The sequence below is a fragment of the Dasypus novemcinctus genome, chromosome 20 (genome assembly GCF_030445035.2).
Source record: "Dasypus novemcinctus isolate mDasNov1 chromosome 20, mDasNov1.1.hap2, whole genome shotgun sequence".
NCBI classification, from domain to species: domain Eukaryota; kingdom Metazoa; phylum Chordata; class Mammalia; order Cingulata; family Dasypodidae; genus Dasypus; species Dasypus novemcinctus.
In genome coordinates, this window is record NC_080692.1 from 16,696,980 (window position 1) to 16,800,802 (window position 103,823).

The 103,823-nt window shown below is 49.1% G+C and overlaps 2 protein-coding genes, 1 non-coding gene and 1 pseudogene across 6 annotated transcripts; 1 reads left to right on the plus strand and 3 right to left on the minus strand.

Annotated features, from left to right (window-relative positions):
* Positions 1 to 2,157: 2,157 nt before the first annotated feature.
* Positions 2,158 to 19,696, minus strand: TUBA8 (tubulin alpha 8). Of its 2 annotated transcripts, none has more exons than XM_004452335.5 (5): positions 19,528 to 19,696; positions 8,594 to 8,816; positions 7,003 to 7,151; positions 4,900 to 5,580; positions 2,158 to 2,469 (listed from the first exon to the last, which is right to left on the minus strand). In XM_004452335.5, exons 1-5 carry the CDS (start codon positions 19,528 to 19,530, stop codon positions 2,176 to 2,178), a joined length of 1,350 nt encoding a protein of 449 aa, XP_004452392.1. In that variant the 5' UTR covers positions 19,531 to 19,696; the 3' UTR covers positions 2,158 to 2,175. The 2 variants fall into 2 exon arrangements, with proteins under 2 accessions (XP_004452392.1, XP_012378340.1); XM_012522886.4 differs by having other exon boundaries at positions 8,594 to 8,658; positions 19,528 to 19,695.
* LOC111762709 (U6 spliceosomal RNA) lies at positions 13,305 to 13,407 on the minus strand. Its single transcript, XR_002795754.1, has one exon. It is a non-coding gene; the product is annotated as a U6 spliceosomal RNA (small nuclear RNA).
* Positions 19,697 to 31,874: 12,178 nt separating the features above from the next.
* Positions 31,875 to 44,751, minus strand: PEX26 (peroxisomal biogenesis factor 26). 3 transcript variants are annotated; one of them, XR_009182047.2, is made up of 6 exons: positions 44,145 to 44,711; positions 42,745 to 42,885; positions 41,991 to 42,286; positions 37,704 to 37,850; positions 34,653 to 35,744; positions 32,603 to 34,143 (listed from the first exon to the last, which is right to left on the minus strand). XR_009182047.2 is itself a non-coding variant. In XM_004452336.4 (5 exons), the coding sequence occupies exons 1-5, from the start codon at positions 44,372 to 44,374 to the stop codon at positions 35,641 to 35,643; spliced, it is 918 nt and encodes a 305-aa protein (XP_004452393.1). In that variant the 5' UTR covers positions 44,375 to 44,751; the 3' UTR covers positions 31,875 to 35,640. The 3 variants fall into 3 exon arrangements, 2 of the variants coding, with proteins under 2 accessions (XP_004452393.1, XP_023442833.1); XM_004452336.4 differs by having other exon boundaries at positions 31,875 to 35,744; positions 44,145 to 44,751; XM_023587065.2 differs by having other exon boundaries at positions 31,875 to 35,744; positions 44,563 to 44,748.
* On the plus strand, positions 39,229 to 40,397 carry LOC139437053 (GTP-binding nuclear protein Ran-like; annotated as a pseudogene).
* Positions 44,752 to 103,823: the final 59,072 nt, after the last annotated feature.

Consider the following 103,823-nt stretch of genomic DNA (forward strand, 5'->3'; position numbering starts at 1 on the left):
AGAGGCTTACCTCAGGTTTGTGAATTCAAGTTACCACAGAGGCTTACCTCAGGTCTGTGAGCAGCCCTCTCGGCTCTGTCAGGAGATTCAGGAGCTGACCTCCTGATCTTACTTCTCTACCAAAGCCCAGCTCGTCCTTGCAGAGACCTTTGGAACTTGGTGCAGGAATGCTCTCAGGCAAGGGAGGCCACGTTTTGTTTTTCCTCCCTGGACTTCTCTTTAACACCTTCATAGACAAGCGAGGGCATGGTCTCTCTGAAAACAACCCTGCAGAAGCGTTTAGTATTACTGCTTGCCTAGTTTTCCTTTGCTTGAATCATTTTACTCCATTTTCCTCAGGGCTTCCAAGAAATATAGAATAGAAACATTCAGGAAAAGTCAGCAAGTAAAGAGATGTGTGTTTACTACATGGGGACTGCGGTGGTTAGGCTAACGTGTCAACTCGGCCAGGTAATTGTGCCCAGTTGTTTGGTCAAGCAAGCACTGGGCTAACTGTAATACAAGGATATTTATGGGCTTTAGGCATCAGGGAGTTTACTGCACAGATGGATGATCACATCGATGATCAACCAGGGAGATTGCCATCACCTATGAGTGAAGTTTTATCCAAAACGAATGCCTTAAAAGGGAAGCGATTTCGGCATTCAGAGAGAATTTCCCAGCTCGTCTTCGCACAGCCATCGTATCCCGGAAACTCATTAAGGACCTTCATTGGACTTTCATCGGAGCCCCTGGTTTGCAGCCTGCCTGTGGAACCCGGGCTTGTGCATCCCCGTGGTCACGTGAGGGACTCTTATAAAATCTCATGCTGTTTACAGATATCTCCTACTCCTTCTGTTTCCCTAGAGAACCCTGACTAAGACAGGGACCTACCCTGGGCTCACCCTGTGTATCTTGCCAGCAGCTTAATTAACAGCACTCTTTTGATGATGCCTAAAATCCTTCCAGAGCATCCAACTTCATGGAAGAGATGAATGAACTCATCCCCTCCTTTGTAAATGCTGAAAAACTTTTGCTTCTCCCCATCCTTCATTTTACGAGGTGGTCGCTGGGACCTGGCACAAAGTGGGTAAAAGTGATAGACTGTGTGCTGCAGAAAGCCCTCTATGCCTCAGTTTCTTCATGCAGAAAATAAGCAGAATATCCATTTTCAGATTAGAGGATGTGTGTAAGGTGACTAGCATAGTAACTGGCTTATAGTAAATATCCATAACCCCCTGCAAAGACTTCCGTTTCACTGAAACACACCTAACCCTTGCGGTGGTCTATAAGGCTGGATACGCTCTGGCCCCTGCCCCTTGGGTCTCAGCTCTCCATCCCTAACCATCCTCCAGCCGTGCCCAACACACCAACCTCCCTTCTGTTCTGCTGACCCTCCAAGCTTGTTCCCAACGGGTGCTTTCGCATTCGCTCTTCCCTGGGCAGCCTCCCACCCAAGAGCTTCCCAAGGTGGCTCCTTCCGGCCATTCAGATCTCCAAGAGGCCTCCTCTGGCTGCCCAGTCTAAATTAGCACGCCCCCAATCACTTTCTGTCATCGATGGTTCTTTCCTTTCATATCACTTAACACTTTCAAAATGATCTTGTTAGTTTATTTACGTATTTATAGAAGCAGGAAATTTGTCTGTCTTGCTGCTAAATCTCTAGGTCTCAGAACAGTGCCTAGTGCATAGGATGCAGTCAAGTATCTGATGAATGAGTAAATGAATGTGTGATATATCTGGGTAGTGCCCGGGCCCTGCTAGAGACCCATTCACGTGAACTTCTAACTCCCACCCCATCATCTTCCCAATGCCCACCTCTGCTTTCCCCACAGGCTCCACCATTCCCCAGCCAGCAGGCTGTGTTTGGGGTGGACTCAGTCCATTCTAGAACTTGAACTCCTGATTAGGCCTCCTCACACGTGTAGCTTGGCTCCACCCTAACCAGACACAGTGACCCTCATCTTTGGTGACACCAGCTACTCTTAAACAAAGGAGGGTCAGCAGAGCCCAGCATCCATTTTTGACCCAATCATCCATGGCCACTGAGGTCAGTCCCCCTCCTCTATCTAAGACAGAAGTCAGGCTGGGGTTGGGAGTATGGTCTGTTATTCTTAGAATGGTTGAATGTGCTTTTTGAGTGGAGCAGCACAAATAAAAGAGACACAACCAAGCAACCAAGGGGAATGTGTATATTTAAAATTCCTCCCCTTCATTTTCTTCTTCAAATGAATCAGTCCCCACTTCTTCATAATCCTTTTCCAGGGCAGCCAGGTCCTCCCTGGCCTCAGAAAATTCTCCTTCTTCCATTCCCTCGCCAACATACCAATGCACAAAGGCCCGCTTGGCATACATGAGGTCAAACTTGTGGTCCAGGCGGGCCCAGGCCTCCGCGATGGCCGTGGTGTTGCTCAGCATGCAGACGGCCCGCTGGACCTTGGCCAGGTCCCCTCCTGGCACCACGGTGGGGGGCTGGTAGTTGATGCCCACCTGAGCAACAGAGAAAGAGGGAGGGCAAAAGAAGACACAGTCAGTTCAAGGAAAACTGGGTGGCAGCTTCTCCAGATGGGGGGCCTCTTGGTATCTTCAGTGTGGTCGCCGAGCACCGTGGTGAGAGTGGGAATGGGGCTGCAGGATGGCAGGGGAGGGGGGGAAGCAGGAGGCTGGGGAATCGGGCAGGTAGACGGAGGTGAGTGTTGGAGGGAAAGTACAAGCAAGTGGGATCTGGTCCAGGTAAATCCAAGGGGAAAGGCTGGGGAATCTAAAGACTAGAGAAGAAAAGGAAAATAGGGAAGATAAAAGGTAGAAATTTTAGTGGAGAGATTCAAGTAGGAGAATGAATGAGATTATCATTAAAGGGTAGGTGTACTGGGAAGCAGATGTGGCCACAGAGCATCCACCTACCATATGGAGGGTCCAGGGTTTGATACCCAGGGCCTCCTGACCCATGTGGGGAGCTGGCCCACGCGTAGTGCTGCCGCAGACAAGGACTGCCATGTCACGCAGGGGCGCCCCTGTGTAGGGGTGCCCCATGTGCAAGAAGTGCACCCCGCCAAGGAGAGCCGCCCCACATGAAAAAAGTTCAGCCCGCCCAGGAGTGGCACCGCACACACAGAAAAGCTGACGCAGCAAGATGATGCAACAACAACAAAAAGAGACACACAGTTTCTTAGTGCCACCTGATAATGCAAGTGGACGCAGAAGAACACACAGTGAATGGACACAGAGAGCAGATTGGGGGAGGGGGATGGGGGAAGGGGAGAGAAATAAATAAAATAAACCTTAAAAAAAAAAAGTGTTGGATAATTTTTTTTTAAAGAAAGGGAGGTGTATTGTACATATTTATCTCTGAAAGGGAAACAGTTGTATTATAAGCCAATTAATTTCTAGACTTGAAATTATTATGAAACTTATTCTTTCCCAGATCGTCATCTGAAGTTCCTCTTTGTTAGGCTATGAATAAACTTAGGGAGGTTTCTCTGCCAAGGGTGAAGGGCTTCTTAAAAGATCATGGGGATATTCCAGAGCAATAAATAAAAAGACCCAGGAGGTGCTGGAAATGGGAGGTTCTGGAAATGGTACCAGTGGTAACTGGGCCCTAAGGAATAGACCTTCTTGGAAGAAAATCAAGGAGTCCAATCAAAGTTGGTTAAAGGTTTTGCCTGGACTAGCCAACTTCCCAAGCAGCATGGTCAGGTCCCCCAAGTCAACCACAGCCGAACTTTATGGTGGATCTACTCTACTAGAATTCTCTCACACACAAGCCAACCGCAGAAACTATAGGAAATTGAAAAAAGTCTAGGGTGAAGAACCATAATGTTATCTGTGGGGACTGAGAACCACAGTGTTGTCCAAAAATCCCCCTCAGACTCAAGCTGCCATGCCTTAACTGACTATCTCTGCCATTCCTCACTTCACCGTGCAGCAGTGGGGAGGCAGCGGCAGCAGATTAGGGAGCAAAGGCAGCCAACCTGCTAAATGGCTCCTCGTGCCTCTCAGACATGAGAGGCGACTTGGTGATGGAGGGTGATACTGAGAAAGGGCCAAAGGGGAAGACGATGAAGAGAAACCTTGCCACAGCACATATTTTGCTAGATCACAGGGTCCAGCCAGCAGAGAGGCTGTGCCTGGAGCCATCCCTCCTCTCTTCTGAGCAGTAGTACCATGACCTGAGTCAAGTGGGGACAACATCCTTGGAGAAGATTCAAGAGGACGAAGTTCAGCAACACCCACCCCATGGCATGCGCTCTTTCTGAAGAGCAACTAAAGAGGCTGGCTCTGCCTTGGGTATCTTTCTGGAAGCCCTCGGAGCTTCAGCTTAAACGAAAAGGAGACTTTTTGTTGTTTCATCCCACACCACTCATTTTGCCTTTTTATCCCATACATTCTCCTACTAGGTTGTTCTGGTTTGTTTCTATTTGAAAAACAAAAGTAAAAACTGCATTTTTAAAAATTACCTTGATTAGTTTTACAAGAGTGACAACTGCCATATACAAATAGGCATTGCCTAGGGGGAAAAGATCATACCTGCAGCTAGGAGCTGGGCAGGGAGGAGGAATACCACACTCCCTGACTCAGCAGGGGGTCAGCTAGACCAAAATCTCACATCCAAACAGGTCAGCCAAGAGACTGGTCATGCACCTTGCTTTGGTATGCCCACTGAAGGGAATAACTGAGCATACTCATCTCTGGCCCCAGCAACTGGTAAAACCTCTGGCCCATAGGAGGTGTCCAGTAAATTTTTGAACAATTAATAGCATGACCAGAGGCAGTAGGGGGTCTAAACCACATGAATGATGGTAATCAGAATGATGGAATAAAATAAAAGACCATGGAAAGCCTCCCCCATCCTTGGTAATCCCCCTCTGCTAAGGTTGTCTAAGCAGTTGTCTACCTCCTCGCTGAGTCATCAGCTCTCACCTTGAAGCCCGTGGGGCACCAGTCTACAAACTGAATGGTCCTCTTGGTCTTGATGGCGGCAATAGCGACATTCACGTCCTTGGGCACCACATCCCCTCGGTAAAGCATGCAGCAGGCCATGTACTTGCCATGCCTCGGGTCACACTTCACCATCTGGCTGTTGGGCTCGAAGCAGGAGCTGGTGATCTCAGCCACGGAGAGCTGTTCGTGGTAGGCTTTCTCGGCAGAGACGATAGGCGCGTAAGTGACCAGGGGGAAGTGGATGCGGGGATAGGGCACCAGGTTGGTCTGGAACTCAGTGAGATCCACGTTGAGGGCCCCGTCAAAGCGGAGCGAGGCGGTGATGGAGGAGACAATCTGGCTGATGAGGCGGTTGAGGTTGGTGTAGGTGGGGCGTTCTATGTCCAGGTTCCTGCGGCAGATGTCATAGATGGCCTCGTTATCCACCATGAAAGCGCAATCTGAATGTTCCAGGGTGGTGTGGGTGGTCAGGATGGAGTTGTAGGGCTCGACTACTGCAGTGGAGACCTGCGGGGCCGGGTAGATAGCAAACTCTAGCTTGGACTTCTTGCCGTAATCCAGGGAGAGGCGTTCCATCAGCAGAGAAGTGAAGCCAGACCCGGTGCCCCCACCAAAACTGTGGAAAATCAGGAAGCCCTGCAAGCCCGAGCAGGCATCCGTCTGGAAAGAGAAGGGCATGAATAGAAGAAACCATGAAGACTGCATGTTTCTGAGAATTCCCTCATGAAGACAACACAGGGCAACACACCCCATCCCTCCACATACTTATGTAGGTAAAATCAAAACATGAAGGAGTTGCACTGATCTTGGGGTGGCTGGTTAGAATACAGGGTGGCAAGTTGCACATGCACATGCACAGACAATATATACACAAAGATCCCAAGCCCAGTAGCTAAATTCAACCAGGAGTAAGTGTCAGAATCTCGGTGGCTAATGCCTTTGTCTCTTGAGAGCCCCCAACCCCACCCAATTCACCATCCTTGTCATTTGCTTTCATGGAAACTGCTGACCTCCACATCTCAGACCGGCCTTGGAAGGCAGCCAAGGGTATCAAACTCAGGAAATGTAAGTGGAGTCAGAGGACCTGAGTTTCGGTCCCAGCTTTGCCATTTCCCAGTTGTGAAAAGTTGAGCAAGTTTTTGAACCTCTCCAAACCTCATTTCATTTTTGTTAAAGTAGGGACAATAAAAGTACTCATGAGGTTTTTGGATGTGTGCAAGATACTTCAAGGGTATGCGGTTGTGATCATTATACAAAATAATGGGCTGAGCAAGGAACTGACAGTGTAGTCAGCACTCAATGTTAGCTGCTATCAGAACTAACAGAATTCAGAGAATCATAGAATTTGCAGACCAGGTGAGATCTATGATCATGCAATGTAATGGTTCTAAACTTTGGGGGATCACAGGCCATGTTGAAACTGATGACCCTACAAATCCTCCCCTACACAGAAAAGTGAATATATACAAAAATGTGGCACCCTTGGCTTCCAGGTAAAGAATCCCTGGTGGAGTCAAACCCCTTCCATTTTACAGATAAGGGAATGGGGGCTCAAATAGAGTGACCCACCTACAACTCAGAACTTTGGAATTGGACCAACCTGGTTCAAATCCCAACTCTGCCATTTTCTAGTTGTGAAAATGGCTAACCTATTGAAACATCTTGGCCCTCAGTTTCTTCATCTGTAAAATACAGGGCCTTCCTTCATATCATTATTCAGGGGATTCAATGAAGGGAAAAGTTAATGTCTGACATTTGTAAGTGTTCAAATATATCCGTTCTTTTCCAAGTTAAATGCTTCATTAACCTATACTTTGCCAACAGGCAAAGACCAGAGCCTTCCTTATACCTGGAATCTTCCACAGATACTACCCTGGAGTATTAATAGAGCATCAACCTGTAAGGAATCCATGATGCCCAGATGCAGGAAGAGGTACCACTTCCGTAAATGCTTCCTTATAGAATATAAGCAGATAATCCCCAGTCCCTGGGTGCTCCATCCTGAAACCAGGGGCCATGTGCCTCTCCCCAGGCTGGGCACTCGAGCCCGACCCACCACCAGCCTGCCCTTTGGACACTTACCAGCTTCCGTATGCGGTCCAACACCAGGTCGATGCTCTCCTTGCCCACTGTGTAGTGCCCCCGCGCATAATTATTTGCTGCATCCTCCTTTCCTGTGATCAGCTGCTCTGGATGGAAGAGCTGGCGGTAAGTTCCTGCCCGAACCTCATCTGCGAAGAGAAGGGAACATCAGGTATTTCTTGGTTCCCAGGGGAGAAGCCTCCCTTCCCACTGGAGTAGCACACCACACCCTCTGGGTATGTTTCCCCACCTGTAAAACTCCACTGAGTTGAAGCCAGGAGAACACTATGATAAATCTACTAATAGCCAAGAGAACTGCAGGGTGACAGAGGCACTGACAGAGCCAGAAGTCTGAGTTCTGCTGGCTGGAACCAAAAAGGCTCCGGCTTACAAAGCTAACCACACACCAAGGCTGCCTGCCTCTACTTCCTTCTACCTCGACCCATCAAGGCCTCGGGCCTTCATGCTTCAAGGTTAGCCTTGACACCAATAAGTTAACCCAACTTCACTCTTCTAAAAATGTTCTAGGCATGTGGAGAGAGATACAGGGTGATCTACCCAGATCCTGCATGCTCTCAGGGGCTGTCCCACTCCTTGTCTGTGCCCCCAGGTGGCAATGGCATATGTCAGGCATGACAGAAGTTTTAGAATGACTCGGAAATCAAGCTATGTGCCAGAGTCTAGAGGAGCAAGAGCCCCAGAGAGGCTGTTAAGGGGTTGTGCTCACCTCCAAGGGGCCTCACAAAGTGGGTGAACACGAGGCCAACCAAGATGCTTAGGGCCCCAACTCCATCATCTCTTCTGATCAGGGTCCCTCTACCCACCTGCCCACTCCCAGCAAATCAGCCATTTGTGCAATGGCCTGGGAGAGTTCTTTTTGCCTCTGTTGCCCCTAGAAATTAGTATTCAGGTATTACCAGCGTGTGCCAGACATCTCTGAGGAACTGGTCCATCCCTGCCTTGGTGGGCCAGCCTTGAAGCTGAGGAAATGCCAGTGTTGCGTTGAGGACTGGCTCTGGGAGCAAACCCAAGAGAAAGCGGTGGTGTGGGGAGGGAGAAAGGAAAGGGGAAGGAGCGGAACAGCAGAAATTTCCCCCACACAGGTCAGAAATCCTCTGTTTTCCAAGATCTAAATGAGGTTCATTCTAGAACTACAGCAGCCCCTGGCTGTGATTCCATGTTGTGTGTAAGACACTGCATGGTTACACCAGACCCGTGAGGAGAGACTTCAACAAGGATAGAAACCTATGCTTGGGACAATTGACTATTTGGGAAGCATGTTATCATTTCTAAAAGGGTTTTGTTTACCTTGAGCGTGTGGTAACAATTGACAGTTTCAGTCTCTCTCAGGGAGAGGAAGGGGCTTACCCAGGGGCATTTTGTTTCACACAGGTTACAGCTGTTAAGGGGGAGCAGAGGTCCTTGTGAGATTTCCTCAAAACTATGGAGACTCTGAGGAGCTGATAAAAGTCCTGTTTGGGGAGTTCTAGTTCAGCTTCCACAGGGACATTCGGCTTTCTTAGCCATCACGGGCGAAAGCTTGCAGTTTTCGGTTTCGCTGTCTGGGGAGAAGATTCTCTCCCACACTCACCCACGACGGTAGGCTCCAGGTCCACCATGACCGCCCGGGGCACATGCTTCCCATTGCCAGTCTCACTGAAAAAGGTGGTGAAAGAGTCATCATCGTTGACCTTGCTGGCCTGGGCGCCGAAGGTGCCGTCCGCCTGGATGCCGTGCTCCAGGCAGAAGAGCTCCCAGCAGGCATTGCCGATCTGAACTCCCGCCTGACCCACGTGGACTGATATGCATTCCCGCTGTGGAGGGAGAGGTCAGTGTCAAGGTCAGAGAGTCCTTGGTCCCCGGCCACGCTTGGCCCCAGATCCCCTACCCCTGAGGCCTTGTCTCTCCCTGGAGTTCAGAATTCCAGGAAACCCTCCTGCCCTGCTCCCCCAAAGCCAGGCAGGGTCTGCACCAAGACTTGGCTCCAAAGAAGACACAGTTGACTTGTGGGTTCCTCTAAAGGTTGCTTTCCAGAGTTAATCCTTGGCACCAGGGAAAGGAAAAAGAGAACTGGTGCGCAGGTGAAACAAAGGGCAAATTCTAAATCATAGATTCCTGGCCCAGTGAGGAAGGCAAAGGAAGAACGATGACAGTAGAAACTATCCTGAACGTCACCCTGACACACAGTGGTGGCATTCATCTTCAGTCCTAGACTCTGACCTTCCTGCACAGCAGCGACACCACACACAAACACACACACACATACACCACAGTCTCAGAATTTTATCGAGCCATCAAACGCGCTTGGAAGTGGTATGCTTTGGAAGTGGGTCGCATGGGTGTAGTTCACGGTATACACATGAACGTCCACAGGGAGGCTGGCAGGTATAAACTAGGCTCTACCCAAATCCTGAGAGATCGGAACATCTTGGTGGCTGCCACCACCTATGTCAAGCCAAGTGTTAAATAAAGCTGACCTTTAGAGTGTCCTTATCTCCATGTTCCTCTGGTGTGAGGTCGCAGTCCTAGGGCTAACAGCTGAGGGTGGGGAGTCATGCGTGAGTGAGGGGTGCTGTGTGGGTATGTAGAAATGCAGCATGAAGTCCGGCCAGGAGGAGGGAATCAGCGCCCTGCCGATGGGGAGGCAATGGTCCCCAATGGTGGGCTCTGTGCCCCTGATGCCCACCAGAGCCCAGCAGGGCAGAATGTGCCTGCTCTCTGGGTTTCTATTCTTATCCATGACCTGGCCTGGCATTTTCCAGCCCCAGGTAACCCAGGCCAGAAGCAGAGCCTCCAGAGGGCATGGCTGAGCCTGGAAGCAAGGGGAGTCCACATCAGAGTAGAGGGCTCCTGGAACTTGGGGTTTTCTCTGGGCACAGATGGCAGGGCAGCTGTCCTGATAACATCCCCAAGGATCAGCTAGAGCTGAGGGGTCCACGACCCCTGCCTTAAGAAGGGCAGAGTGCAGGGATTCCCAGCATCCGGTGTTCGACCCAGCCCTGCCCCGACCACAGCCCAGCTATATTTAAATGAGCCCAGGGCCAGCATGGGGCTTCAAGATCAAAGTTGCCCACAGCCCAGCATTCAAATCCTGCCTTCTCCGTTTTTTGTGTGTCCTTGGTTGAGCTACTTAGCGCCCCCCTCCTAGGGTGGTGGTGAGAATTAAATGAGGCAAAGAGGAGCCAATAACTGCTAGCCACGGTCAAGGCTATCGTCACCTTCACCACGATCATTTTCATTACCTCGTAGCTGTACTCTCCACCTGGGAGAGGTGCAGGTAGTCCCCAGTCCTCTCTCCTTCATGGTGGGGTTTGTTTTCTGGGCCATCTTGGGACTCAGTTCAGGCTAAGGGAAGCGGTGGTCTACACCCAGGAACCACCCACAAGCAGCACGCAGCTGCGGCTTGCCAGGGAGGTGTCTAGAGCTGAGGGGACACTGGAGAAGCCTGAAAGGAGCCTGATGCCCCACAGCCTCCTTCTGGGTGGCAGCGCCCCTGTGGCCCTGACCCTCAGCCTTCTGAGCCTTTCCCCACCACACCCCCACCCCTCAAAGCACCACAACCTCCTTCCGGCCCCATCCGTGCTGCTGCTCCAGTCTGCCCTCCCTTCTGGAATGTTCTGTGCCTTTTCAGGAAAGATGCTGGGAAACTTCAGGAAGATCAGAGGTCACGGGAGGGAAAGGATCTTGAGGACCGAGACCCACCAGCACCATGTTATCGGTGGTTTTAGCCTCTTTTGATGCACCCCCATAATCTCACACCAATAATCAACAAGCCAGTCTTCACAGACGTCTCTCTCTCTCTCTTTCACACACACACACACCTCTTAGGAAAAGCAATTGTCCCTGTTAAACTAATTCGCAAGGTTAATTGGAGGCATAAAATTGACCCAGAAATAACTGGCAAGTCCGTGGATGCTCCCAAAAGTCAAAAATGGTTCTACCAATCAAAAGAAAAGGAAGGTCTCAAAATGCCACTCCCCAAACAGGAACCAGGGCTCCTTAGAAAAGTGGAGATGTCCAGGTGTGGGGCAGAGAACATACACAATGAGCCTGGAAAAAGGAAGCTAACAAAGACAAGCGTGATGTCTAAACATCTCAGAAGCCAACCTGAAGAGGTGCCCACTGCCAATGATAAGACAATCTGAGCATGCAAAAGAATAAGGACAGGGCTTGATTGAAATAATCTGTAGATATGGAAATCTACAAGTCCCTCCAGCTATTAAAAAAGAGAACCTCCAGGAAAAATAAAAACCTCATATGTCCCCATCTCTCAACAGCCCAGTCAATGAGAAAAATCTCTCTTTTTGAAACAGAAGAATGACAGCTAATAAATGTAGAAAGAATGATAGATTAAGAAATATTGGGGAGCAGACGTAGCTCAGTGGTTGAGCCCTTGCTTCCCATGTATGAGGTCCTAGGTTCAATCCCTGGCACCTCCTGAAAATTTTTTAAAAAAAGAAATATTGAAAATACTAATACTGATTAAAGTGATGAATGCACAACTCTGTGATTACACCTTCAGAGTATTGTATAGTTTGTGAATATGTTTCAATAAAATTGCATTATAAAAAAGAAATATTGACATATTACAATTTCTAATTAATTGATTTGGACAAGGATGCCAAAACCATTAGGTGATAAATTGATGGACCTTCCCACAGTGACAAATAATCAGCTACTTGCTGGTCACAATGGGACAAAGTAATTACAAAGAAGGCTCCAGCTGTCACCAGCCTAAAGCCATGTTCAACCTTAACATGACCAGTACTGAGACAATCAGCCAAGAAGGGCCTCCTGATGTGATGCAATTCAACATACACATACCCTTCCCCCATAGGGAATTCTTGTCAAAAACGTCCAGCCTTGGGAAACGGACTTTGGCCCAGTGGTTAGGGCGTCCGTCTACCATATGGGAGGTCCGCGGTTCAAACCCCGGGCCTCCTTGACCCGTGTGGAGCTGGCCATGCGCAGCGCTGATGCGCGCAAGGAGTGCCGTGCCACGCAAGGGTGTCCCCCGCGTGGGGGAGCCCCACGCGCAAGGAGTGCGCCCGTGAGGAAAGCCGCCCAGCGTGAAAAGAAAGAGCAGCCTGCCCAGGAGTGGCGCCGCCCACACTTCCCGTGCCGCTGACGACAACAGAAGCGGACAAAGAAACAAGACGCAGCAAATAGACACCGAGAACAGACAACCAGGGGAGGGGGGGAAATTAAATAAATAAATAAAATCTAAAAAAAAAAAAAAAAAAAAAACGTCCAGCCTTAATCTATTAAACACTTTAGATTTAACTCCCACTTTACAGAAAGCACAGGGATCAGAGGGATAAGTTAAATGACATCATGAGGAAACAATAAAACAAATCCAGAAGGTGGGTGTGGTAGATTGAATCACGGACCCCAACAAAAGACATGTTCAAGTTCTAGTTCCCAGCCCTGCAGTATGAGCCCCTTTGTAAAGGGGACACTTTGAAGATGTTACTAAAGTTGTGGACTCATGTGTGAATAGGAGCTTCTAAAATCCTCTTTAGGTGTGGCCAAACGGAATCAGGGTGGGCCTTAATCCCTTTTACCTGAAGCCTTACAAAGAGAAGTAGGAAGTCAGCAGAAACCAAAGGAGCAGACACTGGAGGAGATGAAGAACATCAACATGTGACCCGAGGTAGAGTTACAAGGAACCCCAAGAACTGCAGCCAGCCAGCGCCAGACTGTTACAGACTTCAGGGAGAAAGCACTGCCTTGCTGACACCTTGCTTTTGGACTTCTAATCTTCAAAACCAGGAGGCAACAAGTACTTGTCTAAGCCATCCCACCATGTAGTATTTGTCATAGCAGCTCTGGCAAACTAAGGCAGTGGGACATTCTAGGTAGGGCAGCTGGTCTAGTCTTTTTTGTTTCGTTTTGCTTCGCTTTTTGTTTTATTTTTTAAATATTTTTTAGAAGATACTCAGATTATGTAAATGTTATGTAAAAAATGTAGGGATTAAAAAAACAATAAATTTTTTTAAAAGTAAAAAAAAAAAATAGGGGATTCCCCTATGCCCCCCTCCCTCCCCCTCCCACACTTTCCCACATTAACAACATCCTTCATTAGTGTGATACATTTGCTACAATTGACGAACACAGATTAGAGTGTTGCCACTAAGTGTAGATTATAGTTTACACTATAGTTTAAACTCTCTCCTGCACAATTTTGTAAGTTATGACAAGATATATAATTACCTGTATGTCATTGCAACATCATTCAAGACAATTCCAAGGTCCTGAAAATGCCCACATATCACACCTATTTTTCCCTCTCCCTCCCCTCAAAAAATATAGAACGCTTCACAGATTTGTGTGTCGTCCTTGCGCAGGGGCCGTACTAATTCTCTCTGTGTGGTTCCAATTTTAGTATACTTGCTGCCAAAGCGAGCACTGGTCTAGTGTTTTTAATTCATGAAAACTAAAGGTAGTAGGAGGGACTGTTCCACAGTAAAAGGAATGTAAACATAACAAGGATTTTAAAGTTACCTGGAGACATCACAAGGAAAACGAAAAGCTGCCTGAGCCCTGATGGAGCTCCAAGGAGCTGTGCGTGCCCATGTGGGAGGCGGCTTTTATATCTGCTCCCAGATGGGAAGCAAGAAGCAGTCCAAACCTCAGCTCCTCCAGCACCGGCACTGGCTAGCCTTCTGCAGCCACACTCTGCCTGATCCCCACCCCCAGACACTTGCCATGGGTCCCCAAACTCCCCAAGAAATTTTACATAGATGAGCACAGAGCAGACTCGGGGTCATTGCCCTTGGGAGGCCAGGTCTCATGCCCAAGAAAGGTCATCCATCTGTCATAACCAGGGACACTTAGACTGGGTTGTATGTTATAGCACCTGAGAGGAGGCGCTCTCCCATTATTTTATGGATGGAAAAGCTGAGGCTCAGAGAGGTAAAGGGACAGATGCTAGATCACATCAGTCTGTAGCCAAAGAGCCTGGACCAGGCCAGCTGCACTGCTCCCACCTGAGTTCTTTACACCCCACAACCTCCAGCCTCACTTGCACTCCCAATTTCCAGTGTCCCAAGATGGGCCGGTGTCTTCTCCCACACAAGCCTGATCATCACACAGCAAGGCCACGCTTCTAGGTAAGCTCCGAACAGGAAAAAGCTCCAGAGCAGAAACTGAGAATGGCTCGTGGCGGGTAGCCTCTTTGAAAATGGGTCATCTCTCTCTGACAGAGCCAGAAATCTGTTTCTCAGAGCTGGTGTGCCTGGCAGCGGGGTGGGGGCAGAGGGTAAGGTGACCCAGCAGGAGATATTCAAGTCCTAGGTCTGTTCCAAACTCGTATTTCAGATTCCCCACTCTGGCCCATCAGAGCTCATGTTCTCTCCCACAGTTTCTCTCTCTCTCTCTCTCTCAGTTCTATTTTGGATCTGGGCTTGTAGAGCTCAGACCAGTGCTGTGCCCCTGTGAGGGCAGGGGCTCCCCGGGTGCTGCCAGAGCCTCTGCCCAGCAATCACGGGGATGAAGAGAAGGGAATTCCTTTCCTCAAGAAGAGTGTGATGTCTGCTCACAGACCTGCGAGAATACTGTTTCTTCCTATCACAAATATTTATTGTATTATTACGTGCACGGAGGCACGGGAAGGTCCGACTCCTCCTTCACGTCTTGAGTTAAATGTCCCTTCCTCCACAGACCAGGACAGCGCCGGGGCTGTGTGCTCCCACCGTGCCCCTGTCCCCGTCGTCGCCTTTATCACACCGTATCACAGCTGCCTGTTTGCTTGTCTGACTCTCCTAGTGGAGTAAGAATTCTTCTTTGGCTCACTGGATCCCCAGCACTGCAGGCAGTGCTTAAAGGTACCAGGTGCTCAATAAACTGAGGGGGCTGACACTCTATTTCCCAAGCCGGAGGGTGGCCAGTGTCTCAGGGACACACAGACCAAGTGCACCGGGAGTTCAAAGGACAGAAAGACAGCGTCTGGCTTGGTTCCCCAGGCAGGAGGAATATTCGTGGGGACCCTGAAGATTTCAGACATGCAAAGATGACCCAGGGCATTTTAGGTGGCAGCAGTGTGAACCAAGGCCGAGAGGCAGGAACATGTAGGGCAGGCCTCACAAACTGCTCAGTTTGACAGGAGCGTGGGCTCATGAAGGGCAGCACAGATGAGTCATCGGTGCCACCTACCACCATCTTCCACAGGGAGCAGAGACTGCTTTGCAGAATATCAAAAAAAGGGAATTCTAGAACGTTCCACCCTTTCTAAATTCCACTGCCCACCTTATATCTTTCTATTTTAATATTAGTCGTGTCCCTTTGTTTTGTTCTCAAAGGAGTAAGATAAACGAATCACTATCCCCTGTAGAAGAAAGCTTTGCAGCTGTAAAAATCATTGCAACGTATCACAAAACAGTAAAACTGGCATATTTTCTAGGAAAGGAACTAAAAGGGGCCAGCGGTGTACACCCTGTGAAAACCCGAGACCGGTCCACATTCACCCAACCACCGGTGCCGTCAAAGACCACCAAATGATTTCTAGTTGTCAGGCTGGAATAATAAAGCACACACATTTTAGGCCCTAGATGGGGGATGACGAGTAAAAAGCAGATCCTCAGTGTTACAGAAAGATAATTAAAGTAAGAGCAAAGGTGATTCATAAGAGCGTGCTTGAATTATCTCCTCTCAGAACCCTCCAATTAGGGCACCTTTGGACTCAATCAGAACAAAGGCTAACCGGGAAGCTAGAAACAGCCAGAACAAAGAGCCGACCTGAATTAACAACGGAGTGAATATGGCCCGGAGAGGGGCCCGGGTCACAGGCACAGCAGTTAGGGCGGCGGTAGGGCTGGCGAGAGACCGACTCGGGAAGGACAGGGATGCGTGGTGGGAAAGTCCCAGCAGGAGCAGCCCCGTGAAGTGACAAAGGCCTTGGACTTTAGCTGACCTCGGGCATCTCCATCAGAATCACACAGCGCCTGCCCCGTGCCCCGTTCTCTGGGAGAAGTTCCAACAGGGGGACACGGGCAGCGGAAAGGCCAACCACAAGGCCACTCTGAGAGGTCCCGAGATCGTTTGTGGGTCCCTTGGTGGCCCACGATAAAGGGGGCGGTTGATCCACGTCCCCCCCTCGAGGCAGCCACAGCCTCCCACACAACCCCTATCGCAGGCTCTGCATTCACAGGCTAGAGCCTCCTCCAAAGTTCATTTTCGTTTTTCTCTTCCCTCCCAGGTCACTCAGGACCGCCCTCGGGAAGGACACACGGCCGTGAACCCTGAAGCAGGAACCGCACCCCCAGCTCCCTCCCGAGCCTGATCTGAGCCTGCAGCTTCCTACTGAAACTCGCTGGCTCCTCTCGAGTGCCCAGCGCCTTTGCCCGCAGCCCACAGCGGGGAGCTCAGTGACGGAGGCTCCCTGGGTGTTTGGAGGCATGCCCTCCACATCCCCGGGGGGGGGGCTGCACTTGGTGGTGGCCAGGCAGGACCCAGCAGGGACCTGCAGCCCCAGGAAGCGCCCCGTAGTGCCCTGAGGTCAGGATTTCTGATCGGCCCGCAGGGCTCAGCCGTGCCTGCCTGCTCAGTCCAGGCTGCAGAGGACCAGCAGACGTAGAAGTGGTGTCCACCTTGCTCCCAGAACTCTCTCCTCTCCCCTCTACCTGCTCGTTTTTGCAGGGAGACGGGCTCTTGGGTGCCCCTTGAGGCCTGCTTCCATCTGAATTAGCGCTCCCCGGTCCAAAAGGAATGGAATTAAGAAGGATGGATTGCAGATGGTCTCACCTCCCCTTAAACCACAAACACTTTTTCTGTGGCCTGTGACCATTGACTCGGGTTTGGCTCGGGGTGCCTGGCCAGGATTCTCTGTACCACTTCCCAACAGATGTTTCACAGTCTCGGTTCCCAGGAGGGTTGCTTATGAGAGGGACAGTGAGAGCAGATATGAATGCTCAGTTATAGGGAAATTTCTTACCTAGAACCTACAGCAATGCCAAATCAAATTCTTCTTAAACAGAGACAGCCATCCCTACCCTCTGTGGGGAGCAGGGGAGACAGCTGTCTGCAACTTAACCCACTGGAGGAATTTAAATCATTTCTTCAAGGATGGGATTCTTTGTATGATCCCAGACAAGTCATCCTAGCCTTCCAGGAATGGATCAAGAAATTTTTAGAAAGAAGTTCTGTGAGTGGGAAATGTTCAGCAAAAGAATACACCAAGACAATGCCATACAGACAAGTAAATATCCTAAATAGAACCTATTACACAAAATTTAATGCTTCAAAATAAAAGATAGTATTACCTTCTCAAAATATTCAACCATGGGTGTTCTTTCAAACACCCAAATTCTTTCACTTGCTTAATATAAGGTTTTACTGCTTAAAATTTTGATCTACCAGATATTTTCAGAAACTTGCCTATCAAATACACACTGACGTTTGCTCAAAGGGACAGGCTTATGGTCCTTGGGTCTCCTGTGAGCCTCCTTTCCACTCCACTTTGAGAGTCACTACAGCATTCAGGCCAAAATTAAAAGATGCAAAGAAAAGCACTTTGAAAATTATAAGCCACTAGCTGTGTGCCAGATATTATATTATAAATATCAATTACATAGTTTATTGCCAAGGAATGTAATGGGGGTGGAATGGGTAAAGGAAATAAATAAAGCAAGACCAGGGAAGAGGCCGTGGCTCAACTGATAGAGCATCCATCTACCATATGGAGGGTCCAGGGTTCAATCCCCAGGGCCTCCTGATGCGTACAGGAAGCTGGCTCACGTGCAGTGCTGCTGCATGCAAGGAATGCCGCCCTGTGTAGGGGTGCCCCACGCGCAAGGTTGCACCCCGCAAGGAGAGCCACCCTGCTTGCAAAAAGTGCAGCCTGCCCAGAAATGGCGCCGCACACACGGAGAGCTGACACAGCAAGATGACACAACAAAAAAAGAGATGCAATTCCCCAGTGCCACCTGATAATGCAAGCAGACACAGAAGAACACACAGCGAAAGGACACAGAGAGCAGACAACGGGGGAAAGGGGAGTGAAATAAATAAATCTTTAAAAAAATAAAATAAAGCAAAACCAGTCACAAGTTAATAATTGTTGACGCTGGATATTGGATTTACAGGGGTTCATTTGATCATTTTCTCTACTTTTGTATAATGTTTGAAATTCTCTATGATAAAGTTTTACATAAACATATAAATACATAAATATTTAATTTTAAGTGGAAACTTAGAAATTTGTTCCATGACACCTCTTCACCAGAGAGGTTAAGAGGCTTCCTTGAGGACACACAGCTAGCTACAGAGCTAGGAGTAAAAATTCTGAACTCCCACCCATGAGCTCCTTCTATGGCCCCACACCAGGAGTCTCTAGCAAATGTGGGTTCCTCTGGCCACTCTCCCCAGTAGCCTCAAGTTCTTGCAGCTCCCAGGTGTCTCTGGAAGCATACTGGGGACAGGGCGGGGGCTGGACAGACTTGGAGCTAGAAGCAGCAGAGCTGGGACCAGAGCCAGAAAGTCCTGGGCACTGTCCAAAATGAGCAGGGGCCAGGGAGGTGGGGGGTTCCTGGAGAGGAGCGCGAGTGAACCTGACCTTGGCCTGTGGGAAACGCCCGTTCTGCACCCCGCTTGCCACATTTCCAACCTATCTCCCCGCTGCCGTGAGATTTCTGGGTTCCAGGCCTTCGGGAAGCGGACTGGGGGTGAATTTTCCCAGTGGGGTGCGGGGATTGGGGTTCTGGAAGGTGTGACTCCCGAGTCTGGGGGAGCCGTCGGCAGCAGGCAGAATCCACAACTGCAAACCGGTTTGCAGACGGAGACAGGCGCGGAGAGGAAGGAAAGGAGCGGCGGCCGAGCCCCCCAGCCAGGGTAGGGAGCAAAACCGCGAGTCCGAAGTGCCCTGACCCTCGGGAGGGAGACGTCTGGGCGCCAAACCCTTCCAGCTTTGACCGCTAAAAAAGAACGGGGGAAGCGGCGCGGGCGCCAGCGCCTGGGACACTGAGCGGCCGCGGAGGGTGCGGGCGCGCTCGGGCTGGGTGCCCCGAACCCAAGGCGACGGCCGGAGGATGTGAACGAGAACCGCCTCGAGCGGGGTGGGGTCGCGACTTCCCAAGCCCTCCGTGGCGTTCCGGGGCCCTGACACATCTGGCTGGGTTTGAAGATCTGGCTGCACCTGCCTCCCCCGCTGCCCCAGCCCACCCATCGGATCCCTTAGAGGCTCCCTCTCTCCCGACCCTGGACCCCCATCTGGGGAGCCCTCGAGCCGCACACGCCTCTCCATCGGGCTCGCTACGTCCTCCGCGCCCTCACCCGCGAGCGCGCAGGTCTCCGCTTTGCCCCGTCGGGAAAAGGGTGCTGGCCGCAGGCGCCTCCCGCCCGAGGGTTCGACCCCCTGCGACCCTGAACTGACACTCCCACCCCCACCCCCAGAAGACTGGGAGCTCTGCGGGTGGCTCCACCGCGGGGGGAGGGGGCTCGCCCCGCGTGGACGCGGCTCCCCGCTGCGCGCCCGCCCCGCGCCCGGCCCAGCGGCCCCGCGCCCGGGGGGCCAGCCCCGGGAAGGCTCACCATCGCGGCCTCTCTCCTCGCCGGCTCGCCTCCCAGCTGGGCCTACCCACCCCAACTGCTCCAGATACAGCCGCCTCCGCTGTTGTGACACACTGGGCGGGAGGGGGCCGGGGACAGACATGCCCGGCGGGCAGCTGCCTGGCAGCATCACAGTGCCCGCGGAGGGGAGGGCCCGGGCAGGTCACAATCGCTCCTCCCCGCACCCCGCCCCCGCCCCACCCCCACCCCCACCCCAGCCTTCTCCCCGCCGCCCCCTCTCCGGGTCCCACCCCCGCATCTGGGCTCAGCGTGTAGTGCCAGCCGCGCCGTGGGTTTCCCAGCCTCTCCTCCCGGCCAAGGTCCTGCTGGCAAAGCGCACGTGTGCGCCTCCTCAGCATCCACCAGGGGAGATGGGCCATTGTAACTCCAGCTGCCTAGGGACCAAGTGACCATCTCTCCCCAAACTTTCATACTCACTCTGCTGCAGTCAGGACTGGCCCCAGGCAAGGGCACCACCTGTTTGCCCTGTAGCTGGCTGCAGTCGCCCTCAACCCAGGAGAGGGTCCACGCGCCCTCACTGGTGGAAGAGGGTCGGGTCTCAGCTCCACTGCTTACTCTAGCTGGGCGCCAGGACAAGGTGTGGAAACTCGGCTCTGGAAGCCTGAGTTTCTGCCTCCATCAAGGTCTCCTTGGTTATTGGAGAATTAAACAACCAAGAGATATAAAATTCCCAGCGGCCACTAGGTGCTCAGTACAGGTGGGGTCCTGTTTCTATATTCCATCAGTGTATCCCCCAACATCATTCTCAGACCTCTCCCCTTGATCCATTCATCATCACTCCCCTTCCCACTTTTAAGCCTGAATGTACCAAAGTCACTCGCCTTATGTGTCCCGGGACGGATATCTGGGATCCCGCTGCCACTTTGTCAAGTAATAGGACCCCCTCTTGGTGGCCACAAGTGACGCTGAAGGACGAGGGAACTCCCCTACGCTCCCTCTAGTTGGGGAGAGCCCCTCAGCACCCTCTGCTTCCCTCCCCCCCCCCCCCCCCCCCCCGCTCCCCGCAGTTTGGGGGGGGATAGTTATTGCTCTTTGTTCTCACTGCCCAAACTCCTCACAGGGCCATTCCTGCTGAAGGGTGTAAGCCAGCTTCTTTCTCTCCCACCGTCCTCAGACAGCTGGTGAGCAAGCACCAAGCCACGCCAGGCAAATTCACAGCTTTTTCTTGGGACGCTGCTACATAGGGCTGCTTGGACCAGGCATGCTCACTCTCCAGGATTCCAGCACAGATAGAGATGTGCCTTTGCTTCCACTCCTAAGACGTGCTGGACACTGGCGGGTAGAGAATGTGAACGGTTTTTTCTTTATCTGTGTAGCCATTTGTTATGCTGATCATCCATTCACACATTTTCCTTTTTGTGTTGTGAGCTTCTAGAAAATGCGACATGCTCTACCCATTGGTACTTAAGAGATTATGAGCTGTATTGACGTCTCTCTTATAATGTAAGGTCATGAAAATTGAATATCGTGATTAAGCTAACTGTATAAACACATGGTAAATGCTTCGTAATGGATTGTTAGGATTAACTGTATATTTATTTCTCTTCCAATCCCCTTCCCCCCCAAGCATATTCTATTACTTCTCCCATAGCGTTTACCACTTTCTACTTTGGATTATAGTTGTGTGTGCACATGTGCATATATTTAAAGGTTTCTTTAAAACTGCAGACCTCTTGATTGCAGGGGATGTATTATTCATCTTAGTGCCCTCCCCATCAAAAATTGCTAGTCCAGTTCATCAAAGGGGCTCAATTAATATTGCTGAATAAATTGATTTTTTTATCTTTGTGAAGCAGCAAATATGCTATGAGCAGGCTCTTAAGATCTCATGATGAAGATGATAACAATGATCATTATTGTGACAATGGTGGCATTTAAATGCCTTTCATTATGACGATGTCCTTGGACTTCCTCATCTTTCCTCTATGGGTTTGGGGGCTGAAGGGAGCCATGACTACACCATAAATGCTGAAAATAGCATCTTTTGGTTCCAGGGAGATTAAAAAAAAAAAAGAAGAAGAAGAGGAAGAGTGGTTTCAGAGTATTTGGAGATATATATATAAATTTGGCTTTTTAGCTTTCTCAATATTATTTAGCTTGGGGCATCTCGATCTCTCATTAATACTTCCTCCCTATCTCATCCCTATCCCTAATGCCTTTCTCCCTGAGTAGAAGTTTGGACAGAAAGACACATTTTTAGTCCCCTTTTTGCAGGTGGAGAAACTGAGGTCAAATCCAGACCGTTTATGAGTAAGCAACAACCTATACTGCATGATTTTAAGGCCCACAAGTCTTGTAAAGACATCACCCTACACCCACCACATTCCAATGACTATATGCAAGCGTATTTCTTTTTAATGAATTTTTGTGCTGTGGAGTCCTATTCTCAGTGATGGCATAAAACGCTGAACCATACCCCAGGTACGAGTCTGCCCTGAAAGGTGAGATCGTTTCTATCAATCATCTAGGAAAGCAGTTTTCATGATTGTTTCAGTTTGCCACAGGGCTGCCGATGAAATGTATCAGAAATGGGTTGGCTTTTATAAAGGGGATTTATTTGGGGTAAAAGCTTACAGTTTCAAGGCCATGAAAAGTCCAAACCAAGGCACCAGAGGAGGTGCTCTCTCACCCAAGTCAGCTACTGGTGATTCTGTTGTCCTACGCTGGGAGACTAGGAGAAAACTCACCTTCTTCAGATTGGCCGGGAGCTAGATTAAAGTCCAAGCTCCTCGGCCTCTAACCTGGCTGCCCTAAGGCTCTATTACAGATCAGGTATCCACTGTCTTCAGCTGCCAGCCCCTAAAAAGCACCGAAGGTCTGTGTGGGATAAAGTGGCACCATAGGCAAGATAAGGCAGTCGGGTCATCATCTCCTCCCTGAGGCCTTGGTATGCTGACCTTAGTTAATTCTTCACTGTACTGGATAGTTCTCTCCTACTGCTTATTGAAACAATTGGCCGAATTGTCTCATTTTTTCAGATATTTCACACATGGCTCCTGGTGTGGTAAAATGATCCGTTCTTTCTGGACCACATCCCTACTGCACATTGTAAGAGCCAGAAAGCTGTTCTGTCCCTGGATGCTGAAAATCCACTTTGGAAAACCATCTTAATAAATAACCCCAAAGGAAAATTATAGCATGGTTATCGTAATTGGTTTACTCAGTACCTCGTGGTTTCAGAGCACTTTCATATGAAATGTTTCAAGCTGTGCTATTTATATTAGCAAACACTTGAAGAAAAAACAGAAATGGCCAAAACCTTCTAGGAAGGAATGCTACGTGGCTACAATTTGGTAAAAGTGGGTAATAGTGGAAGCTGAATAGAAGATAATGTTAAATGAAAAATTGTAGAGCTCAGATGTGTGGATAATAAACAAACATGAATGGGTATTCATGTTCAGATGTGTAATTATTTTATTTTCGTGAGGTTTTTTTTCAGTATGCTTTTTTTGAGTGAGTAATCAGCACTGCATGTTTTACAAGTATAATAAGTAATGAGGAATGTGCAATGAACCCGAAAATAAGGTCCAGTCACTTCATGGAGCAGCAGAGCGCACTAGGACCCAGGCACTTTTTCACTCTGGTCAGTTTGATTTTGTTTTGGTTTTGACCCTAGCTGTATTGCCTTACAAATCCATTTTTAAAATCCAAGTGCTCATCAAAAACTCACCCACCTGCACCTGTCCCCCTGTCCTGGGCTCTGGCCTGTCTTTCAAAGTAGATTCACCTTCCGCAGTCCATGGAACTCCAGCTTTGCCTTTAGCTACCAGCTCCCCACTCACAGCTCTCCCCACCCCATCACGCTCCTCTGCCCATGGGCCCTAACTAAGCGGTAAAGCAGAGGGCATATTGGTTTTTGGCCTGGTACCTGGTCATTTTGAACAGTCACCTATAGCAGGTCTCTAGTGGCCTGTTTAAATCTAACTTAGTAATCTAGCTAAATGTGCCTATATGCACACGTAAAAAATCGATTTAACCTTTCTATGCCATGCATCTATTTCAAATATTAGCATCTACTTTAGGAAAAAGATTGTCATGTTTAAATATTTAATATTAAAATAAATTAATTAATATTAAACAAATTAATTAATATTAAATTAAATTAAATTAAAAATATTTAATATTAGTGTTTTCATTATTTCATATATATACGTGTATATATATGTATATTTATATACATATATACAACACATGTATGTATGTGGTATGACTTTGCATTTTTGCCCCCAACCCTTCCTGCTCTTTCCCCCTCCCCAAATTGCAGCAGTATTCTTAAGTAGTTAAAAAGGCAAACCTCTGGGAACGGGTGGTGAACTGGTGACTGATCAGTAACTCTTGTAACCTGCATTCTTTAGAAGTCCTGCTGCGCCTTCCACATCTATAATTATAATTATAATCTACATTATAATTAAAAGACCCCTCCTTTTTCTTTTAAGATTTATTTATTTATTTCTCTCCCCTCCCCCCCCACCCTGGTTGTCTGTTCTCTGTGTCTATTTCCTGCATCTTCTTTGGCCGCTTCTATTGTTGACAGCGGCACGGGAATCTGTTTCTTTTTGCTGCGTCATCTTGCTGTGTCAGCTCTCCATGTGGGTGGTACCATTCCTGGGCAGGCTGCACTTTCCTTCACGCTGGGCGGCTCTCCTTACGGGGCGCACTCCTTGCGCATGGGGCTCCCCCACGCGGGGGACACCCCTGTGTGGCAGGGCACTCCTTGTGCGCATCAGCACTGCGTGTGGGCCAGCTCCACACGGGTCAAGGAGGCCCGGGGTTTGAAGCGCGGACCTCCCATGTGGTAGATGGACGCCCTAACCACTGGGCCAAGTCCGCCGCCGACCCCTCCTGTTTTCTAACAAGTATAGACAATGGAGCTCAGGAAATGCTGCCCCTCCTCCCATCGCCGAGGCTGAGGACCCCTGGTAAGGAAAGCTTGCCAAACTGGACTTGCTGTCTTTGTTCTGATGCATCCACCTCAGTTTGGCGGGAAGCTGTCGCTTTTACACAGCTCCTTGTCATACTCGGGACAATGTAACATAATACTTTTCCAGGTTTTTTTATAGACCTTTGCTCATGTGACACAACAATATTATGAAGTGAGGTAAGTAACCCTTCTTCCTATCTTAGAGGTGAAAAAAAACTGAAGCCCAAGAAGATGAAATGATTTTCAAAAATTACAGGACAAGTTAGTAGCAGAGCCAGAACCAAAACCAGCCCAGCGCCGTTTCCATAAGTCCGTATTACAATCACATATTTTCTATCTTCATCAAAACCATGCCGCTCCTTTGAAAAAAAAAGGTACAAAACAGTGTGCGTACGCTACAAAAGTGTTGTTTTTTTAAAAAAGAAAGAAAATATAATTGATATCCATATTTGTTTTGTATCTATACAAACTCTGAAAAAGAAATACAAACCTGATAGCAGTGACTTGCTCTGGGGTTTGAGGGAACTTGCTGGATGGAGGACAGGGATGCGAGGCTTTTCACACTGGATGGACCTTTATATATAGTTTTATATATATATATTTAAACTATATGAATGCACTGTCTGTTTGAAAAATTAAGTATGTCCTTAAATGAATATATGTAAAATGCTCGGCCCTTTATTAAGTAATTAAATTGCATCAGCAAAGCCTGGTTCCTATGCTGAGGACCAGAAATCGGTAGAGGCCACCTTTTTGGTAGGGTGTATGTGTGCCACTGGGTCCTACCTGTCCCCATTTCCCCTCCCCCATCCCACACTTAATTAATAGCTACAGTAATAACTAGCACTTACTGAGTATCTGCTCATTATCTGAGCATCCACATGATTCTTGACCCTGTTTGGGAAATACTATTATTACTCTCATTTAGATAACCTGAGGCTCAGGTGAGACCATTTGCCCAAGGTTAAAAGAAGGGGAGCCAAGCTAGAACCCAGGCAGCAAGTTTCCAGGGTCCACACTCCAGACACCATCCCACACTGCCTCTCACGCACACTGTAGCCAAAATTTGTTGGGTTTAGGTCCTGTTGCTCCAAAAGAGTTTTGTGAAACTTCATGTGTGTTTCCTGGGAGGATTAAGAGGGCATGTCATTAAGCACCTCGGAGAACAGCTAATTGTCACCAGCAGAGGACGAAGCCCACAAGAACGGGACCAAACACCAGTGAATACCAAGTATTCTTAGTCATGGGCAGTATTCTTAGTACTGGGCAGAGCCTCCAGTAGGTTCCAGAGCAGCGCACGCCTGCTCAGTGGAGGCTGCCATCCGTTGCCAGAGCCCCAAGGCTCAGGGAGACTGGAAAGGGCAGGGTGGCTCTTGTAGGATAACGAGGCAATCTGCCCAGCTACCCAGCTTGGGAGGGTGGGCAAAACTCTCAGACAACACTTTGGAGGGGATCAAAGACACACCGAGGTTTCCTTTTGGAGAAAGCAGCCCATTCCTTGGGATTCAGCTGAGGCTGCTGGAAACCAAGAACTTGGCTTCTGCCTGTGAGTCATCTGATGGAACCACCAGCTTGTATTTATATCTACACCGAAGGGTGCCTGCCAAGCTGTCTTTGTCATCACTGGTACATTTGAGAAGGAACACCTCCTGTTCTTTCCTTCTGCAGTGAGCTGAGCAACAATACTGCTAAAACAAATGTCAGAGCCGCTGTCCTTCCGCCTCCCGACCTCCACCTTACCTGTATTACTCACCAACTCTAGCTGCCTCTGTTTCCTCCTTCCTCTAATTCCCAAGGTCAAAATCCAAGTTCACTCAACAAATCTTTATTGCGTGGCCTCATTCTAGGTGTTACAGGGATCATAAGAACATGAATGCTGGAGCCAGTCTGCATGGGTTCAAATCCCAGCTCAACTACTTAATAGCTGTGGGATGCTGGGCAAATCACTTAACCTCTCTGTATCTGCTTCATCATCTCTAAAATAGAGATAATACCACCTACCTCACTGGCTTGTTATGAGAGCCAATATTTAATACATGTATGTGCTTAGAGTGGTGCCTGGCACACAGAAAGTACCTTACGACGAGTGTTAGCTGTTATTACTATTACTAGAAGACATGGTCCCTGCCCCACAACAAGTTTCCATCTAGAGAGACAAGATATGACACACACACACAGACAATTAAAGGACAATACAAGTTTCTACTGACTTAGTGAAAGGAATGGCATGGCTATTAAGTGCCAGAAAAATGGCTGAAAGGAGAAATATCATTATGATATTGAGAGTGGTCAGCAAAGGCTTCATAGAAGGAGAAATTCGACTGAGTGGTAAGCTGAGATCTGAAGAAGACAGACCACAAGAAGGTGAAGTACAAGGGAAGAGGATGGGCCCAAGGGGGCTTGGGAGTGAGGCTGACCAGCAAGAAGAACAAAGGCCAGAAGTCTGGATGGGGGGGCATGGGGAGTTGGGGGGTGGAAGGAAGAAATGTGGGTCCAAAGTTAATATGCAGTTGGAAATATAATTAGACCCTGAGAGGCCAGAGATGGAGCTGGAAACTGGCGTCATTCAGATAGCGGGACGTCTAAAAAAGAGCAATATGGGAGGAATTTCACTGCCTGGTCTTGAAACATATTGCAAAGCTACAGTGGTCAAAACAGCATGGTACTGGCATAAAGATAGACACATCAATCACTGGAATAGCATTAAGAACCCAGAAATAAACCCTTGCCTATACAGCCAACTGGTTTTTTGGCAAACCTACCAAGTTAATGTTAACGAGACAAAACAGTCTCTTCAACAAATGGTGCTGGGAGAATTGGATATCCATAACCAAAAGAATGAAAGAGGACCCCTATCTCACTCCCCATACAAGAATCAATTCACAATGGATCAAAGACCTAAATATAAAAGCCAGGACCATAAAACTACTAGAAAAAAATGTAGGGAAACATCTTCAAGACCTTGTAGTAGGGAATCGGATTTGGCTCAACTGATAGAGCGTCCACCTACCACATGGGAGGTCCAGGGTTCAAACCCAGGGCCTCCTGACCTGTGTGATGAGCTGGCCCACATGCAGTGCTGATGCGTACAAGGAGTGCCCTGCCACGCAGGGGTGTCCCCCACGTAGGGGAGCCCCATGCGCAAGGAATGCGCCCTGTAAGGAGAGCAGCCCTGCGCGAAGAAAGCACAGCCTGCCCAGATGTGGCGCCACCACACACGGAGAGCTGACACAGCAAGATGACACAAGAAAAAAAAGAGACACAGATTCCCGGTGCCACTGACAAGAATCCAAGTGGACACAGAAGAACACACAGCAAATGGACACAGAGAGCAGACAATGGGTGGGGAGAGAGAAATAAATAAAAATAAATCCTTAAAAAAAATAAAGACCTCGTAGTAGGTGGTGGTTTCTTGGACCTTACACTCAAAGTACGTGCAACGAAAGAAAACAGAGGGGACGGCTGAATCCATGGAAGAGGAAAAACTCACCAGGGGCAAGCATGAAGGAGGAGATCTGTGGGCAGAGCCTTGAGGGCTCACTCACTACAAGTTCAAAAGCCAAGAGAAAGAGAGAAAGAAACCAGCAAAGGAAACTGACCGGGAAAGATGGGCAAGGTAAGGGATGGAGCAAGCACACAAGCAAGGAATGCATTTGGCTAATTCCATTGCATTTGGAAAACAAGCCTTTTACATGAAAGTAAATATTTTTTCTAGGACTTAATATAGAGGTAAATTCAAGAACATCTCCAAGGATGAGAACCTGCTGGTTACAGTATAAGGAATTTGATTTTCTGCCCACAAAACCTCTGCTTCAGGAATCACGTGGATGTTGTTAAAATGTTGTGTCTTTTTTGTACTGACATACTTCTGCAAAAATCCTTTTTTGCTTCAACTGTGTCTCTGAATAGTATCTTATGCCTGCCAGTCCCCACCTAATCTAACGTATCATACCCTGACCTCAGATGGTACAAAAGTGACAAGGCGGATGCTAAATGTCTCCAAGGGACTGCTGGGGGAAGCGGACTTGGTGTCCATCTACCACATGGGAGGTCCAAGGTTCAAACCCCGGGACTCCTTGACCCATGTGGAGCTGGCCCATGCACAGTGCTGATACACGCAAGGAGTGCCCTGCCATGCACGGGTGCCCTCGTGTAGGGGAGCCCCACGCGCAAGGAGTGTGCCCCGTAAGGAGAGCCGCCCAGCGTGAAAGACAGTGCAGCCTGCCCAGGAATGGCGCTGCACACACGGAGAGCTGACACAGCAAGATGACGCAACAAAGAGAGACACAGATTCCCGTGCCACTGACAACAGAAGCAGACAAAAACAAGAACACACAGCAAATGGACACAGAGAACAGACAACCAGGGGGGTGGGGGGGAAGGGGAGAGAAATAAATAAAAATAAATCTTTTTTTTTAAAAAAAAAGAGTCTGTTGGAAACTATGAGGTGGGAGATGGTATGATACGAGCTTAGGTTAGTATTAAAATTAGAAGTGGGTCATAAAATCCCAACCCCACCCCTGCTGTGTTCAGAGCTGACCCTCTGGTGAGCATAGGCACCCCACAATTCCACTGACACCCTCGAGCTGTTCAGCCACCACAGAGCAGTCTGCCGCCGCCCCCGCCTCCCCCAGCCGCCCCCGCCTCCCCCAGCCGCCCCCGCCTCCCCCAGCCGCCCCCGCAGCCTCCTTCCTAGCTCGCTTCAACTCACTTCAGCTGGGTTTGTTAGTCCCTCTCACGCACAAACCATTCTGGCTACAAACTGCCATTTTTACAGGTTTTTGAGCCTCTTGGTTTGCCAAGAGGATTGGATGTAACTAAGAAAATCAACCAACATCAAAAGTTGTTATCTCTGAGGGGTAGGACCAGAAGTCCCATATTTTCTATGTAATTTTCAAGCCTTTTCTAAATCTCCTAGAATACACATATGCATTAAGACAAGGAAAATATTTGTTTTTCATCCAGAGGCCACAGAAGCTGGCCAACAAAACTTGGATCCCTACTCCACAGCTGGAGAAATAGCACAGGGAGGGGTTTCACAGGCTGACCAATCCCTTTAATTTAGCTTCCTCAGAGTCCCAACATAAGGTCTCCACGAGGAGAGGAGCAACAGGACTCTCGTCTGCTTAGGAGCACTCCATTTATTAAGGTCCAAGGCGGTGAGAGGGAGGCCTTGGCAGCCTGGGCCAGTCAGTGGAATCAGCAGCATCACGCAGGCCCCCCGTGCGTGCCAGGGCTGGGGGACAGCAGCCCCGAGGCCTCGCACTCAAGAGGGGAAAGGAGAGGGTGAGGTAGAAGGTGGGCGTCCTGCGTGCAGCTAGCGTCAGGCCTCCCTCTTTCTGCCATTTTCTCTGTTTCACCTGGATGGCAGAGGCTGCCTGAGGCCATGCCAGATTCAGAAAAGGCCCAACGTCCAGACGGTTACAGAGCCTGTCCTGCTCTCCCCACTGCGGTTGTGGCAGTGACTGAGCAGGCGGAGCCGCCTGCTGTTGCTGGGAAGTGACAGAAAAGAGGTTTGGTGGGCACCTCCATCTTAAACTCAGGGCTGCTGTGCTTGTAAGCTTTGGAGAGGGTGGAGAGATTTCAATATATTAAAAAGAAAAAGAAAATAAAAAGGAGTAAGTAAATAAATAAAAAGGGCAAGTGGTCTATACACTGTAATCCCATCATAGAATGGCAGGTCATGTAGCTGTTAAGACTGGAGCTCACTAGGAGCAGCTATAGCTCAAGTGGTTGCGTGCCTGCTTCGAATTCCCATGTACAAGGTCCCAGGTTCAATCCCCCATACCTCCTTTAAAAAAAAAAAAAAAAAAAGCTAGTGAGGCACAGATCCACAGCTTCTCTTATAATAAAAATTTATTGTTTTTAAAATTTTTAAATGACACATCGCTACATCATCAACCTCTAAGATTGATGAAATTAAGAAAGAAAAATATAAGCCAACTGTGGTACAGTGTGTGTGGCGTGTAGCATACAATCATTTGTGTAATGGAAGGAAGAGTTACACATCAGGCAGTATCTCTGAAAGGATAAACCAGCAACAGTGGCTACACCTGGAGCAGGAAACCAGAAGCCTGAGGAACGGAAAACAGGTGAGAAAAGACTTCCTTTTCCATGAACAGCCTCTGTAACTTTTGAATTCTGTACAATATGAGAAAAAAATATTAAAATGGTCTAGACATATACGTGTCTGGGGGGTTCCCTAAAGGCTCTCCCTAGAAGCAGACCTTGCGCCCTCCTCCCAGCACTATCTGTTCCGCTGCCTCCCGTCCACCCCTGCACTTGCCACAGGAGCCTAACTTCTCCTCTCCACCTCACCCCATCCCTCCCAGCCTCCCATCCGAACACAGAACAGAAAAGTCACAGCCGTTCCTGCTCTTCTCAGCACCCCTTAATTTAAAAAAAAATTTCCATTTTGTGTTGCGGTCTCTCAGAACTTATAGAACTAATCAACAAATCCAAAGTCACTTGTGATGGTTTGAAGCTGTAAATACCCCAGAAAGACCTGTGGGTGTAGGCCCATGTTAAGTAGCACTTTTTGGTGAGGCTACTTGAGTTCAGGTTTGGGCCACCTCGATCTGAATGGGTCTTAATCCTACTACTAGAAGCCTTTATAAGAGAATGAAATCTAGACAAAAAGAGAGAAAGGCATGGAATCAACAAAACCCAGAAGGGACAAGAGAGTCCAAGAGCCGCCGCCACCCGTCTCGCCATGTGACAGAGGAGCCAAGGATCACTGGCAGCCGGTCTTCAGGAAGAAAGCATTGCCTTGATCCTTCAGTTGGACACCTTCCTGGACGCTAACGTGAGCAAATAAATTCCCACTGCTTAAACTGAGCCATCTGTGGCATCTGCTTGGAGCAGCCCAGGAAACAAGAACATCAGCCCTCCCCAACAGGTCTGCACGTTGACAGTGAACTTCAGTGCGGCCACCCAGCTGAGTGACCCAGAGTGAGGACTTCTGCACAAGGCAGAAATCATGGTGTGGTGAAAGGAGACCTCAGTCTTATTCAGGCTGTGTGACTCGGGGCAAATCACTTCACCTCTCTGAGTCTCATTTCCTTACCTGGAAAATAAAGGGGCTTATTATTCAGCCATAAAAAGGAATGACCCTGGACAAACCTTGAAGACATTACATTATGTAAAATAAACGAGGCACAAAAGTACAAATCTTGTATGCCTCCACTTACATGAACTATCTAGAACAAGCAACTTCACACTGACAGAAAGTAGATTAGAGGTTTCCAGGGGCCAGGGGGTGAGAGGATGGTGGCTACTGCTTAATGGGTACAGAGTTTCTGTTTGAGTGATGGAAACGTTCTGTTAATGGATAGCGGCGGCACAGCACTGTGCATGTGATTAACACCACGGAAACTGTATGCTCAAAAACGGTTAAAGTGACACATTTTATTTTATACAAATATATATGTTACCACAATAAAATAAAAATAAGGAGGGAAGCGGACTTGGCCCAGCAGTTAGGGCATCCGTCTACCACATGGGAGGTCCGCAGTTCAAACCCCGGGCCTCCTTGACCCGTGTGGAGCTGGCCCACGCACAGTGCTGATGTGTGCAAGGAGTGCTGTGCCACGCAGGGGTGTCCCCCATGTAGGGGAGCACCACGCGCAAGGAGTGCACCCTGTAAGGAGAGCCACCCAGCGCGAAAGAAAGTGCCACACACACGGAGAGCTGACACTGCAAGATGACGCAACAAAAAGAAACACAGATTCCCAGTGCCGCTGACAACAACAGAAGCAGACAAAGAAAAAAAAAGAACACTTAGCAAATGGACACAGAGAACAGACAACTGGGGGTGGGGGAGGGGAAGGGGAGAGAAATAAATACAAATAAATCTTTAAAAATAAAAAAATTTTTTTAAATCATTAATTAAAAAAAATAATAATGAGGCTGTAAAGCGCACTCTTTCCAGATCCGACGGCCTACAGCATGCCACCGTGCAAGTGCTTCTTCTCCACCTTCCACCCTCTCCTGCCTTTGCTGGTGCACGCAGGGCGTGTTGAACAGCCCCGTCCAGCAGAAATGAAATGAGGACCACATATGCTATTTTAAATAGTTGAGCAGCCTCATCAGAAAAGTAAAAAGAAACTGGTGACATTAATCTTAATAACGTATTTTATTTAACCCAATATATCCAAAATATTATCATTTCAACATGGAATCAATATAAAAAATTACTGAGTTTGCTTTTTTCTCTTTAAGTACTAAATTTTCACAACCTGGTGTGTACTTTACATTTATAGAATATCTCGTTTTGGACTAGCCTCAATTCAAGTGCAAAAAAACCACCTGTGGCTAGAGGCTTCCGTATCAGACCACGAAGGCCTAACAAGGAAGCCCTCCCTCTACTCTGACCTCAGCCTGCACCTTCAGAAAAGGTCAAGGTCATCAGGGCAGTTTGGGTTCCAGGTTCCTCCCCTGACTAGACAGGTGGCTGGGCCTGGTTACCAGGCAGAGTGTAAAACAGAACCTGGAGGGCTGAAGGCAGAACAAAACTGGAGAACTTCAGGGGAGATACAGAAAAAGGAGTTGGCCAGAATCAGGTCTTCTTTATGTTCGGGGTTTCACAACACAAAACCTCTCAGACTCCCTGAAAGCACAAGGACCTCTTATCATGCCATCTCAACCGATTCATTCATCCACACATCCTGCACACCTGCTGGCTCCCAGGCAGCTGCTGGGCCTAGGGACACAGCTGGGGCGCTGACATTGCCATTCACAGGAGCTCTTGCTGGGGCAGGCAAGCGTGCTGAGCACTCCGTAAGCATTTCATTTACTCATCAACACATCCCTATGAGATGAGAACCGACTGACAGGTGAGAACACTGAGGCTGAGCTGGGTTAAGTCACTTCAGAACAATCACACACCTACTAAGTGGGAGAGCAGGGACCTGTCAGGGACCTGAATCTGACTCTTAAGCACCTGCAATAAGCCACATTCCTCGACCTCAAAGGGCTCCCGATTACTGGCGGCAACAAAGAACTCCACAATAATGAGCCCACGGGGTCACTACTACAGAAGGGATAGGACACGGGGGGCTGGAAGCAGTGGGCATTGGGAAAGGATTCCTCGAGGTAACCCTTGAGTGCATCTTGAAGGCTGAGGAAGCCACCAGGCAAAAGGGGACTGGGCATTCCAGAAGGAATGGCCCGTGCTAAAAGCACAGAGCTGTGAAGAATGCAGTGGTCAGACGACAGTGACCAGCAACAGTGACGAGCTGGGTGTTTGGAGGCTGTGGGGATAAGGACAGAGTGGAAGGCGTTAGCCTAAAATCCATGAAGGAAATAATGGACTTTATTGATGGGCAATGGGAGCCATGAAAGAGTTTTGTCCAGAGACGTGAACAGGACCAGAACTTCAGAGAAATCATTTTAAAGGAGGAATTTCAACGCTTAACTGCTTCCCATTCTTTCCCCAGGGCTCTAAATTCTACTAAAAGCTTATATACGGAGTAGATGTGGCTCAAGTAGTTGGGTGCCTGCCTCCCACATGGGCATTCCCAGATTCAGTTCCTGGTGCCTCCTGAAGAAATGGAAACGAGCAACAAGGAAAACAAGCAGTGACGCCAACTCAGGAAAGCTGATGTGGCTTGTGGTTGGGTGCCAGCTTCCCACACACGAGGTCCCGGTTTCAATCCCTGGTCCCGGGTACCGTAAAAAAAACAAAAAACAAAAAAACCCATATATACAAGCAGAGATTTGTTTCATCCAGAGTGCCTCCCCCCCTTTCCAGGATTTAATTATTCCCCAGGGCCTGTGAGGTTTACTTACTCTCTACCCAGCTTTCTAAAGAGAAGTTGCTGACCTGCAATGCCTGAAATCCCACCAACGCAATGCTAATGAGCACCCCTGATATCCTTGGCATCAACACCAGCTAGGTCCCCGAACAGTGGGGGCTGCTGGAAGCCTTCTGCCATCGTGAGGTTGTCAAAACCTGACAGCACAGTGGTTTTACCACATATACTTGCATGGAAGCATAGAAGATTTTTGTTGCAAGATGACATAAAACACAAACATTTCAGCTACAAAAACGCAAGGCCCCAGTGCCTCCTCCCCCAATGATCTTACTGTTCTTCGCTTTTATTAATAAAACATGTCTTCCCTCTGCCCAGAGTGAGCCACCCCCGAGGCACCCCTTCCAACTCACCTGATTACCCAGTTCCATTTTCAGCTCATCGGCCTCTGAGGCTGGCCTACTTCCCAAGGCCACACAAGCGGAAAAACTTGTGCATTATACAAACAATGGAACATAACTAGGACACAAGGATACAGAAGGGGGAACCTGTGCCGGTGTATGCCAAGGAGGCAAGGATACAGGCAGAAGCTGGTGAAGCAGCCAGTGGCCAAAATGCAAAAACCCTCCTGGGGGTGGTGGGGAGGAGGAGGGAAAGGGGAGGCAGAGGAGGTGCTGAGTGTAATAGAGCAGGGCTTGGCCACCGACAACCTGGAAAATTGAGCTGAAGACCAAGAGGCACCAAGCAAGATCACATTACCCAGCGATAAGAGCGGAGCAGTCTCACTTTGGTTCCGATAGTCACCCGGGGTCTGAAAGCCACACCCTGGTCTCAACAGTGAGAGGGCCCTAGCAGCTGCCAGCCCACTGCAGGCCGTGGGAACAGCCTAACAACGTACAACCAGACCAGGTCCATGGAGAGGTGCCCAGGGGAGAAGAAAGAGGCCCTCTCACCTGCTACTCTGGCTAACTGAAGGCTGCCCTGTTGGGTGATTTTCAGAGGAAAATTCTTCAAGAAAGTGAAAGGTCAGGGGTCACTCCATCACGGTTTTTCTGAATCTCCCTGATCATGAACATCCTGACCTGAAAACCAACCTCTTGACCTTGCCCAGTAGATGGACTGTTTCATGGGCTTTCTCCCCATTTCCAAGCTCCTCTGGGCCTCTGGGCATAAGGGGAGGGTTCTGGAAGAGTTGTGCCCTCCGGCTGGCCCCACTGTGTTTCCACATTACCTACCCATGTCAGCCAAAGTGGGCTGCAAAGGGGAGGGCATTGAGTTCACACAGTTCTCCTGCCTGGAACAGCTCTTTCTTGAATTAGGCTGGCCCCACTCCCACAAGGAGAACTGGGCCATGTCCGCAGACCCGGGGAGGGCAGAGGTCACGGTAAACCAGAAGACCACTCAGTCATGGACGGGGAGCCGGTAGAGGGAAGGATACACAGCCTCCCGGATCCGATGGAAGATCTGAGCCAGCTTGTGGATGAAAGGCAGGGAAGGAGGAGAAGCTGCAGGGAAAAAGAACACTTGTGACTGCTCCTTCTCGCACTCCTCAACTCCTCACTCAGCCCCATCTCCCACCCCTTAGAAACTCTACCGACTTGAAGACTTGTAAAAAATATTTTGGTGCTTAACATTATATGTTCCACACACACACACACACACAACAATAAAGAATTTCACTTTTCACTTTCTCTAGCATATATTCTCTGGGATGTATTTTCTTCGCTTGAATTATGGGGACCTACCTTAAGTTTGCTGAGAAAAGATGCAAATTTATTACGTTTTCGTTTAAGTTTTTGGGATACAAAAAAACTAGAAACAGTGGCTCAATCTGGGGAAAGACTTTTCACTACATTCCTTTTTGTACCTTTTAAACTTTGAGCCATGTGACAGTATTTCCTATTTTTAACATACATAATTATATTGAAAGTAAGGGAAACTCTACCTCTCTGGAATTAGCGCTTTTTTTTCCCTTATCTGAGTGACTGATATACATTTATTTCTTTTAAAGAAAAAAAATAACGTAATTTTTAAAGACAAAGAATTGACAATCTATTCTCTGTTTTTTCTACTGAATTCTACCGCTGAGTCAGGGCTGCCCAGTGAAGGATTTCCTCTCCCACTGCTGCCACCTGAGACTCAGAACCCATCAGGTGCTTCTGAAGAAGCTTGGAGCAGCCTTGGATATTGCAAGGTCAAACAGCCCCATACATTCCCCACTTAGGGGACCAGTATTTAAAAGACTAAAAAGCTTAAGAACCACAAGAGGTTTCAAAAAATTTTAGTACGTCTCTGGAGCTAAGCAGAAAGTCAATGGGTAGACAAGAATGAACATAAACTATGCTTAGAGTTCCCAAGAGCCAGCTGGTGACTCTTGTAAAACAGCAGTTCAGAAGAAATTCCTGCTCAGTATTCAGCAGCAGGGCTAAAAGGACAAAGGGAAGACATGCAAAAAAGCTAGCTGAAAAAGAGAAAGGGAAATGGAGGAAACAGGAAAGATCTAAAGATTAAATGCAGAAGTAGCAGTTTAAAAATAGACAAACTGTGTGACCTTGAGCCAGCCACTCTCTCTTTCTGGGTCTTAGGTTTCACAACCAAAAAGAGAAAAAGAAACTGAAGGGACTAGAATAAAGCGTTCAGTTCTCCCTTCAGTTTTGAAAGTTAAATAATTCTATTCTATATCTAAGTCCATAAGTTTAGATCATAGCTCAAATGGAGAAACCATAATCTAAAATTATGAGCTCCCATACGTATACTTCTAGGGAATAATCCTCAGGAAATAGCATTGTTTGCGATCATCACTTTGAGAGCTCACTTCAGTTTACACAGTGAGACAGAGAACAGAATCAGAATGTTCGCAAGGGGTTATTAAATCAATGACGGAAGCTTCTGCAAATTGCACTATATTTAATCATTTAAAGCCATGTTTTAAAGAATACTGATACCCGAGAGGCTGCCTACAACACGTGTGTCCGCAGAAAAAGCCTGCAGGGTAATCGTTATAGTAGCAGTCTTACAGGTGATTTCTGGTTTCTTCTTTATATGTTTCTCTATTCTCCACATGTTCCAAAAGGTATGAGTATTTCATTTAAAATTTAATATATTGTAAATGAGGGCAAGATTTCAAAACGTTATGATGAGGAAAATTTTATTTTGAGGTTCTAGTCTGAGTTCATCCCAGACGAAGCAGACAACCAACTGGCTTGGAGTCAGGCGGGGGTCAACAGGGTGGAGGGAATGTTCTCCAGACTCATGGGTGCTCTCATGGATGCTGGGGCCCACTCCTGCTTGGGCCCAGCAATTCTTCCTTGTAACAGACAGGGAGAAGTGACACAGGAGGCGGCTCCATCCCCAGCAGAGCTCTCCCACAGGAGCTCTGAAAAGCACCGGCTCCCACAGACCCAGCCCCGTGTATCATTCTTTTCTCAGCAAGGGTGGGGAGGGAGGAAGGCGCCATCACTCACCTGGATCGAACCTCACCACCAAGAGGCAGAGGATCAAGGCAGCCAGGAGACTCTTTTTGAAGGGCATGGAGAAGACATGGCTCACTGAAGAGTCCCAGAGCCGACGAAGCAGCATCAGCAGCGAAAGGAACTTCTGGGAGAAGGAGTCTGGTCAGAGAGACAGAGTGTAACTTCAGAGCAAGTCACAATGACCGGCTTCCTTGCCTCTGAGCTTTGAGCAGTGTTGGACATTCAGTCGCATCCCCCACAAAAATGTGTTCAAGCCCTAAGCCCAGTCCCACGGGTGTTCACCCACTTGTAAATAAGACCTTTGAAGATGCTTATTAGCTAAGGTGTGGCCAAACTGAATTCAGGGAGGTCTTAGTTCAATATGGCTGAAGTCCTTGCAAGCAGAGATAACTGGACACAGAAGAAGAAGCCAGAAGTAGAAGCCAGACAGACAGGATGCCATGTGACAGATCCCTGCCATCACTAGAACACTTACGGACTTTGGAGAAAGCATGGACTTACTGACACCTTGATGGCAGACTTTTGTCTCCAAAACAAAACATTGAGCCATTAAGTTCCTGTTGTTTAGGCCAACCACTGCGTGTTATTTGTCATAACAACTCCGGTAAACCAAGAGAAGCTTGATAATAAGATATGAGCAAAAGATAATGAGACTGGGCCCCAGTCAAGATGCTAGAGGACTCTGTCCAACCACAGAAGCTTTGAAACAGCAAGAATGGGCAGAAACATCTCTCTCAAAGGTTCAAAAAACAGTTAAAGGACTTCAATAATGAGCAAGTGCCAAATCAAGAAAAAGGCTACTTAAAAACAGTAGGCGGGGGAGCAGATTTGGCTCAACTGATAGAGCGTCCACCTACCACATCGGAGGTCCAGGGTTCAAACCCCGGGCCTCCTGGCCCATGTGGTGAGCTGGCCCACACACAGTGCTGATGCACACAAGGAGTGCCATGCCACGCAGGGGTGTCCCCTGCGTAGGGGAGCCCCACATGCGAGGAATGCATCCCTCAAGGAGAGCCGCCCCACACAAAAAAAGTGCAGCCAGCCCAGGAGTGGCGCCACACACACGGAAAGCTGATGCAGTGAGGTGACACAACAGAGACACAGATTCCCGGTGCTGCTGCTAAGAATGCAGACGGACACAGAAGAACACACAGCAAATGGACACAGAGAGCAGACAAGGGGGGAGGAAAGGGGAGAGAAGTAAAAAATAAATTTTAAAAATAAAAACAGTAGAGGGAAGTGGATGTGGCTCATGCAATTGAGCTCCCGCCTACCACATGGGAGGTCTCGGGTTTGGTTCCCAGTGCCTCCTAAAGGTGACAAGACAACGAGCTGACACAATGGGCTAGCATGGCAAGCTGGCACAACAAGAGAAACAAAGAGGAAACACAATAAGACACACAACAAGCAGGGAGTGGAGGTGGCTTGAGCTATTAGGCACCTCCCTCCCATGTGGGAGGGCCAGGGTTCAGTTCCCAGTGCCTCCTTAAAAGAAGAAAAAAGAAGACTGTGCACAATGGACACAGCAAGTGCAAACAATGAGGGGGTGGGGAGAAACAAACAAAATCTTTTAAAAAAGACAGTAGGACTGCCCATCAGCCAGAAGAGGCATGGAAATGCCTCTGGAAACACCATCACGGTGGTTGCCCAAGGAGAAGCCCAAGCTCAGTTTAAACTTGTATTGGTTGGCAACGGTGATACTGGAAAAACTACTTTCGTAAGACATCATTTGACTGGTGAATTTGAGAAGTATGTGGCCACCATGGGTGCTGAGGTTCATCCCCTCGTGTTCTGTGCTAACAGAGGACCTATCAGATTCAACGTATGGGAGACAGCTGGTCAGGAGAAGTTCAGTGGATTGAGAGATGGCCATTATATCCCAGCCCAATGTGCCATTATAACGTTTGATGTAATATCAAGAGTTAGTTACAAGAATGGGAAACGGACTTTGGCCCAGTGGTTAGGGCGTTCGTCTACCACATGGGAGGTCCGCGGTTCAAGCCCCGGGCCTCCTTGACCCGTGTGGAGCTGGCCCATGCGCAGTGCTGATGTGCGCAAAGGAGTGCCCTGCCACGCAGGGGTGTCCCCCGCGTAGGGGAGCCCCACGCGCAAGGAGTGCACCCATAAGGAGAGCCGCCCAGCGCGAAGGAGGGAGCAGCCTGCCGAGGAATGGCGCCGCCCACACTTCCTGTGCCGCTGACGAGAAGCGGACAAAGAAATAAGACGCAGCAAAAAGACACAGAAAACAGACAACCGGGGGAGGGGAGGGGAATTAAATAAATAAAAATAAATCTTTAAAAAAAAAAAAAAAGAGTTAGTTACAAGAATGTGCCTAATTGGCATAGAAATCTGGGACAAGTGTGTGAAAGCTGTGAAAGCATCTCCATCGTGCTGTGTGGCAACAAAGTGGATATTAACAGGCAAGTTAAGGCAAAATCCATTGTCTCTGAATGAAAGCCGAATCTTCAGTACTATCGCATTTCTGCCCAAAGTAACTGCAACTTTGAAAAGCCCTTCCTCTGGCTCGAGAGAAAGCTGACTGGAGACCCTAACCTGGAGCTTATTGCCATGCCTGTGCTCGCCCCCCAGAGGCTGTCATGGACCCAGGCTTTGGCAGCACGGTATGAACATGACTTAGAGGTTGCTCAGACAACGGCTCAGCCGGATGAGGATGATGACCTGTGAGGAAACGAAGCCCGAGCCCAGCATCAGAAGTCTAGTTTTATAGGCGACTGTCCTGTGAGGTCAGCGGTGCAGCATGTTGGCCACTTTATTATATTCCTAAGCAGATCATGTGCTTAATCTCTGGGATGCTGAAGGAGATGAACGAGCTTCAGAGTGAATGTGGCAGTTAAAAAAAAATGCCTTCATTTTTTTGGACCTGTATATTTAACTGTTTTGGAAGGCAGCTGTTTCCTTTTTGAGTTTCAAATATGAGACTGCTACAGCCACACCACATTAGCCAGTGGTGAGGTCTTGTTTGTTACTGTCAGTCCCATTCCTTTATGTTTAGAATCAGTATAAAGTTGTACTTCAAATACCTAAGGAAAAAAAAACAAACAGTGGGACTTCGTGGGGCCCTGGCTGGCCCCTCCCCCACCCCTCACTGGCTCGGGGCTCCCAGCAGGTCCCTGACCCTAGTTCCAGAGGGAACAAGGAAACCTCATGCACATCCTGGGGGCAGACGTCTGGCCCAAGCTCTCGGGCAGCCCGAGGGACTGTCCCAGAACCCGGCCTGCCTGAGACAGTGCCAGAGTCCTCCTACAGAACTGTGGGGAGCAGTCAAGTGTGCTGCCTGGGGCAAGGCAGGGCTGTCGGGGTGCCGGGACCCCGAGGAAACTATCCCCTGGGGAAGAAGGGGCATTCCTGTCTGTGTAAACGGGGGGATTCCTAGGGTCACATGGGCAAATGTGCAAGACAAGACGCCTGAGCAGAGCAGGCCAGGGAGGCCCCCACGTTTTGGTCTGCAGCTATTCTCTGAGGAGTTTCATGGAAGCATTCAAGCACAGAGGAGGCGATCACTTAAGGAAAAGGAGCTGAAAAGGACTCAAGGACCAGAGGAAGGATGTGGCATAAAGGACCTTGAAGATTCCTTTTTAACTAAGCACCTGCACCCCTGTGCACGGGCCCTTGCAGGCCGCTAGCTGAGCGTGTGGTGTTGGGTCTTGAAGCGGTCTTCCTGAAGAAACCACCTGCTAATGGACAGAGGCCGGCTGCCTGTGAAGGCAGAGGACATCAGCCTCTGAAGACACTTAGGAGCTCTAGTAAGGGAAGGCAGAGGGGACGCTGGGCAGGGCAGGGCCTCTCCCTTTCTCCCCCCACCCCTAGGCTGAGGAAGTCATCTTTATCTCCTAAGTCAAGTTATCAGGCAATCGTGTCAGTTTCTTATTTTCCATTGGTTATCTTCCAGCATATCTCAGCTGTGTCTATATTTGGGCCAGCATCTGAAGAAGGGGTAACGTCCCAGCCAGGCCGAAATGGAGGAGACAGAAGATCCAGAGAGAGGACCCCAAGCGGACAGTGGCTTTCGGGAGACAGAGTGAAGCTTCTGGGACCCAGTACCACCTCCCCACGTGGAGGGTCTCCTTCCACTGCCAACTTCAGAGAGCCTGGGCCTGGCTTCATTAAGCAACTCGACAGGCTCCCTGGTCTGATTTAAAAGTAACTGATATACAGCATTGCTCCCAAGCTCTTGGGATTGTCACGATGGACCCCGAGGTCCAGGGGAAGCCCAGCTTCACTTTCCAGAAGCCACAGGGGTGGGGGGCTATATCCTACCTGCCTGGTTGGGCTTCGGGGCCTCCTCAGAGCCTGGGAGCTCGTGGGCCTGCTGTTGCCTCGCTGTGTGAATGGCCTGGAGGGCATCCAGCCGCTGTTCCTCACCAAAGGCCACGGAGCCCATCACCAGCTCCTCAGCCTCCGACAAGCGGCCCAAAGGCAGCAGCACCCGCTGCAGGTGAAGGTCTGCCAACGCTCTGTATTCTGGAAGGCCCTGATTGTCTGGGTCTGTGAGCCAGGCACTGACCACATCCAGCATGGTTCCAGGCTCTTGCATCTTGCTGTATAAAAGAATGCTGCAGCCCAAACAACCCAATCCCAGGACAAAAAGTCAGTCCTCCACAGCTGGCTCAGCTCCAAAACCTCTCCGCTTCTCCTCTCCACCTCTGCCCTCTGTCCTCCAGCCATTCCCTAGGGAATGCCAACACCAGGAGGCATTAGGGATTCCTGGGACCAGGAAGAATTGGGAATTCCTAAGAAGGAGCAGGACACTCTCTCAGCTCTGACACACTCCATTTCTGCCATCCCACTTCACTCCTCCTAGACCCCTACCCCCTCTTCCTCTAGTACACTACTAAATTCTTCCTTCTTCATCCTTTAGTGCTGTGTTTTGAGATCTGAAGACTCTCAAAATCAGATTCAAAAGGGAACAGTGGGGAAGGGAGAAAGAGGAGCTATGAGGAACCAATTCAGGGGAGGACCTGAAAACCCTCTTGTGCCTGAACAGGTCCAATGAACCAGCAGCTGGACCTACCACAGCTCCAGGACTTTGGGGGGCAGCTTTTCAGGAACCTCATAATGCCGAAGGACCCAGGAGAGGACTTCCCGCCACCGGTCCATTTCTGCCAGGGCCTGGATCCCCACAACACAGAGGGAGCATTTCACCTCCAAGGAGCTGTCAGTAGAAAAACCGGTTAGGGTTTTGTAGTGGTTTCCCTCCATTCCCATGTCCATTCCCACCTCCACCCTGGAACATTTCTTCCCCGGCTCCCAACTCAGCAGCCATCACCTCTCCTCATCAGTGTGCAGGCAGGCCTCAGAAATGGTCTTGGGCTCACCCCTTCCTCCAGGAGTTAAAAGTTCCTGTAAACCTCCTGGAAGTAAATTCACCACTGCCCAACCCATCTTTAGATTCAGGTGCAATCAGGTTTTTGGGTTTAAAAGACTTATTTCTCCCCCTCCCCATCCCCCCCCCCCAATTTTTGGACTCGTTGTCTGCTCTGTGTCTGCTCATCTTTTTAGGAGGCACCAGGAACCAAACCCAGGACCTCCCATGTGGGAGGGAGGCACCCAATCATTTGAATCACATCCACTCCTGGGGGGGATATCAGGTTTAAATGAACTGAAGGGATCATCTTAAGGGGGGGGTATACAGCTGGAAAGAGTTGGAACTAAGGCTTTCTTTAGTGAAGAAATGGGCGGCAAGCGATGTGAGTGTACGCAAAGGAACTCCCTGGCCGACACGTGGGCACCACCTAGTGAGGAACCTCCAGACACCCAGAAGCACAACTTTCATTACACACTGCAGCAAGCCAAGCCCCCACCTAATCCCCCAAAAACGCCAGGCCCGGGGCTCCCCAGTTCATTCTTCCCTGGGGTCAGCTTTGACTATTCTATCTACCATCTCCCTGGGGCTGACTACCGCAGCTTAACAAGGCACTGAGAAATAATACTCTCAACTGCCAGAAGAGGCCTGCGGTGTTTGAAAGAGCATCCAGTCCTTCAACAGGACCAGAAAGCGGCTCCTGCCCTGGTCCCCGGTCCCCGGGTTCCAGCAGCAGCAAAGACCAGGCACCCAGGACAGGACTTTGCCACCTGCTTATTGAACTCCCACTTCCTGATATAATGTAACACTTAACACACGTTCTACTTTCCCGTCAGGCTTTTCTGCAGAGGCCCTGGGAGCTTCTCAGGGAGCAAAGAATTGGCTGTGGGCTCCCAGGAAGCCCTCTCACACGACCTGACCACTTCTTGCCTGCTCCTTGTGCAGTGCCTGTTTCCTGCTCTGTAGAATGGGCACGTGATGAGCAGCCCAGCGCCCCGAGGGGCATCGCTAATGAAACCAAGGTGCAACCTGGGCGAGACAGGCAGAGGGTCTGAGGTCTTGAGCCCCTCCCCAATTGTACTGGGAAGGGAAGCGAGCCCAGCACGTACGTGCCCGCCAGCGCCTCGGCCGCGGTTTCGGCGGCCAAGGTCCGCCAGGCCCGCTCGCACGTCTCCAGCGCGGCCGGGAAGTCCAGGTGCACCACCAGGAGGTCGGCCGCCTCCTCCAGCAGAGCCACGGACGGCGGCGGCGCCAGGGCGGCGCGCACAGGCTCGCTGCTCCGGAGGGGCCCCCCGAGGCCCCGGAATGGGGCTGCGGAGGCCGAGGGGTCGCTCTTCATGGCCCGCCTGGGCGCAGGGCCGGAATCCTGGGACGTCAGGGCGGCCGCCGCCTCAGCTGGCCGGTCGGGGGCTCCGGGGTATCCCGAGTCGTCCCGGGCGGAGAGGGAGAGGCCCCACAGCCCTTCCCGAGGCGGCTCCCCGGAAAAGGCAGAGGCCAGGCCCGCCGCGGCCTGCTCCAGTCTCACACCTCAGGGCTGCACACTCGCCGCGCCCCCGGAATTCCTGGCCCTCGCTTCTCACGCTCCGCGGCACTGGCCGGAAGCACATGGACCCGGAGGGCGCAGCTCTTAAGGCCCTGCTTCTGGACAGCACAGACCGCCCCTCACAGCCAGCGACTCACTCCGCCTCCACAGCCCTGCAGGCGCGGCTTCCCGGCGGCGCGGGGGCCTCTGGGAGTTGTAGTTCTCCGGCTCGGAGCTCCGTCGCCCTCTAGAGGAGAAAAGGGAGCGTTCGGACTACAACCCCCAGCAGACCGCGCCCCCGGAACTGTCCCAGTCCCGGGAGAAAAGAAACTGGCAGAACTGCTTGGAGTTCGGGAAATAGCGGCAGGTGAACCGTTAAAAAAAAACAAAACAACCCGAGGCTCTCCCGTGTAATGACGAGGTCCTTTCGCTAGCTGGTTTCAGCCGAGGCCGAACTGAAGAAATTCTCCTAATGGAGCTGGAACTCCATCCACGCCTCTTAATTCTGAGTTTCTAAGACAGACCAGGAAAGGCACTGAAAGGAAACACCGGAGCCGGCCCCTTTCCCTGAGGAAGCTCGGCCTCCCGGGTCTAGCCAACGTTTCTTCAGCGCTTACAGTGCCTGGCACTGTGCAGATTTAGTGTGCGCGCAGTCTCATTTTATTCATCCCTCACCCCATTTTACAGGTGAGCAAGTTGGAGTTTATGGAAGTAATTGGAGTTGATTGAAATAATTTGCTGAAGGACACACAAATACATAACAAAAACGAAGTCAAACCAAGTCCTTTTTGCCTCAGAAGCTCGTGTATTTAACCACTGTTCTATTCTGCAGGGACAAAACTAAGTCTATGTTTTCTATTGGAGGGCGGGGTGTGCACATCCATCACATAAATAGGTTACCTGCTCATTGAGTCTTCCTTGTCTCATATAAAATAGGGATATTGTAAAAAAAAAAAAGTGTAATGCAATTAGTAAAGTGCTGGAACAGATTAGATACTCAAAAATTGTAGCTATAATAATGATTATACAATTTTACACACATGCATACATTGATTCTGTGCTTCACTGAGGCTTGGGTGAGCCTCCCAAGTTTATCCTCGGTCATCTCAACTTCAGCTTCTCCCCCAGTTCCCTACCTTTTGAACTCTCTCCAAAGTTCCCTAGAATCCTTGGCTCCCCTGAGGATTAGATTAGACAGGCCGGGTATGAGGTAAGTACATGCTCACCTATACATCCCCTTCCCATGTCAACTGGCAGAGACCCGCCCATCTGCTGGCTTCTAGGTCTCTGCAAAAAGTTCTCATGCAAAGCTGAGGCAGAAACATCAAATCCATCAGACTCTGAGGAAAGAGAAGTGTGGGCCCCGTGACCATACAAGATGATGAAGCCAGGACTTCACTTAGTCCACAAACACTTTTTGAACACCTGCTAGGTGGCAGGCCCAATTCTAGGCACTGGGGATGTCATGTTATGGTAAATCCTGGTCCTGATTCTCAGGGTTAGTCCCTGTTGGAGGGTCACTTTGGGACACTACCCTGAGGACCAACATATTCTCAGTGAGCTCCAGCCTCAGCCCCTCTTCCTCACCAGGCAATATTCATTCCCCTCACTGCAAAGTCTGGATGCAAAGCAGAGATCCCTGGAAAGTATGAATCAGTCTAAGACAGATTACAAAAACATTCATCAGCTCTGTCTCAGATTTGACATTAGACAACAAAGATCCTTAGTAACAACATAATTATTGAGTTACAAAAACAACAACTTTTTTTCTCAGAAATGGGTTTATAAGGCTGCCCTGAAAAATCAGGAGAGCAGGAGAAGCAACACAAACTGGATGAGTTGAGACTGGCACAACCACATCACTTTATTTCCAGGAGAACCTCTTCTAAGTGATTGCTGCCTGGAAAAATCCCCTTCCTTAATCCCTTGCCAGAAGTTTCTTGCTATTCCAAATAGGTCCAGGAGATGGCAGCACAGCCTTAAAGGAAGCAGACTCACCAGCAATAAATTTGCCTCTTTAGAGGTATATCTCAAATGGAGTCAAACTATTTTGGAGGGAGGAAAATAAAAATTACATTAAAATATGATTATATTCCATTTCTGTGTATCACCCAATTTTCACCCTCATCATGGTCTATCTGTGTGAGGTTGCTAAGATGCTTAGCCTGCCTCAGGGTGGATGTGTCTTGTTTTACGGTAGAGCAAACACTGGGCTGGCAGATCAGAGACCAGTTAGCATGCTGATTCCTTCGCTAACTTAGCCACGTGGCCTCTGGAAAGTCACCTAACTTCTCTGACCCTCGGTTTTCTCATCCCAGGACCACAAGGCCAGCCCTTCCACTAAGGCAGGGGTTCTTAACCTTTTTTGTTCCATGGACCCCTTTGCCAGTCAAGTGAAAACCACAGACCCCTTACTAAGTCCACACTCTGCTGTGTATTATTGAATAAATATATCATACCCGCACCGACACCTCCCCACAAGAATAATGTTTCTTTGAATTTCAATTCGAGCTCACAGACCCCTTGTTAAGAACCCCTGCACTCAGGTGTTCCCTCGATTGGCTGAGATCAGGTGACAGCCCACGGAACCCTGTAAACCCCTGGAATCAGTCCAGCAGATAGAAGGCAAGATGACATAATGTACTGGGGGATGTGTAAGGAGAAGAGAGACTCTCTCTCCATTTAACAGTTCCGTGATCTTACTTTCTGAACCTGGAATCCAACTCTTGACTCTTCCATCTGAAGGTTGAGGTGTCTATAGTCAGCCCAGCCTCTCCCCCACCCCACATTCCCCCCACCTCCACCACCGAGGGCAAGTGGGTCCCACCCCACCTGCCAAAAAGAAAACCTCCAGAGCTGCTCCTGGGGGTACATCCTGTCCAGTCGGAGCCCCTCAGTGCAGGCCCATTTCTGGATGCAGTAGGATCATGCCCAGTGAGGACCTTTGGCCAGAAGCAAGCCAAAGTGATAAGTATTGGCAGGGTAGAGATGGTGTTTTTCCAGCATGGTCGAGGGGTGTGCCTGCTTTGTCCAGAACTTTGTCAGCTAGATGGCATTTTTATGGCTCTTTTAAAAAGCTTACACTCGGAGCTCAGGGCACAGCTCAGTGCTTCCTGTTTGCTGCTCTCCATATAGACACAGCAGAACTCTTGCATGACCTCTGTGCGTAGGAAGTAATAGCCATAATCATAATAATCCTGCCTAGCACTTTGCAATAATAAATGATGGCTCAATTTCTATAGTTCAGAATTAACGATGTGCTAAGTTCTGTTCTAAGTGCTTTATATTTAACTCATTTGAATACACAATAGCCCTATCACGAAGGTCTCCAGTGTCATCCCTATTTATTTTTAAGTTACCGAGGGCCAGGAATTGAACCCAGGACATTGTATGTGAGGAGCTGGTGCTCAACCACTGAGCCACATTGGCTCCCCTGAGTTGTTTTTCTGTCTGTTAGCTTTTTTGTTTTTAGGAGGCACCAGGAACTTCCCATGCTGGAAGCAGGCACTCAGCCGCTTAAGCCACATCTACTCCCCTATCCCTATTTTGTAGATGAGGAAACTGAGGCACAGAGAAGACAAGTAACTTGCCCAGGGTCACAGAAGTGCGTAGCAGAGCTGGGATTGAAATGTAGGCAATGTGGCTCCACAGTCTTTCTTCTTCACTAGTACATACTCCTGGCTCTTCAAGATACTTTCACTTAGCTTATGTGATCTTGACAGCAAACCTGTGGGCAAGGTAACACAGGCATATTATCATTCCTACCAGTGGATGGGAAACTGGCGCTCAGAAACTTTGCCCACGCGCCAACCAGATGGCTCCAGTGGCAAAGCTGGGACAGCCCTGGAGGCTCCTAACCAGATTCCAAACCCAGGAGCGATTCTTTAAAGGACCCTCAAGAGCTCCTCCTCATCCGTTTTGAAGGTGATGGGGAGGATCCTCTCTGGAGGACTGTTGCCCAGTTGCCACCTTTCCTCACCCACCCCCGGGAGTCGAGGGATCCACCCAGAGAAGGCTGAGCAAACCTCCGAGAGGCCAGACCAGCAGACTGTGGTTCCCTCTGCAAGCCTGAAAAGTGCAACGAGGAAAGTAGGCTCACTGGGACAAGCTGGCTTTGGCTCGGTCACGGAAGGCTGGAGGGATGGGAAAGATGCTAGGTTCTCTTCCAGGTCCTTCCCACTCCCACCTCATTCTAGCTGAACACCCCTCATCCAAAGCCCCGCTGCACTTTGCTTTGTTAGCCTCTCATGGGCCTTTCCCAATTCCCACATCTCCTTAGAGTTCTTTGCACCGTTCGCTGATGGTACTGGACCTTCCTGCAAACAGGGGCAGTGCCTCACTGGGGGGGAAAGCAAGAGGCACGTCCTGCTTTGGGGTCTGCCTCTCCTGCATTGTCTGATCTTGACATTCAGGCAGGTGAGGACTGTGGAAGCTGAGAAAACACCTAACCCAGGCCCCACCCCCAATAAAAGAGAGACACACAAAGGTTTCCAGACACTGGTGCCCCCCCACTACCTTCTTGCCTAGTGGTAATTTTCAAGGTTCCTTCTCGTGTTCTCTTCCCCAGGAGAGAGATGGCACATTAGGGAAATAATCGAATAAACTCATGCACCCTTTATCATGGTATTTTAGACTCAGAAGGAACTTAACAGTCAAGGAAACTGATGTAGCGGAGGTTGAGCAATAGCCCAACATCAGAAGAACCCAGCATTCCTCGCTCTGTCCCACCCTGCCCCAGAGAGGCTTCCCTTTTGCCTCACTCTCTCTAGCCCTGACATCCCAGCCATTGATCACACTTTGGGGGAATTTATGGCATCAAAGATTAGTGTTAAGGCACAGATACTGGATGGAAAGAATAGCACTTGGGGCTATTATCAGCCATTAACATTCACGCACCTCGGCTTGCTCTTCCCTGCGCCCCCCCACGCATAACCCCCCTGGAGAACAGCAGGGGTTCTCCACCTGCAGTTTGCAGACCCTCAGCAGTTTCTCAGGGGAAAACGGGATAGTGGGGTTCTCTCTCTATATATATATCTTTTTTTAATGATTTTATTTATTTCTCACCCCCTGTTGTTTTCCGCTGTCTGCTCTCTGTGTCTGTTCGTTGTGTATTCATCTTCCTTCTAGAAGGCTCTGGGAACTGACCCTGGGACCTCCCATGCGGGAGGGAGGTGCCCAATGGCTTGAGCCACCTCCGCTCCCTTAATATATTTTTAATATTTCCAAGCAGAAATTTTCTATTTACCTGAGTTAACGGTACAAATTTTATTGATTAATAGATGCACTTTACTTAGCAGGAAAAAAACACCTCAAAACACAGGATTGGTGGGAGGGGCAATTAAAAGTGGACATAATTACTTAAAAGCCTGGGAATCATTGACAGAATATTTACCTCCCAAGTAACTTCCTACAGCTATAGGAATAGTGGAATTTGGGGTCAGGGAGCCCTACTGAAGGCATTTGGGAGGACTACCAGAAATCTTCCCACAAATTTCACACCTTCTCCAGGTGAAGGCAGTAAGAAAGGGAAGCGTCCTGGTAGTTTTAGTCAGCCCTTACAACTGGAATAAACTGGGCTCAACACTGACCCATGAGTCCAGGGCCTGGAAGAAATAAAGTAGTAAGTATAAAGTAAATCTTGTACTTGTTTTCATTATTATTATTGGACTGTGACCTCCAGGGCGTCTGGGTACCCCAAACCCAACCTAGTGTCGTGCTCTGGAGATACTCTGAACCCCGCTGGGAAGGGTTTCTGGGGCAGAGAAGGAACGACACCAGACGGACCACGAAAAAGCTGGTGGAGTGAGGAAAACAGGCAGCTGCGCAGGGTTTTTTAACCCAGGTAAACTCAGTTCATGTCAGAAGGGCCTCTCAGCCCCGCTCCAGTGGCTCTGGCTTTGCAAAGGCCTCTGCTCTCCCGGTGAGGACGGCTCTGAAGAGGCCGCCCAGCCCGGGTGGGTGGCGCCGTTCCCCCCGCGCCCGCGGCGCCCCCTGGCGTTGTGTGGTTTTACAGCAGCCTCGCCCCGGCCCCCGGGTCCCGGCGTTCAGGGCCTGGGCTCCTCGCTGGAGCCGCCCCCGGCAGGGGCTTGCCCTCGACGGGACGGGCTGCCCGGCAGGCTGGGTGCCCCCAGCGTGCGGGGCCTCCCGGAGGGAACGCGGGGAGGAAGGGCGGGAGGAAGGCACCTGCGCCTCCGCGTCCGTGGGAAGCGCCTTCCTCCTCGGTGCGCCGGGTTCTGAAGCGCAGCACCCCGGGCGGGGGGTGCGGGAGGCACAGCTCACCCTTCCCTGACCCCGCCCGCCCCTGGGCGCCGGCCTGGCCGCGGGAAGGAGCCAGGCGCTGACGGACCGGAGCGAAGACAGGCGGATGAACAGGAACCCCGTGTCGCCAGCGCAGACGGGGGCGCTCGTGGGTGCACCGGCTGTGAGGGGGCCACCGCCATCCCACAGCCCGGAGGTCAACAGCGAGGAGAGGGCGCCCGTTCCTCCCTCTCTAGGGACGTCACAGGGGACTCGGGCCGCCCTGGACTTCTCTTCCCAGACGCTTCTCGCGGTGACTTTGACAAGCTGCTCCTTGTCCCCAGAATCTTCATTTTCCACACCTAAGAAAACACGCTCTGGGGTGAAAGGAGGATTTTACGGATCGGATCCTCCCGGAGTTTTACAAGCCGAGATCCGATCCTTCAGTGTCCGCTCGTTTTTTGTCATTTAATTGCTTTTGTTCAAATGATGCGTCCTCAGAATAAAGACAATAGGAACAAGATAGAAAGGTACAAAGAGGATGCTGGAGTCCCACTGTCCATAAGTGGCAACTTTTAAAATTCTGATAACATCCTTCCATAAGCACAGTGTATGTGGAGGCCTAGACATAATTACACTGCCCTTTAGCCTGATTTGTTCACACACAACATGTGATGGGAGTCCTTTCTAGTCTTCAATTGGATATAGTCATTACCCACTACCTACAAGAACTCAAATAATCTTGTTATGACTAATGACAAATTATGTGCTTATAGTTCTTTGTGGCTAAAAAGCAGTTACTCGCACACCCTTTATGTAAAGCTGAAGCTAGGAGAGCTCTGGAGAGTTCTTTGTGTGTTTGTCTAATAAACCCTCACATTTGTTTAGTCCTTTACAATATAAAAAGCCCTTTCACATTATTTTGATTGCCACAAAGCAAGATGATCATAAGTGAGGTAAACAATAAGACTGTAACAATAGTCACAACTACATTTATGAGGAAATCAGTGTGTGCCAATCTCTGTACAAGGCCACCTGTCACCTTGTCAGCATTGTCTCCTTCAAGCTTCATTATCCCCATTTTAGAGGTAATATAACAAAGGTTTAGAGAGGTTAAGTAATTTGACCAAATTTCCACAGCTAATCCAGGTGGGATTCTAACTCAGGTGTGTCGAAATTTAAAAATCGATGTTTTTAACCACTGCCTTATACTGCCTCTTAACAACTAACCTTTGTGCAGCACCTTTAGAAAGCACTCTCACATATATTGTTATCTCCATTGGATAGATAAAGAGACGGAGGCCAGAGAAGTCCAATGATTTGCCTGAAGTTGCAGAGTGAGGATTTTGATTCTAAGCCTGCCACGGTTTCCTTTACACTGTATCCATCTCTTTCTACTAACTAAAAGTGTCAGATATCAAAACTCTTCTCCTCTTCCGGGAGAAGGAAGGTAGAACTCTTCCACAGAGGCCAAGCTCCTTGCCACATCTGGGGGAGGGCTGGGAGGGAGCACGTCAAGTTTGTGGAGCTCAAATCAGGTCTCAACATCCCTTCCTGACAGCTCTCTTGGGCTTCTGGCATAGGGCAGACTTGGTCTGTCACCTCCTTTTCTTGTGGCGAGGAGGGAGAGCTAGCGTTTATTCTTCAGGATCCGAAACTGGAGATGATGAAACAAAATGGAATGAGATGCAGGGAAGCCACTTAAACTTAGGGTGGGTGGAAGGCACATACAAGGAATTGAGAGGCAGTTTTCCGACGTACGTGCGAAGAGTCGTTTTGTGGAGGCAATGAAGCAATCGCAATTAATCTTTTCCTCTTTCAAGATAACAATTTTTATTTATGAAGGGCTCCTTTCTGGAGCGAGCTCACAGCACTTCCTGGGTGCTGGCTAATGACCCCACCCAACCAACAACCTGGTAGGTGGGGAAAGAGAGAGGTGATTATCCCCATTTTACAGGCAGGGAGACGGAAGAACCCAGCTTTGCTGAAAATCAGTTCACAGAGAGCTGAAAGTAGAAGACGAACACCAAATAGCCCCCTTCCACCCTCACCTACCCCCAGTGCAGGATGCTTCCAGAAGAGCCTCCTGAGAAAGCACGGCCCACTTGACGGCCAGAGAAAAGCAGCCGCCACTCACTAGGGAACTACAGCTCCCGGCAGCCACCGAGAGGAGACAGGGCCGTGCCCCGCGTGCCCATTCCAGATTCCCAAATATGGAGACAGACCGGGTTTTGGAAGAGGAACAGAATGCTCACCCATGGAGGGTGGGGGGGGAGAGGGAGGATGAGGTAAGTTTGGAATATTTAACTCTCTCACCCCAACGCCCACACCGTCCTTGAAAAGTCATGGTCTTTTGTTAATAAGCCTTGCTGGAGGGTCTCACTTTCCAAATCAGAGTTCAGCAGAGCCCTGCCCTTCTCCCAGCATTAGGGGTGGGCTGACAGGGGCCGCGGGAGTCCTGGGAGGGCCGATACCCTTCCTCGGAGTCCGACCGGGTCAGAAAGTGTTGGGGGGGGGTGATGATGATGATGGTGCCAGCCCCAGTGGGAACGGAGGTCGGCCCAGAGAAGAGCCGTCCTGCTGTGCACCAGGCAGGCCAGAGGCTCAGGCCGGCAGCCAAGCAGGTGCGACTGAAGGAGGACAGGCATTACTCTCTTTCTGCCTGGGAAGCTGCCGAGACTGCCTGGTGGGAAAAGCATCAGAGTCAGAGAACTAGTTCCCCCATTGTGTCTTCATTCTGTCCACAAACATGTTTTAAGGCACCTATGTCCAAGACACTGGGCCGGATGCTGAGGGGAACACAAAACAAAAGACAGGCTCCTGCCCTCAGGATGCTTGCAGGTGGGGAGGGGGCACCAATGGGGAGAGGTGGAGCAGAAGGGGAGAAGGGACAGTCAGGGCAAGGCAGTGGGTTATTTATATAGATATATATATGTTTTTCCTCTCCCCTTCCCTGCCCACCCCCTCCTCCCCCTTTGTCTGCTCTCTCTGTCCACTTGCTGTGTGTTCTTCTGTGTCCATTTGCATTTTTGTCAGCGGAACTGGGAATCTGTGTCTTTTTTTGTTGTGTCATCTTACGGCATCAGCTCTCCGTGTGTGCGGCGCCACTCCTGGGCAGGCTGCACTTTTTTCGCGCAGGGCGGCTCTCCTTACGGGGCACTCCTTGAACGTGGGGCTCCCCTATGCAGCGGACACCCCTGCGTGGCACGGCATTCCTTGTGCACATCAGCACTGTGAGTGGGCCAGCTCACCACATGGGTCAGGAGGCCCGGGGTTTGAACCCTGGCCCTCCCAGGTGGCAGGCAGACACTCTATCAGTTAAGCTAAATCCGCTTCCCTATTTATATTCTTCATCCAATATTGATTGTTGGATCATCCACCGTGTGCCAGGCGCTGTACCAAGTCACTTTTGGGACCCAGTGGTGAATAAGCCAAATGGAAAGATTTCTGTTCTTATGGATTTTGCTTTCTGGTACTTCTGGATGTCTGGGGGAAGAGTTTCCAGGCAAAGGGAGGGGCAAGTGCAGAGACCTTGAGATGGAAATGAGCTTGGCTGAGTTTGAGAGTACAAAGGCACTTCCATTGAAGGGGTGTGGATGGGGGAAGAGACAAAATCAGAGAACTAGGCTTGGGTCAAATCACACAGGGCCTTATAAGGATAAGAAGTTCGAATTTCATTTGAATGATCATGGGAAGCCATTGTTTCTAAGCAGTGGGTTCCTGTGACCTGCTTGAATCTCCAGATGAGGGGAACTGACTTCTAAAGGAGCCCCCAGGGAAGCGGATGTGGCTCAACTGATAGAGTGTCCGCCTACCATATGGAGGGTCCAGGGTTCAAACCCAGGACCTCCTGACCCATGTGGTAAGCTGGCCCACGTGCGGCGCTGCCACGCACAAGGAGTGCCGTGCCACACAGGGGCACCTCTGCGTAGGGGAGCCCCACACGCAAGGAGTGTGTCCCGCAAAGAGAGCCGCCCCACGTGAAAAAAGTGCAACCCACCCAGGAGTGGTGCCACACACACGGAGAGCTGATGCAGCAAGATGACGCAACAAAAAAGAGACGCAGTTTCTTGGTACCGCCTGATAACACGAGCGGACATGGAAGGACACACAGCAAATGGACACAGAGAGCAGACAATGGGAGGGAAGGGGAGAGAAATTAAATCAAATTTTTTAAAAGTCTTTAAAAATATTAAAAAATAAAGGAGCCCCCTGTACTGAGGAGAGCCGTCACCCAGCCAGATGGGCAAGGAAGCCTTCCCAGCAGGACAGGACTCGAGCCGAGCTCAAGGCCCAAATAGGATTCAGATCTAAAAAGGCATTCCAGTTGGGAGGAACTTCAGGAGCAAGGCAGGGTGGCACCATGGCATGCTCAGAAAATCTATTCGCCCACAGATGTGGGCAGGTGCTGGAGGCATAGATGGCGCAGTTGGGGAGAGAGGATCGGGAGGATTTTGGAGGTCTCTCTCCATCAGAAGTTTCCGAACCTCAGGTTAGAGAGAATAGGGAGCCTTGAATGCACATAGGCAAGAGTCACAGGCCTAAATGTCCCCCGACAGCCTGGTCTCCCCCTGATTACAGCTACTTTCCCCAATTGCCACAGAGGGCCAACACATCCCCCCAAGAGATTCGTACTGAAATCAAAGAGATGGAGTTGCACAACTCCAGGGGGCGCCATTTACACCACACTGCATGTGAAGGGTGCCCCCGAGTACCTAACACAAACCTCAAGGTGAAGGGCACCCTCTGGAACTGGGCAGTCACCGGGGGCTGATGATCGCCTTGGAGGATAAAGTACTTCGCCTGCCAACAGGCAGTGCAGGGCTTTAGAAGATTTCTTCACCCCAAGACCAAGGCCCAGCTGAACCGGCTGCAGAGTGGGGAGGAGGAGGAGAATGGGGTGGGGGAGAGGGGGAAGGGTGGGTGGGAAAGAGGGGTGTTAAAAGAGGAGGTAGGGGTGCAGATGTACCTCAAATGGTTGGGTGCCTGTTTGCCATGTATGAGGTCCCAGGTTTGATCCCCTGTCCCTCCTAAAAGCAAACAAACAAGAAAACCATCTTTCACTGGGAAGTGGAGGGAGCTCAGTGGTTGAGTGCCAGCTTCCCATGTACGGGGTCCTGGGCTTAATCCCAGGTACCCACATTGAGAAAAAAAAGAGGAGGTGGGAAGTGGACTTGGCCCAATGGATAGGGCGTCCGCCTACCACATGGCAGGTCAGCGTTCAAACCCCGGGCCTCCTTGACCCGTGTGGAGCTGGCCCATGCGCAGTGCTGATGCGCGCAAGGAGTGCCCTGCCACGCAGGGGTGTCCCCCGCATAGGGGAGCCCCACGCACAAGGAGCGCGCCTTATAAGGAGAGCCGCCCAGTGCGAAAGAAAGTGCAGCCTGCCCAAGAATGGGGCTGCCCACACGGAGAGTTGACACAACAACAAGATGACGCAACAAAAAGAAACACAGATTCCTGGTGCCACTGATAAGGATAAAAGCGGTCACAGAAGAATACACAGCGAATGGACACAAGAGAACAGACAATGGTGGGGGTGGGGGGGAAGAGGAGAGAAATAAATGAATAAACATAGCTTTAAAAAAAAAAGAGGTAAGAGAAGAAGCACTTTGCTTTGGTCATCCAACTGCCTAGCAGAATGTGAGAGGGAAGTAAAAGGCAGGGAAAAATAAGGGTGACAAGGGAGGAGAAAAGACTCTGTGAGCTGGCTGAGCTACAAGGGATTTGTGGGAACTTGCCCCGTGGCTGTGCTTGCTGCGGTGCAGGATGGTGGATATCAGAGTGTGCCAGGCTATGGAACTCGATGGTGGGGGGTGGGGATCCAGTGAAGACCCTCCCCGTTAGACACAGCAGGAACTGGATAGGTGGGATAAGTTGTAAGACTAGCTCCTCACCAAGAGGTTCCACCCTAACTCTTCCCATTCTACTTGAAAATTTTTTAAAGATTTATTTTATTTACTTCTCTCCCCTTCCCCTCATTGTCTGCTCTCTGTGTCCATTCACTGTGTGTTCCTCTGTGTCCGCTTGCATTGTCAGGTGGCACCAGGAATCTGTGTCTCTTTTTTGTTGCATCATCTTGCTGCATCAGCTCTCCGTGTGTGCAGCGCCACTCCTGGGCGGGCTGCACTTTTTTAATGCAGAGTGGCTCTTCTTGCGGGGCGCAATCCTTGCCTGTGGGGCTCCCCTACGCGGGGGACACCCCTGCATGGCAGGGCACTCCTCATGCGTGGCAGCACTGCGTGTGGGCCAGCTCACCACACGGGCCAGGAGACCCTGGGTGTTGCACCCTGGACCCTCCATGTGGTAGGCGGACGCTCTGTCAGTTGAGCCACATCCGCTTCCCTCTACCTGAATGTGAGGCAACCACGGTGCCTTCCCAAGAGGTCAAAGCAGAATAAATTCAAAGCAAATGGCGCTCCCTGCCATGCTGCCTTCTCCCCTCTACGGAATCAGCAGCGTCTTGTGTGTGGCAGGCTTCCTAGGACAGGCGCAGGGGCTGGCATATGTGGGACTGGCATGTTTTCTATCAGTCAGATGCAATTTAAATCCTCAAGACTAGGAAGTAGCAACGAACCCCTCCCCTGGGTTGTCACACCCCGCAGAGCAGACGCAGCAGATTCTCAAGTGAGCCCTGAGGTTCAACAACCAGTACCCAGGTTCCCAGAACGCCACTCCTCTCACCTTTCCTCCCTTCCCACGCAGGCATGGCTCCTGGAGCGGTACTGCCCTTTACTTCCTGCGCTAAATGCAACTGGCATACGGCTGCCAACACAGCTGTCGAGCCCTGCCCCACCCCGCAGATGCCCATTCTCAAGAACTAGGGACAAAATTGCTTGACTTCAGCGTGGCCTCAGGGCTACCGCTTTGGAAGTGGTGGAGAGAATCCTTGATCCTTTGAACTATCCCAAATACCATAGCTGTGCCCCATCCCCACAGCTGAGCACCCACCTGCCTTCTCACCTTTGCCTCCAGGGCAGAACTGTGCAGCTCACTCCTGCACCTGGGCTCCCCAGATTATGTAGCTTTGACTGAGAGGTGCAGCTACTTACTCTCTGGGAGGGGAGGGTGGCTAGCCCAGGAGCACGGACTCCCCTCGCTCCTGGAAGCGGCTTGCCCGTCACCCTCGGGTTCCAGCCCCTGCCCACCTCCCCAGCCTTATTTCTCCCCATTTCCCTCTTCACACCCACAGCTCCCACCGGAAAGCCCTCCCTGCCGTGTCCCCAGCCCATTCTGCTTTCTCTGCCCGAGCACTTGGAGCAGATTGTCTGCTCTTCTGGGAAGCCCTTCTGCCCTCCCATCGTGACCTGGCTAACCCGTGTGTGGCCCCCAGAGTTCCTGAGACCTATCTCCACTGCCCTCAGGTAGACTAAGGCACCTGCCTGTACTCAGGTAGTGCCAGGGCCCACCTGTTCACTTACAGGAACCCTCACCATCTCCACCACTGAACTCTGAACTCGCCCAGGGGAGAGAACTGCATGTTTTATTTCTCTGTTCCAATTCTGAGCCCAGCTCGGTGCTCGGTGAACATGTGTGACCGCAGGGGTGCCCTGAGCTCCGCCAGGTGAGCTGAAGAAGGAAGCAGTGGTCTAAGTGGCCCAGGCCCACCACCTGTGTAGTTAGTGAGCACATCCACCTCCTGGAGAACTGACTCTCCATCACACGCTCTGCCTCCCCATCTCCTCGTTGCCCCCCACATCTCACCAGCCTCTGTCTGCCCCCACCCCCGCCCCCGCTCTCCCCTCTGGTGCTTGGTTGAGAATATTCTAGATTATCAAAAAGAAAGTACATTATGCCTTGGATGGCAAGCCTTCTTTTGCCTCCGACTCTTCCTAAACCAGGGGAATTTGGCTGCCAGTGCCCCTTCCACCTCCTCAGAATCGCCCTCTCCAGCCTGCCTGGGCTCCACCTCCTCCTGCCCATCCCACCACCCCACCCCGTGGAGGAGGGAATGCAAAACCTGAGAGGAGCAGTGACTTCCATTTGAAAACAGAGGATTCATGAAGGGAAATACAGAGGTTGAGGCCACCAGTGTTTAGCTGGGGAGGCTGAGGGGGTTGAGGCAAAAAGGCTGGAAGGAAAATGAGGGGAGAGAGCAGCTAGAACCCCTCGATTTGCCCAGCGTTGTCCCAGAATTCCACGGTGGGGGTAGCCCCCGGCCCCTGGATAAAACCACATCTGTCCGCTTGGAGTCGGGGTGGGAGTGAGGGCGAGGCCCCTGGCCGCCCTTCCTGCCCTGGAATTCCACGCTGGCAGCCGGGCTGCGGCCTGCCGGGACCCGAGCGCCGCTGGGGCTATTTTTGATCCGCAGTCATTTAGAGTAATTGAGCTGGTCCAGGGAGGACAGCAAGCACGTTCCCAAAGGAGGCGATTCACGGGGCCAGGAAGGCCTGGGGCCACACTGGGAGCCCAGGACAACAGTCCCCAGTGTTCCGGGCGCAGTGGGCTAAGTGGGTGACCTCCCGAGAGCCGCCCCCGTCGGCAGGGAAGGGGCAGGGCAGGGCCATGCGCCTCCGTGCCTCCGGGCGCCCCGGAAACAACAGCGCCCCCCTCCCTTAGGAAGCCCCTGCTCCGGCTCACCCAGGGCAGCCTGCCGCCCAGGCTCAAGTTCATCCCACCAGGGGCTCATTCGCATCCTCCTTGGACTGAGGTTCAGAAAGGTTAAGAGCCTTGCCTGCGGCTCCCAGCTAGCAAATGGCAGCGCCAAAATTCTCACCCAGAAATGTGCCTCCCCTGCTGCTCCACCTCCCAGTGCTCCCAGCAGCAGAGGTGGGGGGGGGGGGCGGGAGAACAGTCTAGTCTCAGCTCCCCCTCCCCTTCTCGCCTCCCCCTCCCCGTTAGCTGTCCACTCTTGAATGGGCAGCCTCTGTTGCACTTTCCTGCACAGTCAAGCCCTTTCTCATCCCTGGACCACTGCAAACTCCTCATCCTTACCTTAGAATCCCTGGCCTGCTCACCCCACCCCACACCCTCCGTCAGCACTACCTCGGCTTGCGGGCTCCCTGTCTCCCAGAGACCATGCAGGACGTGGCGCAGAGCAGGTGCTCCGCAGCGCGTGATGCATGAGTGAACTTCCCTCGACTTCTCCCCCCCCCACCCCCTGCTCTGTGCTCGTGGCCAGGGAGATGGCGATCATTCTGACCTCATGCGAGGGGATGCCACAGAGATGAGCTCACCGGCGGGGGTGCAGCGCTCCCTGCACTTTGTTAATTGGTAACAGAAACTACCAGGGGTGCAGTGACCCAGGGAGGCACGGGAGGAGCCCGTGGCCTCCTTAGACCCCCTTCGAACAGTCGCCCAGCTCTCCTCCCTCCGCTGCAGAAGGGTCTGCTCCCTGGACCCCTCTCTCTTCTCTCGCCCAGGTGCGCCCCCAGCACCCAGCTGGAGGCTGAGCCCCACCCCCCATCTCCCTGGACATTGCCTCTCCCTGTGGGAGACTCTTCCTGCAGCTGTGAGAGGGAGGGAGCCTTTGGAGCAGGCCACGGTGGCCTGCTGCCAGGGTCCCCTGCTTCCTCTTTCCCAGATTGAGGAGGTCCTGGAATATAGAGAAGGGCCTGGGGAAGGTTCTTCCCTACAACAGAGAGATGGAGTGGAATGGCCCCTGAGTGAATGTCAAAGCGAAAGGTCCCTGCCAGCTGGAGACCGTTAGGAAAACCCAGCAAAGCCGTGAATCACCCTCTATTTCCTCCAGAAACAAACTGATCATTTGAACCTTTACTTAAGACCAGTGTGTGAAGCTGGGCTTCAGCCCCTCCTTGTCCATTGAAGACTTTGGCACCAGACCCTTCGGTTAATGCTCCATGCCAAGTCTTGCTATTTTCCTGGGTAACTTCAATGTCCAAATAGGCCAGTTGTTTGCAAACTATGGATTACAACTCATTAGTGTGTCATGAAGTTGATTTAGGGGATTTATGGCCACCATGGGTTTTTTTAGAAACAGAATAGAAATAAAATATCAAAGTGCCTCGCATGTAGGACAGGCGATGGAGGGGAACATTAATTTCAGATATGTTTAATTATATAATAACATAATAAATTCAATAACATATATACTTACCTCAGTTCTAGATCATGGTATATAATTAATTTCTTATTGTGGGTCATAATCAAAACTTTAAAAGTCATAGGAGAAGGGAGCAAATGTGGCTCAAGCAGGTGGGCACTCTTCTTCCACATGGGAGGTCACGGGTTCACTTCCTGGTGCCTCCTAAAGAAGACAAGCAGATGCAACAAGAGTACACAATAGCAGACACAATGAACAGAGACAACGAGCAGACATAGCAAGCAGACACAGTGAGCAGACAGATGAGGAGGGAGCCGTCTCATAGTGGGGGTGGGGGTGAGTCATAGAAGAAGGCTCTCAGGTCCCTGACCTCACTTCCAGAGACCTGCACCTGCCCTCACCTCCAGCTTCCCTTTCCCAGGCCACACCTGGCCAGAAACTGTTCCACCTCCCACTCTCTAATCTTAACCTCCTATCTCTCAAGCTGTCTGGCTCTCCTTATTCCCACAGCACCAATGCCTCCACCTCACGCAATCAATCAGGTTCTTGGCTACCCACTCTTCTCCCTCCCAGACCTTCCCTAGCTAGTCTAGACCTGATAGCCCATCACTCCATCACTTCAACTGTCTTTTATCTTGGCCCTTCCTTTTTTACACCCAGCAGTATCCCAGCCAGGGTCTAATTCAGTGATGCCCTGTCACCATTTCTACATTCAGGCTACTGAGAGTTGCCAACTTATGCCTTCTTCTTCTCACTCTCTCTGGAATGCATTCTCCTTGCCATGAACATAGACCAGGCCACCTCGATTCCTTCCTGAATTACGTTAATAGCCTCCTTCCTGGTCTTCATGATTAGGGTCCCACCCTGTCTGGTCCACCCTCTCAAGTGTACTTGGAAGGACATTTAAAATTTTTCAATCTGATTTAACCTCTCAGTGGCTCTCTATTGCCCTCAAGATAAAGTCTGAACTTCTTGGCAGACAAGCCTATTGTGGGGAGGCCCCTGGTTAGCAGGCATCCCCCTTCCTTGTCCTCCTGCATGGCACTGAACTTCATTGCAGTTCCTCAAGTTCACCAGACTTCCCTTGCTTCTGAGTCATTGCACATGGTACTCCCCTGTCCTGGAGTCCTCCCCCCATCTCCCTCCTCCTTCACCTGGTTAACTCCTATTACTTAAGAGTTAGCTTGGTGATCACTTCCTCTAGGAAGTTTCCCTCCACCCCTACAAGGCTAAATTTGGGGCCCTCGAGTGTGGTCCTATAGCACCTGATACCTGATCAGATCAAGGCACTGCAGTGTAATTGCCTATTTACTTCTCCAGCTGCCCTTCTAGAGCCAGACACTGTTTCTGATGCATCATTGCATCCCCCGTGCCTATTATCATGCCTACCACATGGTGGATACTCTCTAAGTGATCAGTGGGTGGGCAGGCAAGGGGATGGGTTACACAGGTTTTGAAATTCAAACCTGGGAATCAGGCTCAGTCAACACTTTCACCTGGAAACACCTTTGATAGAGGCCTAAAGAAGGATTTGTACAGCACTCCACAGTTAAAGAATGCTGCCAAGTTTATGATCTTATTAGACACACTTAATAACCTGTGAAGGAAGAAGGAAAGCCATTATCATTGCCACATTACAAATGAGGGAATAATGGTCTATCCAAGGTCAGAAAGTTAGTAAGTGGCAGAGCCAGGACAGGTGCTTGCATCTTCCTTCCACTTGTTCTACCACACTGTATGTAACCTTTTTTTTTTTTAAAGATTTATTTATTTATTTATTTATTTCCCTTCCCTCCCCAACCCCGCCCCCAGTTGTCTGCTTTCTGTGTCCACTCGCTGTGTGTTCTTCTGTGACTGATTTTGTCCTTATCAGCGGCACCAGGAATCTGTGTTTCTTTCCGTTGCATCATCTTGCTGTGTCAGCGCTCCGTGTTGTGCAGTGCCATTCCTAGGCTGCACTTTGTTTCGCGCTGGACAGCTCTCCTTACGGGGCGCACTCCTTGCACGTGGGGCTCCCCTATCTGGGGGACACCCCTGTGTAGCACGGCACTCCTTACGCACATCAGCACTGAGCATGGGCCAGCTCCACACGGGTCAAGGATGCCCGGGGTTTGAACCGTGGACCTCCCATGTGGTAGACAGATGCCCTAACCACTGGGCCAAGTCTGCTTCCCTGTATGAAAGCAGAAGAATTAATCCTACCCTGGCTAACTTCCACTGTAACCAATATACAGAATGCAGCATTTATTTGTCCTTCCTATCTTTTTGTATCAGGACCTTCCAGAAAACAGAGAATATGTATTTTCTGGCTTCCACAGGGTCCCACTCAGCATCTAGCTCGTGGGTACTGAGTAAATATTAACTAGCGCCACTGCAGCAAAATCATCCTTGATGTATCTTGCTTTTTTTACATTTTCTAGAAAAAAAAGGAACAAAACCAAGAACCGTGGAGCACGACTATCCAACGACACACTGGCATTCTGCTTTATTTTCATCCTGCATCGCTGAGTGGCAAATCAGGTCCAATTTCTTTTGCTTGGTTCTCAGCAGAGAGAAATAAATAAAGCATGAATCTTATTTATATCCCACCTACATCCAAAAAAGCAGAAAAAGAGGCGAGTTCCTCACTAGTCTCCATATAAATAACTTCTCCCTTCTGCTCTCTCCAGTCCAAGTTAAGCTGGCCTAGTTTCATTCTGCATAGGGCCCGTTTTCCAAGCATTCAGTCATTTTATTTGTTCTTATATGGATCCTGTCCAATTGTTCCCAGTCTCTTTTTAAGCTGTAAAGCCAAAACGGGACAAGGGTCACCCGTAAGCGCCCGACCAAAGCCAAGAATAGTGAGAGGATGACTTCCCAGAGCTCAGGCCCTGCACACGGCATTCATTTTTAGTACATCCCAGGCTTATACAAATTCAGAGTGTGTGTTCTCACACGGGGCAAGGCAAATGCCGTGGGGCTGTGTCCACTCACCTCTGCACAAGGGAAAGTGCAGAAAGAACATCGAGAGTGCAAAAAGCCCTTCCTTCACACGTGCACACACACACACAGCCCCGTTATTTCATCTCTGTGTGGACCACTTGAGGACTGATAAGAGGCATTTGCAAAAGTGAAGCCTTCGGCTCTGATTCCGGGGCACCAACAAGGCCCTATTGACGTAATCACAAATCCTGGCCTTTCTAGAATCATCCTGACTTCAAAAACACTACTCTGATTTGTCACAAATCACCAAATGGTTCTAGACGTTCCAACCTTTCTGTTTCTAAATCACGCCTAAGAGAGAGCCCCTTACATCTAAAATCAACAAAATAAAGATCTTTTGGCTGACAATGTGTCCACATTTTTTATTTGGAAGAGATGGTCAATGAATCCAAGCTTTTCAAAAAAGCAGCTTCCTCCTCTGCTTGCTCTAACCGACAAGCCCACAGTTTAGCGTCATTCATTTTTATCTTTAGGGGCCGTTAGACCTATTGGGGGGCAAATATCCAGGAGAGAGCTGCTGTTTATTTATTTATTTTATTTTGTTTTATTTCTTCCCCCTCTGCCCCTGTTGTCTGTTCTCTGTGTCTATTTGCCGCGTGTTCTTCTTTATCCACTTCTGTTGTTGTCAGCGGCATGGGAATCTGTGTTTCTTTTTGTTGCGTCATCTTGTTGTGTTAGCTCTCCGTGTGTGCGGTGCCATTCTTGGGCAGGCTGAACTTCCTTTCGCGATGGGCGGCTCTCCTTACGGGGCGCACTCCTTGCACGTGGGGCCCCCCCTAGTGGGGACACCCCTGCATGGCAGGGCACTCCTTGTGCGCATCAGCACTGCGCATGGGCCGGCTCCACACGGGTCAAGGAGACCCGGGGTTTGAACCCGTGGACCTCCCATGTGGTAGACGGACGCCCTAACCACTGGGCCAAGTCCGCTTCCCAAGAGCTACTATTTTAAACTGTTATCAGTCATTTATAACTTAGTGGGAATGTGTTTTAGAGCCTTTGCTGAAAGCAAGTTTTGATCGGAGAGAGGAAGGATGGAGCATACGACAACCATTTAAGGAAGGTCTAGGACAGTGTGTTTCAACCTTTTTGTCATTATCAAGCCCGCCTAAGGGGCTTTTAAAATATATTTTTCCTAGGAAACAGCTGTGACTCAATCCGTTTGGTTCCCGTCCACCGTATGGGAGGCCCTGGATTCACATCCTGGGGCCTCCTTGTGAAGGCAGGCTCCCCTGCACACCATGAAGAGCCACCGGCCCTCAAGTGTCACAGAGAGCTGCCTCAGCAAGGTGACGCAACAAAAAGGGAGACAAGTGAAAACACAGAAGAGGGGAAGCAGACTTGGCCCAGTGGTTAGGGCATCAGTCTACCACATGGGAGGTCCATGGTTCAAACCCCGGGCCTCCTTGACCCGTGTGGAGCTGGCCCTTGCGCAGTGCTGATGCACGCAAGGAGTGCTGAGTGCCACGCAGGGGTGTCCCCCGCATAGGGGAGCTTCACGTGCAAGGAGTGCGCCCCATAAGGAGAGCGGCCCAGCACGAAAGAAACTTCAACTTGCCCAGGAATGGCACCGCCCACACGGAGAGCTGACACAACAAGATGACGCAACAAAAAGAAACACAGATTCCCGTGCTGCTGACAACAACAGAAGCAGACAAAGAAGAACATGCAGCAAAATGGACACAGAGATCAGACAACTGGGGCGGGGGCGGGGAGAAGGGAAGAGAAATAAATTTTAAAAATTTACATGAAAAAAAAACCCAGAAGAGTGCACAGTGAATGGACACAGAGAGCAGACAACAAGCAAGCTGGGGTGGGGGGGAGCAAATAAAAATAAAGACACAAAGAAGAACACACAGTGAATGGACACAGAGAGCAGACAGCAAGCGAGCCCAAGGTGGGGAGGAGGGAATACAAAAAAAATTTTTTTTAATAAAAATAAACGTGTTCTTCCTGATCGCCACCCTCTCCACCATGAAATGTTAATGCGCAGAGACATTGTACACCTGTGTATGTACCATATGAAAATCTGTGCTACTTGCCCAAAAAGGGAAAGATTTTTTTCAGTCCCCCTTGGGGGCGCTGTTAGCCCCATTAACCATGCTTGGTTGAGAAGCCATGATGGGGGGTGGCAGGATTTACCTAACTAAGAAGCAGAGGGGGCAGCTAAGGTTGGCCTTGCTGCCCCTCTCTGCCTCCTGCCCGGCCCACCCCCAGCTGCAGGGGCAGATCTGAGCTGCAGACCGGCTGCCCCAGCTCGCAGGGTCCCTTGTCATGGCGCTGCCAGTACCTGGCTTAGAGGCCCCCGAGGAAGAGATGATGGAGCTGGGCAAGCGGCTTCCCCACGGGGCTGGACTGCCATTCGCTGAGCAGGGGCAGGTGCCCGCAGGGGCTTTGCCAGCGGTCAGCCCTTTTCCCCTGGGCTGGGTGGAGGGAGGGCCTGGCATCAGGAAACACAGGACGACAGGGAGGGGAAAGGAAGACCAAGTTCCTCCCTCCTCCCCGGAGCCAATGAGATGCTGCTAAAGGGAAGCAGGCTTGGTCCAGTGGTTAGGGCGTCCGCCTACCACATGGGAGGTCCAAGGTTCAAACCCCAGGCCTTCTTGACCCGTGTGGAGCTGGCCCATGCGCAGTGCTGATGCGCACAAGGAGTGCCCTGCCACGCAGGGGTGTCCCCGTGTAGGGGTTTAGATTGCGCCCCGTAAGGAGAGCTGCCCAGTGTGAAATAAAGTGCAGCCTGCCCAGGAATGGCGCTGCACACATGGAGAGCTGACACAACAAGATGACGCAACAAAAAGAAACACAGATTCCTGTGCCGCTGACAACAACCGAAGCGGACAAAGAAGACGACACAGTAAATAGACACAGAGAACAGACAACCTGGGCTGGGAGGGAAGGGGAGTATAAATAAATAAATCTTTAAAAAAAAACAAAAACCTAAGATTAAAAAAAAAAGATGCTGCTAAAAAAAATCGTCACCAAGTCCTTAGCCGAGGCCGAAGTTGTCTAGTCCTTATTAACACTAATCACTGCCTTGCTAACAGAAAATTACAGACTATTTGGTTTTTAAAGGGCCCCACAGATGAAAGCTAAGAGAGGAAAAACAGATGAAGTGGAAATCCAAGGAGGCTAGGAACAACAGATACAAAGCTGCCACCCTCCTCCACCCCCCCAATGCACATCTAGATGAAGAGAAGGTAAACAAGATCACGCCAGCTAGGGTTGTCCAAGAAAACAAGAAAGCCTTCTTTCAATACAAGCAGAGAAAAAATATTTGTCTTAGCTGATGAGCTCACCACATGTGGTCTCATGATAGGGATCTTTGGTGGCACTCTTAATTGAAGCTTGGAAGCGAGCAGAAAAGAGCAGAAGTCAGAAGACTGGCTCACAGGTCTGCGTTCCAATCAGCCGGTCCATTTTTTAATTAAATGCAGCTGAAGTTATTCAAAATTGATACCATCAATGCTCTCATGGATGGGCTGGCCCCCCCTTTCCACCCACCACCACCCCCAGCACCAAACTGGATAGTGGCTTACCCACACGGAGCAAATGGCGGACAGAAACAAGAAGAGCCACATGGCCCTGGGCTGAACACAGGCCTCAGGGCCAGGGAAGGCCGAACTAACCCACGGCCTCCAACTTCCTGGGGACTCTCTTCTCCCTGAAGATGCTCCTGTTCAGGGCACAAGCAGGAGGAGAGCTGGAGTCCATCTGCAAATATGCAGTACCTTCTGTGTGCCAAGTAGTGTTCTAGGCAGGGAATACATTAGCCCCGACTTCAAGGAGCTTTCATTTGGAGCTGGGGATGGGGGTGATCGGAGAAAGACCACATAGTAAATATACAAGATAATTTCATGTCTTGGTAAGTGCTATGCAGAACATAAACTGGAAATAGAGACTGAAGGATCCTTCAGCTCAGGCAGTTAGGGCAGGCCAGTCCAAGCTGGACTTGTTAGAGCTACAACCTAGAAATTGAGGAGGAGGAAACCTCATGACGGGGAGAGTGTTCCGAGAAGAGGGGACAGCAAAGATGTGGCGCCAGAAGAGAGCTCAGGGAGCAAAAAGAAAGCCCGTAGGGCAGTCTCATAGTGGAGCAAGAAGAGGGAAATGAGCCGCAGAGCAGGCAGGGCCAGCGATGTAGGGCCTTGTAGGCCGGAAAAAGATATTTGGGTTCTGGAAGGATGTAAGCAGAAGACAGCTGGATGTGGTATCTATTTCAGAAAGATCACTCGAGCTGCTTTGTAGAGGATGAGCTGGGAGGGACCAAGAATGGAGAGATGCAGACTAAGTAGGAGGCAGTGGTCCCAGGAAGAGAGGATGGTGGCTTAATCCTGGACAGAAGCAGAGGAGGTGAGTAGTGGTCCTTTTGTGGTACATTCTGAAGGTAAAATGGAGAGAACTTACTGATGGATTCCTTGTGAGATGCAAGAGAAAGTAAAGCATGAAGGATGACTCCCAGGTTTTGTCATGAGCAATGAAACCGTGGTTTTATTGAATGAAATGAAGAAGACTAGAAAGGAAATGGGTCTGGAGTGGGAAGGAGCCAAGTGTTCCATTTTAGACACGTCAAGTTTGAGATGCTCATTGGACACCAGGAGCAAATACAGAGTAAGAACTGGCTGTATGAGTCTGAAGTTCAGGCAGAAGAAATGAACGTGAGCATCATTAATCATTAGTATATAGGTGATAATTAAAGCCCATGGGACTGGATGAGATCACTTAAGAAAAATGTAGAGAGAGAGTAATCATCTGTGTCGTGCGGGGTTGAAAGGTCAACTAAGCTGACCGGCAGCTAATTAACAGTTGGCTTTAGCTAGATGTAGGTCAACGGTGACCTTGCTAAAAGCATTTTGATACATCGATGGCAGCATGGCACAAGGGTGGAGAGCATAGACTTCAGAACCAGGCTGCTTGGGTTAGCCCATCTCCCCCTGCCCAAGTTTACTCATCAGCTGCATGATCTTGGACAAGTTACTTAAACTCTGTGACTCAATTTCCTCATCTTTAAAATATAATAGTGGAAAGCGGCTTTGGCCCCACAGATAGGGAGTCCGCCTACCACATGGGAGGTCCAAGGTTCAAACCCAGGGTCTCCTGACCCGTGTGATGAGCTGGCCCATGCATAGTGTTGGTGTGTGCAAGGAGTGCCGTGCCATGTGGGGGGGTCCCCCGCATAGGGGAGCCCCACGCGCAAGGAGTGCGCCTCATAAGGAGAGCCGCCCAGCACAAAAAAAGTGCAGCCTGCCCAGGAATGGCGCCACACACACAGAGAGCTGATGCAGCAAGGTGACGCAACAAAATGAGACACAGATTCTGGGTGCCGCTGACAACAACAGAAGCGGACACAGAAGAACACACAGCAAATGGACACAGAGAGCAGCTAACTGGGGGGGAGGGGCGGGGAAAGGGTGAGAAATAAATAAAAAATAAATTTTCAAAAAAAAGAAAAAGAACAAAATTATATAATAGCACCCACCTACCTTTTAGGGTTGATGAAGATTAAACAAGTTAATATATATAAAGCAGTTAGAACAGTGCCAGGTTCCCAGTAAGCAGCACAACCTAACCATTGTGTATTAATATGAAGGCAAAAAAACCTTTGTAATTGCAAATGTTTTAAGAGAGAGGGAGAAATTAAAAATGTGGGAGAGAAAGAGGAGAAGCAGGGTGAAGATCTTGAGGAGAGAAGGGATGGTTCCTAGTGTCCCAGTAGAGGACGGGCTGGGGGTGGGCAGAGGGAGGGGACTCCCTGCCCGCGGGGTAGAGCTGCAGTCAGACTGGGTGAGCGTGGGGTGGGAGGTTGAGATAGATCTCCTCTGACCACACCGATTTTCTCTACGGTGTGTAAGACAAGGTCATTGCCTAGTGTGAAGGACAGGGAAGAGCTGCTGAAGACTTAAGATGAGCGCTGAGGTTGTGAAATCGTCTTCCCCAAACAGAGAGGGTGAGTTTACTAGAGGGAGGGTCTGGCAGGGGGAAAAAACCCAGGTTATCTCCCAATGCAGTGCTGTACTGGTTTTTCCAGCTATTTCATCTCGGTTGAGCAAGTGTTTTGTGAGTAACCACTGGGTATCTAACACTGGGCTAAGAGCTTGGGGGAGGCATCAGGGGCAAGGTATGTGCAGTCTGATGGAAGAGAAAGTCTTTATAGTAAATGAAATAATTTGCGGACAAGTACAGTTCAGTTTAGACTTTAAAAAAATCTTCATTATAGGAAAACACGCTACCCACTTCAGAGGAAATTGAATTCTTTTGGTGCTGGAGCTAAAAGGGATGGCCTCTCAGTGGAGGAGGAGTCTGAGCCACTGAGTTTTGAAGTGCTCAATCATCCTATAACCAGGGGCCACCGTTACCTATAATCCCAGGAGCTAGAGACCTGTATGAGAAATACTGCTCCGAAGCCACCCAATACTGAGGCAGAGCTGACACACCTGCTTTGGCTACTGAGGCCCCATCCTATGTCATCAGTAGAAGCAGCAGCAGAAGCTCTGAATCAGCTTCTGTTTCCTGGGGTCCTGTCTTCAGAACCAAGGAAAGGATTCCTTCCCTCTTGGTTGACTTGCCTCTTCCTCACATCATCCTTCACAGAGCAGATGGGGAAGGGGTAACTGGGAAGCCTCTGGCGGAGAGAGTAACGGGAAAGGTCACTCTGCACTCCAGCCACAACTTTCTCCCCTGAAAATGAGGCCCACATTCTTCTTGGTCCTTGCACAACAGAACAGTCTGTTTTGTTATTAGTAATTATTGGCTTTGTCCAACTTTGAGGCCAGACTTCCTTGAGGCCCTTGGGACCTACCTACCCCCAAAAAGGGTCATAAGAGTCCCCAGTGCCTCCCATAAGAGACAGGCTAAGGAACAAACTAGAGAGACCCATGGTTGAACCCCAAAGAGGGGTTCCTGGTAGCATGCCAGGCAGAAGGAACTAAGACTTGATCTGTGCTGGCAATGTTATTTTTTAAACTGGAATTGCTGGTAAGGCTGCTTCCCTAAAAGGCAACTCAAATTCTGTCTTCTGCCTGCCCTTCTCTGGAGCTATGGCTCCCTGCCATCGAGCTGCTACCAAGATTTGTCCAGACTCTCTAGGGCACCCGGTTCTTCTTGCCCTTTCTCTCCTATCGTAATCCTTTAAAAACTCCCCCATGCAACTACCCAACCCATCCAAGATAAAACTGGATGTTGGGAAAGCTTTTCCAAGAAAGCTCCAGGAAGTAAACTTCAGACTCTGGGATGGTCCAGAGGTCTCCTGGAATCACTTCCTAAAAGGCTTAAGTCCAGCCCAGAATACTTGAAAAGCTACCACTCTGTATGGGATGTGGTCACGGGTTATCCCACATCTATCCCAGCTCTTGGAAGGAAGACAAATTTGGTTATTTCTTCTCTGCCTTCTCTGAATGGTTGCGATCTACTCCATGCAGGATGTATCTTACATACGTTAGGCATCATGGCCGATGAGAAAGACGGGTCCATGGGGGGCCCTGCCCTCTGGAAAGTGGATTTATGAAATATCAGAAGGAGAGATGAAGGGAGGTGCCTCCAGCCCTGACGTCTCCTGAGGCCTCAGTGGGTTTGGCACATGGGAATCAGACTGCCACCAGGGCCCAGGCCTCTGGGAACCCCATCGTGCTGTGTCTGCTCTGGATGCTGCTTCCTTGCAGTATTTTTTCTAGGTGAATTTTTTCTAGGGGCCTGATGTCACAGACCAAGAAGCACTTGGAATATGAGGGGGCACAGGAAAGAAAAACCACTGAAGGCAATATGATAAGGCAGATAAAAATTGCAAGGTTGAGAAAAGAGACAAGCAAGAGGCATCGGAGTGAGATACTAGGCTTTGAGTGGCCCAGTCTAATAAGAATACAGAGCTGCACTTGGTGTTTGCTGGGCTCCTACACAGAGCAGGGCTGCAAAGGTGTCTGTTTGCCTTAGGACAGAAGGAACTGATCCTCTTGGAAAAAGGAATGGGTTGGTTAAGAGGGTCAGAGGAATTGCTTCAGGCACCACATGACTGTGCAGAGGTTGTGGGATCCACCTAACTGTGCTTTGGGCTTCCGGGGTGGCCCTAGCTGTGTCGTTTGCTTCCTGGATTCTCAGCTGTGTGAGCACACAGTGGAGCTCTGACAGCTACGTGTATGAAATAGTCTGAGGTCCTAGAGAAAGAGATTGTCCTCATTTATTTATTCTAGTCGGCTTCTTTACATTTCAGAACACCCACACCTCCTCTTCAAAGAAATCAACATATGTGACGGTATAACTAGAGCACACATGAAGAGCTAGAGGAGGGAAGCAGACGTAGCCCAATGGATAGGGTGTCCGCCTACCACATGGAAGGTCCACGGTTCAAACCCTGGGCCTCCTTGACCCGTGTGCAGCTGGCCCATGCGCAGTGCTGATGCAGGCAAGGTGTGCCCTGCCATGCAGGAGTGTCCCCCGTGTAGGGGAGCCCCAAGTGCAAGGAGTGCGTCCTGTAAGGAGAGCCGCCCAGTGCGAAAGAAAGTGCAGCCTGCCCAGGAATGGCGCCACACACATGGAGAGGTGACACAGCAAGATGACACAACAAACAGAAACACAGATTCCCGATGCTGCTGACAAGAATAGAAGCAGACACAGAAGAACACACAGCGAATGGGCACAGAGAGCAGACAACTGGGGGGGAGGGTATGGGAGAGAAATAAATAAAAAACAAATCTTAAAAAAAAAATTGAGCCAGAGGAGATGAGCTGGGGTTTCAGGAGAATATAAGGCATTATGTGCCACACTGATGAAAGAGGTTGTTGATGTGGGAGGAGTGGGGGGTGGTATATGGGAACTTCTTATATATATATATATATATATATATTTTTTTTTAAAGATTTATTTATTTATTTATTTTAATCCCCCTTTCCCTTCTCTTTCTCCCTCCCCTCTACTCTGCTGTTTTTGCTGTCTGTGTCCACTTGCTGTGTGATCTTCTGTATCTATTTCTCTTTTTGGTCTTCTCTTATTTTTTTCTTCTCTAAGATTCACCAGGATTTGATCCTGGGGACCTCTGGTGTGGAAAGGGGTTCCCCGTTAGCTGCGGCACTTCAGTTCCTGGTTTCTCCTGTGCTTCACCTTGACTCTCCCCTTTGTCTCTCTTTTGTTGCATCATCATCTTGCTATGTGACTCACTTGCGCAGGCACAGGCTTGCCATGCGGGCACTGGCTCACTGCGTGGGCACGCTTTCTCTTCTTCTTTTTCACCAAGAGGCCCCAGGGATTGAACCCAGGTCCTCCCGTATGGTAAGGGGAAGCACTACCACTTGAGCCACATCTACTTCCCTCTTATATTTTTTAATGTAATGTTTTGTGTGATCTATGTATCTTTCAAGACAAAGACAATAAAAAATTTGATTTTCAAAAAAAACAAAATAGAACCAGATGATTCCATCTTTGTTAAGTACAAATGCTAAACATTTAGGCATGGAATAATCTCTGGAATTAAATATTAAAAAAACTTAAAAAGAAACCCATTATGTATGTGCCATTGTTATCACTTTTAAATCAGTGTTTTCTGTTGAAAAACAAGGGCAAAAAAGACATGCTGTTCCCTTCATAGAGTTCTAGTATTTTCTGAGCATTGTTGTTTGTATGGAAATCAGCAAAATAACTGGCTTTCTGCAGAAGGTTTGCATTTTGACCCATCCCTTTAGCCCTTTGAGTTCCTCTGTTTCTTTTTCCTTTTACAAATGATAATTTAATTTTTACCCAATCAGAGGTCTTCTAAATGCACCTAGATACACCTTGAGTTCACTCTGCAAGGACAACTTACCATCTTGAAGCAAAATGGCAACTGCTCTAGGTTTTCAATAGCATAATTCTGTGAAGGAAGACTGTGAAGGAAGGACCTTCAATACCAAGTAAAGATGAGGAAGCAAAGTCACCTGCCCGAGGGCATACAGTAGGTACAAGGCAAAATAAAGAACGACGTCATCAATTAAGATCTTTCTTTCCACCTGTTCATGTAGCATTTCGTGTTTATCAATAGCTTCCGTGATAGCCTTTAGAAGAGTGATTGTGACCAAATTTGAAACCGTAGAAAAGCAGGTAAAAATAATTTTGATATTGGTTCAGTTTATCATCTTGAAAGAACACGGCAGCCAAAAAAAAAGTTTGTCAGTGGGAAAAAAAAGTTTGTCAGTGGGAGCCTGGCTTTTTTTGTTGGGCATCAGTGATATTTGGCAAGCAGCAGAGGCTAGAAGACAGATGTTCCATAATATAACAAAAGTCAATCTACCATCATAAAAGTCACATCAGCTGTGTTGCTGCCAATAATATTTAATAGTTAACAACTGTCCATTTCACATACATTGGTTGGATGGATGACATCTGTTATTTATTTATGTAGTAGTACTTTTTTTAGTATTTTTTCTTTTTTAAGTGTTTTTCAACAATCACTTTTTTAAAGATTTATTTTATTTATTTATTCCCTCTCTCGTTGTTTTGCACTCACTGTCTGCAAACAATCACTTTTTTAACCCCACTTTATCCTTGAGAGGAGGTGTAGGGACAAGTGAGTAGTAAAAGAAATCGACTACAGACTATTCGTTCACAGCACAAATACTATATTATTCTTTCATCAATTGTAACAAAGGTATCACACTAATGCAAAGTGTTAATAAAGGGGGGTGTATGTGGGGACTGTGTATTTTCTGCACGATTTTTCTGTAAATGCACACTTTCTCTAATAAAAAAAAATACTAAAAAAGAAAGAAAGAAAAGGGAAGGAAGGGAGGGGGAGGGGCGGAGAGGAAGGCAGGAAGGAGGGAAGGGAGGGAGGGAGGAAACCCACCCCAGGGAGGTAAAACCGGCTGGTTGAAGAAGACACAGGAAGTTTGCTGCAGATCTTGTTATTCTAACCAGTGTATCTAGGCTTCAGGAAAAAGTAGGAAGTGGAGGGAGTGGGTCTGGAGAAGAAAAGAAGGGAAGAGAGCGCGGGGACGAGATGCTTTCTCCTGAAGGCCACCTAGCAGCCGAGAAGAGACGGAGGAACCGGCCTCGAGCAGCGGGAATTCGCCGGGGCGGAGCCGCTTTAGCCGAGCCCGGGAGCTGAACTGAGCCAGCCCCGGGGTTCAAGTCAAAGGGTTGCTTTGAACTCGCAGGTTTCACCCTCGAGACGTTCTCCGTGCCTCTCCTGTACCCCCCAACCCGGAGCCCTGCGGGAGCTCCCCCCAGCCTGTAAGAGAAAACCCGGGAGGCCAGGAGCGCAGCTGCTCCCCGGGCTCCAGCGCCTCCCTGGGCTGGGGGCGGGGGCGGGGGTCCCTCCCCGTGGGGGTCCCTCCCCGTGGGGGTCCCTCCCCGGGCCCACGGCGGAGCCCGGCAGGGGAGGGGGCGGGGAGCGGGGCCTGCGTCTCCGCCTCGCTGCAGGGGACCGGGGCTCCTGGCCGCCGGCCTGGGCCCTGGCGTGGGTCTTTGTGTCCCTCCGCGCTTCTCTTGGCACGGGAAGAGGCTTTCAGTGTTGTGCTTTCCGAGTCACATGGTAAGAACTTTGCACAGCTGCCTGGGGAGGGAAAAAAGCGAGTGCGGGAGAGAGGGAGACCGACGGCCCCCGCCCCTCCTGGCCGGGTGTGAGGCTAAACAATTATTATTGGCGTGACTAAAAGCCCATCAAAGCATTCTCTCCCTGACCCCAACCCCGAGTTACGCAACAAGCCACCGCTCACCCTGCTTCTGGAATGTTCACACCCAAACCAGCCTCTGTCCCCCCCTCCGTCCACCCCTGCATGCACACACTCACACACACACAAAAGATGTTGCGAAGCGGGTGGAGCTCAGAAAGGATGTGCGCATCACACCCACGGAGAGAAGAGTTGTGCGCCTGATCGTGGATAAAAAGTTTAAAAAAATTTTTTTTTAGCTTTGGCAATTAATACACGTGCGTGCACGCGCACACACAGAGAGAGGGCTTTTCTAGACTGCTTTAAAGTTTCACCGTCTCGATAGCCAGATCCTGAGCCTCAACAGACTCCAGCACCTACAATCTGATTTATTGGACTTACCACACTCAGCTAAGATGGAGGTGAAGAAGGACAACCACCACACCATGGAGCCTAGAGTGATTACAACTGAAAATGGGAGGATTGCATCCAGCATCCAGGTGGAATCTGAGCCTCCTCTTGACATAAAGGTGCAATGGACACAACCAATCCAGTGTCCACATAGAAGAGGTGGCATTGGATTGGGAAAAGTGGACATAATGGACAAAGGGTATGGGGAAAGGCAGGAAGAGATGAGAGGTGGAGGCGTCTTCGGGACATGGAGCTGCCCTGGATGGTGCTTCAGAGGTAATCACCGGACATTGTAAATCCTCACAGGGCCTACATGATGGAATAGAGGAGAGTATGGGCCATGATGTGAACCAATGTATATGAGGTGCAGAGGTGCCCAAAGATGTACTTACCAAATCCAATGGATGTGTCATGATGATGGGAACGAGTGTTGTTGGGGTGGGGGGGAGGGGGGGTGGGGGGGTGGGGTTGAATGGGACCTCACATATATATTTTTAATGTAATATTATTACAAAGTCAATAAAAAATAAAAAAATTAAAAAAAATAAATAAATAAATAAAGTTTCACCGTCTCTGTCCTTAACCTCTCTCCCGTAGTAGCTCTTGCACTCCAGCGCCCTGTCTTAACACCAATGCTGCTCCTTTCCTACCAGGAGAGTTACACTGAGATCTGACCTCATATAACCATGGTCCTTAAAACCAGCCCTCACAGCTCTGCAGCCCCCAGGAGTGGGCTTTCCCCCTCGGCCCTCCCCCTAGCACCCTGCCACTGCTCTCTTGTTTCCATGTTTCCACCCCCATTCATGGACTTTTTTTTCCTTCCATTTTTTTAAGTATCTTTTTTTTCAAAGATACGTGATCACACAAAATGTTGCATTAAAAAATATAAGAGGTTCCCATATACCCCACTCCCCATACCCCACACTCCTCCCACTTTCATTAGTGTGGTACATTCATTGCATTGGACGAGTACATTTTGGAGCATTGCTACACAGTATGGATTATAGTTTACTTTGTAGTTTACACTCTCTCTCAGTTCATTCAGTGGGTTATGGCAGGATATATAACGTCCTGCATCTGTCCCTGCAACATCATTCAGGACAACTCCAAGTCCTGAAAATGCCCCCAAATCACACCTCTTTTTCCCTCTCTCTGCCTTCAGCGCCTCCTGTGGCCCCTGTCTCCACATCAATGATACAATTTCTTCCATTGCTAGAGTCACAATAATTCTACAGTAGAATACCAGTAAGTCCACTCTAATCCATATTTTATTCCTCCACCCTGTGGACCCTGGGCTGCTGAGGTCCACTCCACCTCTAAATTGAGAGGGGGCTTAGATCCCACATGGCTGATGGGTGGAATTCTGCTGCTTGCAGCTGTACTCTCTTGTTTCCTTGGTGTGGTAGTTGACCATCCTCACCTCCCTGTTTAGCTGACCTGGGTACATCCAACGAACCAGAGAGTAGGTGTTGCAACTCTGCTGAGGCTCAGGGCCCAGCTGGCACATACAGAGTCCAGAGATTAAGTCTCCTGAGCATACACCAACCCCAGCGCCAACCACAGGTTCATTAAAAGTGACAAAAGAGGCCTATGTGGAGAGGTCACATCTGAGTTCAACTCCATCACACTCAGGAGCACAAATTCCAAAGTATTAGCCCACTGGCAAGGCACTGAACTCCAGAGCCATCTGTCATGACCATAGGACCTGGGTGTCCCTGTAGCCCTCAGGCGCACCCCTACCTGGGGCTGTATCTACTTTGGCTGTCTCTGGGATCCTTCTGAGACGTGTGTTATAGTCACTGCAAACAGCACCAGCTAAGGCAGGTGAAGGCCCTCAGCGGCCCCATGCTGCTTGAGCTACCTCAAATTCTTCTTTTCTAGCTTAACATCTTGCGTGGTCATTTGTAATGCATTCTCATAAGGATGGTTAGGAAGTAAGATGTTTGACTTAAAAAACAAAAAACAGACCAAGACTTAAAGATTCAAGTGAAGCTTCCTATAACGTTGCAAGCAGCATCACTGGGATTCATCTCTTACTTCCCAAGTTGGTCCCTGGAAGGTAGTGTCCATTTAGAGGTGCATTTTTCTTTTTAATTGATTGTTTAAAAACTAGTCTTGGGAGCAGATGTGGCTCAAGTGCTTGAGGGCCTGCCTCCCACATGGGAGGCCCTGGGTTTGGTTCCCAGTGCCTCCTAAAAACAAACGAAAAACAAACAAAAAAACAACTCGGGAGCTGATGTAGCTCCACGGCTGAGCACTGGCATTCCACATACAACATCCCAGGTTCCATCCCCACACCTGGTACCTCCAAAATACAAAACAAAACAAAAAAACAAGTCTCATTTTTATAGGCCTAGTTTGGCCATAGCCAAGACGCTTTTGAAACATAAACAGAAGCATGACAGAAACTGACAAATACGTCATAAAACGTACCCCACTTATGCCTTGGTTTATTTGTTTTTTGCTTTAAATTTATTTTATTTCATTTATTTACTCTACCTCCCCTCTCCTTATTGTTTGCACTTGCTGCCAGCTGTCAGCTCTCTGCAGCAGTGCGGGCCAGGCTGCCTTCACCAGGAGGCCCCAGGAATGGAACCCAGGGCCTCCCATATGGTAGACAGGAGCCGTCACCTGAGCCACATCTGCTTCCCTTGGTTAATTTGTATAACTGTGTCCTCTACAGCAATGGTTGACAAACTACAGCCTGGATTCCAAATCCTGTTTTTGTGTGACCTGTGAGCTAATCTTTTTTTTTTTTTTAAGATGGCTGAAAAAAAACAAAAAAAGAATAATATTTCTTGACACTTGAAAAGTATATGAAATTCAAATTTCAAGGTCCATTAGTAAAGTTATATTATAACACTATCATGCTTGTTTGTATACATAGTCTTTATGGCTCTTTTTGCTACAGTATAGCAGATTTGAGTAGTTGAAACAGACTATATGGACTACAAAGCCTAAACTACTTACTCTCTGGTCCTTTACAGGTAAACTTTGCCAACCCTGCTCTAGCGTATAGCTTTTTCAATCCTTAAATATCTTTGGGGAAGAATTTATAAGTTAGGAATAGTTTTGGTTACTAGAAACTGAACCCTAAACTAACAATGGTTTCAACAAGGTAGGGGTTTATTTTTCTCTCCTGTTAAAGAACCCTAGAAGTGGGCAGGCTGGGCTGATCTGGTTGTCCCTGGGACCACGTGTCCTTCTATCTTTCTGCTCTGGCTTCCTTATTGCCTGGTTTCCTCTTCGTGACTGCCTCATGGTCTCATAATGGCTACTGAAATTCCAGCAGCCACACCATATTCCCATCAGTAGGAAGGGTCAGATCAAAAGACCATGCCTTCCAGCTGAGTTATCCCACAATAAAGAGCTTTCCAAGGTTTTACCCAAATATTTCTTCCTACATTTAACTGGCCACCTCTAGTTGTAAAGGAGGCTGAGAAATGTCGTTTTATAGCTGAAAACATTGCCACCCAAATAAAATCAGAGTTCTATTAATAAGGCAGACGGAGACAATGGATACTGGTTAGGCAACTAGCAGTCTCTGCCCTGAGGACAAGTGGCCTCTCAATGTCCTCTTCAACACATGCTGCGTAATAGTTTCTCAGGAAAACAAGATTTACTTTTCAAGGACCATTTGTCTTTATTAAGCATATACCCTCACTCAGCTTTCTCAGGCCTAGCTCTTTACAAACTGTATTTTACAAACTGTATTTCACACACTTCGTATAACGGCCCTGTGAAATTGCTAGTGTCACCACTGGAGAAATGGGGAAACTGAGACCCTGAGAACTAAAGTCATCTGCCCAAGGTCAAGTAGATAAGAAGTAGGCATGGAGGGACTCAAGCCAGGCTCCTCCAAATCTAGTTGGATTTTTTCTACTATTCCAAAAACGTACCCATTTTGACGTGAGAGTCCCAGACTTTCCCTATCAACACCCACTATCTCTTGTCCCTTTCATCCTTGGCCACTTTCCTTAACTCTTGGCTAGATGTACACTTGCTTAAAAGGACAGATTCTTTTTAGAGATTCACCAAGCGTTTTATCTGACCATAGTAGTGTAATTATAAATTCATTCCTTTTTTTTTAAAGATTTATTTTATTTCTTTCTCTCCCCTTTCCCACTGTTGTTTGTTCTCTGTGTCCATTTGCTGTGTATTCTTCAGTGTCTGCTTGTATTATCAGATGCCAATGGGAAACTGCGTCTCTTTTTTATTGCTTCATCTTGCTGCGTCAGCTCTCCGTGTGTGCGGCATCACTCCTGGGTGGGCTGCACTTTTTTCACAGAGGGCAGCTCTCCTTTTGAGGCGTACTCCTTGAGTGAGCATGGGGCTCCCCTACACGGGGGCACCCCTGTGTGGCACGGCACTCCCTGTGCACGACAGCACTGTGCATGGGCCAGCTCACCACATGGGTCAGGAGGCCCTGGGTATGGAACCCTGGACCCTCCATATGGTAGGTGGAGGCTCTATCACTGAGCCATGTCCATTTCCCATAAATTCTTTCTTAATAGGTAATAAAATGGACAGCAATCCGTCCAATGAAAAATAGGTCTCCTTTTTCATCTCAGTGCCCTGGCTGCCCAGCTCCCCTATCCAAGACAAGCCTCTTGAATATCCCTGCAGAGACAGTCCATGCATTTCCAAGTACACACACAGGCATGCATCCATCTGTGTCATGTTGTATTAGCAGAAATGACAGTGCTCTTATTTTTTTTTTATTTTTTTTTAAGATTCATTTATTTATTTATTTATTTCTCTCCTCTCCCTCCCCCACCCCGGTTGTCTGTTCTCTGTGTCTATTTGCTGCATCTTCTTTGTCCACTTCTGTTGTTGTCAGCGGCATGGGAACCTGCGTTTCTTTTTGTTGCGTCATCTTGACGCATCAGCTCTCCCTGTGTGTGGCGCCATTCCTGGGCAGGCTGCACTTTCTTTCGCGCTGGGCGGCTCTCCTTATGGGGCGCACTCCTTGCACGTGGGGCTCCCCTATACGGGGTACACCCCTGCGTGGAAGAGCACTCCTTGCGTGCATCAGCACTGCGCATGGGCCAGCTGCATATGAGTCAGGAGGCCCGGGGTTTAAACCGTGGACCTCCCATGTGGTAGATGGACGCTCTAACCACTGAGCCATGTCTGCTGCCGACAGTGCTTTTAGACTCTTCTGCATTTTAGTTTTCTCACTTACCAGTATATCTTAAGGGTCGTTTCACCTCTAGCCAGAGTGATCTAATTAAATCTTAGGTCTGCTATGCCACTTAAAGATTTTTGGCGACTCCCCATTCCCCACAGAATGAAACTGTTATTCCTTAGCTGAGCTTCAAGACCCCCTGTACCCCAGCCCCCTCTTCGTTCTTCAGCCTGCTGTCTGCCACTCACTAACTCGTGTTCCAGGGGTAACAAATGGTGAGTGGTATAGCTTGCCCTCACATCCATGTGCTGCTTCCTGCCTCTGAGCTTCATGAGTTCCTTCCTACCTGGCCTCTCCTAGATTACATTTCCCCAGCCTTCAAGACAGCACAGGCGTTTCTCCCCTAGGGAGCCCTTCCTGAACTTCCAGCCTGGCCCAGGGAACCCTCCCTGCTCCCTTAGTATTTCCTCTATACCTATATCATAAACCTTATCATACTGGATTGAAAGTGTCTGCTTCTGTGTCCATTTCCATCACCACACTGTCTCAAAGCAAGAACTCCCATTTCCCACTCAGTTTCATAGCCCCAGACCCTAGCCCCATATCTGGCATATAGTAGACGCTAAATAAACATGATGTATGCCAAGAACGGATTTGAACTATTGAACATCTTCCCAGCAAAGGTTAGAATCCATTTTTAAGGCTGAGAGAAGAATGAAATGGTACATATTTCCAGAAATAATGAGTTGTGACGAACAGTTTGGAATGTGCTTATGAAGAAATTTTCTTTAAAAGTTGATTTGCACAAGGTTGGGTGTGAAAACCAAATCCTGGATTGGAAACTGGCTAGGAAGCAAGAAATAAGCCAAATAACCTTCAGTCCAAGGGAAAAAGTGGGAGAGGGGAAGTGCAGCAGGAGGAGATAGGAGAGCCTAGATCGGACATGCTGGGGATGAGGTTGCAAGAAGGGCTCCTAGCATGAGCATCTAGTTGGAGGGGCTTTGTTCACGGACAGGTGGCCATGTGTCTCCACAGAGAAAGACACTGCACGCTGCAATCACCACAGTTCCAACGCGGCCTTCTCTTCTCCACACCGTTCACTCCCTGATAATTAAAAACAGAAAAATGTCGACTTCTCACAATTGGGACTGGTACTTACATTCAGTGGGGACATTGAACCAATTATGTGGCCAGTCCTCCACCGGAGGATCGCAGTTTAGAGAGCACCTACAGTGGGACAGCCTTCTTCCAGGGGCCAGGGAAGGCTCCTCAGAGGAGAGTCATCTCAGCTGAGCTCTGAAGGCTGACGCAGAGGGGTTGGCGGAGGGAAGTGAGAGGAAAAGCATCGGATGCAGAAAGAGCAGTGCACGTGAAGGTCTGAAGCAGGCAGGGGTGAGGTTTATTGGTTGGACTCAACGAAGACTGGTGTGGGAATTGGTGGAAGATGAGGATGATGAGGTGGGCAGGTCCCATCACGCAGGGCTGCAAGGAGTTCGTACTTTATCCGAGAGCAACAGGAGGCACCTTAGGGTGCTGGGTCATGATGTGATCTCTGTTTATAAACTATCACCCTTCCTGTAGGGTGGACCCAACAAGGAGCAAAGACATTGATCAGGAGTGCAGGATCAATTCCTGATCAATGATCCCGCTTGGGTGAGCCCAGGCAAAGAGACGATGATCGCTCATTCACAGAGGTGAGAGTGGAGATGACGAAAACTGTGTGTGGTCCATATAGATTTGGGAAGTAAAAGGGACAAGACCTGGTGACTGATTGGACGGAGGTCGACCTAGATTTACGTGTCACAAATGCTGGCCACATATGCAGCTTTTACAATTGGGTGGGTACAAGACATTCCATGGAGGGGAAGGGGCTAAGCTACTGGGACCTAGGAGTCAGGACACTGAGGTTTTTGTCCCAGCTCGGTCTCCATTTCTGTGACCTCAGGAAGGTCACTTCCCTTCCATATTTGTAGTCTCCTAATAATCTGTAAAGATGAGGAGGTTGAACTCAATGATTTCTTTTTTTTTTTAAGATGTATTTATTTTTATTTATTTATTTATTTATTGATTTTTCCCCCCTTTGTGACTTGTTCCATTCTTTGCTGTCCCTTCTCTGTGTCCATTCGCTGTGCATTTTTTCTGTATCTGCTTGTCTCCCTTTGCTGGGTCATCTTGCTGCGCCAGCTCTCCATGACGCGCAAGGCCATCAGCTTTCCGTGGCACACTGGTCAGGCCCTGGGACACGAACCCAGGGCCTCCCATATGGTAGATGGGAGCCCAACTGATTGAGCCACAGCCACTTCTTATCTTTTTCTTTTTTTAAAGATTTATTTTTTATTTATTTCTCTCCCTTTCCCCCCTCCCCCCCATTTGCTCTCTGTGTTCATTCGCTGTGTGTTCTTCTGTGTCCACTTGTATTCTTGTCAGTGGCACTGGGAATCTGTATCTCTTTTTGTTGCATCAGCTCTCTGTGTGTGCAGTGCCACTCCTGGGCAGGCTGCACTTTTTTCTCATGGGGCGGCTCTCCTTGTGGGGCGCACTCCTTGCACATGGGGCTCCCCTATGTGGGGGATACCCCTGCATGGGAGGACACTCCTTGCGCACATCAGCACTGTGTGTGGGCCACCTCACCACACAGATCAGGAGGCCCTGGGTTTGAACCCTGGACCTCCCATATGGTAGGCAGATGCTCTATCAGTTGAGCCAAATCCACTTTCCAACTCAATGATTTCCAAAGTCCGTTCCAATAAACGGTCCTACAATGAAACCATTGGGCATTTACATGTCAGTGAAAATTCATTTCTGAGATTAGTCTCCTCCACGGCACTAGCTGAGATGGGATGCGGGCTTTCAGTGGGGGAAAGGGATGCAGGGGAGAAGGGAAGAATGAGTTAAGAGGATGGGGTGGGTAGGGTGCTAGGGAACCCAAGGCCACCCAGAGGAAGCATGGAGATAGGGGAATGGGACCACAAAGGGAAGCATCCAGAAATGGACACTAAAGAGTGTACAAGGCAAATGATTCCTGCATCCCAAACTGGCCAAGGTTCGGCCCACTCCCAGAGGGAAGGTGCATTCCTTTCCTAGCTGCTAAAACAAATACCATACGTTGAGTTGGCTTAACAAAAGGAGTTTATTGGCTTGGGTTTCAGAGGCTAGAAGACAGCCTTCTTCCCAAGGGTTGGTGTCTTCCGGCTGCTGGCACTCTTCGGGGTTCCTTGGCTTTCCCATCACATCTCAAGGCACATGGTGATATCTTCTTTCTCTTCTAGCTTCTGGCTGCTCCCCATGGCTTCTGTCTTCAAGTCCAATTTCCTCTGCTTATAAGGACTTCAGCCATACTGGGTGAAGGCCCACCCTCATCCAGGCTGGGCCCCCCCTAACTAACGCCAACCTCAAAGGTCCTGTTTACAGATGATTCACATCCACAGGACCAGGGGTGGGACCTGAACACGCCTTTTTTTGGGGGGGGTGGGGGTGGCAGTGAGTAGACCTGATTCAATCCCCAACAAAAGGTATCAGGGTGGAATTGTGATGATTATTCATCCGTTTCAGTGGAGGAGAATCCCTGAAATAGAGCCAGGAAGAAAACCAAAATCAGTAGCAACATCCAAATCCAATGGGGTTTCATCAGCTCTCCCTCTAGTCCACTCCCCTTTACTTTACAAGGGATTGAAGTTTTAGCCAAAGCAGGCCTCCACGAGCAAAGCTCTTATTACCCAGTCTCATTCTTTATGTTTGTTCCTTGTGTCTCCCAATGAAAATGGGAGCTCCTGGAGAGAGTGGGCTTTGTCGTCCTTTTCTTTTATAAACTTATGTCCACTGTAAGTATGTGTTGATACATCACATTAAGAAAAATTACTACTGAAATTGGGGATACAGATTTGGGACCTTTTTCTTACGAGTCACGTGACTGCTTTGCCAAGTGGGTCACTCTACAGGGAGCTTTTGGGGGAAACTGAGGTCGCCTCTGTACTATGGGGATTGTTTCCAGGTTTTCCCAGGTCAAAGGAGAAATAAGAAAGGAAGAGCTTCTTGCTTCGAAGAGCGATGGTGGCTGAAGGAATCCAGCAGCTGGAAGATATTCCAAGGACACGGAGAGGAGACAGGCGCTCTGTTTAGCTCTTGTGAGCTAAACTCACCCCTGCCCTCATCCCTGGCCCGCTGCCACCGAGCTAGCTCAGTTCTTTCTCCCTCCAAATCACAAAGAGGCCATCAGAATGGGGAGGCAGATAAGAACAAGGAGGGGGGAGAGAAGAAGTGGGAAATAATGTGCCTGGAAATCTGGGGGAAGGAGAACCAAGAACCCCACAAGCTTTTTTTTTTCCCCCAAGGCCAAATAAAATACTAGCAGAGGGCTACAGATTTCTTTGAAGACTGCATCTTCCTTATATGACAGTATGCTTATGACCTTCCTTATCCTGAGGGAAAAATCCTGGCAAATATCTATGTAGGGGATTTTCTATCTGTACACGTATATATGCAGTACGCAGCATGAAGCCCCTTGTGCAGGTCATTTATCTGCTTATCTATAGGATATGATTGACACACATGTGGAGGGGAACACACATCTGCGGACCGCGGAAACATCTGGGTGCAGGCGTATGTGTAGGTGTCAGGCAGGGATGGGGGAAAGGGGAGGGTTTTGTCCCAGGTGCTCATTACCTGTTTCGGAGCAGGAAGGGAAGTGAGTGGGGTGACATAGTCTCCTGCTGGCAGGCCTCCAAATGCTATGACGTCAGCTCTAACTGCACCACTCCTCGGCCTTCTTCACAGCCCTCTCCCACCACCCCCGGTGGTCCCCAGGAGCCTGTGTCTGACCAACTGCCCAGAAGGGCTCTGCCTCCGGAGGCAGGAGCTGGGGTGGGGCTTGTCCCACCGGTGGCTCAGCACTAAGCTTCAGGCAGCCCCTGCTTCTGGCCTGGTGCCTTTAACGCTCGCCCCAAAGTCCCTTCTTTCAATCAGCAGACATTTGATTCAGTAGGTCTTAGACTCAGAGACACGATTCCAAGCCACACTTTCTTTGCCTATTCCCATTTCTCTCCAACTCGAATTCTCAGCTTCAGCCAGATTCGCCTGTTCGTTGTCTCCTGAGTTCCTGCGGTTTTCCTGCGCTGAGCCTTCTCTGGCCCTATCACCACCACCATTTCCAAGCAGCATGCCATCCCCTTCCTCCAAGAAGCCTTCCCCGACCACCCAGTTGAGAGCCATCATTCCCTCCTGAGAACTCTCTTAGCTCCTGTCCAGATCACTCACCCCGCACTACCGCTGTGCTGCTCACATTTCTATCAGCTCTCCCCATGTGCCTGCAGCTCACCTCCTCAAGTCAGGTTACGAGCCCAGCTGTCTCAACCAACAGGCTGCTTGCCCAAACAGAGACTGGCTCTCACGGTCTCCTCTGTCCTCTGACTTGTCCTTGGTCTATTTCTACCAGGCATCCCAGTTGTGGTATATTGCCTTTAAAAAAAAAAATTGTAGTAGCACATATATGACATTTTAACCACTTTTAAGCATATGATTCAGAGGTATTAAACTACATTCACAATATTGTGCTGCCATCCATTACAGAAACTTGTCCATCACCCAAACAGAAACTCTGTACCCAGTAAGCAAGAACCCCCCATTCCACCCCCAACCAAGCATCCCAGCCCCTGGTAACCTTTAATCAACTTACTTTCTGTTATTATGAATTTGTTTTTTTGAGGTAATTCATATAAATGGAATGATACAATATTTGTTCTTTTGTCTGGTTTATTCTACCCAGCATAATGTTTTCAAGATTCACCACTTTTGTGACATGTATCAGAACGTCATTCTTTTTTACAGCTGAATAATGTTCTATTATATGGATATATCACATTTTGTTCATCCATTCACATATTGATGGACACTTGGGTTGCTTCCTCCTATTGTGAATAATGTTGCTATGGACATTGGTATACAGGTATCTGTATGAGTCTCTGTTTTTAATTCCTTTATATATACATAGGAGTAGAATTGCTAGTTCACATGGTAGTTCTATGTTTACCACCAAACTGTGTTCCATAACAGCTGCAACATTTTACATTCCCAGCAACAAACAGTGTTGGAAGGTTCCAATTTCTCCTCATTCTTGCTGGCACTTCTTATTTTCCACTTTTAAAATAATAGACATTTTAATGGATGTGACATGATATCTCATTGTGGTTTCAATTTGCATTTCCCTAGTGGTTAACAATGATCACCTTTTCATGTGCTTATTGGCCATTTGAATATCTTCTTTGGAGAAATGTCTGTTCAAATCCTTTGCCCATTTTTTATTGGGTTGTTTGTCTTTTGTTACACTGCATTTTAAAACAGCGTGCAAGCATAACAAACTGGCCGAATGAAACACACTTGCTGATCACACGTGACCCATGAGTCAATCTGTAATCCCTGCATTAAATCAACAAATATTCAGTTCAGAGGTTCTTTTTCAGGATCATTCACAAAGACCGGGCACAATTTGCCTTTTTTGAGTTTGTTATTCAAAGTACTAAGCCTTCTTGACAATCCTCTCTGGAAAATAATTTACAGGGATCTGTTTTTTTTTGTTTTGTTTTGTTTTATTTAATTCTACAGAAATTACCTCCAGAAACAGGTGAGCCTTAATATGGGACACAAAACCCTGGGTTCCAGCCCTGAGTTACCCATCACATTTGACTCTCTAAAGATTGATTCGCCATTTAGGAATGACTGGAACCCTCTGCTCTGTTCTCCTTTGAGTGTTTCCTGATTTGGCTTTCCCTAAGCCTCGCTTTGAGAAACTTCAGTAACGACAGCATCCCCACTGCTAGACCCAGAAAGCAACTAGAATTCATTCACTAAGGATGACGTTTCTGATGCCAAAAATACAGGCTTCCTCTTCAGTGATAGGGTTGCCTGAACCAGAAACCCTTGGGGAACATGGAGACAGAAGCAGACCCCAAGTCTTCCCAGGAGATGTTGATTTCCACTTGGACAGTGCCACTGTAGGCTGTTGGGTAGACAGGCACCAATCCTCCCCGGGAAACCTGGTTGACTCCAGCCAGCCCAGGGCCAGGGTGGAGCTGACTTGGAATTTACAAGCAGCCCAGGATAGAAAGTTTCAGTCTTTGGGGAGAACTTGTCAAAGAACCAGCATCCTCTGGGTCACATCTGTCTTGGCTTTACACTGTGTTTGAGAGCCCTTTTGTAACCTCAATATGGGTTCACACTTGACTTGGCTCCCTAGTGCTAAGCTCTGCGGAAGGCTGTCCTACCGTGATGACTCAGACTCTTCCTTCAGCAGACACTGAGATCTGTCTCGTTCTACACCGTTTTTGCCTGAGTCTGCAGGTACTTGCTTCTTCCATGCCTCATTCATTGCCTGCAAGTCTGTCCTGTACTTCCAGTAAAAGTCGTAAAGCAAAGCACTCCCTTTTCCTATTTACAAGCAGCCTGGCCAAAATGTGAAAAGAGGGACAAACTGATGTAACGGTTATTATTTATTTCAACTAAAACAAAGAGAAACATGTAATAATCCTTCACATTCACAGAGCACCAAGCTGGTTTGCAAAGTATTTTCATGTGCATCCTGTCATGTGATCCTCACACATTCCTGTAAGATGAGGGAAACTGATATTCTATTCTCATTTAACCGATGAGAATGCTTAGGTGTTCGGGAAATGAATTGATTTGCTCAAGGTTGTGCAGTTAATAAATGGTGCAGCTGGAACTCGAGCCAGGCTACGGGCGGCATTGAAGCACCTGTGGCATTCTCTCACCCCTGTCCTTCCTGCCAGCCTGTAACAGGGCCGGATCAGGAATGAATGATCAGAATGGCTTCTGTGGGCCCTCTACATCTGGCCTCCGCCTGGCTTTCCTCTTTGCAGATTTGACCAAGTCCGCGGAGAGCACTTGCTCTTCCAGGCACGCAGGCTTGCTGTGCCCAGGAGGGGAAGGGCACAGACTTGCCATGTATTGCTTCAGTCCAAGGAGTCTCTCCCAACCGACAGCCCCGAGGGCCTCCTACGGTAGAGGACATTCACTGATACGGGGCTTTATGCAACTTCAAACTGGGAGTTCGGTGCCTGCCTCGGCTGCATAGAGCGAAAAGGAAAGGGCTGACTCTGGCCGTGTGGGAAATTGCATAAAGTCACGTGAGGTTCCCATGGACGCACCCTCTGTTTCTTCCTACCCTGAGATGCCAGGCACAGGCCTGCCCCCTCCACCCGGCTTGGACAAAGTCCGAGGCAGGGCTGGATCCTAGCTCCGTCTCCACCTGCCCAGAGATGTCAGCAGAAAGCACCTAGTAAGCATTTCCCCGCAGGCGGTAGGCGAAGAGGTGTTTCTACACCACCTTGCCCTCTGGCAGCAACCCAAGCCCGGCTTTGCAAGACGGTGGGGCAGCTCTAATTATCCCAGGGATGTAGAGTTGTTGACAAATTCTCAAAGCTAAATTTATTAAAAATTCACATTGATTTATAAATAGATCTCTACCATCTGGCATTTTTAGGAACGTGGCGAGGGGGTAGGTTTGGAGAGGAAGAATTACCAAGCGGCACACAAACAGATAGACTGTAATCACTCCAGACAGATCTGAGTCACTCTGAGCAGCTCAGTCTTTTGTCTGTCATTCCAGGAAACCAGGCCGGGGAAGGGAAATACCGGCAGACAGAGGTGTGGCTCTTCAGCTGGTGTCCCGACCGTGGCAAAGGGCAGTGGAAACCGTTTACCACCTGGAGTCTTGCTACAGAGAAGACAACTCACCTGGGACTTTGTCCCTCAGTGACTTCATTAGATACACATTGCATGCAGGACACATTGCTAAGAGAGACAGAAGGGTGTGATGGTTAAAAGCACAAAATCTAGAGCCAGAAGGCGGGGTTCACCTTCCAGCTTCTCCACTTACTGTGTGACTTTGGGCAACTCACTTAATCTCTCTGGTTCCATTTCTTCTTCTGAATAAAGGGCAAGGGTAGTTACTGCTTACTAGAGCTGCTGGTAGGATTAAATGAGTAAATATACATCAATCACTTAGAGCAGTGCTTGTTACTATTATTACAGAGTACAACGGAGACCTACAGAGAAATAAAAGACCAATGTCCTAGAGCTATAGTCTATGGCACACGTGCTGTAGCGACAACAACCTGTTCAGAGAACCTGAAGAGGTACAGTAGGTGTAGTTATAGCAGTCTGCGGCTTACTTAGGGCCAAGTTCAGGCTATCTCATTGGAGGAACAACAATTGTTTCTGAACTATGATTTATAGCCTGGCCAGGACATTCCTACCAGATGCAGAGAGAAAAGAAAGCAAAAAATGTCCTATTCCATCTTTTAGAAAAGCAATTCATTTAAAATACACAGAGCACCACTGTATAAAATATTCTGATGAATGTAGTTGGAGTTAAAATGGATTAGAGGGGCATTTTCAGGACTTGGAGTTGTCCTGGGTGGTACTGCAGAGACTGATACTGGACAATGCATGTCCTCCCATGGCCCACTGGATGGTCTGGGGAAGAGTGTAAACTATAATGTGGACCATTGACCATGAGGTACAGCAGTGCTCAGAGATGTATTCAGCAAGTGCAATGAATGTCTCATGATGATGGAGGAGGTTGTTGTTATGGGAGGAGTGGGGTGAGGGGGTGGGGGATATATGGGGACCACATTTTTTTTAATGTAACATTAAAAAAAAAGACAAATAACAAGCAGGAAAAAAACCTAAAAAAATGAAAATAAAATAGAATAAAATGGATTAGAGAACCCATTCCAAATCATTAAGGAGTTTATAATCCCACTGAGAAGTCAAGGTCAATACTAATACAGATGCAAGTGTAGGCTACTTCTTCTTGAGCAATGAGAATCTGTAACGTCACACATTTTCTTCTTTGCCCAAACTTTGATCAAGCTTAGATTTAAATTTAGTGCCCAAATTCTGTAGCAATTCATTTCCCCCCTCCCAGGGGTCCTCTGGATTCAATTTTCATTAAATGGTTTTTAAAATATGTATTTTAATGTTATAGACCATTCTGAATCCTTTTGGGAATTAAAGGTCAAAAGACTAAAACATTATGTACTGGAGTGAAATAGTAGTACCAGACAAAAATAACCAATGGAGACTCACAGGATCTTCGAATTAAAGGGAACTTAGAATTTGTAGTGTCAACTTTTCTCCCAAAGTAGGTATCCTCCTACAAGATCTCTGATGCATGGGCCCAGCATTTCCCTGAGCATACTTCCAGACCATTCTGTTGTAATTTAGCAATGTTGGCAAATTCTTAGACTGACTAATCAGACTTTCATTAACCTTCATCCTTTATGATCCTCCTTCTGCTCTCTAGAATGACATGAAAGAAGCCACACACTCTTTCTTCATTGACAGCCCTTCTGATATTTGAAGGTGGCAATCACATCCCTCAGAAGTTTCTGGGTTGAACATCATCAATTCCATTGGTTCCTCCTCATATGAAGCAGTGCCCAGGTCCTTCACCATTCCTAGGTGGATGGACTGTCATTTATAGGGTCGTTCTTAACATAGTACAGAGAGGCACAACTGTAACCACAATAAGGCACAACTTCACTCCACTGGAATGTATATTATAAAAAGTAAAATAACAAGTGCCATCAAGGATGTAGAAAACTTGGAATCCTCCAACTTGTTAGTGGGCATGTAAAATGGTACTGCTGCTATGGAAAACGGTTGGTGATTCCTCAGAAAGTGAAGTATGGAATTACGATAAGACCCCATAATCCCACTACTAGGTATATACTCAAGAGAATTGAAAGCAGGGTCTCGAACAATTACTGGACACCAATGTTCATAGCAACATTATTCACAATATCCAAAAACTGGAAATAATCCAAGTGTCCATCAATGGATGAATAGATAAAATGTGGAATATTATTTGGTCATTAAAAGAATGAAGTTCTGATACATGCCACAATATAGATGAACCTTGAAAATATGCTCAGTGAAATAAGCAAGGTGCATGAGGAGTCCCAGGAAGGAAGGAACCTTGAAGCCAGAGTAAAGCAAGCCCCAGGAACGTAGAAACCCAGGAAGCCTGAACCCTCGCAGACGTCGGCAGCCATCTTGTTCCAAATAGACTTTGGTGAGGGAAGGAACTTATGTTTTATGGCCTGGTATCTGTAAGCTCCTACCCCAAATAAATACCCTTTATAAAAACCAACCAATTTCTGGTATTTTGCATCAGCACCCCTTTGGCTGACTAATACACCCTGCCTCACTTAAATTTCTCAGGGGGGGATAACAAATGTTTAAATAGCTTAAAGATGTCCAAGGGTTAGCGCCCCCTGCCTCCACACGCGCCATCGCTTGCCTCCCTCCTTTGCCATCTTCTCCTAAGGAAGAAGGAAGGGAACCAGTATTAGGCTTACTTTCCTTACATTTCACCCGTGGCAGACCTTGATGATGTCAAACAGCCTTATCTATAATGTTGGAAAGATCTAGTACTCTAATAGCTTTTCCCCAGTCCTCCCCATCTGAACCAACCCTCTATGTCATTTATCTAATTATCTAGCCAGTTGTAAACACTTAAATAAAGATGCAAGGATCAGAGGGAAACCAAAGGCAGCTCTTCCATTCCTGGGACTGGGCTAAGGCAACCAGCAGAGACAACAGAGAACAAGCTCCAGGATTTAGCTCCTGAATCCCGGACTTACCATGGGACCTTGGAAACCTTACGACTTCTGTCTCAAAGTTTTCCTCCCTAAAGCCTAGTGGTCTGGGAAGTGGATTTGGCTCAACTGATAGAGCGTCCGCCTACCACATGGAAGGTCCAGGGTTCAAAACCCGGGCCTCCTGACCCGTGTGGTGAGCTGGCCCACGTGCAGCACTGATGTGGGCAAGGAATGCCCTGCCATGCAGGGGTGTCCCTCTCATAGGAGAACCCCACGTGCAAGGAGTGCGCCCCGTAAGGAGAGGTGCCCAGCATGAAAGAAAGTTCAGCTTGCCCAGGAGTGGCGCCACACACACGGAGAGCTGACGCCACAAGATGATGCAACAAAAAGAGACACAGATTCCTGGTGCTGCTGACAACAATGCAGGCGGACACAGAAGAACACACAGTGAATGGACATAGAGAACAGACAACAGGGGGAGGAGGGGGGGAGGGAAGGGGAGAAAAATAAATGAAAAATAAACCTTAAAAAAAAAAAAGCCTAGTGGTCTAGTGTTTCTTGATTACAGAGGATTTTTGAAATAATAAAGGAGACCTTGAGTTCCTCTGAATAAAGCAAACAAAACTACAAAGATTCAACCTTCATTTCCCAAAGGTTTTGTGAGATAAACCACTTAAAGAGCGAATGAGAGGGAAGCAGATGTGGCTCAAGTGATAGAGCCTCTACCTACCATATGGGAGGACCTGGGTTCGATCCCTGAGGCCTCCTAGTGAAAAAAAGAAGAGAAAGCGTGCCCATGCGGCAAGCCAGCGCCTGCGCAAGTGCCTGTGTGGTGAGCAGGTGCCCACACAAAGTGCCCATGTGAGTGCCCGCATGGTGAGCCAGTGCCCCGCACAAGTGAGTCATGCAGCAAGATGATGATGCATCAAAAAAAGAAACAAGGCGAGAGTCAAGGTGAAGCATAGCAGAGACCAGGAACTGAGGTAGTGCAATTAACAGGGAACCTCTCTCCCCATCAGAGGTCTCCAGGATTGAATCCCGGTAAATCCTAGAGGAGAGAAAATGAGAAGAGAAGACAACACAGACAGTAAAAACAGCAGGGTGGGAGGGAGTAAGGGAAGGGGGGGGGGGAATAAATAAATGAATCTCTTAAAAAATAAATAAAAAGAGCAAATGAGAGGCAAGGGCTCACCATGTATGGGGAAATGTAAGCACATAGTGTGACTGTGCTTCCTGGTGGAGGGGCCAGAGAGGAGGATTAGGAAGTTTGAAAAAATGTTCAGGAAGCAGGTGTAGCTCAGTGATTGAGCTCTAGCTTCCCATGTAGAGGTACTGGGTTCAATCCCCAGCCCTAGTACATCCAAAAGAAAAAAAATAATGTCCATGTGCACTGATCTAACATTCTACTTCTAGGATTCAACTGCAAGGAAATATTCACAAGCATGGGGAAGATATATGGAGAAAAACTGGTGTTGCAAGTTATTTAGATCCAATAAAACTTGGAAACCTCAAATATTCAATAAAAGAGGAATTGGTACATTCCTATGATGAAATATTATGTAGCATTTAAAATAATGCTTTTAAAGAATCTTTTACGGAGGGGGAGATTTTCACAAGTTTATTTTAAATGAAAAGCAGGGTGCAATTAGACATAGATGGTCTTATCTCAGTTTAGTTCAAAGATAGGAAGATTTTTCTAAAAAGGCTAGAAGGGAGTATGAGTATTGATCATGGCTTTCTTTGGGCAGCAGGATTATGGATGATTTTTACTCCTTTATGTTTCTGTATTTTTCAAGCTTTTTAAAATAAACATTTTATTTCTTTAAAGAAAACAGTGGAGGTGAAAGGAAAAGAGTTTTTGTTCGGTGAGTATAGAGTGTTAGCAAATAAAAATTTAAAAACACAATGGAAATATATTAAATCAATAAATGAGAGGTGTAAGCAATTATCAGTGATTCTGGACAACTCAGGAAGTTGTTCCCTAAAATCCACTGGGACTATACCCAGTTGCCTTGTGCCTTTAGCTGTGGCATCCAGCGGAGTTAGGCTGGAGGGAATTCCAGCTTAACTACTCATCTAGCTGTTAAGCTTATCCAAACAAGTCCCTTCCTAATTCTTTGCGCTCTTGTGTTCTTAATTTACAGTGATGTAAAATCTCATAGGCTGACAGAGGGTTCGATGAAATAGCCTATGAAAGCCCAGGCACATTCTCAGAGCTAAGTAAAAGTGTGTCCCCCTCCCCTTATTCTAGAACTGGAGCAAAACACCTGCAGATTTGCAGACAAGTTGAGGGGTGTGAGGTAGGGGCATTCCAGGGCAGGAGCTTGGAAATCTCCCCCCCCCCCCAAGCTGCAATCCTGAACTGTTCAGGTTCACTGCCCAGATGAGTGACTTTGGAAATGAGATAAACACTAATCAATGAGGCAGAGGATGATATGCTTAGGGCACTACTACAGGGACCAACAAGAGCCCCTTCTCACTGGCCACCAGCCAAGGTTCAGCCTCTTCTGCAAGTGCTGGCTGGAGGTGATTTGCTTTCGACCATACAGCCTCAGACGGATAGAATACTGAGGCCAATGATCCTTGAAGACGAGATAATCTCTAAGGCTTCTTGATGCTCTCAGCGCTGGCATAATAGTCAGCCAGTGCTGATGGGAATTTATTCAAATCCATCCTGCCTTCCATCTGACTTCCTTTAGTGCTTGGCGGGTTTCTTCAAGTCCCACGGGGCTTTGACCATCCATCCAGGGGGTTTGTTTGGAATGTGAAAGGGGTCCTTGGGCTCCGGAAGCAGGAGCTTTTTTCCAGCTAGGGAGAAGGATGTGAGTTCTGAGCCCTTAAAAGATTTTTGCAACCAACTATACCCTTCCTCCAGGGAGCCTGGCACTAATCTCCGGAGTCGTCATCACCACCATCATCGTCATCATAGCAACTTAAATGCATCGCATTTTTCATTTGAGAGGGCGACTGCATTCCCTTCACGCTATTGAAATTTCACCACAAGTCAGGGGCTTTCGCAGCATGTGACACGTGGTTTCGACAGCTGCCCCTCAGATGCCACCGGCGGGAGGTGATACTTTCAAGGGTGAGTCGAGCACAGGTTTGGCTTCGTGTTTCGCAGGAGGCGTCTCAGGCGAGTGCTGGAATTTCCAGCGCTGGAGGCGGTGGCCCCGTGTGGCGCGGGAGGTGCGCGGCGCGCAGCCCCGCCCCCAGCGGCTGAGGGAAGCCGCGTGCTGGCTGTGACCCTCAGGAACCGACGCCCTGGTTGGCGCCCCCCCCCCCCCCCCCAGAAAGCTGTTCTCTTAGGTCCCCGGGGGCTCCGCGGAGGCCCGGGAGGGAGTCCAGCACGCCGGCACCCCTCGGCTCCCTTTGCTCCGCCGTCTTCCCGGGCCTCGGCGGGAGGCGCCCGCTCCTGGTTCCCATGGCAACCGTGACGAGCCCGCCGCGCGCCGCGCTGTCGGTGGCGCTGGCCGCCCCTGCCCCCGCCGAGACGCCGCGGTGAGCGCGGGCAGGGCGAGGCGGGCCGGGGCATCCCGCGCCTTCCTCGCCGCGTCGAGCGTGAGGCCGGAGGCGGCGCGGGAGGAGGCCCGGCCGGGCGGCGGGCATGCACCTTGCGGCCTGCGGAGGCCGAGCCACGGCGGGGTCCCAGCAGCGAGGCGCGCGCAGCGCCCGGGATGCGCCGCGGCCGCCGCACCTGTGCGCGGAGGACCGGCTGACCCTGGGGACGGCGCCCCGGGAGGAGATGCTGCCTGAAGCCCTGAGTGGTGAGTAGAGAGCGGGCGCATCCCCTCAGGGATGACACCGTCCCCGTAATCCCATCTTTGCATTGCTTGGGGCCGGGAAGCGTCTTCCTTTCGTCTCCCTAAACGCACTGCCCATAGCCAGCGGGAGCTACACCGCCCCCAGGCTCGGTGACAACACCCCACCGAGACCTGCCCCATCACAAAAACGCATCGGCATCGGCGTCCTGCTGTCTGCATCCATCCTGCTTTAGGTTGCCGCCCTGCAATCAAGGAAATGCCGTCCCCGGGCAAACCCGTGGCGTGCCAGGTGTCAGAGCAACGCCAGGAGGGCCGGGGCGACGCCGTGTCCTTTCTGGTGAGCCCAAGGAAACGAATCCATGAGCTCAGCCAGAGCAGACAATTGTCACACCGGGAGGGAAACCCCTGTCTCCCCGGCAGAGGGCGCGGGCGCTCACGTGCGCCGCTCCGTAAACAAGCCCCGGGACTCGGCTGGCACCGCAAACGCAGCTCTGCGCCGCGAGGCTGCGGGGGAGGCAGAGCCGGTGCCTCTCTTGGGCTCTTTAACAAAAGGGTGGCCAAGTGCCTTCCTTCCTGGAAGCAAAGGGAAGGACCGAAGGGCCCCTGCAGGATTGCGTCTTGTTCCAAGACTGATGATTATGATTCCATGAGAAAATACTTTCTGGGTATAGAGCCCTCTCCTTGCTGACCAAACCCTCCCTTCCCATTGTCCTCATAACCCCCCCCCCAAAAAAAAACAAAAACAAAAACAAAAACAACACCCTTTCTTATTGGTCTGGCGTTGTGATTAGCTATTTAGAGTTTTCCTCTTATAATGATTGCCTTCAAGGGAAGCGCTAAATCTTGTAAAAATGAAAGATGCCCTGAAGACTGGACTGCTAAGTCCCCGCAGTGTCGCATATATTGGCTCTTAACCATGGCCTGCTGGCCATACCTGGGATTCTTTACAAAAATACTGATGCTGGAGTCCCAGCCCCAGGTATTCTGGCTTCATTGTGTGGGCAGCTGGCCAGCGAGGCATTGGAGTTTTAAAGCTAAGGTTGCGACTTCATTTTTTCCTGGTGAAGTTGGTAATAGACTGCTGCTGTAGGGCACGGTGTCACTAACCCTCACGTCACTGATGCCATCCAGGCTTCAGGCAGGGGGAGCTGGCGGGGGCCGTGGGCTGCTCAAAGAGGCTCAGGATGAAGGTGATGCTTCATGTGAGGGCGGGAGCATCTCTCTCGGAAGAGGTGCCCTCACTAAATGGAGTGTTCCGGTCGCTGTTCCAGGGTAGGAGACAAGCAGATGCACACCTGTGAGGGTCTGTAGGGTAAAAGGGTGCCCCACCCCCTGTAGATTTAGGGACGGCAGGGCTGTCCGTCTTAATCATAGTCACATGTGTAAATCCCCTCCCAGAGTGAGGAGAATGGATGCTTAGAAAGAAGAGCTGGCGCAATGAGCAGTAATGAGAAACAATGGTAAGATCAACCTGGAAATTATCTAGCGTCGTCCTTCCTGGGTTTAAACACTCTCCAAGATGGCTTGACCTCCTGCTAAGCCTGCGGGAAATCCTAGAATCTTGAGTTCCTGGAAATCTGAGCTCCTCTCCAAAAGCTCCTCTCCAAAAGTACAATTGCAGAACAGAGGTCAGATGACTGTTGGAGATTCTTCTAACCTTTTGAGTCCAAAGCTATCTTATGAATATTCATAAGTGCCGTGAAGTCAATGGGAGGAGAAACTACATAGCCAGTAGTGAAGGAATTAGGTAAGGCCTTGAAATTCTGGGTATGAGAAATTAGAATTTTAAATTTACTGGAGAGTATGACCTACTAGCCCGGAGACAGAACTTCCTTAGCCCCCGCCCCTCAGTGTGCTTTCGTTTTGGTGGAACATGGAAAGGGGTGAGGGCTCTTTGGGGGACAGGTATAAATGATTATAGTAAATCTTCAGAAGCCCTTGGCAAGGCTCAGTCCCTCACCTCATAAGTAGGGAAGAGAATTAAGGCACTGTTTAAAGATCTTACAGCCCACCCAGTGTGAATCACAAAGCGTCATGCACGTAGTGCCACAGAGGGCAGTGGCTAGAGGCATCTCCCAACCATGGAATGGCCACGGCTCTCCCACGTGCTTTACCTGCTAGCTCATCTCTGCACTCCCTGTGCTGACTAAACAAGCCCCCTGGTCCAGCTGTTGACCGTCTCCAGGCAACCTGACACAGTGTTAACAACTTCCCTGTGGTCATTTTTGTTCTAGTCTGTGGACAGTCACATACACATTACATGGTCTCCTCCTCTGGTCAGCCTGACCTCCTAAGACAGTGCTTGAACTTAGTCCATCTGGGCCATCTGCATGTTGTCTCCAGCCTCCACTCAGAGACTCTCAGCCTTCTGCAGCAGAGCTGGAGCTGCTTGGAACTAGTTTCCCATCAAGTATGGCTTGCAGGTTCTGCTGCCTCAAGACTCCAAGCCGCCTTTCCCAACAGGACATTTCAGAGTTGGTGAAACTCCCAAAGCACCCAGACGTGCCCTGCAAAGTTCACCTGCTGGGGGCTGGCTAATCCAGGGCTAGCCTGAGCCTGGCTGATTGCTCATTACCTCCTTCCCACCGTGACCACCAATATACTTTCTGAAAAGGGGCACAGTAGGGGTGGGGGTGAGGGAGGGGAAACGTTCAATTGATCTGGCTTAATCCACATAGATCAATTTATCTTTATGCTCAGAGTAGGAATCCTGGAGAGATTTTGATGCTTCAGTAAAACCCTTGTTTTGTACTGTTTTCAGACTGTGGATTTCAATTCATGAGCAGGTCATAAAATCATTTCGGTGGGCCATGACCAGTATGTTTTAAAGAAAAAAACAACTAGAATAGAATTAGAAAGCATCAGAGGGTGCCCTGCGTAGTGACGGAAAGCTTTGTGTCCTGAAACGTTGCTCATTTTTATGAGTATGTATGTTTGCATGCGCTGGTTCAGGAAACACCGGGTCTGTTTCTTACTGTGGGTGATGGGCAGAAAGTTTTAAAGCCATTGTTCCACAGCAAACACTGCGGATCAAGATTAAATGCTAAAAAGTCAAGTTCTAGAAAAGCTAGCAAAATCCAGAACATGTTTTAGATCGCTGGGTCACTTAGAAGCAATCAAAGAATCTGTGTGTGTGGGGAAACTTGTTAATCCAAATTCAGACTTAAAATTTCTGTGACTATGAAAAATGGACAAAGTGGAGGAAAATATTTGCATTACATAACACAGATGAAAAGTTAATATCTGCTAAACAAAGAAGGCATTTCAGAAGAGGAGAAGGGGTGGGGAGACTGAGGGGAAGCTGAGAATGATGTATTGACTGGGGCCTTTTGAAGGCCCAGTTCTATAAAGCTTTTTGCCCGGTGGTGGTGGTATAAGAAAATGAGTAAATCAGAATTACCAACTTCTACTCCTCCCACGCTGTACTGCTCTTTGGAGATTGAACTAGGCCTTTGATATTTTGCAGTATTTTGAATACTGCAAAAAGAGAAGAAACATGTTTCAAATTTGTAAAAAAAAAAAAAAAGCACTACAACTCCATGTATGGTTATATACAGTCTGATTCTATTTACATGATATTCTGGAAAAGTCAAAATTACAGGGAAAGATCAAGATTAGACATTGCAGGTGCTGGCAATTTGGGGAGAGGTTGAGTATCAAGGGGCACAAGGAAACTTTTTGGGATGCTCGAACTGCCCTCTAAGTACATAATAGTTAAATCATAGAACTGTACATTAAGAAGTGTAAATTTTACTAGAAGTAAACTATACCTCACCAAGCCTGGCTGGAGAAGAAAAAAAAATCCCTCTCTGGATAAATTCACAGTCCCTAAGGAGAAATTCACCCATTGGAAGAAATGCAATAGTGAGTAAATACATAGGTATGTGTTCATCCTTGACAGCAAAAGTGCAAATTAGAGCAACACTGTGATACTGTATTACTTTTTGAACCTGGGACCTCCTGTGAGGGAAGCCAGCACTCAACCACTGAGCCATGAAGGCTTCCCTGAGTTGGTTTTATCCTTTGTTTTGCTGGTTGTTTGTTTTTTCAGGAGGCACGAGGACCAAACCCAGGACCTCCCTTGTGGAAGGCAGGTGCTCAACAGCTTGAGCCACATCCATTCCCCAAGAGTATTTTTAAAACAATAAAACAATGCAATGAGATTGCAGTCAAATTGCATTGTTTATTGCTGGTTGCATAGTGAATTGGTAAAATTTGGGGGGAATGCAACATGATGATATGTAGGAAAATCCATAAAGGTACCACACCCAGGAATTTTTCCCAATAAAATTTTTAACAAAGATTTTTAAAATTTCAAATGTGTTGGTTATAATAGAAAGAAAAAATAGAAAAGCTCTGGGAATGGCCAACGTAAAAAGAATAATTTTAAAAATAGCAGTACATCTATAAAATGGAACATTTTCAATTCACAACAAAAGCCTACGTCCAGAGACCATGTAGAAAGAATTATGGAAAGTAGCTGAGTAAAAATGATAGATTATAGGTGACTTTCAAATTTTAAAACTCATTTGAGGTAAGCAAACTTGGCCCAATGTTAGGGCATCCACCTACCATATGGGAGGTCTGCAGTTCAAACCCCAGGCCTCCTTGACCCATGTGGAGCTGGCCCACGCGCAGTGCTGGTATGCGCAAGGAGTGCCCTGCCACACAGGGGTGTCCCCCGCATAGGGGAGCCCCACGCGCAAGAGTGAGCTCCATAAGGAGAGCTGCCTAGTGTGAAAGAAAGTACAGCCTGCCCAGGAATGGCGCTGCACACACGGAGAGCTGACACAACAAGATGATGCAACAAAAAGAAACACAGATTCCTGGTGCCACTGATAAGGACAGAAGTGGTCACAGAAGAACACACAGTGAATGGACACAGAGAGCAGACAACTTGGGGGGGGCCGGGGGAGAGGAAGGGGGAATAAATAAATAAATAAAAAATAAATAAATAAATCTTTTTTAAAAACCTCATTTGATGCTGTTACAGTGCCTTTTCGGTAACAAAGGATCATCAAATAAAATCTTCAAGATTAGGAGAAATTAATGTGCAGAAGGAAAAGGGAAATCCCCAAAAATGATCACATTACAAAAGAGTGCTGTTTTCTTGGCCTTAGAAAGCAGAAAAATCACTAAAGTCACAATTTTGTTGAAAATTTCAAGCTGTGTGAAATTTTTTTTCACTCTTGCTTAGAAGCTAATATTAACTTTCCTAAAATCTTTGCTTTGTGGCAGATGGTTTGTGAATATCTGTTGACTGATTAAATATAGGGCCATCTTTCAGTTGTACTTTTCACCATTGCAATTCTGGGAAAACCTGGATTTATCTCTGAAACAGCTTTAGAAATCTTCACATAAATACTTTCCCTTTGGCTGTATTTTTGTAAGGGGACTTTAATTTTTCCAGCTTGGGAACACATCTTTGGGGCTTTTTTTTTTCTTATTGGAAGAATGATATGAACATTTTAAGTAGGTCCCTATTAGGGGAAAAACAAGATGTGTCAAGGACGGAGCTCTAGAGAAACTTTTTTGCAGTATGTAGTATGTCCAAAGTAGAGGCTTAAATGATGGAGCTTTTTCCTTTGAAGTGGGAAAGAGGGAGAACGTGGGGGCAGGAACAAAACTAAAAACTTGGAAAACCTGTTTCCTTTCTTGCAGGCTGTGGTATTTTCAGATCAAATGGCCAGGTATATAATTTCTGGGTTCTCCTTAACCTTTGGTTTGCTATGTAACCTGGAGAGATAAATGTTTAGTGTCCCTTAGAACTGTAAAATTGTTGGGTGGAGGAGGGGCAGAGGAAGGAGGGAGGCGCCTGTAAAAAAACTGTGTGTGTGATTGTACCTAAGTCAACTCCGTCATCTTTGAATTAAACACAATATGAATACTTCGTTTAATTTACTATGCAGAGATGATTTTCATTTTCATTTTCATGTATGCAGACAGTCTCTAGGCAAGGAGCTTTCCTAAAAGTCATCCCCAGCCAACCTCAACAGCTCTGTGCAGTGAGTATTAGGGTGCCCATGTTTCTAATTCAGAGTCATCGCAATTCAGACGCATTAACGTCACCCAGGTTATGCAAGAAAGTGGGGAACTGGGGATCTGAACGCATCTTGCTCTTGTGACAAAACCCACGGGACACCGCCAGGCCACCGTTGTCAGACTGACACGGGTTCAGGTTCTGACGGTCCACTCGTTAGCTCCATGATCTCGGGCAAGCTCTTTTTTTGGCTTCCCTGAAGCTCAGTTACCTTATATTAACATGCAGTTAACAATGACAGAATAGGGGCTCCTAAGGCGGGTCGAGCTGATACCTATCAGGGTTCTTGGGTGGCAAAAACAGAAAGTGACTGTAGGGCTAGCTTCGGGGAAGTGGAGGGAATTTATTGGGAGGAGGTGACACGGCTCGTACAACTGAGTGATGAAAAGTAAACAGCCGGGTCTCAGGAAGGACGAGAAGCAGGGCAGCTAAAGCGGTCTCGAGAATTTGGAGAGAGCCCTGCTGCCCTTCTTTAAGGTAGTCTTCCCTGGGTGGGTCAGCTCTGGTTCTTCTCAGTTCTTGGGTTGACCAGCCTATACCAGGCCACGAGCTGCCCACCTCATGACGGAGGAGCAGTGCACCCTGACTGGCGTGTCCACCTGCACCCAGCGGGGGAAACAGAGTTCCCACGAAAGAAGACGTAGGTGCAGTTACTGAGCAAGAGGTTGTGACGCTGAAGGCAAAAGCCACTGATGTCCACCACGGAGTTAAGGCTAGTTAAGCTTCCCAGCCCGGTACCTGGCACAAAGGAGCATCTCCGTAAGTGCTTGCTGTCTTTGTTGGTGTTTTCACATCACCTCCTGCAAGGCCAGTGAATTCCAGTAAATTCCCCAAATTTCCAGACCAGTAAATTGCCATGAAACCGCCCATCTCGAAATCCTGTCTCGGTGCTCGCCGCACGCGTGCTATGATATGCTACACGTGGGCAATGATGTGTGGATGGCAGGCACCTTGGGGTGCCTGCAGGAAGAAGCTGCCTGGGAGGCTGAGGCCACCCCTGGCCCTGCCCAGCACGTGGCCCCCATTCATGACACACGGATGAGGAGGCTCAACTCACGCAGGCTAGAATTTCAGGCCGAGCGCCGTGGCCTGGTCTCGGTGCCGCCTGCCGCCCTTTGCCTCGCCCTCTAAAGTTATCGAGGAGGCGTCCCAGCAGGCAGGTGGAGCGGACAGCGGTGGCTCGGCCTCGGCTCTAGTGTGATTGTCACTTATCTTCCTGCTCCTCGGGTCTTCGTTGTCAGGAATTCAGAGGTTTCAGGGAATAAATGTCACTTCTCTTCTCAGTAAGGTTAGGACGTCTGGCCCACGGGAACTGGGCTGCCTTACAGGTACTGTCCGCCTGCTTCTCCATCAGTCGGAGGTTGATTCTGAAAGCCCAGGCCTTGGCTGTAACATCCCTGGAAGGGCAGCTCTGAAGGCTCGGCGCTGCTCTTGCTGGTGCGAAGGAGGGTCCCAGCAGGGCCGACCTTGGGCAGTGCCG

Coding starts and splice junctions, on each gene's coding strand:
- PEX26 (XM_004452336.4), bottom strand. CDS start 44,374: ATGAAGAGCGACCCCTCGGCCTCCGCAGCCCCATTCCGGGGCCTCGGG. Junction 42,886..44,144: donor GCCGAGGCGCTGGCGGGCAC/GTACGTGCTGGG, acceptor TTCTACTGACAG/CTCCTTGGAGGTGAAATGCT. Junction 42,287..42,744: donor CCCAAAGTCCTGGAGCTGTG/GTAGGTCCAGCT, acceptor TTTGGGCTGCAG/CATTCTTTTATACAGCAAGA.
- TUBA8 (XM_004452335.5), bottom strand. Junction 7,152..8,593: donor CCTGGAGCCTACCGTCGTGG/GTGAGTGTGGGA, acceptor TTCTCTTCGCAG/ATGAGGTTCGGGCAGGAACT. Junction 5,581..7,002: donor TGGACCGCATACGGAAGCTG/GTAAGTGTCCAA, acceptor TTCTCTTTCCAG/ACGGATGCCTGCTCGGGCTT.